Source organism: Halichoerus grypus, chromosome 13, assembly GCF_964656455.1.
Source record: "Halichoerus grypus chromosome 13, mHalGry1.hap1.1, whole genome shotgun sequence".
NCBI lineage: Eukaryota > Metazoa > Chordata > Mammalia > Carnivora > Phocidae > Halichoerus > Halichoerus grypus.
This window is the reverse complement of record NC_135724.1, coordinates 44,607,305-44,751,483: the sequence shown is the minus strand read 5'-3', so window position 1 is coordinate 44,751,483 and position 144,179 is coordinate 44,607,305. Positions and strand designations below refer to the sequence as shown.

The window sequence follows — 144,179 nt, the reverse complement described above, 5'->3', positions numbered from 1 at the left end:
CTCAGAAGGGGGAGTGAATGAGAATCATCACTTTCAGGGTGAGGGCGAAAAGGGAAAACCCTCTAACAGGCAGGGGCCATATGGAATCATTTTGAAATCGGCCACCCATCAGCACAGCAGGGCACACATCATCCCCAGTACAACAGCCTTCCAATTCTGCAGTGTTCTGCAGTACAGAACCTTCCCGTGTTAGACATCTGACAACTCAGCGCCGACGTTCCATTGGTCCCTACAGGACTCAAGTTAAGTGATCTACGGCGTGGGGAAGGAGCCACAGTGTCCGTCCCCAGGCGATGCAGTTACTCCTGTGTTTCTGACTGTGAGAAGTCCTTCAGATCGCTCACCCAGCTTTCAGCTCCTACCCCAGCTTCCAGGACTGGGGGGCTCACTTCAAAACTGTGCTTGAAGTTAAAAATCTAACCTAAAATATACATTTTTTTTACTTGGTGACTGAGGCATGAAATGGAATCATGTGGGATCAGGAAGTGGCAGAGTAGAACAAAGAAACAATACCAACAACACAGAAATTAGTGTTTTCTGAGCTCTGGGAAACACATGTTTGAGAAAGTTAATTCCCTGGGAAGCACTTGCTTCTATGTTGTAGTTTTTTCTGTTCTACTCTACCACTTCCTTATCCCATGTGATTCTGTTTCATGGCTCAGTCACTGAAAAGAAAATGTATATTTTAATTTTGAAGTGTGAATTCTAAAACATCTTTGAAGTGTGCATTGGTGCAACAAAGCTGAATCCCTGGGCCTGACAGATCAGCAACAGAGGTGAGAGGATTAAAAAGAAAAGTTGAGAGCACAAGAAGTTGATTCAGCAAGAAAATTTTGGATGGCATTAGGTGGTGAGGAAAAAATACGGGGCAAACTCACCTCCTGTGGCTCAAAATCAGGTAAATATTCAGACCACCAAAAACCAAAATAATTCAGGCACCTCCTGAAAGCAGGTGGTAGCAATTAACAGGAGAACAAAGCAGTGGTAAAGGTTCAGTTGTGGGGTTTGGGGGGTGGGGAGTTTGGTTTTGCTTTGTTTTGTTTTGCATTGATTTTTCTGGGAGAAAAGCCCGGCAGTGTTTGAGCCCAATTAAAAAAAATTCTGATCTTAATCACTTCACTTGCAAAGAAGAATAAATCCAAAAGAAAGGTGTGTACAATGTTAGTGTTTTTTTTAATCAGAAACACAGCATTTTAAGTTCAGTCACATTTTTTAATGGCGAAGAGAGCTACAATTGTTTTTCCAAGACAGTTATTCAATAATTCTTACCCTGTTTGCTGTTAAGAGGGAAAATCTTTGGAATGAGGGAATTGACAGTCAAAGAGGCACAAGACCTGCAGAAGTTCCAACACAAAAATGCTGCTTAGGTCTGGCGGCTGGTCCTACCAAAGTCAAGGGCCATCTGCTGCTTGACCATCACTTGCTATTTACGCTTTTTAAAATTTATTTATCATCATTTCTTTTTGTCTTTCTAAAAAAATGGAAGGAAGGAAGGAAGGGAGGGAGGGAAGGAGGGAGGGAGAGAAGGAGGGGAGGGAAGGGGAAAGGTGAAAGGAAAGGGAAGGGAAGAAAAGGAGGAAGAGAAGGAAGAAGGCTCACTTTCTTATATCCTGAGAGGTAATATCTAATCTCAGTGGGAAAATCTTTATGCTCATATATTTTGACAATAACAACCTTTGCGTTACCAGAGCAGCCCCCTCCTCAAGACTACAATAAAAATCTTTGTTCAAAAAGAGACGTGATTCCTGAGATAGTTTTCATGCTTCCATTTATTTATTGCAGCAAAGGAGAAAGAAGGTTGATTTCTCAAGCCCTCACTGCACTTCTGAGGGATCTCAAGATTCCAAAAACCTCATTTGATGATGAAAAAAATCCTGCAATGTTGTATGTGGAAAGCCATGTGTATGGAACAGGCCTGAATGTTATGGATTTAGGAAAAAACGAAGATGTGACGGAAGAAGAGAAGTCTTGAAATAAAGAGACAAAGAATCCCTGGAGAGCAATGGGCTAGCTGTCCCTCAAAAAAGGCCTTTAGCTGATGGCACATCTTTTCGGACTTCTTCAGTAAACGTTCAATTCTCTGTTAAACCTCTCCTGAACCTTTCACAGGCAACTTTTCGCTCGTATCTGTTACTTAAGACAAAGTGAGACAAATAACCCAAATGGGGAAACAAAACTGTATAGCAACGCTTACTATAACCAAGAACTTAGAACTTTTCCCTTAAAAATGAGTTATAAATGTTTTGAATAACTCTGGCCATTTGTTAATTTTATTTAAGAACAAAACGTACAGAATCTGCAGAACGATCATATGTGCAAATGGCTCAGGAGGCATATGTATAAACTCAGAGATGAAATCCCTTTGGTGTTTCCCATATTTGAGCTCACTTACGTCAACAAACTTTGAAGTTACGGGTTTCTAGAGCAACAAGAATGTTCCAACTCCTCCACAGTGAATACTTTATACTTTTAAAAATATATACACAAAAATCAAATTGAGAGACGTTCGACAAAATCACTGATTTGCACTCTTCAAAATGTCAAGGTCACGACAAAGACACACTGGAGATTGTTCCAGATTGAAGGAGATTAAAGAGACTTGATAGTTGAAGGCAGTGCATCATCTGGGATTTTCTTTTGATATAAAGGAAGTTACTGGGAAAATCAGCAATTTGAATAAGGTAGATTAGATAATAGGATTACATCAATGCTAATTGTATGATTTTGATGATTGACTGTGGTTATATAAGAGAACGTCCCTACTTTAGGAGACACACAATGAAGTATTTAAGGGAAAAGGAGCATCATGTCTGCAGCTTACTCTTCAAAACACAGTTCAGAAAAAAACTAATAAAATGCATATATGTGTGTATACATACATTATACACACATGCACATGGAATGGGGAGGTATAAAACCAGTGTGGTATAATATAAAAATCTAGAGAATCTAACTATAGGGTACACGGGAATTCTTTGTACTATTCTTACAAGGTCTCTATAAATCTGAAACTATGTCAAAACAAAGAGCAAATAAAAAATATTTTTAAATAAAAATGTATAAGATTAAATTTTTTACTACATACATTCCTACATGGCCTTTAGCTGTATTTCATAAGAAGACTATATTAAAAGGTCAAGACTCTACTAGGGTATTTTATCCTAAAATTATGTATGAAAGAGCACTATTTCAAGAAGGAAATACCTAACAATAAGAAGTTAAAAAAAAAAAAAGACCACAGAGATCGTTACACTCACAGCCTGATATCTGGAAAAAGGCTTTAGAATAGAGACAAGTTCCTTACAGGTTAGCAATAAATATATTTTAAAATATAAAGCTTAACTTATTTTAGAAAAGGTAAAACATTATTATCAAAGGAAAGAATTATCCCCCCAAAATATCAATACCTTTTAAAAGAGCAAGATTTCTCCCCACCCCCTACTGTGCTAAACACAGAAGAAGTTTGGGGATAGGAAATTGATGGGAAAGGAAGTAACAATACCCATCATTGATAGAAGTCCCAGCGCAAAAAAATGCCCTAACCTGGGTTTTAGGCCTGGGTTCACTGGGATTGCTTTAACAAATGTTTTTTAAGGAGCATGTAAGAGTTCTTCAACATCTTTTACACCAGGCAGTGGATCCCTCCTTCTAAGGATGAGATTCACTCTACCCTGTAGATGAATTTATCTGGAACAAAGTAGTCAAGTAATGGCCCTAGACAGTCTGCAAAATCCAGTGGCAAAACCACGAACATACACCTCCTGGGTTATGTTTTATGTATTTAATATTAATAATTTAGTCAGGGCGCCTGGGTGGCTCAGTTGGTTAAGCGACTGCCTTCAGCTCAGGTCATGATCCCGAAGTCCTGGGATCGAGTCCCGCATTGGGCTCCCGGCTCTGGGTGGGGGGAGCCTGCTTCTCCCTCTGACCCTCTCCCTTCTCATGCTGTCTCTCTTTCTATCTCTCTCTATCTCAAATAAATAAAATCTTTAAAAAAATAATAATAATTTAGTCATAAACTTAATAACATCACCTTTACAAATGTCCCTACTTTTCAAGTTAATGTCTAAGAGAATGGGTTGGTCTCCTCACCCTCTTCGATACAAGTTCTCCAGACTACAATAAGAGGAACCCATCATAAAACATGAATAATAAGGCCACATTACCAATCTTACTTATTTTTTCAATTTCAGTAAAATTTCAAACCACAGTGCTTCATTTCCCAATCTAAACATTTTATTAACATATATGTTTGCATTTAATTTTATCAGTACAAAAACTCTTCAGTAGAGAACAAAGCAAATTTAAAAGCTAATCAAGTGGTGACTTGTTTTAGCCCTACCCAAGTATCTCTAAAAAACCATGTGAATTGTCATGAATTGTCTAAATGTCAAGACACAGGTTTAAATTTTTAATAGTCCCATCTAAAAAATATGAAACCATTTTTTTTTTTCTAATTTGACTTCATTTTCCTTGCTCAGTGAAAACTCTACTCACATTCAGTTTGAAGTTTATGGCTTCAGCTCTGTGAGTTATATAAGCCCAAAAAGGTCAGCTCACTTATTTTAAAGAAGAAAGGTATTTTTTACCCTCATATGACTCAAATATGGCTAAAGTGACCCAGCTGAAGCTTTAAAAAGACTCACCTACCAGTAGTTTGGAAAGTTTTAACTCAAGACAATGGAATCCATAACTTAACATGATACTTTTCAGTAGCACATTCTTTTTTTTTTTTTTTTTAAGATTTTATTTATTAATTTGAGAGAAGGGAGAAAGAGAGCGTGAGTTGGGGGGTGGACAGAGGGAGAGAATCTCAAGCAGACTCCCTGCTGAGCACAGAGCCTGATGCAGAGCTCGGTCTCATGACCCTGAGATCATGACCTGAGCTGAAACCAACAGTCGGACGATGAACTGACTGAGCCACCCAGGCGCCCCCGCTTTTTACGATTTATTTAGTAGCATGTTCTTAAATTACCTTGATTACATGTTGTATAGCAACATATGCAACCATTATTAAATTCACCAAGTCTTAAACTGACAAGGGTTAAGAATTTAACACAATTATTGTTTGATTTGGCAATACCCTTTCTAGACTTTAAAAAAGAGGCTATTAATGTATTAATAAATTAATTTTTAAAGTAAAGCTGTTCAGTTAAACAAATAGGACCACTAGTCATAAAGTAACCATATTTGTTTCCCTCTGTCCTTTAAATCAGCCCTGTCTGGAGCTAGTTTTTCCTACCTCCTTTGATGAAAAGTAGTGCAGCTCCCATAGCTTTTCTGGATACTCAAGCCACAGAAGTTCCTCTGGTGACTCCAGTCCCCCAAACAGTCTCAGTTCATTAATAAACTATTCAATCCCTGATACCTGTCAAATTCTCCAGCTATGCCTAATGTTAAATTTTCTTCCCTTCTGCAGCTAAGCCTGATTCAGGCCGGACATCAACAATGGTGAAGGTGAGCAGGGGTGAGACCTCATCATTTACTCAACCAGCACTATGGTCCCCTCCCAACCGTACTCAACTCAGCTCCAGCCAAGGCTTCAGCAAGGAGGGGAGTGGGAGAGGAAGTGGGTCGGATATAGTGTGAAACTGTCTTCCAGAAGACTTTCATGACTGACTCTCTCTCTCATGGGCTCTTCAGTGGGATCTTGGGCCATAGAGGATCTCTTACCTGCCAATTCTCACATCTTGAAGAAAGGATCTTCTTGGGCTTGGAGCTTATACCTCCTCGCTCAGTCTCTGCTATCTGGCTGTATTCCTCTAGTATCTTTTTGCCAAGGTCTCCTTATCCCTCCAGCTGGACCTTTGGGTTGGGATCTCAGACAATCCCACACCAGTTCTCACTCTCTAGTGGCCCACACTGGTTCCAGAGAAACCATCAGGCATTTGTCGCTCCACAAACCCTAAGTGTGAGGGCTGACCCCTACCCAGTAACCAATATTCCCCATTCTGTCAAAGCAAGCAACCAATGTCAGCCCCATTGAAGTATCTTTCCCTAGGCATAAGATGAACATAAGCACCCCTTCCTCCTCTCCCTTTGGAATTGTAGAATATTTCCTAAACTTGCCCCAAAATTCCTCCCCCTTTCCCCCAACTCTCCTATTACTCTCTCCAACAGCTCTTACAGACTAGAACAGCTAAGGGTTACAAAACCATTTCCCACACAACCCCTTCACGATTCCCAGGTTGGTAGTCTAGAACTCGGGAGTAGTTGGCACCTACTGTCCTGTGACCTGAGCCAGAACTGATCACATTTTTAACATCCTGTTCTTAATACTTTTGCAATATCTGTTGCGATAATTACAATTACATTGGAACGTAACAAAGCCAGGATTGGAAAATGTGGTAGTAAGCATTCAGCTTATACTGTTTTAATGCAATATTTTTAGATGCAATATTGCGTGTACCAGTAAATCTAGAAGGAGGGAAAAATACGTATTACATTTTTATACCAATATTAACGGGCCTGAGAGTTCCTATCACAACACAAAATTCTAGTGGAACTATTAAAAGTGGTGTATCCACATGGACAACTTCTATCTACAGTTACCTCATAACCAATGAAAATACATGTGCACACACGTATTTGTTTTTCATTATTATTCACATTCTTCCACGGAGCTCTGCAGGACCACTTCAGAAGGATTCGCAGACCCCAACATGGTACTGAGTAAAGAATTTCCTCACCACCAGAGATTTGGGGAACATGCAACAACCACTCTAGCCGTTACGTGTTTTCATACACTTTTCCAATTTGTCTAGAAGTAGCTAAATGAGGTCTACAAGTAACTGCAAATAAAGTTGACCCCACAATTAATTATAATAACATTGCACAATTTGGTTCTCTATAAAATAAGCTAATATAAAGCTATTTGCTCCCTTCCATAGGTAACTTTATATTTGTAATATTTCATTTCCTTCACTTCTGTTTTAAAGGAAAGAGAAAACATATGATAAGGGAAGAACCTATTCTATCCAAATTATGGCATGGCAATATTTATCCTGTCATTTCTCTCCATGTAACAAAGCAAACTACAGGATTCTGATACTTTTGGAACAAAACAGACTGTAGGAATAATTTGTTCCAAACTGCCTGTGTAAGTTTCTTGCAGCTGCTGTAACAAATGACCACACGCTCCAGAGGCTTAAAACAAATGAAATTCTTTCTCTCACAGTTCTGGAGGCTGTCCAACTGAAATGATTATCACTGAGCCAAAATCTCAGTGCTGGCAGGTCTGAGCTCCCTCCAGAGGCTCCAGGGCAAGTCCACACTTCTTGCAGCTTCTGGAGGCTGCCGGCTCTCTTTGGCTCCTGGCTGCATCACTGAAGTCTCTCTCAGCGATCACAGTGCCTCTTCCTCCTCTGTGTGAAAACCTGCTCTGCCTCCCTCTCATAAGGACACTCGTGATCACATTTAGCATCATCCAGGATAACCTCCCTTCTCAAAATCCTTAATCTAATCACATCAAGACCTTTTTCCACTTAAGGTAACATTTATAGGTTCCTAGAGATTAGGACTTGATCTCTCTGGGGGCCATTAGTCAGCCAACTACACTGCCTATTTTAGGAACAAGGAAACCAAGACCAAGAGAAGAGATGCTGTCCCCAAATCACGCACCTAGTTAGAAGTAAAATCAACACAGGAGCATAAATTTCTTGATCCCCAGGTGAGTGCAGCCCCCTTCATTACAATGGTTCTGTGATTTTTTTTATGTATTTGTAAAATTACAAACTACGTGTGCGCACATGTATTTGTTTTTCAAAATTGGCATCATAACGTATATATTTTTTGGCATAAACTTCTTTCCATATCGATTATTATTCTTTCCCTTCATTTTTTTTTTTTTTTTTTTAATTTTTTTATTGTTATGTTAATCCCCATACATTACATCATTAGTTTTAGATATAGTGTTCCATGATTCATTGTTTATGCATAACACCCAGTGCTCCATGCAGAACGTGCCCTCCTCAATACCCATCACCAGGCTAACCCATCCTCCCAACCCCCTCCCCTCTAGAACCCTCAGTTTGTTTTTCAGAGTCCATCGTCTCTTCATGGTTCTTCTCCCCCTCCGATTTCCCCCCCTTCATTCTTCCCCTCCTGCTACATTCTTCTTCTTCTTTTTTTCTTTCTTAACATATATTGCATTATTTGTTTCAGAGGTACAGATCTGAGATTCAACAGTCCTGCACAATTCACAGCACTTACCAGAACACATACCCTCCCCAGTGTCCATCACCCAGTCACCCCATCCCTCCCACCCCACCCCCCACTCCAGCAACCCTCAGTTTGTTTCCTGAGATTAAGAATTCCTCATATCAGTGAGGTCATATGATACATGTCTTTCTCTGTTTGACTTATTTCGCTCAGCATAATACCCTCCAGTTCCATCCACGTCGTTGCAAATGGCAAGATCTTATTCCTTTTGATGGCTGCATAATATTCCATTGTATATATATACCACATCTTCTTTATCCATTCATCTGTTGATGGACATCTTGGCTCTTTCCACAGTTTGGCTATTGTGGACATTGCTGCTATAAACATCGGGGTGCACGTAGCCTTTCGGGTCCCTACTTTTGTATCTTTGGGGTAAATACCCAGTAGTGCAATTGCTGGATCATATGGTAGCTCTATTTTCAACTTTTTGAGGAACCTCCATACTGTTTTCCAGAGTGGCTGCACCAGCTTGCATTCCCACCAACAGTGTAGGAGGGTTCCCCTTTCTCCGCATCCCCGCCAACATCTGTCATTTCCTGACTTGTTAATTTTAGCCATTCTGACTGGTGTGAGGTGGTATCTCATTGAGGTTTTGATTTGGATTTCCCTGATGCCGAGCGATATTGAACACTTTTTCATGTGTCTGTTGGCCATTTGGATGTCTTCTTTGGAGAAATGTCTGTTCATGTCTTCTGCCCATTTCTTGATTGGATTATTTGTTCTTTTGGTGTTGAGTTTGATGAGTTCTTTATAGATTTTGGATACTAGCCCTTTATCTGATATGTCATTTGCAAATATCTTCTCCCATTCTGTCAGTTGTCTTTTGGTTTTGTTGACTGTTTCCTTTGCTTTGCAAAAGCTTTTTATCTTGATGAAGTCCCAATAGTTCATTTTTGCCCTTGCTTCCCTTGCCTTTGGCGATGTTTCTAGGAAGAAGTTGCTGCGGCTGAGGTCGAAGAGGTTGCTGCCTGTGTTCTCCTTTAGGATTTTGATGGACTCCTGTCTCACATTGAGGTCTTTCAACCATTTGGAGTCTATTTTTGTGTGTGGTGTAAGGAAATGGTCCAGTTTCATTCTTCTGCATGTGGCTGTCCAATTTTCCCAACACCATTTGTTGAAGAGACTGTCTTTTTTCCATTGGACATTCTTTCCTGCTTTGTCGAAGATTAGTTGACCATAGAGTTGAGGGTCCATTTCTGGGCTCTCTATTCTGTTCCATTGATCTATGTGCCTGTTTTTGTGCCAGTACCATACTGTCTTGATGATGACAGCTTTGTAGTAGAGCTGGAAGTCTGGAATTGTGATGCCGCCAGCTTTGCTTTTCTTTTTCAACATTCCTCTGGCTATGCGGGGTCTTTTCTGGTTCCATACAAATTTTAGGATTATTTGTTCCATTTCTTTGAAAAAAGTAGATGGTATTTTGATGGGGATTGCATTGAATGTGTAGATTGCTCTAGGTAGGATTGACATCTTCACAATATTTGTTCTTCCAATCCATGAGCATGGAACGTTTTTCCATTTCTTTGTGTCTTCCTCAATTTCTTTCATGAGTATTTTATAGTTTTCTGAGTACAGATCCTTTGCCTCTTTGGTTAGATTTATTCCTAGGTATCTTATGGTTTTGGGTGCAATTGTAAATGGGATCGACTCCTTAATTTCTCTTTCTTCTGACTTGTTGTTGGTGTATAGGAATGCCACTGACTTCTGTGCATTGATTTTATATCCTGCCACTTGACTGAATTCCTGTATGAGTTCTAGCAGTTTTGGGGTGGAGTCTTTGGGATTTTCCACATAAAGTATCATATCATCTGCAAAGAGTGAGAGTTTGACTTCTTCTTTGCCAATTTGGATGCCTTTGATTTCTTTTTGTTGTCTGATTGCTGTGGCTAGGACTTCCAGTACTATGTTGAATAGCAGTGGTGATAGTGGACATCCCTGCCGCGTTCCTGACCTTAGGGGGAAAGCTCTCAGTTTTTCCCCATTGAGAATGATATTCGCTGTAGGTTTTTCATAGATGGCTTTTATGATATTGAGGTATGTACCCTCTATCCCTATACTCTGAAGAGTTTTGATCAAGAAAGGATGCTGTACTTTGTCAAATGCTTTTTCTGCATCTATTGAGAGGATCATGTGATTCTTGTTTTTTCTTTTGTTAATGTATTGTATCACGTTGATTGATTTGCGGATGTTGAACCAACCTTGTAGCCCAGGGATAAATCCGACTTGGTCGTGGTGAATAATCCTTTTAATGTACTGTTGGATCCTATTGGCTAGTATTTTGGTGAGAATTTTTGCATCCATGTTCATCAGGGATATTGGTCTGTAATTCTCCTTTTTGATGGGGTCTTTGTCTGGTTTTGGGATCAAGGTAATGCTGGCCTCATAAAATGAGTTTGGAAGTTTTCCTTCCATTTCTATTTTTTGGAACAGTTTCAGAAGGATAGGTATTAATTCTTCTTGAAATGTTTGGTAGAATTCCCCTGGGAAGCCATCTGGCCCTGGGCTTTTGTGTTTTGGGAGATTTTTGATGACTGCTTCTATTTCCTTAGTGGTTATAGGTCTGTTCAGGTGTTCTATTTCTTCCTGGTTCAGTTTTGGTAGTTGATACATCTCTAGGAAATCATCCATTACTTCCAGGTTATCTAATTTGTTGGCATAGAGTTGCTCATAATATGTTCTTATAATTGTTTGTATTTCCTTGGTGTTGGTTGTGATTTCTCCTCTTTCATTCATGATTTTGTTGATTTGGGTCATTTCTCTTTTCTTTTTGATAAGTCTGGCCAGGGGCTTATCAATCTTGTTAATTCTTTCAAAGAACCAGCTCCTAGTTTCGTTGATCTGTTCTACTGTTCTTTTGGTTTCTATTTCATTGATTTCTGCTCTGATCTTTATTATTTCTCTTCTCCTGCTGGGTTTAGGCTTTATTTGCTGTTCTTTCTCCAGCTCCTTTAGGTGTAGGGTTAGGTTGTGTACTTGAGACCTTTCTTGTTTCTTGAGAAAGGCTTGTATTGCTATATACTTTCCTCTTAGGACTGCCTTTGCTGTATCCCAAAGATTTTGAATAGTTGTGTTTTCATTTTCATTGGTTTCCATGAATTTTTTTAATTCTTCTTTAATTTCCTGGTTGACCCATTCATTCTTCAGTAGGATGCTCTTTAGCCTCCATGTATTTGAGTTCTTTCTGACTTTCCTCTTGTGATTGAGTTCTAGTTTCAAAGCATTGTGGTCTGAAAATAGGCAGGGGATGATCCCAATCTTCTGGTACCGGTTGAGACCTGATTTATGACCTAGGATGTGATCTATTCTGGAGAATGTTCCATGGGCACTAGAGAAGAATGTGTATTCTATTGCTTTGGGATGGAATGTTCTGAATATGTCTGTGAAGTCCATTTGGTCCAGTGTGTCATTTAAAGTCTTTATTTTCTTGTTGATCTTTTGCTTAGACGATCTGTCCATTTCAGTGAGGGGGGTGTTAAAGTCCCCCACTATTATTGTATTGTTGTCGATGTGTTTCTTTGCTTTTGTTATTAATTGCCTTATATAATTGGCTGCTCCCATGTTAGGGGCATAGATATTTACAATTGTTAGATCTTCTTGTTGGATAGACCCTTTAAGTATGATATAGTGTCCTTCCTCATCTCTTATTACAGTCTTTGGTTTAAAATCTAATTTGTCTGATATAAGGATTGCCACCCCAGCTTTCTTTTGGTGTCCATTAGCATGGTAAATGGTTTTCCACCCCCTCACTTTCAATCTGGGGGTGTCTTTGGGTCTAAAATGAGTCTCTTGCAGACAGCATATCGATGGGTCTTGTTTTTTAATCCAATCTGATAGCCTGTGTCTTTTGATTGGGGCATTTAGCCCATTTACATTCAGGGTAACTATTGAAAGATAGGAGTTCAGTGCCATTGTATTGCCTGTAAAGTGACTGTTACTGTATATTGTTTGTGTTCCTTTCTGGTCTATGTTGCTTTTAGGCTCTCTCTTTGCTTAGAGGACCCCTTTCAATATTTGTTGTAGGGCTGGTTTCGTGTTTGCAAATTCCTTTAGTTTTTGTTTGTCCTGGAAGCTTTTTATCTCTCCTTCAATTTTCAATGACAGCCTAGCTGGATATAGTATTCTTGGCTGCATATTTTTCTCATTTAGTGCTCTGAATATGTCCTGCCAGTCCTTTCTGGTCTGCCAGGTCTCTGTGGATAGGTCTGTTGCCAATCTAATGTTTCTACCATTGTAGGTTACATATCTCTTCTCCCGAGCTGCTTTCAGGATTTTCTCTTTGTCTCTGAGACTCGTAAGTTTTACTATTAGATGTCGGGGTGTTGACCTATTTTTATTGATTTTGAGAGGGGTTCTCTGTGCTTCCTGGATTTTGATGCCTGTTTCCTTCCCCAAATTAGGGAAGTTCTCTGCTATAATTTGCTCCATTATACCTTCTGCACCTCTCTCTCTTTCTTCTTCTTCTGGGATCCCAATTATTCTAATGTTGTTCCGTCTTATGGTATCGTTTATTTCTCGAATTCTGCCCTCGTGATCCAGTAGTTGTTTATCTCTCTTTTTCTCAGCTTCTTTATTTTCCATCATTTGGTCTTCTATCTCACTGATTCTTTCTTCTGCCTCATTTATCCTAGCAGTTAGTGCCCCCATATTTGATTGCACCTCATTGATAGCCTTTTTGATTTCTACTTGGTTCGATTTTAGTTCTTTTACTTCTCCAGAAAGGGTTTCTCTAATAACTTCCATGTTTTTTTCAAGCCCAGCTAGTATCTTTAAAGTGATGATTCTGAACTCTAGATCTGACATTGTACTAATGTCCGTATTGAGTAGGTCCCTGGCAGTCGGTACCACCTCTTGTTCTTTTTGTTGAGGTGATTTTTTCCGTCTTGTCATTTTGTGCAGAGGAGAATAGATTAATGAGAAAACAAAATGCTAGCAGGGTAACAACGTCCCCAGAAAATATACTCTAAACAAATCAGAAAAGACGTGAAGCAGTGGGAAAAGAAAGGGAAAGAGAGAAAAAAGAAAAGGAAAGAAAAAAAGAAAAAAGAAAAAGATAAAGATAAAAACAAACAAAAGCAGAACAAAACAAAACAAAACAAAAACAGAATGTGATCAAATATGATCAGGCTGGATTATAGATCAGTGCCACACACTAGATTTTGGGTGTATTTTGGTCTGTTAAAAGAAAGTCCCTCCCAAAATTTTAAAGAAAGAAAAACTTATATATGTACAAAAATAAGGGTTGATATGATGAAGGGATGGAATATGACTGTAAAGATGGAAATTATAAAAAATTTTAAAAAAGGATTTGATAAGTTGTTTGAAAAAAGAAAGAAGAGGATTAAAAAAAAAAAAAAAAAGAAAGAAAAAAGGGAGAGAATGTGATCAGGCAGGGGAGTAGAAAAAAACCATACACTAGAGATTTAGAGTATATTTTGATCTGTTAGAAGAAACTATCTCAAGATTTTAAAGAGAGAACAACTTATATATATATGCCAAAAATACGGGTAACTACTATGAAGGGATAGAATATGACTTTAAAAATGAAAAATAAAAATGTTTTTTTTTAAAAAAGGGATTGATAAGATGTTGGTTGAAAAAGGGAAAAAGAAAAATTCAAAAAAAAAGAAAAAAGGAAAAAAGAAAAAAAGACAGTTAAAAAAAATAATTAACTTTGAAAGACTAAAGAATCATGGTAAAAAAGCCATGAATTCTATGTGCAGTGTTCCCCTAGCGCTGAAGTTCTGCCGTTCTCATTGATCGGTAAACTTGGTCTTGGCTGGCTGTTCTCGCTGATCTTCTGGGGGAGGGGCCTGTTGCCGTGGTTCCCAAATGTCTTTGCCGGAGGCAAAATTGCCCCGCCCTTGCCGGTCCGGGCTAAGTAATCTGCTCGGGTTTGCTCTCCGGAGCTTTTGTTCCCTGCAAGCTTTCCGTACAGCTTTGGAGGCAGAGAGTGAAAATGGCGGCCTCCCAGTCTCCGCCCCGGCGGAGCCGAGAACTCGGGGTCCCGCTCCTCAGCGAGCCCCCAGAGAAAAGCAGTCAGTCACTCCCGTCTCCCCGGTCTCCGGCCGCACTCCGCGCTCACCCGGCCTGTGACCGCGCCTTTCTATCTGGCACCCGACCCCGGGTGGAGTCTCCAAGCCCAGCAGATCCCCGCGGTGCACTCCCGCACCTCTCCTCCCGGGGGAAGAAGGTGAGTCTCCCCGGATCTGCCGCTTGTTGGGTCCCTGCTGGAGGAGCAGTGGCCCGACTGTGCCGCGGATCACGGTTTATGGCAACCCCGAGCTGAGAGCCTGCGCCTGGGCTCCGTCTCTGCAGCCGGCTTCCCCGCTCCGATACCTGGGAGCTCTGCCGCACTCAGGCACCCCCGGTCTTTCTGTGACCCCGAGGGTCCTGAGACCACACTGTCCCGCGAGGGTTCCACCCCCCACTTCGCCACCAGAGTGACGTCCCTCAGCGGAGCAGACTTTTAAAAGTTCCGATTTTGTGCTCCGTGGCTCTATCACTTGCCAGAAGCGGCCGTCGGAGGCCCCTCCCCCGCCGTCTATCCTCCCGAATATCGCCTCGGATTCACTTCTCCGCACGTCCTACCTTCCAAAAAGTGGTCGCTTTTCTGTTCAGAGAGTTGTTGCTCTTCTTTTCTTTGATCTCCTGTTGAGTTTGTAGGTGTTCAGAATGGTTTGATCCCTATCCAGCTGAATTCCTGAGAGGAGACGAAATCCAGGTCTCCTACTCCTCCGCCATCTTGCTCCGCCCCTCATCTCTTTCCCTTCATTTTTAATCACTATGTACGATTTTGTTGCAGTAGGTCAGCAAAATACATATCTCACTATTCTCAAATTCTGGGAAATTTATTTTTATTTATTTATTTTTTTTTTTTTAATTTATTTTGATAGAGCGAGAAGGAACAGTAGAGAGAGAGGGAGAAGCAGGTTCCCTGCCAAGCAGGGAGCCCGATGCGGGGCTCGATCCCAGGACCCTGGGATCATGACCTGAGCCGAAGGCAGACGCTTAACCATCTGAGCCACCCAGGCGCCCCTCAAATTCTGGGAAATTTAGATTGTTTCAAGTTTGTTTGTCTTGCCCACGAACATCTCTGTACCGCGATGAATATACTTGTACATCTTTGCATGTATTTGCATCTTGTATGTATTTCTGATTGATTTCTAATGACAAAATCTTAGAAACACAATTGTAGGGGTGCCTGGGTGGCTCAGTCGATTAAGTGTCTTACTTTGGTGCAGGTCATGATCTCAGGGTCGTGGGATCGAGCCCCGCATTGGGCTCCAGGCTCAGTGGGGAGTCTGCTTATCTCTCTCCCTCTGCCCCTTCCCCCCATTCTAGCGTGCTCTCACCCTCTCTAATAAATAAATAAAATCTTTAAAAAAATGAAATACAATTGTACATGACAGAGTATGCATATTTTTGAGGTCGTAAAACAAACTGCCCCTCAGAAAGAACAAATGTCAGAAGTGTTTATGACCCAATGTTCTTATCAACAACAAAAATTGGCATTCTTCTTAAATTTTATCTGGAAAATTAAAAATAGTATACTACTACTGTTCTAATTTGAGGCTGACGACTCTTTATCTATTCGTGTTTATTAGTTGACGTATTGCCTACTCTCTCTCTTTCTTTTTTCTTTCTTTTTTTTTTTTTTTTTGGCCTACTTTTCTAGTGGGATTTATCTTTTTGATATTGATTTTCTGAGCCTGAGCACAAGGTTCAGGACTTTCCACTTCAGCTTCAAACAAAACAGCTCAAATTTTTCCTGTTTCTTTATTGGGCTTCCACAAAATGTTCCATTTTTTTTCTAAAGGATTCCTCTCAGAAACAAAACCCTAATCAAAGACAGTCCACTTCTTTACAAAAGCCACTCAATGAGTTTCATTTTCCTATCACCCTCATTGTCTTGGTCTATAGTAGGAACTCCATAAATGTTGGTTGAATTAAGTCACTTGCCCAAGACACAACTGGTGAATGCTAGGTGGGGACTAGAACCTAGGTCCCCAGATTCCCAGCCCAGTGTCACTAATGCCACTGTCACACTGCTTACATTTCTTATGGCCCTAAGTTTTATAAATATTTGCTGAATAATTGTGCTAATCTCCTGCTCCATAGAAAAACAGATGCATACTTCAAAAAAAATATTTTCAGTCCCATCGTCATGGCTGGCCATGGTTGGTGACCTTGGCTTTTCTCAAGATTGAGGCTTGATTTGAGATGGGATAGACGGTCCCCCAGGCAGCAGAATTTGGAGAGAAGTGGCTATAGCAATACCCAAGAGGATCCAACTCCCAAAAGTCTTTTTATAGAGAATCCTCTTTATCGCGTACTCTTGTTCTTTCAGTACAAAATTTTGCACCTCCAGAAGTCCCTTTTTCTAATGCAAATGCTCTTGGATAGGCCAGTTCCTTTGGTCCTTAAAAACCTTCAAAATGAATCACAACAGTGCTTCAGATGACTATGCCTGGCCTGTATCTAGAGCTCTCGTTAAAAAGCTCCTTCTGATTCAGTTGTTCTGGAGTGAGGCCTGGGTTTCTGCATTTCAAACAAGCTCCCCCGTGCCATGGTGCTACTGAGCTGAGTGGTCTCTCTGAAATGAGCAAACAAGTCTCCAGAGGAGATCTAGAAGGAAGAGAACAGAGGCATAAATCTGATGGCAATGAGGCTTCTGCATGAGCTCCACACTCAGAAAGGCCAGCCCTTGGGGGGTTCGTACTGTAGGAGGTTCTAAAAACATTCTAGGAAGGGCCTGAATGTGCTTGTGAGGGGCAAAAACGTCAGGACACCAAAAACTCTGTTTTGCTGGAAGCTGCCTCATTTGAAAAAATAATAATAATAATACAAAGTTGGGTTCATCAAAGGGAATGGATGAGTCTTACGATGAGCAATCTATATGCCTAGCACCCACCTGGGAATTGAGAGCCGAGTGCCCTGGATTGTTTAATAAGACCCACTTAGCAGGCTCCCTTGACTTTCAGGTTAACACCTCATGGGGGTGACTAAGCGGTAAGCACGCACCTAGGCCCGTGGCGGCAGCGGCATCATCTGATTGGAGGGGACCTTCATCAAGGCTGGGGGACCGGCGCATTGGCTAAGCGCGGTTTCAGTGAGACCTTCACAAAGCTCTGTAAGCAGTTTGCCTCAGAGCAGGCAATATTCAGCCTTCCTCCCTCTGTGGTGTTATGCAGGGGCTTAGAGCTTCATTAGCCCCAGCTTAATTTTTACCAGATCCCTGCTGAGCATATACAGAAGCAATGTTTTTAATTGGCTATTTTTTTATATTTTGTACTTTTCCTTCTTCCTTTTTTTTTTTTTTAATTTACACAAATACTACTGCACCAGGGAGATGAGTCATTGGTGAAGTTTGAAGTGTTGTTGGTTAGGACATTTCTAAGGCATTATGGTAATAATGCTCTTCTCTTAAAAAAAATAAATAAAAATCAATGAACATTGTTTAAAAGAACATCCTTCTCTTTTTAAACCTCTCTGATTTAGAAATATATAGAGATTTATTAATGATGGGGAATATCTTTATATAACAAAGTAGAGAAAAACTAGCTCGAAAATACTTTCCCCAACTATTGCATATGTAAAATTATATCAGTAATTTGCCAAATTAAGTATAAATTTAATTTCTATAAATGACAGTTATGTATGCTGTGCTTATCTTGAAAACATCTTTTCTCTTATTGAAAAAAAAAACAAACCTGGATTATTTTCATTATTACTTGTCAGTCACAAGCTTGAGACAAACCCGAGCTAACCTCGTCTTTAACTTTTCAAGTTTGTTAGTACCAGTTTGCATTTCCAGAACCTGCTTTGAAGACGTGGTATCTGGTAATGGAGGTGTTTCAATTAGTCAGCACTCAGCCCTTCTCTTCCCAGAAAAACAAAATTTCTTGCAGGCAGATCAGGCCATTCTACAGGGGTTTTTTTCTAGCTCTGATCTGCACTTCCCATGTTGAGAAGTTTTCCTACTCCTTTTCTACCACTGAAAAGTTAATGTTATTTTAAAATGTCCCCTGTCACAGGCCAGATTCTCCCGAGGAGCATATTCCTTTCCATAGAATGGGCATTTTTGCAACTTAATATCTTACATTTGATTACCATTGGTGCATATTTAAGTGCTGTCTTGCTCATCTTGTTTATTACATATATGTATTAAAAACTAATAAAAGCAAAATAATACAAAAAATGAGCATTTCATTTTGGCATCCTCTCTGCTACAAAACCCTGCAGATGTTTGGCTGCCTGTGATATATTTTGGAGAATGGAATTTGCAACTGTTATAATTAAGCAATACCATTAAGTCACCCGAGAGTAAATTAGAAGCTAAACTGGTGCTGTGTGCTCAGGAACCCAAGATTATGGGCTGAGATCTCTATTCAGCGGATGAAGTCAGCTCCCTTCAAACTGATTCTGAAATAAAAGGTGTTATTTCTATTCCCCACCCCCAAAATACATAAGTGTATTAAACATGTCCCTAATATCGATTTGGCATGCCAGTTATAATCTTAAATTGTAGGGGGGAAATGTTTTAGTAAATAGAGCTATTTCTATTTTGCTTCTACTGTTTCAGTTGTAATGGGCAAGAGAAATGTGTAGGTCTGGATTATTTCCAGGGATTTGGCTGAGATCCACGGACTCAGTAGTGGTTTTAAAAAAAAAGGAAAGAAAGAAAAAGAGAAATCAAGAGAAAGGGGAAGAAAGGAGTCCTAGTACATCCTGTTGCAGTTAGAAATGATAAAGGTAATGTCACTTCTCGGGTTTTCCCTGCATAATAGCATCTGGAGAGAGACGATCAAATCCCAAAAACCGAAAATAGAAATTGTCAGTAATGTGAATAGGACATTGATACACAGTTGTCAGCAAAGGCAGCTTACGCAACCTCAAATCCAATTTATTTAGAATATTAACAATTACAAACATGTTAACTAATTACCTACTAAAATTAAACATACAATCTCAAACATACCACCACACTAAAAAGTCCTCTTTGACAACAATTTCAGTTGCCCAAACTACGACATAATGGTCTGGGCCCTTGTTATTAACTCCTCCCAGTGTGGTGTTTAGAAGTAGCCCCTCGCTCCTCAAGGTACAGTCTTTGAAAGAGTATTATGAGCACGGTCTGGGAGTTTGCCGGAAATGCAGAATCTTAGGCCCACCCAAGGCCCTACTGTATCAGAATCTACGCTTTACCAAGATGCCCAGCTGATTCAATCACATATTTAAGTTGGAGGACCACTAATCCAAGACCCCTTGGCTTCCTGTTTTCAGGCACCCAGGCAGCCCAATTCACAAAGCCTCTTAGTCCCAGGACAATTTGCATCCTTTCTCTATCTTCCCACTTGTGAATCATTGCCATGGCTCTCGCAGTTTGGCTGATCTCCCAAAAAACACATTCTGTTGTGGCAGCTTCCAGGAATTCTTCACAGATACCACTGGTCTTGAGGATTGAATCCCCGCTCTTCTTTCCATTAGAGCTGCTTTCACTGAGCTCCTCACAGAAACAATGACAAGATATTGATGCTATACGTGTTCAATTTAGTCCTTAGACGGATCTTTCTGCACCTGAAATACTGTCAGGATGGATCCCTTTTCTCCCCATCCCTGACATATGTCTTCCCGTGATCTCACAACCTGCTGCAACTTGGCAGCCCAAGTTGATGAAGTTTTCTGTTCTCCCAGTTTTTCTTCTCGATACTACTCTGCTTTTCTTCTTCGTCTGTCTGGATTGAACTGGTTTTCATCTGATATTCTTTATGCAAAAGAGAAACTCTTTTAGAGTGACATTTGTCCTTTATATATCTGGCCCATCGGCAGTGTGTCCTCCAGAATGATTCCACAGGCCTTCTTCCGTGGCCTTCTCAGGCTCCCACTCTTTGACCCTATCCCATCAATGGGACAGAACACTGTTTCCTGTTCTCTATGATTTTGGTGGAAGACTGCAAAGGACATCAATACATGAGGGCACAGACCCTCTAGTGATCTTTAAGAAAAAGAAAAAACACAAACACGAACCTAGCTACATGAGGTCCACAGCATCAAATTTACTCAGATACGAAATGATTTAATTATAGCAAAGTTCAGTCAATCACTATGGTAACTCATATATCAACCAAAAGGCCAAGGTCTGCTTTGTGCTCAAGGCAACCTCTGTAGATTCTTCTCCTCCCCAAAATATACTCGCTTGTCAGCTGCCTCCATGATTATGTTCCATCTAAGACATGCTACACAGGGTTTGCTTTTATTTCGACTTGGCAATTTCAGTATTGCTACGACTTCCACGATCTCTAGATCATGAATCACTTGAGCAAATAATGAGCCAATAAGCTCAAATCCGAGGGAAATTTCTGCAAAGCTGTCTTTTAACTCTATTCTCACACCGAGTGAAGTGTTTCTTGTCATAGAATAATAATCTGAAAAACAAATTCCAGCGAGATCCACTACTTGGTTTCAAATAGCGTATTATTTTAGTATGTTAGAATAAACATTCCTTTATTCAATCCATATCTTTTCAGCACCGACTATATGCAAGGAACAAAAGAACAAAGGAACAACTCTTACAGCTAAATGATCTTTTTCTTATTTCTTCTCAAATCTAACACAAGGGCCTCCCGGCTAATTGAAAAGTCTCCATGGCTCTCCCTATTCCTAAACTCTTCCATCAGCCCAGGGAGCACCATAAATTCAGAAGAGGCCTTGAATGCTTTTCAGCTCCCCATGGAGGCACTCTCCCAAGCACCTAGAAGAGGGAGCAATTGATGGCAAATCAAACATAATTTTAGTTAATATGTTTCTTAGTCATCTCAGTTTAATTTTTGTCCTCCCCCCACATGGACCATTTTTCACACGACTTCCAATGGTAACAATTTCCCAGCCTCTTGAAACTCTATGTGCTTAGCACTGTGGGACCTAATCAGGTTTTCTGAACAGCTCCACGCTGTGCTCTCAGCACTCTGGGACAGTGCAAGACAACTCTAAAATAAACTAGGGGGAAATAGGTTTTTCCTTCCCGATTCCCAAGCAGCTAGTTGGTTCTCAACAAGTTTGCTTCTGATATAGCAGTCGGTCATAAAACCTTTGGATCCTATTGAGAATCACTGCCCCCGCTATGCGTCCCAAGGTGCTGGAAGACTTCTGGTACCAGCCGAGGACATGCGCCAGACAAAGGAGAGGCCACTCAAGAGAACAAGGCTCCATGCTGAACGCTGGATTTGTAAGTCATTGGCCGAGGAGAGAGATGGACGTGAGCAAATAAAATCTCACTGGGATGAAAGCTCTCCCGGTTTCAGCTACCTGCTCCAATTTGGTCTGTTTTCCAGTTGCGATGTTCTTTAACTTGGAAGAACCCTTTATTCTATTTGTCTAAAATGTTCCCTAGTAAATTCCTCTCTTTTTCAGATGGTAAGTTTTTGTTTTTGTTTCCAGAGCCTTTCTTTCTTAAGTTTCTCTGGAGCTTCACACAACCTCTTTTAGGAGACACCATAAGAAAAAAAACACTACAGAATTACAAAGTTCAGACAAATGTTGTCCGATTCTCAAACTGCAAACAACAAGATTCAGCTATCACTACCTAGAAAAACAAACCCCATTAATAATAATATGATGCTTCTGATACATTCCCTATTTTCTACTTTGTAAATGAGTCTGCTGTTTTCATCAGTCACCCGTCAGGGTTGGCGAGAAGAGCGCTGGAGCCCCAGGTAATATTTTTGGCAACCCCTCCCCAAAACAACAAAGCCAGTCCCCCACTGATCGCTCTTCTCCATTCCTCAGGTCGTCCCCATCTCTCTAATTGGTATTCATCCAACACAGAAGAGTAGCTATCAGTACTTGATGATTAACAGCCTTGTGAGACCTTGTGCTAGCAGCAAGACTTGGCTCTTGTATCCACCATTTAAAAGGGACGCTTGAATGTGAGATTCTTGTTTCAAAGAGGTACAGATGGATGGCCTTGTGTTTCCACTATCAGAATTTGTCATAGAAGCAAGAGATGTGCAGTGGAGGATGGCCACCAAAATCCCTCTCCAACACTGCGATCCCTCCCAACGTTGCTATATACGAGGGCACTTTTCAAGCTTGATCTTGATTCTACATTGCCCAAACATAAATAAATCACTTGACTGTTTAGTGTTGATACCCCTTTGTGTTTCATTCACTTTTGATCTTCATTCACTTTTCCCCACATTGATCTTTGTGCTGCCCAGCCCCTCTGACCCCCAGCAACCACAAACAAATTCAGGACCCCGGACTCCCTACGTTGCACCAACTTCACGGAATCACAGGAAATTGGATATTCATCTATATTTATAGACTTACTAGGGAGTAACCCAGAGTTACATGCAGAGTTCAACTTCTATTCTGAATGATCCTAAAGATCTCTAGTTGCAAAGAATTTCGCATGTCAAGATTATGATCCCACCATATGGGGCTCTTTGCTTTGCTGTGGAATTGGCCGCGGGATTTCAGAAACATGTTTGGGGTCTCTTGGAACTACCAAGTCTGTTTGGACTGCACCAGATTTTATAAGCCATGGAGCAAATGTAAATACTTCTGGATGCTGGTACACATTTTATAAATAATTCTGGCAGTGTTTTAATTCTCCAGGACTTCAGGGGTTTGTTATATTCCATTTTTCATTATTTGTTCATTTCCATGTGGCCTTATTTCTGCAAACACGATTTCTTGAAAAATGGAATTAGGTCCAGATTTAGCAAATACAAAAGGATGATTTGTAACATTTCTCTCATAAACTGGATCCAAGCAAAGGCAAAATGAACTCATTTATACTTAGTGAAACATAATTGTCAATTTACACATAAAAGTTGAAGGGGAAATTGATATTTTAAATTTCGCCAGCCTCTACAGTTGCTATCCTAACCTCTCAGGGTGACCAGGTCTTTCTCTCTTGGTCAGTTTTATGCCCATGATCCCAAAGGGCCTGTATGCTTGACTAGGGGAAGCACTAAGTGGCCCCAGTGACCAGCTCCGCTCAGTAGAACTATTTCTTTTTCATGCTCACTGCCCTGCGTTGGTTCCGCAGAGAGACTCAAGGAGAAAAGAAATGGCTAACGTTAAGGAAAAAGTCCTGAGCTGTTCATACGAGGACGCTCCCCTGCCTGAAGTGGTATTCAAGCAGGCAGCGCCGTGACCCCACTCCCTCACCTCTTTGAGCTCACCCAGCTGCCACCCTCTTAGGGAGGACTTCCCTGACTGCCCATTTAAAACTGCAACCCCTGCACCCCAGGCCCCCATCCTCCCTCTCTGCTTGCTCGTTCCCCAGAGCCACTGTGTGCGCGCACACACAGACACACACAGACACACACCCACCAGGATGCAGGCGCCATGAGGAAAGAGATTTCATTTTGGTCTTTTTTGTCTCCTCCTGTGTCCCTAGTTCCTAGAATAGAGCGTAGCACAAGAGAGACACTCAGTAAAGATTTGCTGAATCACCGAATGAATGCAAATCCATAAACAACACGCATGTAAACACATTCCCAACCACCTTACCACGCTCCCATATTCACGCCTGCCCTCGACTTTGCCTTATTGGGAAAGAGCCTATGCGTGCTAGTCCCTTTAACCTGCTTTCATCTCTAGAAAGGTTGGAAGTCGGAGAAAAGGCATTTCCTCAACTCTACACTTTACTGCAAGTAACCAGTCAAGCTTCTAAATGATGAGTCCATGCCTTTATGTCTCCAACAGGCTCGCTCTTCAACTCCTGCAGTCTCAATTCTGACCCCACTCAGCCACACAAGAGTGCTGAAATTCTTCTTGCTCAATTGCTAAATCCAAGTGGACAAGTTCTCATGTCTCTCCCTCTCTCCTTCCCCTTCCTCCCTTCTTTCTTCCCATCCTTCCTTCCTCCCTCCTTCCTGCACTTCTTTCCTTCCTTTCCCTCTCTTCTCTCCCTGCCAGCAAGCCACATTGCTGGGACTGACTGTCCCTTTCATTTGAGAGTTGCCTTAGCTGTCTCCATTCTCCGGCTGCTCTTCAGCAGGCTGCCGGGGCTTATCCATTAGATGCTGGGGTGTTCGGGGCCCAACCTACCATTTACAACTGGTAATTCCCCCTATACCTGTCTCCAGCTCAGGTCTTGCCTCCAAATTTCACACTGTGATTTCTACTCATTCACTTATGTCCACTCGATGTTTCACAGCCCCTCAAACTCCACATGCCTGGAACCAACCTGCTCATTTCCATGTTCCCTCTCACCGAAAGGCATCACCAGCTGCCCAGTCGACTGAATTAAAAACCTTGGACTTTCCTCTTACCCTCAAAATACTTCCACGTGACAGCAGTCGGCAAACCAGAGTAGGAAGCAGAAGCCTTGAGGCAAAGCAAACCTGGGCTCAAATCAGGACTCTCTGTGACCTTGGGCAAATGACTTAAACTCTCTGAGCCTTCACTTTCTTAAATGTAAAATGGAGACATCTGTCATCTAATAACAATGGTTATCTTTAAGAATTGTCAGAAGGGCTCATTTAGTCACTCTACAGAAAGAAATGTTATCAGGTGCAGGGCGCCTGGGTGGCTCAGTCGTTTAAGCGTCTGCCTTCGGCTCAGGTCATGATCCCAGGGTCCTGGGATCAAGGCCCACATCAGGCTCCCTGCTCAGCGGGGAGCCTGCTTCTCCCCTGCCTGCCTGCCGTTCCCCCTGCTTGTGCTTGCTCTCTGGCTCTCTGTGTCAAATAAATAAATACAATCTTTAAAAAGAAAAAAGAAATGTATCCGGTGCTATGCTAGGCACTAGGTAGGGTTCAACAGCGAACAAATTAAGTTGCCTACTCTCTGGACCACATGCTGTAGCAGAATATGAGCTAAGTATGTAAAACATCTTATCCTGAATCGAACAGGGTCCAGAACACAGTAGGTGCTCAATAACTGGAAGCTCTTTTCATTATTATCCCAGTCACTAAGATCTGTTAAATTTACACTATTGATATCTATTAAATACATACCAACCTTCTTCCTCCCCTCCCTCAGTTCAGGCCCTTATCATTCCATGCCTGACTGATTTGTTGGAAATTCTCTCCTTCTGCCATAGACCGGATGTCTGTGCCCTCCCCGCCCCTTCCCAGCCCGGAACTCCTATGTTGAAATGATGAGAGTGGAGCCCTCATGAATGGCATTAGTGTCCTTATAAAAGAGACCCCAGGGAGCTCCCTCACCCCTTCTACCATATAAGGACACAGCAAGAAGACAGCCATCTCTGATCCAGGAAGCAGGTTCTCACCAGATATAAAATCTTCTGGCACCTTGGTTTTGGACTTCCCAATCCCCAGAGCTATGAGAAATAAATTTCGGTTGTTTATAAGACATCTAATCTATGATATTCCATTATAGAAGCCTGAACTGAGACATCTTCTAAAAGGTTTCCCTACTACCATTCATTCAGCATTCATGCAACAAATACTTAAGCTCCTACTCTGTGCTAACTAGCTAAGTAGAATTCTAGAATCTGACAATATAACAGTAAAAAAAAAAAAAAAAAAATAGACCCACCTGCTCCCAAAAATCCCTCCCTTATGGAAGTTACATGCTAGTGGGTCTTACCTCACTTTGGTTCATTCTCTGTAACAATGTTGGAAGGCTGTTCCCAGCTCTACATTCATTCTTCAGGCTGGAGGTGAAATGCCACATGCTCAGGAGAGCTTTTCCTCACCTTACAGACTGGGTTGGGTACCCAGGTCATATGTCTTCACAGTGTCCTGCCTCTCTTCATTATGGTCCTCATTACTCTTGAAACTGCTTAAGGATGAAATTCAAACTCTTCACCGAGATATAATAGATGGCTTTTACTGCTGGTGGATCCGGCCCCTGTGCTCACACTTCCCATGTGCCCCGTTCATCACCATAGCAGCTTACCAGAAATTCCCCCAGTGCCTGGCATGCTCTCAGTTCTCTGGGCCTTTGCTCATAAAAGGAGCTGGCATTGCTTGAGGCCTGGCAGAGGTCAAACATGGTACCAGGTACTTTTAATATATGATCTCATTTAGCCCTCAAAACAACCTAACTAGTCAGAACTTTTTTTAAAAAAAAAGATTTTATTTATTTATTTGAGAGAGAGAGAGTACAAGCAGGGGGAGATGCAGAGGGAGAAGCAGGCTCCCCCTGAGCAGGGAGCCCCATGCGAGACTCGATTCCAGGACCCTGGGATCATGACCTGAGCTGAGGGCAGACGCTTAACTGACTGAGCCACCCAGGCATCCCAAGGGTACAAGTCTTGATCTCAGCTCAGGTCTTGATCTCAGGGTTCAAGCCCCGCGTTGGGCTCCATGCTGGGCGTGGACTCTACTTTAAAAACAAAACAAAACAATATAACTTATTCATCTGTAGACCCTAGTGCCTGGAGCTTCAAGTGCTCAGTAAGTTTGTTGGATAAAATTGAGCTAACATGGTGCTTTAATGTCACAAAACCATATGAGACAGATTACCTGCTCCATTCTGCACATGTAAAAACATGAGTGTCAGAGGAATGATGTGCATCTCCCCTGTCCATAGTGTCCTGAGTGAGCCAGAGTGGGAACTAGGTCACCATGGGCTGGTGCCAGGGCTGGATAATTTGGTTAAAAGAGGCTAAGAGTGAAGTGAGTTTGAATCCAGGTTTTAAAGAATGCTGGGAGTCAAGAGAGGAGTAAGAAAAATAGGATGTTTGGAAGTTTGTGGACATAAACCAAGCAAGGAGGAGTCTAGATAATTCCCACAAAAGAGCTGTTCGCATATCCAAGATTTACATTTACCGGCTGTTGGGTGGAACTGGTCTGAAAATGTTGAGGCTAGGACTCCAAGCTGAGGTCCTCTCCCACTAAGTCAAATGCTGTTAACATTGGTTTTTATGGTATAAAGCTCTTAGTCTCCTTAATCCATTTTGTGGGTTGTAGATGTCATGCCCATCTAACATTTAATAACTTCCCTTGTGTAGCTCAAATGTGGAAGGTGATTAGGAATCAGGAATATGTACTGAAATAATTTACCTCCACTTTTATGTTAATAGGAAAAGGGCAGGGGAAGAAGAAAAGAATTAGGGGGTCTATGGCACCTTGTGTCAGGGCCATCCGCTGCTGCCTAGTCTCGCCAGGGACAGAGGCTCGTCGTTCTGAAAGAGCAGCTAAAAACCTAGCTGCTCAGGTCAGGGGCAATGTGCCTTCCAAGAAGGCACTGATGCAACGGGCAAGAAAACTGCCTTCCAGAAAGGGGAAGCTCTGGAGCGAAATGACCCTGTGGCTCCTGAGAGAAGGTAAAAATGATTCACGATGGGGGAAACAGGAGTAAATATGACACAATGACAATATTTGGGTCTACTAATAATATGACTTAGAGGACTTTTTTATGATTCTTGTTTTGGGAGAACTATTTTAAAATCCTTCACTGGCCAAGGCAGACCTGGGACTGTTAGCTGGACCGATTAATTCTACATCTGTTCTAACGCAAATAGCCAACAGGCATATTATTTCCACATTCCTAAAGGTTGGTGAATAGCAGTGGAATTAATTCTTGAGTACATATGAAAACATGCTCTCCTCCTATTTATATCCCATCATGTTTTTCTTCTTAGAGATGACACACAAGCAGAGCTTCCATTCACAGTCCCTGATTCCTTACTAAGGCAACCGGATCCTTTCAAAAATTGGAACCAAAAGGTTTTGGAGTTTCTATTATATGAATGCTACAAAAACTGTGAAATTCACTAAAACTGCGATCCTGGATTTGATTCAGATAAGCTCCTAATAATAACTATAACAAAGTATTTGTTAATGTTTGGTTTTCCTCATGGGGTTTACTTCTGAGAGTAGGTTCTCCATCCAAGTCTAACCCAACTGGGGGAAGGGGGTATATATATCTGTTAAGTATTACATTTCATTAGTTACTGTAGCATAGAATTGAACACTATTCAAGTAGCAAGCATAAAAAAATATCACTGGAATCCTAGGCCTTCAGAGAATATAAAAATGAATTAATAATAGTCCTTGCCCCCTGGAAGTTTACAATCTAGCAAGAGGATAAGACAGTAGGCTTACATAAGAGAGCTTCAAAGAAAATACAATGTGGATTCAAAAGAAAAGGATGGGCTGAGTGAGAGACAGGGACTGCTGCATTTGAGGTTCCTGAAACATGTTAGCAAGAATATACCAAGGCAATGAAGAGGAATAGAAAGCTGCAGAGCGGTAGACATCTAAGAGGACAAGAAAGCGTGGGATACTCCCACCCCATTGTCCTTGGTTCTGAACACTGATCTGTAAGAACTGCATGACTTCTCTTTTTCTGAAAAAAACAAATTGATTATTAAAACTGCACCACAGATTTTTTAAATTTTGTTCTGTTTTAATCATCACGGCTGTTGATCACCAATCAGTAAGCAAATTCTTGATGTTATCTGGGCATAACAATCAAAAGAATCTGAATAAATCAAGCTAATTTAATGGCTAATGTGAATACGCCAGATCTTCTATTCATGATTAATTTTGTTATTTGCCAGTTGACCCCAAAGTTGCAGTCTTTGGCAATGAATAGACAATGTGTAAGGAGACCTCAAAATTAGAACTTGCCCCTCAGTCCATGCAAACATGGTGTTATATAAGACCGCTGCCTCAACTTTTGCAACAGATGATCCAGCAACCACTCCCTTGAGAATCATGTGGAGTGAGTATTTATGAAGTTACATCACTCAGTGTTCATCTTTCTTCTCCCACTGATATATCTTTCCTTTGAAAATGTGCAGAGAAAAAGCAAGCATAATACAATACACCTGATAATAATCCAGCAGAACTAACTGTAAGCAAGGAAAGGGGTTTCATGTAGCACAAGAGATAGAAGGGCTTTACACTTGAACTCAGACATGCTCAAGTGATAACCTGCTCTAACTCTCCATTATTGCCCTGCCTGTAAAATGGGGCTAATTCAACTCACCTAGATAACTCACAGACATGATGGGAAGATTAATTATTCAGGGTTCACTGAGTGCTTTCAATATGAAAAGCATGATGTATGTCACAAACAGAGGGCTGTGACTTCAGGGGAGACAATAAACAGCAAGCACAGATGAACTTTTAAAAAACAAAGGCCCTATTCTCATGTAAATACTCAGTAATAAAAGCTATGGAAAGAAAGCCACAAGAAATATAAAATATAAACAGAATATTTTCCATGAGGAGTCAGCAGATTTTATCAAGTTAATAAATTATTACAATAGAGTATATAAAATCAAACTCCTGCAGAATCAAACCAGAGAATATAACACGTGGCTGCTGGGATTATCTGGTGGGAAAGATCTCATTGATTTTTGTAGAGCATTGGATCTGGGAGATTTTTAAATTAGGCAAGGATGATGACCCAGTTTGGGTGGGAAAAGCTTAGAGGTTCCCAAGGAAGAATACAGCCCAAGAAGAAATCTCCGGAGGTAGTTATTTTTAACTTTTCAGACCAGCTTGACATGAAGAGAATTCTGAAAACTGAATGCAAAAAGTAAACATTTTAAGAACTTTGTTATCATTTCTCATTGTTGTGACCCTAGCAAATAATTTAAAAGAACAGGCAAAGTTTATTTACAATTAAATAGGGATTTGAGGAAAATAAAATTGAGCTTGTTTTTTTATATTTACCAGTATATGAGGAAACAAAGTTGGGTGAATTTTCTCTTGGACTGTGACTCGACTAAGAAATCCTTACACAAAATAAAGATCATAAGCATCAAATACAAGATGTATTAAAAGTAAGAGTGCCAAACTTAAAAATCAGTGGAAACATTATAGAAGCACTAAGAACATTTTTTTCAATTATATGCCACTTAGCTATTGTCAAAACAATGCGGCATAACAACAATCATTAAAAACTAGTGACATGCAGGGGCGCCTGGGTGGCTCAGTTGGTTAAGCGACTGCCTTCGGCTCAGGTCATGATCCTGGAGTCCCTGGATCGAGTCCCGCATCGGGCTCCCTGCTCGGCAGGGAGTCTGCTTCTCCCTCTGACCCTCCCCCCTCTCATGTGCTCTCTCTCATTCTCTCTCAAATAAATAAATAAAATCTTTAAAAAAAAAAAAAACTAGTGACACGCAACAATAAGCATTCGCTCTAATGTTTCTTTGAATCATTTGGTGTGGTTCTGCTTCACACACAGCACTGGATCTGCTCCTCGTGTCTCTCATCCTCCTTGAACCAGTCAGCTAGCCAGGGCATGCTCACCTCATGCTTCTAGACTCTAGACCCACAATTAAAACTTCCTTCCGTAAGCCAATGCAAGGAATACTGACAAGCTCAAAGTCAAGGAGCAGGGACGTACACTCCATCCATGTCATGAGGATCCAGCAAGGATGTGAATGCAAGGAAGGGTGAAGAGTGAGCCCAAGAATTCCAATCGCATTTTGTTCCAAAATTACGTATCAAAAAAACAAAAACAAAAAACACTAAACCTCTGGGAAAATGGTCCAGAGATAGAGATCAAGATGGACCTGAGATACAGAAACACAAGCTTTTAACAAAACCTTTGTTATAACAATGATGTTTTTAATTTCCTTTCCATCTATGTGTATATTTTCATAGTATGTATATACATATTATGCATATGAAAATCCTAATGGCTGACATTAATCTATTCTTTTCTTACTGATAAAATGATCTAAGAAATTTTTCTTTTTAAAGAATTTTTAAATGGCCCTGAATGAAAAGCATTCCCCACACTGAAAGGTTTTGATTCATTTCTGCATATCACAAGTAAACTCTCAAAAGGCCTTCTACCAAGTGACCATCTCCAACCACAGAGGTGAATTCCATCTCCACGAATTTGGGTAGAGTTTCAAACTAATGAAGAGTGACGGCAGCAGCCCCAGGATTTCCATACCACCTTCATCATCTCAACAAAGTGTGTAACGGAACCTCAGGAAAGTTAACTACTAAACATACTTCGAACTCAACTACCCAGAGAATATTTTCCATCTTCAATATCAACCGTCCTGGTGTAAGTTTCTTTTTTTATCACCATGATTATTAAAAATAACTTCTTAAACCATAACTTTAACCGACAGTGCGCCTGGCGGTCCCGCGGTTCTCTTATTTCAACAAGTGTTTGGACAGAATAGACCCAGGAATGCCCCTTCTACCAGCCTCCAAACACCTTCCAAACTTTTTTCCAGTCGCAACCTTCACAACCATCTCCTCTGCCACCCTCTGCCGCCGGGACCAGCCAACACCCTACTTTGGGCTCAGCTCCTTATTACCGATCAACCAGGAGCCCCCAGATCCGTCAGAATTATCCCACCGAGGTGGAGGCCGCGGGCAACCGCCTGCTCAGCGTGCAGCTGCGGGCCTCCTACACCTACCTCCCTCTGGGCTTCTACTTCGAGCCAGACGACGTGGCTCCGGAGGCCGTGGGCCGTTCCGCCAGTTGGCTGAGAAGCTCGAGGGTGCCGAGCGTCTCCTGAATGCAAAACCAGCAGGTCGGCCGCGCCCTCTTCCAAAGATGTAAAAGCTGTCCCAAGATGAGTGGGTAAAATACTGGACGCCGTGCAAGCCGCCCTGGTTCTAGACAAGAACCTGAACCAGGCGCGTCTGGAGCTGCACGCCCTGGGGGCTGCCTGCGCGCACCCCGCGCTCTGGGACCTCCTGGAGCAAGCCACTTCCGGGATGAGCAGGGGAAACTTACCGAGGAGATGGGCGACCACCTGACTCACTTCCGCAGGCTGGCACGTTTAGGAGCCTCTGGAACCTGGCGGCCTTTGACGGCCCTTCTGCCATCCCCCTGGTGCCCAGGCTTGTGCCTGAGCCTCTCCCTGCAGCCACTAGGCAGCTTTTCAACCACCCTGGAAACAAAGCTTTTTTTTTTTTTTTTTTTTTATTCATGAGAGTCAGAGAGAGAGAGAGAGAGAGGCAGAGGCAGAGGGAGAAGCAGGCTCCCCGCCTAGCAGGGAGCCCGATGCGGGACTCGATCCCAGGACCCCGGGATCATGACCTGAGCGGAAGGCAGACGCTTAACCATCTAAGCCACCCAGGCGCCCCTAGAAACAAAGCTTTTTGCAGCAAAAACAAAAATATGTGTGTGTGTGTGTGTATACAAATATATATACATATATACCTATACATATATATTTATATTTTACATATATGCAAAACTTTAACCAATCAGATAGAAATACTGATAATGTTCTGTGTTGGTAAAGAATTAAACAGTATTGGGACGCCTGGGTGGCTCATTCGGTTAAGCGGCTGCCTCCGGCTCAGGTCATGATCCAGAGTTCTGGGATCGAGCCCCATGTCCGGCTCCCCGGCTCAGCGGGAAGTCTGCTTCTTCCTCTCCCTCTGCTTGCTGCTCCTCCTGCTTGTGCTCTCTCTCTCTCTGTCTAATTAATTAACTAATTAATTAAAAAAGAATTAAGCAGTATTTACACTGTTTACTGGGGAGTAAATTCAGGCAAATTTTTGGAAGGCCGTCTGGCCACGTATATCAGAGAGTTAACTGATATGTGAGACTATCATACCCTTTGATCCAATAATCCCTCTTCTAGGAATTTATCTAAATTAATTAAGTACAAAAAGAAGTGCACATAAGGTGTTCATTGTTCTATTATTTATAATAATAAAAAAATAGAATCTATTTAGATTCTCATTAATGGAAAATTTGTTCAATACCATGGAATATCAGGTAGCTATGAAAAAAAGCAACACTGATCATGTAAAAACACCCAAGATATATTACTGACTTAAAAGTATTAGGTTAAAAACCAGAATATTGTGTATTATATTGTGTATTATATATATATATAAAATATATATTTATATTTATATATAAGGGAAATACCATATGTGCTTATGTAAGAACAGCTATATACTAAACTGTTAACAATGATTATCTCTGGGAAGCAAGGGTTTTTTGGTAGAATGAGGGGATGGTTACTTTTGTTTTTCCTTCTTACCCTCCTACAATTTTTGATTTATAAAGAATATGTATTACTTTCATTTTTTCAACAAAAAATACCTTTTCAACTATTTTCTGTCTTCAAAAATCCTTTTCAACTGTTTTCACTTTGTCCTCCATACCACCTATACACAATAAAACCCCACCAAAATCCCACATATGCAGAAACCAAAATATTGAGTAATATGCATTATTATAAAGTTAATGAAAGTTTGCGGGAGCCTATGGAGCTAGCTACCAGTAGTCCTGGGGCAGGTGCTGGATCCGAACGAACATGGTTTGGCTGAGGTATGGTTTGTCTATCAGTTGCGATGTCTACTCTGATTTAAATATCAATAGGGACAACTCTGGGCTCATAACTGGCTGAGATTTCAAAGGCAGTGCCAACAACCCAGTTATCTCCTTGTTAATTGGTACACATTTCACAGCCACGGAAGTAAGTCTAAGAGACTACTGAGATGTGGCAACACACTCTTTGCCTCCCTGCTTCCAAAGATGGGCTTACAATGCTACTGTCTTAGCCAGGCCTCGATCCAACCCACGGCCACCGTCTTACCCCCAGTATAAGAAACTTAGCCTGCCCCTATTTGAGAATGGGGCTGAGTGAGAACAAGAGCCAAAGCCAACCACTTCTATCTGATTTTACTTATTGTGGGTGCCTTGTTGCAGGCTTTACCCTATATACTTTTAAATCATCAGTCTCTACCAGGCTGCTTTCATGCATTTTTTCCCGTGCTTTCTCTACACCATTCCCTTCCACATTCCCCCAGGGAGATTTTTTCCCCCACTGGCCCTTCAAGAGGCAGTTCAAATGCAGTCCCGTTTATGTGAAGCCATAGAAATTCCTGTCCTCAACTCAGAAAATGCTTCACTCTCTTCTCTGATCTTACCCACTACTTTGTACTTCTGTCGATGCACTGTGAACACAGGCTTGCCCTGTAATTTGTTGTGTACATTTCTGCCTTCCCAAAAGGTAGTAGGAGCTTTCAAAAACTCTCTCACCATCATCCTCATGCTCTACTTACTCTTTTCTGCCTGCACTGTACTTACCCAGCAAAATGTCAACACTGGGTTAAGCCAACCACCTGCCTTTTGCACCCCTACACCGAGACTGCTGAAGAATATAAGTAACAATGCAAAGTGCTGTCACTACTCCATGTCTCCAACAGTAACTGGACCCTGAGTACTGCCCAGGACAGCCCCTCCCCCATTGCTTACACATAGCAGTCCCTCAAAATCTTCCCACCCTACTCGAGCTGTCTGCGCCCACCAGATTCCTCCCCACCCTCAGCAGGTAATTTGGATTACTATTTTAGAGAGAGAGACCACTCACCAAGAACTGCCTCAAACTCTTCTCCACTTCCATCTCTCCCCCATTTATGCCTATGTATGTAGCCAGTGGATGCTACTGGTGCCCCACTCAGATCCCCTTTATAAAGTGGCAGGTGTTCTTGTCCCTCAGCCATTCCGCGGGCTGGTTGTTTAAAATTCTTAGCTACTGCCTTCCCTGGAGAATTGCCCTCAGCCAGACAGAACCCACATAGTCTGGAAGATTATGCCCCGCTCCTCTGACGAGCAGACCTCAACCAATGAATGACTGGCACAGGAGGAAAAGGCCAGTCTGGGCCTCAAGGTGAGTAACCTGGGTGCAGTTTTTGATGCTGCCCCTCCCTCTATGATCACAGATGATGTCAGTTTCCAGTCAAGATCACACTCTTGACTATCCTATCATACGTCTCCCATTCCTTCTCCTGAGAGCACCCCCCCACCCACACTCACTTGAACGAGAATCCCTGTCCCAGGCTCTGCTCCTAGAGAACCCAACCTAGGACACATCCTGATCCCTATCTCCTTTCCTCCTGGCAGTGTGGGAAAGGTGACTCTCTCCTGTCCAAGGCCAATGTGCTCTGGTCCCTGCCCTCTCCTTCCTTCTCACAGACTGTCCTGTCATCGGCTCCCTCTCTTTCCTGGAGCTTCCAATTCTCCCCTCTTCATTGCCTCTTTCCCATACGAATATATTCAAGATCATTCTTTCTTACAACTAAACTAAACAAAAAACTCCACCAACTATCTCCCTCTTATTTTCTTTCCCGTCTTTATAGATGACAGATATTGAAAAAGCAACCTATAGCTACTATTTTCACTTTTTTTCCTCCTAGGGTATGTAATTCTCTAAGATACAGAGTATCCAAAGAGGAAAAGACATTTGAAGGAAAATGAATTCTGTTTCTGATACGTTAAGTCTGAGATGCCTATCATATTAAATTTAAAATGTCTAATAGGCAATTGATATTGAGGGTTTCGAGCAGTGATGTGATGGTAAATATTTAACTGGCTCTCTGGCGGATGGGGGAATGCACACATATATCTATACATAAGTTGTATACATTTTACTGATATGGAGGATGTGTAGTTCCAATTTACAAATAATAATAAAGCATATAATACTCTTTAGTGTAAATTTCTTTTCACCAATCAATTCTCACAAAATGTTTTGTTGACTTTTGCAAACTCTTGTATCCACAGCCAACCTGTGATTGCAGCTGATGAATAAGGACACTTATGGCACAAATATGGTTATTTATGTTTACATTAGGAAGTGACAGAAAGTGAAACGCTGAAAACATGGGACAGAACTTCTCTTGTGGCACCAGGGTGGCTCCAGTCAGTTAAGCATCTGCCTTCGGCTCAGGTCATGATCCCAGGGTCCTGGGATCGAGTCCTGCATCGGGCTCTCTGCTCAGCGGGGAGTCTGCTTCTCCCTCTCCTGCTGCCCCTCCCCCTGGCTTGTGCTCTCTCAAATAAATAAAATCTTAAAAAAAAAAAGAACTTCTCTTGTTCACTAGTGATATGAGCACATTTTTTTTTTGCTGAATTGGGTAATAGTTTTTGAATATTAGAAGAATATTTCTTCAATTTTTTGTGTTACTCACAATGTAACAGCTATAGACCAACACACTGTTAAGCTTAATCTCCATTATTAACATGTACTCAGTCACTTTCTCAAGTCTAGACAATCAATAAAACAATAGACTAAGGCCTGATTTGCAGCATTTCCTGATTTTCATGGTGTCGACACTCCTACTGCGGCAGTTTTCCAGTGACCAACATGACATCACTGAACGCAGAGTTGGAAGAGATGCACAGTTGCACACTGTTATATAGGATTTCCAAAAATACAATATGCAAAATCTCAAGAGCATTGATAATAAAAGAGTAGCAAGATGGTTAGAAAGTGAGTTTTAAGTAAAAATTACCTTTGTTTTTAATATACTTTTAATTGTAAATTTATATAATTTTAATAACGGCTGGCTTTGCAACCCACCAGCTCACATGATTCTGGAAAACTTAACAATTGGCTCTCGTGAGCCAGTGCAGGCTGGCTACAACACACCACTAGTTTAAAATGAACCTGGCCCAGGAAAGAAAGTGCGTATGTGGTAGTCAAAGCCAGGGATATGGATGGAATTCCCTCAGGGAAAATATACTTAATAAAAAGGTAAGAGATGGGAGTGAGGACGAAACCCTGGAGGAAACCACCATTTAAGGGGCAGACAATCAAAAGTGAGCATGGGAGATGAGAAATAGCTGATAAAGTAGGAATGGAAGCAGCAGAGGGCATCAGCTGGTCAAGAAACAGGGAGTGGTTAACAAGAGGTGATCACAAGGAATGAAAATTATCCATTCACTTATGGGATCATTTGTTCATTCATTCAATATTTAATTTTTTTTTTTTTTTAGCACTCTCAAGTGCTTGGATATCTAGTGTACTAAAGTGGACCTTTTAGCTTTACCCTAGGCTGAGGTCCAAAACACACTCCTAGCCCACCTACGTAGGACTTTGCTAAGGAAGTAGCTAAGCCTTTTTTTCTCAACACCTACTATAAGAGCATAAAAGATATGAAGTTATGGTGACGTGAAAATAGAAATTCCTCTGAAGAGAGTTTCCAAAGGGCTGTGAGTGATACCACCATGCATAGTCACCTCACTTACAGCCCAGGATGCCCTTCACAGCTGCTTTGGAATATATCACCTGAGGTTTCTGGAGCTTGGGGAACATAGCAGACCAGCGGCTAACTCACTCCAGAAGAAAGGGTACACCTGAAAGGCGAAGTGAACTGGTCTACAGGTTTGGAGTAGGAGACTATGTTTGAGAAGTACTGCCTCTAACAGGAACCTCAGCCCAGAGAATTCTGAATGTATCCCGACTAGGAGGGTTCTGCCAGAGAGCTAATCGGTCTCTGCAGAAAGACTGGAGATGTGTGTTTGAAAGCAGAGATCATACCACCCACTTACTGTATCAACTTTTCTTCCCTTAGTTTCTGTGGCATAATTGCTCCTGCTTCTCCTACTTGTTGATCTCTCACATTGTCTCACTAATTCTCTTTATCTACCCGCTCCCCCCAAATGCTTCTATTTCCAGGAGTTCAGTCCTCCTTATATTACATGAACTCCTCAGGTCATCTCATCCACTCCATGGCTTCAACATCACCCCTGTGCTTTATGACTCATGATTCCCTAGCACAAGCCTCACCCTGTCTCCTTGGTTCTGTACTTAGATTTGCAATCATCTATAAGCTGCTGCAAATTAGCTCAAACTTGAACCCTTCATTGTCCCTCTCAAATCTTTGTGCATGTTTGGGAGTTTCTTAAAAACTTAAGGATACATTTACCATAAAACCCAGAAATTTCACTCCTAGATATTTACCAAAAAGAAATGAAAATAAATGGACACACAAAGATGTGTAAACAAATGCTTATAGCAACATTATCCATAAGTACCTAGAACTAGGAACAATGCAAATGCCCATCAACTGATGAATGAAAAAGCAAAATGTAGTATATCCGTACAATGGAATACTACTCAACAATAAAAAGAGGAAAAACTACTGATATGTACAACAAGGATGAATCTCAAAATCATCAGGTCAAGTGAAAAACTTTAGAAATAAAAGATAGCATACTGTATGACTACAGTTATATGACATTTCTAGAAAAGGCAAAATTATAGCAAGAGAAAGCAGAACAGTGGTTGCTGGATCAGGGATAAGAACAGATATTATCTACAAACGGGTATGAGAAATGCTTTGGAAGTGTTCTAAAACTGGATTGTGGTGATGGCTCCCCAACTCTATGAATTTATTAAAACCTGTTGAGCAGTATACCCCAGACTTCTCAATGGTAAATATTTCACTGTAAAAAGAGAGAGAGAGAGAGAGAGGAGAGAGAGCAGTGTACTTAAATTGGGTGAATTTCATGGTATATGAATTATACATCAATAAAACTATTCAAAAAAGAAGTTGCACCTTAATCTGCAATGTGCATAGTACAATCATTTAAAAAATCAACAAAAATGTAGTATTTGTACAGGCATACCTCAGAGATCTTGCAGGTTCAATTCCAGACCACTGCAAAAAAGCAAGTCAAATAACATTTTTTCGGTTTCCCCGTACCTATAAAAGTTATGTTCACACTATACTGTAGACCATTAAGTGTGCAGTAGCAGTGTATCAAAAAAAACCCCACAATGTACATACCTTAATTTAAAAATACTGGTAAAAAATGCTAACCATCATCTGAGCTTTCAGCAAATTAACAAACTATAGAAATGATCCCTGAAAGTACAGTCTTGCTTTCAGCAAATTATAATCTTTGCTGGTGGAGGGTCTTGCCTCAATGCTGATGGCTTCTGACTGATCAAGGTGGTGGTTGTTGAAGGTTGGGGTGGACGTGGCAATTTCTTAAAATAAGACAATTAAGTTTGCCACATTGATTGACTCCTCCTTCCACAAACGATTACTCTGTAGCATGCGATGTTATTTGATAGGATTTTACCCACAGTAGAACTTCTTTCCAAACTACAGTCAGTCCTCTCAAACCCTGCCACTGCTTTCTCAACTAAGCTTATGAAATATTCTAAATCCTTTATTGTCATTTCAACAATCTTCACAGCATCTTCACCAGGAGCAGATTCCATCTCAAGAAACCACTTTCCTTGCTCATCCGTAAGAAGCAACTCCTCATCTGTTCAAGTTTGATCATGAGCTTGCAGCAATTCAGTTACACGTTCAGGCTCCATTTCTAATTCTAGTTCTCTTGCTGTTTCCACCACATCTGCAGGGACTTCCTCCACTGAAGTCTGGAACCCCTTCAAGTCATCCATGAGGATTGGAATTAACTTCTTCCAAACTCCTGGAAATGGTGATATTTTGACCTCTTCTCATGAATCACGAATGTTTTTAATGGCATCTAGAATAGTGAACCCTTTCCAGAAGGTTTTTCAATGGACTTGCCCAGATCCATCTGAGGAATCACTATCGACGGCTGCTAGAGCCTTATGAAATGTACTTCCTCAGTAAGAAGACTTGAAAGTCAAAACTACTCCTTGATCCATTGGCTGCAGAACGCATGCTGTGTTAGCAGGAATGAAAACAAGACTAATCTTGCTGTGGCGCCTGGGTGGCCCAGTTGGTTAAGCGTCCAGCTCTTGATTTCAGATCAGGTCGTGATCTCAGGGTTGTGAGATAGAGCCCCGCGTCAACTCCATGCTGAGTGTGCTTCTCTCCTTCTCCCTCTTCCCCTCCCCCTGCTCAGGCACGCACGTGCTCTCTCCCTCTCTCTCTAAAATAAATAAATAAATCTTAAAAAAAAAAAAAAGGCTACTCTCATCGTACCTCTCTGTCAGAGCTCTTGCGTGACCAGAGGCACTGTCGATGAGCAGTAATATTTTGAAAGGAATCTTTTTTTCTGAGCAATAGTGAACACAGTATGTGACTTGATTATATGATCTTGGAAAAAAATTAGAGAAGGGGAATAGGAAGTACCCAGAGGGAAGAGATTGCTATTTTTTAAAATGGGTGGTCAGAGGAGACCATACTAATAAGGTGACATTGTCCAGAGACCTGGAGAGATGAGTATGGAGTCAGCCATGTGGTTATCTGAGGGAAAAGCAAAAGCAAAGATCTTGAGACAGAAATGTCATTGGCATGTTCAAGAACAGCAGTGAAGTGAGTGTAACATCCTTAAATTAAAAGAGATTATAAACCTAAAACAGTTAAAGTGGTGGGGTTTAGGGCAAGGATATAACAATGAAACAAGATAAAGAGGCCAGAAAAAGACTCTAATATACAATAAAGGAAACAGCAAGAATAACAAAATTATATCATGCAAAGGGGAAAAAAGGAGGGAAGAACTCCAAAATGTTAATAATGGTTATTACTAAAGAGTAGAATTATAAACAATTTTACTTTTCTTCCTTATGAACTTTTCTGTATTTTCTAGTTGTTTTAAAATTATCATGTATTACTTTAAAAAATATCTTATTTATTTTTTAAGATTTTATTTATTTATTTGACAGAGAGAGAGAGAGAGCGCAAGAGCAGGAACACAAGCAGGGGGAGTGGGAGAGGGAGAAGCAGACTCCCTGCTGAGCCGGGAGCCCGATGCGGGGCTCAATGCCAGTACCCTGTGACCATGACATGAACCGAAGGCAGACGCTTATGAATGAGCCACCCAGGCGCCCCTAAAAAATATTTTAAGAGGAATGAATTAATCAATAAATGTGGTAGGAAAAAAAAAATGTGGTAGGGAAGGTGATAAGCTATTTGAGGAAAAATATTTTTAAAATAGACAACTAAAGTTATATGTAAAAAATAAATCTAAACATCATAAAACAAAGAAAAAGGACTTTCCAAGCTTTCAAGCAACAAAATATATTCTCCTACACAAAAAATCAAAATCATATACATATAAAAGGCCAAAAAGAAAAAAAGAAACTAGTAAAAAAAGTATAACCCACTGCATAACTTATCCAAATAGATTATAAAAGTATAACTTTTACCTATTGAACTTATCCAAATGTATAAGAAGCCCTGTAAAATCATTAAGCATAAATAGGTTTTTTTAAAAAAATGAGGAAATACAAATGGCTAATATACAGGAAAATATTCAATTCAAAAAACACACTAATAACCAAAGAAATAAATATTAGAATAAACTGTCATATTCATCTATGAGATTAGCAAAGGTTTATCTTTAAAAATGCTAAAAACTGGGGGCACCTGGGTGGCTCAGTCGTTAAGCGTCTGCCTTTGGCTCAGGTCATGATCCCAGGGTCCTGGGATCGAGCCCCGTGTCTGGCTCCCTGCTCCGCGGGAAGCCTGCTTCTCCCTCTCCCACTCCCCCTGTTTGTGTTCCCTCTCTCTCTGTGTCTCTCTCTGTCAAATAAATAAATAAAATCTAAAAAAATAAATTAATTAATTAAAAATAAATAAATAAAAATGCTACAAATTGGCAAAAGCGGAACAATATATATTCAATCCATTCCAGGAGTACAAATTAATATAATCTAATTGTAAAGAGTGCTCGCTTCGGCAGCACATATACTATAATTGTAAAGAAAAATCACAGTATTTACTCAGAGCCTTAGAAAATGTTTATACCCTTTGACAAGATAAATCTACTTCTAGGAAACTATCCTAAAGAAATAATCCCAAGTAATAACAATCTACACCTATATACAGCACTTACTCTGTGTCAGGCACTACTCTAATATATTAACGTGTAATGACATTAGAAAGTTTGAGTAGTTTATGTAATTATCTCCTTTAATTCTTACAACATCCCCGGGGTAAGTATATTATTATCTCTAGTTTGGGGGTGCAGCACCTGCTGCAGAGAGAGGTTCAGTCATTGTCCAAGGTTTTATAACTAGTAAGTGAAGGAACCAAGATTCAAAAGCAGGCAGTGTGACTCCAAATCCTCTGCCATCTTGCCTTTCTATAGAATAAGCATACATACAAAGATAATTGCCTCAGCAAAAATGGTAATAGGATTTTCCATAAGAAAAGCCAAATTTTCTACAATAGGAGAAATGATTAAGCAAAAGGTAGCACAAACGACATAGTATGCTTATTTTTTAAAGATAGTTTTTCTATTATAGGCTTTTTATTAATTTAGGTTATTACAGGCTCTAAGAAACTTTAGTCTATTAAGAAAATGAAAAAGATGTAAATATGGCATACTTTTAAAAACATTTATACTGTAATTCATGTGGTCTAAAACACCATTAATTGTAAGACACACCATTATTTTAGGTATTATCAAGAGAGAAAAAAAATCCCTATTTCAGAGATATTAAAATGTGAATTAAATGGGTCTTAGATTAGATGAAACATAGTATATTCGGTTCAAATGAGGAGGTAGTATTTCTTTTTGAAGATAATTTTAGATCTGAGTTTCCAAACACAAAGTGATATGATACGGCTTCTTTTGTCTTTTTGTTTTGTTTTGTTTTGTTTAGATGAGTGTACACATCCCACACATGCTTACCAAGGAGCCCTTGCTATTTTTCATAGAAGAAGAGACATCATTGTTAATAATTAGCATGCCATGCCAGAAGCCCATCACCCCTCATGTAAGGGAACTGTCTACTAGAGGAACTTGGAAATGCTTAGAAGCCATAAAATGTTAATAAAAGAAACAGGTTGTTTAACAGGCAACTTGAACATGGTTGAGTGAATATTACGCAGTAAGGAAAGCCACTTGGAATGTGACCGAATGCTTGGGGAGGGTAATAAAGAGAATGGAACACAGAGAAATAGAAGGAGCATTGTTAAGGCAGAATGGGCATACAGCCAAGGCCCCAGGAGGATGGGGAGGGGAGGCCCAAGGAAGCTCATGATGGTAAGATCGTTACATGTATCATATAGTTGGCCATAATGGTCCAGGAGCAAAACAGCACATGTTCTCCTAGCCAGTTGTAGAATCCTAATGGTTTAGCTCTGGGCACAGACTCGAGGATCAGAGACCAAAACAGAGGAATGCTGTCATCAACGTCATCATTCTTGCATCTGCATTCCCACAAGAATATACTCCCCCAAGGAGGCTTCTTTATTATTATTATTAACAAGGGGAAATAGAATAAAGTTAGCTATGCTTACCATTTTATAACCATTTGTAAAATGATGGCAATGCTATAATTCATTAATAAATCACCAGTATGACCAGGCAACTGACACTGGCCTATTTAAAAATGAAATGTATCCTTCTGTTATATGGCTTAAAGATAGGCATTTACACAGGTTCGCAATCCTTTCTCCTGAACCAGGACCAGATGCGTGCATATAGAGTACATTACACGGCACCTCCAGGGGAATGAGTCAGATAAAGACAGACTATAAATAACCTCACCATAGGTCAGGCTAGGTGTTGTTGCCAGATACCTCAGGATAAGTCAGGATTGTGAATTGTGTGGAAGGCATTGTGGGCCTTATGTTAAAGGCACCGTGTTAAGGCCCTGGCTTTTATCTCTAACGCATCTGTTTTATTACTTCATCTACAATACCTGAATTCTAAATTTCTGCATACATACCATTAAGAACCAACATTCCTAATACCGTCTTTCAACCAATACTTATGAAACTCGCATTACATATTAGAAATTATTCTAGGTACTAGGTGACCAGCAGTAGACAAAAACAAAGTCTCAGCCTTCAGGGAGCTGACAATTCATAAATGAGCTATAGGTAATTAAAGAATTCAGTTTGAGGGGCGCCTGGGTGACTCAGTCGGTTAAGCATCTGACTTTGGCTCAGGTCATGATCTCAGGGTCCTGGGATCCAGCTCTGCATCAGCTTCCTGCTCAGCAGAGAGCCTGCTTCTCCCTCTTCTTCTGCCCGCCCCTTCTCCCCTCAACTCATGCTCTCTGGCTCAAATAAATAAAATCTTAAAAATTCATTTTGATTTCTAAATCTAGTCATGGGTTCTGAAAGGGGCCAGAGACCACATCCTTTGTCACACCTATTTATATTTTGTGATATTAATGTCAGATATAAGAAGTTCATAACCAAGCTTGCTATATGGCCCTTTGATGGTATATTTTTAGCAAATATTTGGAGTATATAGCACATTTTTAGTCATACTCCTGTTCCTCTTTCTAAAACTGCTTACTTACGCCTTAACTGTTTTTTGTCAATTTACAGCTATTATTTTCCAAAAAGGGATTTGGTTCTTTTTAGTGATCCTTTCATTGTTGTCTTATGTCATTTATTTATGCTCTTTGCCTTATTATTCCCTTCAAAATCCTTCCTTATTGTTGTCTTATCTACATTTAATTTTAGCTTCTTCATCAACATTTCTGAGTTGGATTTATTTTCCATGTTTTTTTTTTTTTTTTTTACATAAAGGCCATTTAAGGCTATCTATTTACTTTTGAGAACTGTCCTATCAGCATCTCACAAGTTTTGCTACTGACAACTTTTACTGTAGCTTAGTTCTAAAATTTTTTTAAATTTCCACTGCAACTTTCTAACCACAAGTTGCTTATTAATAAATTTTGAAAGTTCCTCGCAAATGTACTGTTTTCAGGGAAAGTGATTTATATGATATTCTTTAAAATTTGATCAGACTTTTGTAAATTAGGTCAATTATTTTTTTATATATTACATATACTTGAAAAATATATATTCTGTCAGATACAGGATCTGAGATCTATCAGATTTTCTGCATCAAGACTATCTAATATGGTAGCCTTAGACCAGTAGCCTCTGACGGAGCACTTGAAATGTGACTAGTGCTGTATTAGAAGTTGAAATACAAGCTAGAGGGGTGCCTGGGTGGCTCAGTCGTTACGCATCTGCCTTCAGCTCAGGTCATGATCCCCAGGGTCCTGGGATTGAGCCCCGCATCAGGCTCCCTGCTCAGCAGGAAGCCTGCTTCTCCCTCTCCCACTCCCCCTGCATGTGTTCCCTCTCTCGCTGTCTCCCTGTCAAATAAATAAAATCTTAAAAAAAAAAAAAAATACAGGGCGCCTGGGTGGCTCAGTTGGTTAAGCGACTGCCTTCGGCTCAGGTCATGATCCTGGAGTCCCTGGATCAAGTCCCGCATCGGGCTCCCTGCTCGGCAGGGAGTCTGCTTCTCCCTCTGACCCTCCCCCCTCTCATGTGCTTGCTCTCTCTCATTCTCTCTCTCTCAAATAAATAAATAAAAAATCTTAAAAAAAAAAAAATACAAGCGAGAGTCTTTCTTTCAAAAAAAGAATATAAAATGTCTCATGAATTTTATGTTGAAGTAGCATTTTGGATATATTTGGTTAAATAAAATACATTAAAAGTTTCATTTTTATATATTTTTTAATGTAGCTACTGGAAAATTTTAACTTACATAAGGGGCTCACATTACACTTCTATTAAGACTGTTCTGCACTCGAATTGTTGTCTGAGCCAAGTTTCTGCTCTAAGTAGATTAAAATCCTTCTGCTATGGTTTCAGAATTCTACATTTTTGCTTTTAATTCTGCTTTTGCTTTGTATATTCCAAAGCTATTATATCTTAAGTGGTTTTTCTATTTACTATTACTTAGGCTCCTACTTTATTCCTATTAATGATTTTGCTTTAAATTCCACTTTGGTATTAATATACCTATACTGGTTTTCCACCTTTTTGTTATGTTTTAGTAATATCCCTTAATAAGAATAATACAGTTGGGTTTCCTCTTAATGTCCTTTAATAAATAAGTTTAATTTATATTTATGGTTACTGCTGACATATCTAGATATAATCCTATCATATTCTTTTGTGAGTTTCTGGCCACTTTTTCCCTTTTTATTCCTTTATTCCTTCCTTAGAATGGATTAGTACATTTTCTCTATTTCTCCTCCTCTTGCTTTTTCTCCCTTCCTCTTTTTGGCTCCTAAATTTCTGACTTGTATTTTCTCTTTAAAATGATGACTCTTACATTTTTATACTAATACTTTTAACATTACTCTTATAATTTTACCTGACAAACTTTCCAACAAAGCCTAAAGTTTTTCAGTCCATTATTCTCCAGAACATGAAAGCCCCCTCATAGGCTTTATCTATTCATTCATCATGTTTCCTATCTTATATCTTGTTATCGTATCAGCTATCTATTACTACAACGTTGCGTAACAAGGAGCCACACACACACAAAATCAGTAACACAATAAACATTTATTTAGCTTCAGAGCCTGCAGAGTCTAGCAGATCTGGGCTACATTTGCTTATGCACCGTGGTCAGCTGGCTAGTTGGCTGGGTGGCTCTACTGATCTTGGTTGGGGGTCGGCTAGTGTTCTGTGTTGACTTGGTTTTGCCTCATCTGTCTCTCACATTCCTTAGCAGGTTAGCCTGGGCAGATTTCCATGGCAAAGGCAGAGATACAGAGTGGAAGCAGAACTGTACCAGTGCTTTTACAAGACTCTTTGAGTCATATCAACTAATATCCCACTGGCCAAGTCACACAGCCAAACTCAGAATCAAGGGGGCAAGAAGTTTAACTCTGCCTCTTCAGTGAGAGGAACTGCAAAACCACATGGCAAAGGGGCATGAATTCAGAGAGGGGTAAAGAATTGAGGTCACTAATGCAATCAACCTATCACATTTAACTTTTTTTCTTTGCACCCAAAAGAGAAGTGATCTATTTCCCATAAGTAACTATATTTGACAAATTTTATGTAATTTCCATTCTTTTTTGCATCCTAGATCTTCTCCTGGGTTTTCTTTTTCGCTCAAGTACAACTTGGATGCTGAACTCTCTTAGTCTTTGTAAGTCTGAAAATTTATTTTGCCATCACTATAGAATTATAGTTTAGCTGGGTTTAACATTTAGGCTTTTTCCCTCAGTACTTGACTCCTGTATCTTTTAACTATTGCAGGGAGTTCTCCTGTCTAAATTGTGCCTTTTCTCTCTCCTGATAAGATTTTTTTCTTTCTGAATACCATCCATGATGTATCTGGATATGGATTCATTTTTCTTTGCCCTGATTGGACTTAGGGTGGATTTACAATCTGAGTATTTATAGATTCAACTGTGGAAAACTGTCAGTTTTTTTTTTTTTAATGTATTGCTTTTCTACCAATCCATTTCCTTCTTCTGAAGCTACCTTATTAAAACTCTGCATTCCCTTCCCCATCTCTTCAATATGGAACAATTTCTCACACTATCATCTAATTCACAAATTTCTTCAACTGTGTCCAGCCTACAGTTTATGCCAATTGAGCTTATTCCAATGCCTATATTTTTTGCTTAGATTTCTCAGTTTTTAAACATATCTGCTTAATTTTGTCCAAGTTTTTATGTTATAATTTCTTATCTGTTTGAGGATCTATGTGAATGGATTTATATCCTCAAGCATCTTAAACATTCATATTTTAAAATGTCAGACTCCCTTATAAAATTAACTTCATGTGGTGGGAATATGTGTACTGCCAAGAGGTTTGTTGACAAATTCTGGGATTTTAATTTCATGGGTTTGTTCAAAGTAAGAGGTTTTACTTGTCTTTTAATTTTTTCCTCTCTTCCCTACCCTTCCTCCTTCCTTCTGTACTTGCACTTGTACTCCTAGGCCCCACCATCAAGTCCAGAATCAAACCTTTGAGAACTTCTTCCCTATGAAGATTATTTTAGGAATATTTTAGACCTAGTTACCAAGCTTCAGAATATCTTAGTTCAGCTCCAGATCAAGAAGCCAAGTATGTATTTTTCAGCATCATTATGCTCAGATTCCTTTCAAAACAAGGCCCTAGGTAGTGGTCAGCAGCAGCAAGCTTTTTTTAAGCCTCCTTTTAAGAAGTAGGAGCAACAAGGGGAATTCACATTCTAGCCTCTGAGGTTAAGCAGTACTTTTTATCTCTATTTCTTCATAGGAGCCAATTTCTCAAATAACTCTACCAGCTTCTAGACTCAGAACCCAGGAGGCCCATGGTTTTCGTCTTACCAGTTTACATTTTTGTTCCATGTTAGATCTTAGCTTGTTTGAGGCCTGGCCATCTCTGGTTTGGTTCACTTATTTTACCTAGTAGTAATAGTAGTAGTAGTAATACTAGTAGTAGTAGTAATACTAGTAGTATGTTTGGAGAGGGTACGTCAAAACATGACATAATGTCTACTTGACCATAAATCTACACTGAATGTTCAAACTCACATACACACTCACACTTGCACCAAAACAAACCAACCAGAAAAACCCAAACATATTATTTCTGGCCTTAAGTGACTAAAATTTCCAAAGAAATTTTTTTAGGTCAAAAGGACACATTTCTAGTGACACTAATCAATAAACATGAACTGTTATCCTCCAACAGACTATTGCAAATTATGGTTTAATGCCATTTAATCACTGGAACATTTAGGTAGATTTTATTTCAAAGAACCAAAGAGTTAAGTGCCACAGATTTGCAGCTTGGAATTCAATTCCTTCTTATGAAAATCCAGTTATAACTTATTAAAACTCAAAATGCTTTTGGGGGGGTATGGAGGATGAATGACTTTCAGAATAGCCTGAGAGTCGTGAATAAAGAAAAACATTGCTGTGTTTATTTAGAGAGTATTACCCCTTGGAGCCAGCGTTTGCACTAATGCATTTTACATTAGCGTGCCGCATCAGGAAATCCTGACTTTTTGGTGCCAAGGGGGTAATTAATATCAGTTCACGTTTTCAAAATGGTTGTGTTTATGTGGGAATGAGGACTGAGCACTAACATGTTGAGCTTGAAGTATGTAAGCTTGCTGTGAAGTGAGATCTTGGGAAAGAATGGAATACTGAAATTAATGAACAGAAAATAGGATTTCTATGGATAGAATAATATTAGTACTGAAAAGAAAGCCACAGCTACACTTCCTTGCTCTTAACTTACTAAGCATTAAATAATTCCCTGATATAGGCATATTGATAGAAGATAAAATCCTTGGTAACTATAAACAGTATTTTGATCTCCTAATATCAGGAGTCCTCAAAGTTAAAAAAATTTGATGATCTGTATTTAATAGTATATGAAATCAATGATTATTCCAAAATATCCTTCCAGAGCTAATACAGTTATACCTCCTATAGCTATAAAATTCTTCATATTTGATCTAAGCTGAATAATGAGAGCTACAATAGGTATAAAAACCAAATGCTTTTAGTACATCATTTTTTTTTCCAGAAGAAAAGTCGTGAAGGAAGCTAGAATCAAAGTACACTCTTCGTATAGTGCAAGTCAGAAGACTGAGGAAACCGCAAAAAAAAAGCATTAGAGAAAAAGTGCAAAGAACAAATTAAAGCAGAAACCAAAATAAAAGTTAAAAACTGAAGAGATTTTATGAAGTCCTACCTAACACAATTCTCAAAATAAGTACTTAGACAACATGCTATTTACAAAATTTGTTACTAGACACATGCCAAAATGATAAATATGAAGTATATTTTTACCAATACTTTAAAATTAAATCTATTGTTACTAAATATAGCATTAAGTTCATTCAAGTGATGGAAAGCAAAGGATGATCTTAAAGGAAATATAAAGAGTTTGTCCTACTTCATGAGTCAAGAATGATTAGTCACTGAATGATTATGAAGTACACTACACACACAATACATTAGCTTGTCATTCCTAAAAACTATTGACTCCAAGCAGAACATGCCATAGAGGAATGTGAACTGGCCTTCTACTGCATGATCCTACATTAGACTACATGCTTTGCTGCTATAACAAAGAGCTTAATAAGACAGGAGTGTTAACTTTCTCACGTCGGAGTCCGTGCCAATAGGCAATAGAATGGGCTTCATGAGGCCATTCAGGGGACTTTTGGTTCTAGCTAGTTACACTGCCATTCTCTAGAATATTTTTCTAATCTATATGGTCAAAGCTCCCCACTAATACGTCATGTTCCAGCCCTTGGAAAATGGAAAAGAGAAAATGGAACACATTTTTAAGGATGTGATCTAGAAGCTGCACACGTCACTCCAACTCACATCCAACTGGTTGAACTTAGTCATTACCATACCTAATTGCAAAGGATGTTATTAAATGTAGTCACTAGGTAGGCTGTTATGTGCCCACCCAAAACTTGGGGATTCTTTTTTTTGAAGAGACAGAAGAATATTAGGAAATAATTCAGTATTCCTTAATATAGACCAAAAATGATGAAAGCCTCTCAGAATATTTAGGATTTTTATTCTATTTTAACATTAAATAATTATTTTTAATGCACTGTTCCATGAAAGATCTCTCAATATGTTTACCACAGTTAAAGATTATAGCCTAAACAAAGGCATCACTTGCATACCTGAGTTCTTAAACTAGGGATCTCCATCAAGAAAAAGATAATATATATATGTGTGTGTGTGTATGTATATATATATATACATATATATATTTATCCACGTATGTACAAGTATATAACCCACATGCACATATATATCTATGCCTATGTACATGTACATACATTTATGTATGTGTATATAATATCCTCCTTCATTATCAAGTTTCCCAGATTAAGCAATAAATTATATGATCACCCTGCATACAGGTCTTTATTGAATTAATGAAAATTATATTGCATTGTCTATTTCTGAGACTTGGAGTTTTAAAAATAAAAAAAAATTTATATTGATTTCTTACTTTTTTATAGTAATCAAACTGAAATAGCTCTATGGAGATAATTAATTAGTAAGGTACAAAAAAATTAAAGAACTTGAAAACTTCCAATAAGCAAAAAACTCCAAGAGGTTCTAGTCATTCTATATAAAATCAAGTCACATTTCAGTAAATCTCTTACTGTTATGAAGCCAGTCATTGTTTATGCCCATGCAGTTAACTCTTATCCAATAAAAAACACCTTATCCAAAAAAAAGAACAACCAGAAAGGACCCACAACTTTATGCCAACAAAACTGTACTTAAGTGAATCTAACTAGTCTTTGAAATGTCATTAAATCAAACATGATTTAGTTATAATTAGTGTTTTAAATAAACAGAATATGGTGACATCTCAAATTAGTTGGTTTATTCAACAAATAATGTTGAAACAACCAGTCATCCACATAGGAAAAAAGTTAATGCTCTAAACCTTACCAGGTACAATCAATTTTAGAAAAATGGAAGCAAAAAGAGTATTTTTTTAATAAATTTCCAAGTTAGGGAGGCTGCAAGAAAGTATGAAATTGAATATGTAAAATCTTAAAACTTTAATACAGTAAAAGACATCATAACCTACGTTAAAAAATAATGAACAGACTGAAGAGATGTGCAATATATACAAGACACAGGATTAATAATTGCATAGAAAGAACTATATATAATTATATATATTTGTGCACAGATATTTATATTATTTCCTCTCTCTTACACAGTAAATATCCCAACAGAAAAATGAACAAAGGACATTAAGAGGCATTTCCCAGCAAAAAATAATAAAGTGTCGTTAAGCATTTGAAAAGATGTTCAAAGTTACAAATAAATCAAATGTAACTCAAATTAAATTGTGAGACAGCACTTTTTAAAGCCTACTACAACTGTAAAAATTAACAAGGCTAATATTCTGGTGCTGGCAAGGATTTATTTTTTTAGGGGGATACTTTTTAAAATGTACATAGCCTTACACCTAACATATTCAAAATTTACTATATAGAAATACCTCAACAAGCATACCAAACAAACAAACCCTTGCCAGATCGCTTATGAAAGCTTTGTTTTCCCATTATAAAAAAATTAGGAACAACACAGAATAAGGAGCATTCAAGATATTAAAAAAAAAAAAGGAAGTTACAAAAAAAAAAAAAAAAAGGAAGTTACAAAATAATATGGCTAGTATATAATTCCATTTTTGTTGAAAGAGCCAAAACAGTAATAGATGTTGGCTTACGTGTGTAAAATCAAGTTGGAAGAAATGTATCAAACCTTTTAACAACTGTACCTTTAAGAGATGAAATTATGGGGCATGTTCACTTTCTGTGTAATCTATTTTTGCTGTCTTAATTATTTAACACAAATTACCTTTTTAAGTGAAAGAAAAAGCAGTGGTTTATTCATACAAATTTTGAGATGGTTTCTAATCATTAATACTGAAATTACAAAACTTCAAGAGCAGGAAGAGTCCTGGTACCAAAGTGTTTTTAAAAGAGTATAGTTGGGGCGCCTGGGTGGCTCAGTTGGTTAAGCGACTGCCTTCGGCTCAGGTCATGATCCTGGAGTCCCGGGATCGAGTCCCGCATCGGACTCCCTGCTCAGCAGGGAGTCTGCTTCTCCCTCTGATCCTTCCCCCTCTCATGCTCTCTCTCTCTCTGTCTCATTCTCTCTCAAATAAATAAATAAAATCTTTAAAAAAATAAATAAATAAATAAAAGAGTATAGTTGACTCTCTTGAACAACAAAAGAGTTAGGGGCACCAATTCCCTACCATAGTTGAAAATCCATGTATAACTTTTTACTCACCAAAAACTTAACTACTAATAGCCTACTACTGACCAGCAGCCTTACCAATAACATAAACAGTTAATTATATTTTGTATATGTATTATATACTTATTCTTACAATAAAGTAAGCTAGAGAAAAACTGTTAAGAAAATCATAAAGAAGAAAAAATAGACTTATAACACAGTACTGTATTTATCGAAAAAATATCCACATGTAAGTGGACCTATGCAGTTCAAACCCATGTTGTTCAAGAGTCAACTATACTTATTCAGAGGTACTTAGCGAAATAATTCAAGGATACAGTGTTTGCTTCCTAAGTGAACCAGTTACCTAAGTTAGGTTAATGGTCCATGGGGCTCATTATAACATCCTCTCTACTTTGGCATCTGTTTGAATATTCCACTAAAAAAATTAAAAACAAAACATGTGCCAAAAACAATGTGCCACCACAACTCTACAGAATAATGCTAATATATTCTTAAACAACTAAACTAGTACAGTTAAGTATTTTAAAATGTTGATCAATAACAACCAAGCTCTTTTTTTAGTAATGTTATGCTTCCAGAATTTTATAGGATGGCATGATATTTCTTCATTATAATACATTTTGATAAAATAATAACTTCAGTTCTGAGGAATATAGTCTATATGGGGAAGTCAAATTTGGTAGAAAGCTCCCAGTATAGTCAGTCTTCTTACTAGGTATCTAAGGAGTAAGGTAATTTTTGTCACCACCAATTAAAAACTTTTACGAAATAGGACTGTTATAAAACAATTAAACCTTGCAAATACACTAGTCTCTAGGAAGAAAGTCCTGGAGGAAATTCTGCTTATTAAAATTGCAATTTTAGTTTCCATTAAAAGGAGAATAAGACAACAGAAGATGGGTTGGCAAGACAAATTATTTCTTAATGTCAGTTGAGCTTATTTCAAATGAGATAACATATCTACACCAGGTTGGGTTCAGTACAATTTTGTCTCCTCAACTCATTTATCTAATTCAGTCATCTTGATTACAGCCTCATGGACTTCATTTTCAGAGAAAGAATTCTATAACAAACAGCCCACACAACATGCTGATTACTGAACAGTTAATTCTAATTAACTTGGGCATGGCAAGAGAATTTTGATAAAGTCCTAGAATACAAATATAGTCTGCTTATACCAGACTAACTTATATAAAAAACCCACAGCAAAGTCTCCAGACAAAACAAGAGAGTCAAAGAGATCTAATTTAAAGAAACAAATGAGAAAATTAAAATCACAAATAATTTATTCTTCCGTTAGAGTTGATACAGTTTTAAATAGCAACAAAGTACACAGTGGTGGAAAATTGGCACAGAACCTATAAGCATTTTCAATCACAATAAGGCTGTCCATGCTCTATCTGTTCAAACTTGATGTCCATTTTCTACTCACCAAGTTGAAAAAACTCTATTCGGACCTTAAAACACACACACTGTCTCTCTCATACACACGTAGAAACACATTAAAATTCCTCCTTTTGATTACAGTATGATGAGAACAGTACATTTTGCTTATTCAAATTTATGGCACCCCTTCTGTTTTGTTTCCAGTTAGAAGTGGGAAAAACCAATTCAATTATAAAGAATACATCTTATTCCCTGGGCATAGGCAACTGTGATGAAAAGAGCAACTTACCTTTGGGCTAGATGTTTTCTGATTATGCTTAAATAATTGTGGTTATGAACTTGTCAATGCATGATTTCCTGCCCAATGCAATATCCCTGAATTTAGCTAAAATAATCAGGCACAGGACAGTCTCAAATATGATTAAATATGTCACGCTAATAAACAAAGTGATCTAGAATGCAACCTCTATGCTTTTAATACAGACCAGAATAAACCTCATCAATAAGCATTTTCCTAAACATCTCTCCGTGTTACATTAACCAACATAAAAAGGGAAAAACTTAAAAGCGTCCTTTTATAAATGGCATTATTTCCAGGGAAAAAAGTTGAAAAAAAGGCTTGTAAAGTCTCCCGAACTATTCTATTATATAAACCAATTGTCCTTCTAATGTTAAAAAATAAAATTACTGGATCAATGTTGACTCTTCTTTGATATCATTTAAAAAATGCTTTGATATTACTTACTGAGTCCCCTGACGACTCAAACAAAGTAAAATTAACACTTCCATTTTCAGTTATTGCTATTTTAGGAGAGAATTACCACTTCATTTACATGAAACTGCTACCAAGATTCTTCAGATCCCACATGAAGTAATTCTTATTGCCTCACATTTTAAAACTGTATTATAAATGATCTTTATAAAAAGGTTTTAATCCACAAAACTGGAAAGCTTTTAAAAAAATGTCTTTTTACTCAAAACTATCACAGTGCCCTTGATTATCTAACAGATAAAAGGGATCTGAATTTCCTCTAAAGAACATAATAGTGGACATATGGTGTGCTTTGTCTTCTCCCTCACCTTTATCTTTTATAGTATACCATTTTAAGACCAACACAATCAAGCATCCACCATGCTCCAATCCACATTAACAGAGGATTTCTGATTCTGTCCAATGCGTAGTGTACCGCCTTGCATATTCACCACATGAAATAAACATAATATACAAAATATTGCTGCTGTAAAAAGTGTACATTTCCCTCTTCCCCTTACAAAAGAATCTGTGGAAAAGTATTAAATTCCCTTAACCTTCATAAACATACAAAGCTGTTCACACCTTTCAGTCTGTAACAGTCCATTTGAAACACAGTTCCCAAACCATTGCAAATTGGTTATGTCATTGTATTTTCTGTCCAATGTTGCCATCTAGAGTAGAAATGTGAAATCAAGAGTATTTTTTTTAGCTACTAAAGCCTTACAACTAAGCCACAAAGGCTGCTTACTGAGGAAACAGCCACTTATCCACAAGGTTTTTCCAAAAACTAGATGGAATGGAAGGATCTCTTCACACAGAGGCGTCCACAGTGCTGAGGTGACAATATGGCTGCTAATAGATACTGGCTATTGGAATGTAAGTACTTTTTCACTGCTGGTAATTTCCATACTGTCCCTAAAAGATAAATTTAAAAATACAATTAGATAATGATTTCAGCATAGCTTGGCCATAATAGTTTGGCACAGAAAATCACAAATAAATCTTAACACTGTCATACTACAGAAGTGACTTCATTGACAACAAACAAAACTGTTATATATTTAGGTACATAGTATCTCTGTAATTGCTTCTGATATTACATTCAATTGCAAATGGATTTCAGAGTCTTTGAAACTAGAATAGTACCTGTCACATAGCAGGAATTTAAATGTTTGGTGAATTTTGTTGAACTGAACTGAGCAAGAATGAATGAGTTCTGGTTCTAAATCCTGCTGTGGTATGTACTGCGTATTAATTAAGTGCTAGTTTAACAACTTTGTGACTATTTAGCTTATTATAATTGCTATTATGAATTAACATCAATGGTATTTGGAATAAGTAGCAAGGATGGAAAGATGCCTGGGAGATAAAGAGAAAAGAACCTTCCATCCATACTAAAGAAGCTGGGCTTTTCCCTAAGGCCAACAAAGTGTCAGCAAAGGCATTCAGACAGGCAGCTGGTACATAAAATCAAGGGAAGTTTGTTTTGTTTTTGTTGCTTTTAATAAGATAGACTTGAAGTCATGCAGGCTGACAGGACAGAAGAGACAAAGAGAGTACAGATAAAAAGAGGTGATAAATGAAGCAGCAGAATTCTACAAGGGAGGTAAATAATGTCCAGTTTACAGCTGTTAGGGTTAGATTTTGGAGAAGAGAAGGAATATCTATTCCTCTGAAAAAGAAAAAGAATGACAAAAGAAAAAAGAAACCTACTAGAAAATACATATTTTAACAAAAATTTCTTAAATGTGTTTAAAAGCCCAAAAAAGTATATCTGCAACCATTAGCAAATTCCAGAATTAAAATGTGTCCTAAAAGCACCTATTTTCCAAAAAGAGTACTCATAGGAAGCACATAATCAGCTAATTGTTTCCTTTGGCTAAATTTCCCCCTCCAAGTCACATTAATCATTTTATATCAAGAAAGTATTCTAGAATTGAACTACTTCTATACCTTAAGAAATAGCACCCTAAAACTTTACATTTCCATAGAAATAGATAAAGATATATTTGAAAATCTGTTGAACATCACTATATATCTAATGGAATAAAGCACTCTAAAGAGAATTAAGGCATTTTAAAAATATTAATGTACTCTCCATAGCTATATTCAACAAAATTTAAAGTCAGTGTTCATCTTGAAATATTTATGGGTAGAATATCATTAGAATTTGCTTTAAAATACTCTTAAAAGAAAAAAAGTAGCATGAGGGTATATAAAACAGCATTAGCAAAATGTTGATAATTGTGGAAGTTGGTTGACCGATATACGGGGATCCATGATACTCCTTTTTTTTGTATTTGTGTAAAGATTCCTACAATATAAAGTTTAAAATAAGAAATATAAGTCAATGCTTAGCATCAGGAACTTCTTATTCAATTGCTAAACTCAGTTTCAGTATTTAGGTAATCTAAGTCCCAACTCTACTGTTAACTTTCCATCTGAGTCTAAAAAAGCTCTTTGAGACTCATTTTTTTCACACTTAAAAGGTAGGACTGTAACATCTGCATCTCTAGATCTCAATTTTCTTTCCATTCATGGCTACATTTATTCCCACCTCATCTATTTGTTAGGACACTTAAATAAGAGAGGACATGAGGAAGGGCTTTTAAAAATTTTTAAATATTATAAATAAGTAAGCCTCAATGCTGGAGGGAAATGCTCCCCTAGTGAATGTGTATAATGAGATATTAATGATGAAAGTGACTTGCACATATTATGAATGATGTGAAAGCAGAAGAGAGGTTAAGAACTGCTGTGCTATATAAATATAAGCTATAATTTATCTACTATATTATGAATTACTTGAGGGTAGTGAGGGTAGGAACTAGGGCTTATCCATCCTGATGCCCCAAGTACTGAAGTGTGCCCAGCACTGACACATAAGACTTCTTCAATAACGTCTGCCAAATACTATATTCAAGAAATTATAAACATTCACTGAGCAAATATTATATGCTCATCACTATAATAAATTTGAAAAACAGGGAAGGTAAAACTTAGAAATAAAGTACAATTACAGAAGTTCTATAGGAGTTCAGAAATGAAAAGATTAACACAGCTAAAATAATTACAAGAATATTTCAGAGAATGTGGAAATCTTTTTTTTTTTTTTTTTTAAGATTTTATTTATTCATTTGACACAGAGAGAGAGACAGAGAGAGCACAAGCCGGGGGAGAGGCAGAGGCAGAGGGAGAAGCAGACTCCCCGCCGAGCAGGGAGCCCGATGCGGGGCCTGATCCCAGGACCCTGGGCTCATGACCTGAGCTGAAGGCAGACGCTTAACGACTGAGCCACCCAGGCGCCCCGAGAATGTGGAAATCTTAAGAAAATAGTAAAACTCTGAATAGCAGAGAAAAGAAAATGAGGCACTTCAAATAAAGGAAGAGCTAAAGGAAAGGTATGTTGGAAAAATAGGTTCACAACGCTTAGGGAAGTGGACACTAAAAAGGAATATACAATAATGAGAAGCAGATGCTATTAATTGCTTGGTAACACAGAGCCTGAAGTAACAAAGAAGTCCGGCTAATATTAGTAATAGCAATCTCAATACATAGTGATATAGCGATCTCTATATCTCAATAACTAAGACCTTCCCATGTGTCAGACACTAATAAATGCTTTGTGTCCATCTACAACCTATATAGTAAATATTATCTCCATTTTACAGATGAAGTAATTGAGATGCTGAGAACTTAAAAAAGTTGACCCACACTTGATCACAGTGCTGGGACCAAATCAAATCACAAGCAAGCTCCAAAAAGTATACTGTATATCTGCTATGGGTTTGGGAGCCAGAAACCAACTTCCTTTTTTTTTTTTTTTTTTAAGATTTTATTTATTTATTTGACAGAGAGAGACACAGCAAGAGAGGGAACACAAGCAGGGGGAGTGGGAGAGGGAGAAGCAGGCTTCCCGCAGAGCAGGGAGCCTGATGCGGGGCTCGACCCCAGGACCCTGGGATCATGACCTGAGCCGAAGGCAGATGCTTAACAACTGAGCCACCCAGGCGCCCCCAGAAACCAACTTCTAGCATTAACTCCACCACTTAACAGCTTCTTATCCTTGAGTAAGTTACCTATCCTCCCTTTCTTGATTTTCTCATCTAACAAGTGAGAGTAATTGTAATCTCCACCTCAAAAAGTTATTAGAGAAGAAAACCTGAAAATGCTCTATAAACCACTCAAGTACTCACTGATATTACTGGAAGCAGCTTGAGAAAGTGTGCTCTAGTCAGTCACTACAGGCTCTACTCACTCAGAATTTGCCACCCAGCTCCACCACTTCTTGGCTCTATCAAAGGGCAAATCATTCCAACTCTCTAAACCTCAGCTTCTCTATGTCTGCTGCTTCCTTTTTTTTTTTTTTTTTAATTACAAAATTCCTCTGACTAGGGTGTAAAGAATGAATGAGAAAGGAAGCAAGAAGACAGCATGGAAGGATCCCGCCGTGATGAACCTAGGTGATGTTGATGGTCTCAACTAAGATAAAGCAGTGATTACAGAGAACTGGATGGATTTAAGAACATGTTAGGAAGGAGGGTTAACAAGATTCTGTCATGTATTAGATGGAGGGAGAAAGACTTAGATATCAAAAGCGGCACTTGGCATTCTAGCTTGATGATAGTACCTCTCTTCTTCGATAGAGAATACAGAAAGGAGGAGTAAGTTTGGGTAGAAAAATTGTGAATTTGTTTTGGTTATGCTGAATTGATGTACTTATGATACATCTAAGTGGAGATGTCCAGTAGGCATCCGATTTTGAGAAGCAAGAGTCAGACTACAGATAGAGATCTGGGAGTCAACAGCCTGGTAAATTGAAACCATGTGAGTAAATGAGATTGTCTAAGGAGAGTGTATTGAATGAAGAGTCGTCCCTAGGCTAGAAACCTGAGCAATACCAATCAGCTTTAAATTTCTTTCTTTTATTCATCTAATCATATAAAGTCTTAAAATTATTCTGTCACAATACTTTTTAGGGATTTCTTTCTGTATTCTTATGATCACCATTCAAATTTAGGAAGTAAAGACCTTATTTATTCATTTATTTGTACTTTATTTATCAATATTCACTGCTAACTGATATGTTCTACTAGGTGATGGAAACTCAACAGTGATAAAAAATAGACATGGTGATATCTTTAAAGGACTGACATTCTAGGGGAAGAGAGTATGACAATAAGTAATACATAATCTATTACATGGAGATACATGCTACACTGAAAAATTTAAGCATCTAACATAATTAATGAAACTTTCCCACTAAAATAAGGAACAAGGCAAGGATGTCCCCTCTCACCACCCCTTTACAACAACATTGTACTAGGATTCCTAGTTTATGCAATAAGAAAAAGAAATAAAGGTATGCAGATGACATAATCATCTAGGTAGAAAACCCCGAAGATTGAACAACAACAAAAAATCTTCTGAAACTAATAAGCAAAGTTACAGGATACAAGGTTAACATACAAAAGTCACTTACCTATATACCAGCAGTGAACAAGTGGAATTTTAAATTAAAAACAATACTATTTACATTAGCACAAAAATGAAAATTAGGTAAAAATCTAACAAAATATGTATAAAATGTACATGAGATAAACTAAAAAACTGATGAAAAAAATTTAAAAAAAAAACTAAATAAGTGGAGAAATGTTACATGTTCATGGACAGGAAAATCAATATTGTTAAAATGTCAGTTCTACCTTACGTGATCTAAAGATTCAACACAATCACAATCAAAATCCCAGCAAGTTATTTGTGGTTACTGACAAATTGATTTTAAAGTTTACAGAGAGAGGTAGAAGACCCAGAATAGCCACACAATATTGAAGAAGAACAAAGCCAGAGGACTGATAGTTCCGACTTCAAGATTTACTATAAAGCTACAGCAATCAAGACAGTGTGGTACTGGTGAAAGAACAGGAAAAATAAATCAATGGAACATTAAAGAGAGCCCAGAAATAAACCCACATAAATACAGTAAACTGATCTTTGACAAAGAAGCAAAGGTAATACAATGGAGCAAAGAATCTTTTCAACAAATGATGCTAGAACAACTGGACATCCACATGTAAAAAAAACGAATCAAGACACAGATCCTAAACCCTTCACAAGAATTAACTCAAACTGGATCACTGACCTAAATGGAAAATACACAAGACTAAAACTCCTAGAAGATAACAAAGAAGAAAACCTAGGTAACTTTGAATTTGGTAATGACTTTCTAGATACAACACCAAAGGCATAATCCATGAAAGAAACAACTGATAAGATGGACTTCATTAAAAGTAAAATTTTTTACTCTGCAGAAGACAATGTCAAAGGAATGAGAAAACAAGCCATGAAGACAATACAATATTTGCAAAAGACACATGTGATAAGGACTGTTATCCAAAATATACAAAAAACTCTTAAAACTTAACAATAAGAAAACAAACAATCCAATTAAAAAATGGGCCAAGATCTGAACTGACATCTCACTAAAGATATAAAGATGGCAAATAAGTGTATGAAAAGATGTCCACATCATGTCATTAGGGAAATGCAAATTAAAACAATGAGATACCACTACACACCTATTAGAATCGCCAAGATCCTGAACACTAACAACACCAAATGCTGGCAAGGATGTCAAATGACAGATTCCTGCTGAGAATGCAAAATGGTACAGCCACTATGGAAGACAGTTTGGCAGTTTCTCACAGAACTAAACAGACTCTTACCATATAATCCAGCAAGCGTGCTCCTTGGTTTTTATCCAAATGAGTTGAAAATTTATGCCCACACAAAAACCTGCACATGGAAGTTTATAGCAGTTTTATTCATAATTGCCAAAATTTGGAAGCAACTAAGATGTCTTCAATAAATGAATGGATAAACAAACTGCAGTACATCCAGACAACGGAATATTATTCAGCACTAAAAAGAAATACGCTATCAAGCCATGAGAAGGACTTAAACGCGTATTACTAAGTGAAATGCCAGTGAAATGAAAAGGCTACATACTATATGATTCCAAGTATATGACATTCTGGAAAAGGCAAAAATATGAAGACAGTAAAAAGGTCATTGGTTGCCAGGGGTCAGCAAGGAGAGAGAGATAAACGGGGAGCACGGAGGATTTTTAGGGCAATGAAACTATTCTGTATGATACTATAATGGTGGATACATGTCATTACAGATTTGTCAAAACCCACAGAATGTACAACACCAAGAGTGAACCCTAATGGACACTATGGACTTGGGGTGATAATGATCTCTCAATCTAAGTTCACGGATTATAACAAACGGACAACTCTGGGATGCTGATAGCAGGAGAGGCTATACATATGCAGGGGTAGGATTTATATGAAAACTCTCTGTACTTTGTACTCTATTTTGTTGTGAACCTAAAACTGCTCAAAACAATAAAGCCTATTTTAAAAAAATTAAAACGTGCTTCCAGTCAAGAAGGGTTTACCCCAAAACCACTCAGAACATATGTAATGATCACATTCAGGACACAAGGTAACAAAGAACAGCAACTTGAGAAACTGGAAACAAATGAGGTGAGCCCTCTGGTTACACACTTTACTGCATTGAGAGTCTCTACACTGCAGTGTGTGGAGTGGAACTAAGGCTGCATCTGAGTTAAAGACATAAAGCTTAGAGCCTGGAGAGAAAACAGGAGTTAGAGTTCATAGGATAGAGTACTAGAAAGGAGAGAAATGCACAGAAAGAACTGTGCAGATCTGCAGAGGAACTGTCTTGAGTATTCAGTATAGTACTGATATGCAAATGCATGCAAGGAAAATACCCGTCTAAGGAAAGAAACAACCAAAAGTATTAGAGGAAACAATACTTGGCACTCATAAAGAAACAGAAATAGTGCTTATTCCCACCAGCCAGAGTGAAAAACCTCACAATTCAAGGGCAGTGGGTTGAGTACTCAAAAAGTTACTTAGCAGAAATACTTAGCAGACAACTAAACACTGCTTTGGTCCTGCCTAAAAACCTTAAAAGCAATCCACATAAGATCAAGACGTGTCTACATTACTTAACTGCATCCCAAAACAAACCTCAAGAATATTTCTAAGAATATATATGCATCCACCACCCAACAAAGTAAAAGTGATATTCATCATTTCTGGCATACAATCAAACATTATCATGCATAAAAAGATGAGAAAAATGACCCATAATGAAAAGGAAAAAAAAAAATCGATCAAAACTGATCCAGATGTTAAGAATTATCAGAAAAGAATATTAAAACAATTATCATACCTGTATTCCAGATGCTCAAAAATTTAGGCAGAGACAAGGAAGACATAAAAATGACCCAAATTGAAATTCTAGAAAAAAAAAACCCCAAACTGAAATTCTAGAAGTGAAAAATACCTGGGAATGGATTAGAAGCAGATGAAACAATGAACAAGAAAACATTAGTGAACTTTAAGACACAGCAAAAGAAACTACTCAAAATAAAACAAAAAAAAAGAAAACAAAAAACTGGTACAAGTTTAAGCAGCCAAATATACATGTAACTGGAGTCAACTAATCATGTAATTGGAGAGGACAGAAAAGGATATAGGGCTAAGAGAAGGAAAAATACTTGGTCAGAATTTTTCCAAATTTTAGATGAAAACCATAAAGCTACAAATCCAAGAAGATATATGAACCTAAGCATAAAAAACGCTAAATAATTTCATAAAGGTAAAAATCTTTAAAAACAGCCAAAAAAAGAAATACCAACTACCAGAAAAGAAAGAAGAGTAACAGCAGATGCCTCCTTGGAAATAATATAACCAAGAAGACAGTGGAGCCAAATTTTTAAAGTGCTGAAAGTAAAAAAACAAAACAAGCACGGGAGCGCACCGCAGGGATCTGCTGGGTTTGGAGACTCCACACCGAGTCGGGTGCCAGAGATAGAAACGCTTGGTCAGAGGCCGAGTGAGCACAGAGTGCAGCCAGAGACTGGGGAGATGGGAATGACTGACTGCTTTTCTCTGGGGGCTCACTGAGGAGTGGGGCCCCGAGGTCTCAACTCCTCTGGGGCGGAGATTGGGAGGCCGCCATTTTCACTCTTGGCCTCCAAAGCTGTACGGAAAGCTTGCAGGAACAAAAGCTCCTGAGGGCAAACCCGAGCAGATTACTTAGCCCGGACCGGCAAGGGTGGGGCAATTCTGCCTCCGGCAAAGACATTTGGGAACCACGGCAACAGGCCCCTCCCCTAGAAGATCAGCGAGAACAGCCAGCCAAGACCAAGTTTACCAATCAATGAGAACGGCAGAACTCCAGCGCTAGGGGAATACCGCACATAGAATCCATGGCTTTTTTACCATGATTCTTTAGTCTTTCAAAGTTAATTTTTTTTTTAACTTTTTTTTTTTTAGATTTTTCTTTTTCCCTTTTTCACCCAACATCTTATCAATCCCTTTTTTAGTAAAAGGCGAAAGATTTATGCGATCTGAAGAGAAACCAGAGTATCATCAATCCCTTTTTTAAAAAAGATTTTTATTTTTCATTTCTAGAATCATATTCTATCCCTTCATAGTAGTTACCTTCATTTTTGGCATATATATATAAATTGTTCTCTCTTTAAAATTTTGAGATAGTTTCTTCTAACAGATCAAACAATACCCTAAATCTCTAGTGTATGCTTTTGTTCTACTCTCCTGTCTAATTACATTCTCTCCCTTTTTTCTTTTTTTTTTAAATCCTCTTCTTTTTTCAAACAACTCCTTATCAATTCCTTTTATAAAATTTTTTGTAATTTTCATCTTTACAGTCATATTCCATCCCTTCATCATATCAACCCTTATTTTTGTACATATATAAGTTTTTCTTTCTTTAAAATTTTGGGAGGCACTTTCTCTTCTAACAGACCAAATACACCGAAAATCTAGTGTGTGGCACTGATCTATGCACCAGCCTGATCATATTTGATCATATTCTGGGTTTTTTTGTTTTGTTCTGTTTTTGTTTGTTTTTATCTTTTTCTTTTTTCTTTCTTTCCCTTTCTTTGCCCCCAGCCCCAGGTCTTTTCTGATTTGTTTAAGGTATATTTTCTGGGGACATTGTTACCCTGTTAGCATTTTGTTCTCTCATTAATCTATTCTCCTCTGCACAAAATGACAAGACGGAAAAAATCACCTCAACAAAAGAACAAGAGGTAGTACCGACTGCCAGGGACCTACTCAATATGGACATTAGTACGATGTCGGATCTAGAGTTCAGAATCATCACTTTAAAGATACTAGCTGGGCTTGAAAAAAGCATGGAAGTTATTAGAGAAACCCTTCCTGGAGAAATAAAAGAACTAAAATCTAACCAAGTCGAAATCAAAAAGGCTATTAATGAGGTGCAATCAAACATGGGGGCGCTAACTGCTAGGATAAATGAGGCAGAAGAGGGAATCAGTGATATAAAAGACCAAATGATGGAAAATAAAGAAGCTGAGAAAAAGAGAGATAAACAACTACTGGATCACGAGGGCAGAATTCGAGAGATAAGCGATACCATAAGACAAAACAACATTAGAATAATTGGGATCCCAGAAGAAGAAGAAAGAGAGAGAGGGGCAGAAGGTATATTGGAGCAAATTATAGCAGAGAATTTCCCTAATTTGGGGAAGGAAACAGGCATCAAAATCCAGGAAGCACAGAGAACCGCTCTCAATATCAATAAAAATAGGTCAACACCCCAACATCTAATAGTAAAACTTACGAGTCTCAGAGACAAAGAGAAAATCCTGAAAGCAGCTCGGGAGAAGAGATATGTAACCTACAATGGTAGAAACATTAGATTGGCAACAGACCTATCCACAGAGACCTGGCGGCCAGAAAGGACTGCCATGATATATTCAGAGCACTATATGAGAAAAATATACAGCCAAGAATACTATATCCAGCTAGGCTGTCATTGAAAATAGAAGGAGAGATAAAAAGCTTCCAGGACAAACAAAAACTAAAGGAATTTGCAAACACGAAACCAGCCCTACAAGAAATCTTGAAAGGGGTCCTCTAAGCAAAGAGAGAGCCTAAAGGCAACATAGACCAGAAAGGAACACAGACAATATACAGTAACAGTCACCTTACAGGCAATACAATGGCACTAAATTCCTATCTTTCAATAGTTACCCTGAATGTAAATGGGCTAAATGCCCCAATCAAAAGACACAGGTTATCAGATTGGATTAAAAAACAAGATCCATCGGGGGGCGCCTCGGTGGCTCAGTCGTTAAGCGTCTGCCTTCAGCTCAGGTCATGATCCCAGGATCCTGGGATCGAGCCCCGCATCGGGCTCCCTGCTCAGCGGGAAGCCTGCTTCTCCCTCTCCCACTCCCCCTGCTTGTGTTCCCTCTCTCACGGTCTCTCTCCCTCTGTTGAAAAATAAATAAAATCTTTAAAAAATAAATAAATAAATAAATAAAATAAAAAACAAGATCCATCGATATGCTGTCTGCAAGAGACTCATTTTAGACCTGAAGACACCCCCAGATTGAAAGTGAGGGGGTGGAAAACCATTACCATGCTAATGGACACCAAAAGAAAGCTGGGGTGGTAATCCTTATATCAGACAAATTAGATTTTAAACCAAAGACTGTAATAAGATATGAGGAAGGACACTATATCCTACTTAAAGGGTCTATCCAACAAGAAGATCTAACAATTGTAAATATCTATGCCCCAAACATGGGAGCAGCCAATTATATAAGCCAATTAATAACAAAAGCAAAGAAACACATTGACATCAATACAATAATAGTGGGGGACTTTAACACCCCCCTCACTGAAATGGACAGATCGTCTAAGCAAAAGATCAACAAGGAAATAAAGACTTTAAATGACACACTGGACCAAATGGACTTCACAGACATATTCAGAACATTCCATCCAAAAGCAACGGAATACACATTCTTCTCTAGTGCCCATGGAACATTCTCCAGAATCAATCACATCCTAGGTCATAGATCAGGTCTCAACCAGTACCAAAAGACTGGGATCATTCCCTGCCTATTTTCAGACCACAATGCTTTGAAACTAGAACTCAATCACAAGAGGAAAGTCGGAAAGAACTCAAATACATGGAGGCTAAAGAGCATCCTACTAAAGAATGAATGGGTCAACCAGGAAATTAAAGAAGAATTAAAAAAATTCATGGAAACCAATGAAAATGAAAACGCAACTCTCAAAATCTTTGGGATGCAGCAAAGGCAGTCCTAAGAGGAAAGTATATAGCAATACAAGCCTTTCTCAAGAAACAAGAAAGGTCTCAAGTACACAACCTAACCCTCCACCTAAAGGAGGTGGAGAAAGAACAGCAAATAAAGCCTAAACCCAGCAGGAGAAGAGAAATAATAAAGATCAGAGCAGAAATCAATGAAATAGAAACCAAAAGAACAGTAGAACAGATCAACAAAACTAGGAGCTGGTTCTTTGAAAGAATTAACAAGATTGATAAACCCCTGGCCAGACTTATCAAAAAGAAAAGAGAAATGACCCAAATCAACAAAATCATGAATGAAAGAGGAGAGCTCACAACCAACACCAAAGAAATACAAACAATTATAAGGAACATATTATGAGCAACTCTATGCCAGCAAATTAGATAACCTGGAAGAAATGGATGCATTCCTAGAGATGTATCAACTACCAAAACTGAACCAGGAAGAAATAGAAAACCTGAACAGACCCATAACCACTAAGGAAATTGAAGCAGTCATCAAAAATCTCCCAACAAACAAAAGCCCAGGGCCAGATGGCTTCCCAGGGGAATTCTACCAAACATTTCAAGAAGAATTAGTACCTATTCTTCTGAAACTGTTCCAAAAAATAAAAATGGAAGGAAAACTTCCAAACTCGTTTGATGAGGCCACCATTACCTTGATCCCAAAACCAGACAAAGACCCCATCAAAAAGGAGAACGACAGACCAATATCCTTGATGAACATGGATGCAAAAATTCTCACCAAAATACTAGCCAATAGGATCCAACAGTACATTAAAAGGATTATTCACCACGACCAAGTGGGATTTATCCCTAGGCTGCAAGGTTGGTTCAACATCTGCAAATCAATCAACGTGATACAATACATTAACAAAAGAAAGAACAAGAATCATATGATCCTCTCAACAGATGCAAAAAAAGCATTTGACAAAGCACAGCATCCTTTCTTGATCAAAACTCTTCGGAGTATAGGCATAGAGGGTACATACCTCAAGATCATAAAAGCCATCTATGAAAAACCTACAGCGAATATCATTCTCAATGGGGAAAAACTGAGAGCTTTCCCCCTAAGGTCAGGAACACGGCAGGGATGTCCACTATCACCACTGCTATTCAACATAGTATTAGAAGTCCTAGGCACAGAAATCAGACAACAAAGAGAAATCAAAGGCATCCAAATCAGCAAAGAAGAAGTCAAACTCTCACTCTTTGCAGATGATATGATACTTCATGTGGAAAACCCAAAAGACTCCACCCCAGAACTGCCAGAACTCATACAGGAATTCAGTAAAGTGGCAGGATATAAAATCAATGCACAGAAATCAGTGGCATTCCTATACACCAACAACAAGACAGAAGAAAGAGAAATGAAGGAGTCGATCCCATTTACAATTGCACCCAAAACCTTAAGATACCTGGGAATAAATCTAACCAAAGAGGCAAAGGATCTGTACTCAGAAAACTATAAAATACTCATGAAAGAAATTGAGGAAGACACAAAGAAATTGAAAAACATTCCATGCTCATGGATTAGAAGAACAAATATTGTGAAGATGTCAATGCTACCTAGAGCAATCTACACATTCAATGCAATCCCCATCAAAATACCATCCACTTTTTTCAAAGAAAGGGAACAAATAATCCTAAAATTTGTATGGAACCAGAAAAGACCCTGAATAGCCAGAGGAATGTTGAAAAAGAAAAGCAAAGCTGGGGCATCACAATTCCAGACTTCAAGCTCTATTACAAAGCTGTCATCAGCAAGACAGTATGGTACTGGCACAAAAACAGACACATAGATCAATGGAACAGAATAGAGAGCCCAGACATGGACCCTCAACTCTATGGTCAACTAATCTTCAACAAAGCAGGAAAGAATGTCCCTTGGAAAAAAGACAGTCTCTTCAACAAATGGAAAAAAGACAGTCTCTCCCAACAAATTGGGAAAATTGGACAGCCACATGCAGAAGAATGAAACTGGACCATTTCCTTACACCACACACAAAAATAGACTCAAAATGGTTGAAAGACCTAAATGTGAGACAGGAGTCCATCAAAATCCTAAAGGAGAACACAGGCAGCAACCTCTTCGACCTCAGCCGCAAAAACTTCTTCCTAGAAACATCGCCAAAGGCAAGGGAAGCAAGGGCAAAAATGAACTATTGGGACTTCATCAAAATAAAAAGCTTTTGCACAGCAAAAGAAACAGTCAAGAAAACCAAAAGACAACTGACAGAATGGGAGAAGATATTTGCAAATGACATATCAGATAAAGGGCTAGTATCCAAAATCTATAAAGAACTTATCAAACTCAACACCCAAAGAACAAAGAATCCGATCAAGAAATGGACAGAAGACATGAACAGACATTTTTCCAAAGAAGACATCCAAATGGCCAACAGACACATGAAAAAGTGCTCAACATCACTCGACATCAGGGAAATCCAAATCAAAACTTCAATGAGATACCACCTCACACCAGTCAGAATGGCTAAAATTAACAAGTCAGGAAACGACAGATGTTGGCAGAGATGTGGAGAAAGGGGAACCCTCCTACACTGTTGGTGGGAATGCAAGCTGGTGCAGCCACTCTGGAAAACAGTATGGAGGTTCCTCAAAAAGTTGAAAATAGAGCTACCATATGATCTAGCAATTGCACTACTGGGTATTTACCCCAAAGATACAAATGGAGGGATCCAAAGGGGTATGTGCACCCCAATGTTTATAGCAGCAATGTCCACAATAGCCAAAATGTGGAAAGAGCCAAGATGTCCATCGACAGATGAATGGATAAAGAAGATGTGGTGTATATATATACAATGGAATATTATGCAGCCATCAAAAGGAATGAGATCTTGCCATTTGCAACAACGTGGATAGAACTGGAGGGTGTTATGCTGAGCGAAATAAGTCAATCACAGAAAGACATGTGTCATACGACCTCACTGATATGAGGAATTCTTAATCTCAGGAAACAAACTGAGGGTTGCTGGAGTGGGGGCTGGGGTGGGAGGGATGGGGTGGCTGGGTGATAAACACTGGAGAGGGTATGTGCTATGGTGAGCGCTGTGAATTGTGCAAGACTGTTGAATCACAGATCTGTACCTCTGAAACAAATAATGCAATATATGTTAAGAAAAAAAAAAAAGAAGATAGCAGGAGGGGAAGAATGAAGGGGGGGAATCGGAGGGGAAGACGTGAACCATGAGATATGATGGACTCTGAAAAACAAACTGAGGATTCTAGTGGGGAGAGGGGAGGGGGGAGAGAGGATGGGTTAGCCTGGTGATGGGTATTAAAGAGGGCACGTTCTGCATGGAGCACTGGGTGTTATGCACAAAGAATGAATCATGGAACACTACATCAAAAACTAGTGATGTGGGCGCCTGGGTGGCTCAGTCGTTAAGCGTCTGCCTTCGGCTCAGGTCATGATCCCAGGGTCCTGGGATCGAGTCCCACATCGGGCTCCCCGCTCTGCGGGAAGCCTGCTTCTCCCTCTCCCACTCCCCCTGCTTGTGTTCCTGCTCTCGCTATGTCTCTCTCTGTCAAGAAAATAAATAAAATCTTTAAAAAAAAAAAAAAGAAATAAAAGTGCGTTGACTTTAAAAAAAAAAAAAAAAACTAGTGATGTAATGTATGGTGATTAACATAACAATAAAAAATTTAAAAAAATAAAAAAATAAAATGTATAGATTTAAAAAACAAAACAAAACAAAAAAACAACCTGTCAAACTAGAATTCTATACCCAGAATAAATATTTTTCAATAATGGAAGAGAAATAAACACTTTCTCAAACATACATAAACTGAAGACCTACATTACAATAAATGTTAAAAACAATTTCCTTTCCTTCACGCAAAGGAAAATGATACCAGATGGAACTATGAATCTACCATAGGAATCAAGAGGACCAGAAATAGTAAATATATAAGATTTTTTACTATTTAAATATCTTTAAAGGATAATTGCTTTTTTAAGAAAAATAAATTCCACGTACTACAGAGTTTTTAACACATGTACAAATAAAATTTATAACAATAACACAAAGGTTGAAAAGAAAGAAATGAAAGTAAACTATTGAAAGGCTTTATACTATACATAAGGTGGCATAATATCACCTAAAATAAGCTACAAGATGGGTGAACTTTGAAAACATTACACTAAGTGAAAGAAGGCAATCACAAAACACCACATATTGCATGACTCCATTTATCTCAAATATCCAGAATAAGAAAATCTATACAGACTGAAAGTAAACTACCTGTTTCCTAGGGCTGAATGTTTAGAGAAAAATGAACAAACTAAAAAAAAAAAAAAATCCCATTGAATGGTACACTCTAAAATGGTGAGTTAATTAATGGTATGTGAATTATATCAATATAGTTTTTTTTAAAGCAGGAAAAAGGTTCAAAATAAGACAGAAAAAAAAAAGAGAATAAAGAACAAAATAAGAAAAGAAATCAAGATGATGGATTTAACCAAATCCATAATCTATGTACATAAAACATAATGTTCAAAGCCCCTCCACTAAAAGGCAGAGATTGTCAGATTGGATAAAAAAGCAAGACTTGACAAATGCTGCCTTCATGAAATACAATTTAAACATAAAAACACAAATATGTTAAAGATAAAAGGATAAGGGGTGTCTGGCTGGCTCAGTCGGTAGAGCATGCAACTCTTGATTTTGGGGTTGTAAATTCGAGCCCCACATTAGATGCAGAGGTCACTTAAAAATAAAATCTTTAAAAAGTAATAAAAGGATAAAAAAAGATATGTAATTCTATCAATAATCCAAAGAAAGTTGGTGTGGCTATATTAAAATCAAAAAGATCTCAGAGCAAAGAATATTATCACAGATAAAGTTATTTCATAATAGTAAAGGAATAAATTTTTAAAAAATTGTATTTATTTATTTGACAGAGAGAGAGAGAGAGCACAACTAGGGGGTGCAGGAGGCAGAGGGAGAAGCAGGCTCCCTACTGAGCAAGGACCCCGACGCAGGAATCAATCCCAGAACCCTGGGATCATGACCCGAACCAAAGGCAGACGCTCAACCTACTGAGCCACACAGGCATCCCGTAAAGGAATAAATTAATCAAGACATAAAATTCCTAAAAATGTATAAAACTTAAAAAGGTAGCATTATGATACATGAAGCAAAAATGGATAGAACTGCAAGGAAAAAGAGACAAACACACAATTATAGCCAAAGATTTAATATGTTTTTCTCAATAGAAAATCAGCTAAGATATAGGTGACTTGAACACTATCAACCAACCTGATCTAACATTTATAGAACATCCTCACAGACTATATTGTGGGCCAAAAAGTATGTCTCAATAAATGTATAACAATTCAAGTTAATTAATGTTGATGGAATTATGATGATGGAATTAAATGAGAAATCAGTGACAGAAAAATATCTGGAAAATCTCCAAATATTTGAAAACTAGATTATACACTCCTAAATAACAGTTGGATCAAAGAAGAAATCAAAAGCAAATCAGAAAATATTTTCAACTGAAAATAAAAACACAACATATAAAAATTTGTGGGCTGTAGTTTAAGTAGTACTTAGAGGGGAATTTACAGCAATGAACACCTAAATTAGGAAGGAGGGCAGTTCTTAAATCAATGGGAATTCAGCTCTTACCTTAGGAAATAGGAAAAGAAAAGCAAATGAAACCCAAAACAAGCAGGAGAAAAAAAATAATAAAGAAGAGGGCAGAAATCAAGGATAAAAAAAACAAATTGGGCTGGTGGGGTGCGGCGGGGGGAAATCTGTAAAACAAAAAGCTGGCTCTCTGAGAAGATCAATGAAGTATATAAAAACCGGTAGCCAGATTACTTTGGGGAAAAAAAAAAAAGAGAAGATACACATTACCAATATCAGAAATGAAAGAGAGAATATCACTGCTGATACTAGAGATACTAAAAGGATAAAAAAGGAATCATTCAACAAAACAAATGAAATGGACAAAGCCCTTAACAAATACAAGTATCTCCTCAAGAAGAAATACATAACCTGAATACGCCTATGTTTAATAAAGAAAATAAATTTGTAATTAAAAACCTTCCTGCAAAGAATATCCAAGCCCAAACAGCTTCACTGGTGAATTGTACCAAACATTTTAGAAGGAATAATATCAATATTACACAAATCCTTCAAGAAAACTGAAGAAGGAGGGCGCCTGGGTGGTTCAGTTGGTTAAGAGTCTGCCTTCGGCTCAGGTCATGATCCCAGGGTCCTGGGATCGAGGCCCACATCAGGATCCCTGCTCCTCGGGAAGTCTGCCTCTGCCTCCCTCTCTGTCTCTCATGAATAAATAAATAAAATCTTTAAAAAAAAAAAAAAAGGAAAAGAAAACTGAAGAGGGGTGATTTCCTTCTAACTCACTTTATGAAGCCCGTGCTATTTTGATAACAAGACTGGATAAAGACATTAAAAGAAAACTACAGTCCAATATCCCTCATAAGTATAGATGCAAAAATTCTTTTTTTTTTTTTTTTTAAAGATTTTATTTATTTATTTGACAGAGAGAGACACAGCAAGAGAGGGAACATAAGCAGGGGAAGTGGGAGAGGGAGAAGCAGGCTTCCCGCAGAGCAGGGAGCCCGACATGGGGCTCGATCTCAGGACCCTGAGATCATGACCTGAGCCAAAGGCAGACGCCCAATGACTGAGCCACCCAGGCGCCCCAAAGATGCAAAAATTCTTAACAAAATTTTAGCTGATCAACTCCAACAACATATAAAAAGGATAATAACACATCATGACCAAGTGAAGTTTATCCTAGCTATGCAAGATTGATTTAAAACTTGAATATCAAAAAAATTCTTGAATATCAAAGAATATTATTTAACATACTAAATTAAAAAAGGAAAGCTATAATTCCTTCAAAATATAAGGAAAAATCATTTGACAAATTTCAACATTCATTCCTAATAAAAATTTTCAGCAAACTAGGAATACAGGCAACAACCTCTACTTGATAAAGGACACCTACACAAACCCTACACATCTTACGTAAGCCTGAAAGGCTGATTGTTATCCACCTAAGATTAGGAATAAGACAAAAGATGTCCAACTATTTCTATTTGACATCGTATTAGAGGTTTTAAGGCAGGGACAGATTAAGGGGGAGGGAGGCGGAGCATTCAGATTATAAAGGAAAAAAATAGTCTTTATTCACGGGCAACATGATTTCTATGTGGAAATCTTAAAGGAATTTTTTTTTCAAGATTTTATTTATTTGTCAGAGAGAGAGAGAGCACAAGCAGGGGGAGTGGCAGGCAGAGGGAGAAGCAGGGCCCCCACTGAGCAGGGAGCCCTATGCGGGACCCGATCCCAGGACCCCGGGATCATGACCTGAGCCGAAGGCAGACGCTTAACCGACTGAGCCACCCAGGTGTCCCTATGTGGAAATTTTAAAGGAATCTACAAACAAATAATGAGTTAATGTTAAAGTTTTGGTAAAATATCAATAAAAATAAACTATACTTTTATATAACCAGCAATTAACAACTATAAATTGAAATTTTAAAAAATTTACATTATCAAAAATATAAAATACCTAGAGATAAATCTGACAAAAATCTATGTAAGACCTGTATGCTGAAAACTACATTAACACTGCTGAAAAAAATTTTAAAGCGACATAGCCATGCTTATAGGATGGAATACTCACTGACATCATATTAAGATATAGTTGTCTCCAAATCTATACATTTAAGGCAATCCCCATCAAAGTATCAGTAGGCTTTTTGTAGAAACTGGCAAGCTGATTTTAAAATTCATATGGAAATGCAAAAAACTTAAAATGCCTAAACAACTCTGAAAAAGAACATAGTTGGAAAACTCACAACATCTAATTTCAAAACTTACTATAAAACTATAGTAAAATGACAGCATGGTATCGACACAAAGACTGATAAATAGATCAGTCCAGAAATAAGCATAGTTAGGATTTTCAGCAAAGGTTCAAAGATAATTCAGTAGAGAAAGGACAGTCTATGCAACAAATGCTGCTCAGAAAATTAGCTATCCATTTGAAAACAAAAATACAAACTTTAATTTGTGCTTCCTACATAAATTAACTCAAAATGGATTACAGACTTAAATGTATAAGTCTAAAAATATAAGGCTTCTAGAAGAAAGAATTAAGAGAAAATCTTTGTGACTCTAGATTAGGTAAAGATTTCCTACATATAATATCAAAAGCATGATCTATAAAAGAAAAAGTTGATAAATGGGACTTCATAAAAATTTTAAAGTTCCTCTCTTCAAAGGACAATGCTGAAAGAATGAAGGGAGAAGCCACAGACTGGAGAAAAACATTGTATATACAGGGTTCAGTACTATCTGTGGTTTTAGGCTTCTATTGAGGGTATCGGAACATATCCTTTGCGGGTAAGGGGTGGAGCTACTATAAAGCAAGGCAATGGAGGATGTTACTATTTTTAAAGATTTATTTATTTATTTTAGAGAGAGGGCACAAGCCGGGGGAGGGGCAGAGAGCGGGGTGGGGAGTAGAGAGGGGAAGAAGACTCCCTGCTGAGCCCAACACGGGGCTTCAACTCACAACCCTGAGATCATGACCTGAGCTGAAATCAAGAATCAGATGCTCAACCGACTGAGCCACCCAGGTGCCCCAAGGATGTTACTATTTTAGATAGGTAGACCAGGAAGGACTCCTTGATATGACATGGTGACAGATCAGAGCAGAGATTGGAAGAAAGTGACGAAGCCACACACTGGATCTGAGGGAGAAATATGCCTGATGTGTATGAGAACAGCAAGCAAGCCAAGGTGACTGAAGCAAACTGAATGAGGGCACCTATAAATACAGAGATGAGGTGGTGAGACAGGTGGGGGGGGCACAAGTCATATAGGGCTTTGTAGGTCATAATAAGATCTGGCCTTCACTATAAGACTGAAGTCACCACAGGGCTTTAAGCAGTGGCTTTAAAAGCATCTAATGTTTTTAAAAGATCATTCTGGGTCCTCTGTGGCGCATATCCTATAGCAGAGCTAGGATGATAGCAGGAAGACAAGGAAGATATTGCAATAGTCCAAGTGACTGACAGTTGGAACTCTGACTTGGGTAAGTGCAGGAGGCTGTAAAAAACAGCTAGATACTGGACAGATTTTGAAGGAAGAGGTGATGAGATTTGCTGGTTGACAAGATGTGGATTTGCAAAAATGAGGGGAGCCAAGATGACTCCAGAACTGAGGAACTGAAAGAATCAAGCTGCTGTTACTGAGATAGGAAAAAATGATGGAGAAGCAACAGCCTCTAGCAATGATTTCTCTCTCAGTTCTCCCCCTCTTTTAGTTCATCCTGCACATTGCTATAAGAGTCATCTGCCTAAACCACCACTATAATTATATTACTGTTGGATTTAAGAATCTATATTAGTTTTCTATTCCCTTCACTATCTTGAAGAGGTGAACTACTTTCCCTAAAATGAAAAGACCAACAAGCGTTTGGGTTGGGGGGATACAGATAAGGTGAAACCCATGATAACTGTGGAAAGACTATTAACACTAGAGTAGCTAAGATGGTCCCCTCCTCATAGCCTTTTCTAGTGGGGAAGGAGATGTGGCTGGCATCTATCCAAACGTCTTTATCTATAGTACCATCCCAAATTCCTAAGTGGTTCAGGGGGTGGAATAACTATAATAAAAGAGGCAGTATATCATATGTCTATCATATATACAATACCACACATAGTATCACATACGTTTACCAAGTGCCAGGCACAGCTAATATTTTATATGCATCATTTAAAACCCTTTATAGGCTCCAAATGATGTCAGGATAAAGTCCAAGTCCCCTAACATGGCTTATAAGAGTCTTTCTAATCTAAACTTTAACTTCTCTCTCCAATCTTGCCTCTCCCTCCCCATGCTTCTGCTTTACTCAACCACACACCTCAATGCTAGTCCTTTGTGAATACACTTCTTTCTGACTAGAATACTCCTCCCTCCTCTATGTCTACTTGTCTAATACCTACTCATCCTTGGGCCCTCACACTAATACAATGCTTCCCAAAGAACATTTTTTCTATTATCTACATTAGGAGCCCACTTCCACAAAAATCTTGCCTTTCTTCACCCAGGTATTTCTCACACTATATTATATCATCTGTTTGTCTGGATCCTGTCTAGATTTAAGTTCACAAAGGCAGAATTTATGTTTATCTTATTTCCCAATGTACCCCGATTTTAGGTATTTGGCATATAAATATTGCTCAAGAAACATTTACTTAATGACTGACGTTAAGCTTAGGGGACTTAGAAATACATCATGTAGGGAGAATATGGTTAGTTCAGTCCATGACATGATAAAGTTGATGGAAATAGCAAGACATCCAAAGAGAGATGTTCCATACACAGCTGAAAAAAATGGAGCTGAAGTTGGGTTGCAAAGGGTGGGCTGAGGGTACTGAAAATAAAAAACTGGGTGAATAGAGAGTCCAAGAAAAACACTGAGCCAAGGATTGATATTTGGATAAAAGAAAGATGAGAAGCAAGTGAAAAAATAAAGAAGGAATTACTGGAAGTATAAGAGAAATTTAAAAAGCACAGTAATCAGAAGCTAAACAAAACCATTCAAGAATGAAAATAGGAATATGTGTCAAATATGTCAAAAGTAAAGTCAAGAAACACCAAGATATTTAACTGCTCCACCAGGGCGCCTGGGTGGCTCAGTCGGTTAAGCATCTGACACTTGACTTCAGCTCAGGTCATGACGTCAGAGTTGTGGGATGGAGCCCCGGGTCAGGCTCCGCGCTCAGCATAGAGTCTGCTGGAGATTCTCTCTCTCTCTCTCTCCCTCTCCCTCTGCCCCTCCCCTCACTCTAAATAAATAAATAATAAATAAATAAATAAATAAATAAATAAATAAATAAAATCTTTAAAAAAAAAAGATTGCTCCACCAGCCATAGGGACCATTCTGTTTTACTCCTTTAGGACCTAATATAGTGTCCAGCACATACAGAAAATTAATAAATATTTGCTGACTGAGGGGATAAATGATCAGAAGCTCAGTTAACTTGTAAATTAGAATGAGCCTAAACCTTGCCGTCAGGAATCTTGCCCTGAGTCATTAGCCAAGACTTTTTCACTTTTAAAACTTAAATAAAATTCCTATCTCATCCTTTGATTTAGTATTAATGGATTTTTTAAAAAAATATTACTCATTTGTCCTTACCCCTTTAGTTTAAGTCTCTTCTATCTCTTTTATCTTTATCACTGAAATAGGAAGTGTCAGTACAAGGGGCAGTGGGCTTGAGAGAGCACTGATAAAAGAACTGCTCACGCCCTCAAGTTTTAATTAGTACTGCACTGAGTTGTTCCTCAACCAGATCATCTACACTGGCCTTGGAAGCATAACGTACAAAAAAAATTACCTATTTTGGGTAGCTTAAGTAGTGAGCAGACCAGATTATCCTCACTAGAAAGTCATTAGACAATACTGAAATCAATCTAAAGAAACTGCCAACTTAATAAATCATTTTCATTATAATTTAGAGTGCGTATAATAACAAGATTCACAAAATAATGATGTGGCACAGATTATTAAGTCTGAAAGTTTACTGATAAAAAGAAGGAACTTAAGTAAATCCTAGGTTCAAGAGAATACAGTTATCTTAGAATGAGATACGTCTCTACATATATGAAAATAGAAGGAAAGAGAACAGGAGATAAAGATTATTAATACTTGAGATAATGGATATGTGTATGAAAGGCATCAGAGACAGGAGGTGAATATGAACTGAAAGAGGACAGACATCAATGATGTGGAGAAAGTGCAGTGGATATGCTGAAGTCAAGATGAGGACTACGAAGAGCACTGACCCAGATGACTACAGGTCAGTAAACATGAGGGAGATCAGAGAAATTAGGAGCCTTAGAATACAGAATGATGTTTGTAATACCTACAGGAAGTCTGCCTGGGGAAAGACCAGAGGGAGAGAAAGAGAATATGAATGAATATGAATGAATGCTGGTGCCCAGAGATGACATGTTTTATATGTTACTGTAACTATGACCAACTCTGCTAGCAATCTATGAAAAAGACTCAAAAGTAAATTTTTTTTTTTGTTAACTCATATGCTATGAACAGGAGGAGGGAAAAATGAGCCTTCAAGTGAAAAACACCCTAATGAAGACTGAACAAACAATGGGGCAGTCAAACAGTTGGCCAAATAACTTACCTGGTCATATCCGTAAGGCCTCTGCTGTGGCGGCTGTGGTGGTCCAGGCTGTGTTGGTCTATAACCCCCATATTGCTGACCTTGTCCTTGTGGGTAGTTAGGATACTGAGGACCTGGACCACCCTGTGAAGGACCTGCAAAATAATTAACACAAACAAAAACCCAGATATAAACACAACTCTCAAAAGGGTTTAGAACTAGATGCTATTATGTTTTTATATTTAAACAAAAAAGGATAGTTTGGCATCCTGATCTTCTCAAATACTTTTTGAAATAAATTCCACAGGTTGTAAGAGTAGAAATATTGTAAGAATGCCACCATGTACAAGATGTTTTGATTCGGGGTAACTAGTAAGCTATGTCTTAGCCATCAAAAAAAAATTTTTTTAATCAGTAAAAGACACTCAGGAGTTGTGAAGCAGGTTAATTCTATGGTATTAAGAAAATTCATCTACACCTCTACTAGAAAGTAACCAGTATAAGCAACAGATAAAAGAAGCAGCAAGAAGCAGATTCAAATTAAAATACAGAAATAATTTCTAAATAAAGTTTGGGAATCAATGATATTTATAGCTGTATGACTCTAGATTTATACTTGCAATCCCCCCAAAATCACAAAGAATAATTTTCCATGTAAATTCTAGATTTATATTTGCAATCACCAAAAGAATGCTTTATGTTCTGCATTGGTAAACTTACTATCACAATATTTTCAAACCAAAACTAAAGAAGACTTGAAAAGCCACAGGTTGCATGTGAAAAAACTTGTTTCAAAAGTTATATTCTGTGTACCAATCACCTTTAATACTTAACCCATGAAAATGAGTGATTTCCAATTCCAGAGATGGCAAGGGACTAATTTGGCTTGCCCAACAAATATGTCTGTTTCATAAATCGCACTACTGCCTATTGTAAAGAATGCTTTATAAAGCATAAGCTGAAAAGCTTTGACACTTAAATGTTTTCTATCATAGCCATTCAAAATCTGCCATTAAAAAAAAAAAACTGATGGCAGAGGAAAATGTCAAAAGAGAATAAATTTCCAAGCATAAATAAATTCCATCAGTCTATTATTTATTTAATTATTATACATTCAATTTTTAAAACTCTAAATTTTCTATTAGAAGAAAGTACGACAACAGAAGCCTATGAATAAGCAAAATGGGAACTTCTTTGGGATTCCCAATGTCTAACAAAACAGCATTTAACTACTTCAATTGAAAATATTCAGTTTCATTTACTCTTTCTTCCCATTGACAGTATTTGTATCAATGAATTTACTTGATTTAACCACACCGTATTTGTTTTCATGTAAACGCAATAAAACCAGAATACTTATTTAAAATAGAGATTTTCGATGGTCATGAAACGAAAATTGCCACTTGAGAAGAGCAAGAAAGTCCCCTTGTAAAAACAAGAAATCCATGGAATATTTCTAAAGTCATATCTCAAGTTAGGGAACCAGAACTTATCAGTTTGGGGGGAAATACCTGGCTCCCAATACCTGACTAAATTTTAATGCATACTTTGAAGGCACAAGAGAATTTCAGCCTGATCCTGGTTCTTAGATTTGCAATGACAGGTAGAGAGAGGTGCCCATAGTAATCACAGAGCTTAAAACTAATGGATAAAGGAGCGCCTGCGTGGCTCAGTCGTTAAGCGTCTGCCCTCGGCTCAGGTCATGATCCCAGGGTCCTGGGATCGAGCCCCGCATCGGGCTCCCTGCTCCGCGGGAAGCCTGCTTCTCCCTCTCCCATTCCCCCTGCTTGTATTCCCTCTCTCGCTGTGTCTCTCTCTGTCAAATAAATAAATAAAATCTTTAAAAAAAAAAAAAAACAAACTAATGGATAAAAATAGTGACATTACTGATGTAAAAAAGAGACCATGTTAGCAAGAGAAGATGTCAGATTAATAAGCAGTTACTTCTCTAACATTAGAACCACACTTTCCTATATATAAAGTAGTGACAGTAGCTTAAAATTTAAGAACGAGATATCAGGTCTTTATCATCCCCCACTCCCTATCTAATGAAGTTATTGAAAGCGAGATATCCAGCTACTAGATCTTATAGTGAGTATATAATAAGAAAATATGGCTACACTTCCCCAAACTCTGTAACATACATAACAGCAATAAATACACCTCTATGGATGTGTATATTGCTATTTAACCAAAGAATGACAAAAACATTTTCTTTATGCATTCCAAATAAATCTCATTTGTACTCTAAAAATCAATGTTATTTTTCATAGTAACAGTCATTAGTTTTAGAAATAAATTTGCTAAGCGGATTATGTAGATATGGTTAATAATCACCCAATTCATCAGTTTTCCAAGCACATACAAAGCTACTGGGTGGTCATGAATGCCAAAGAGGTTTAAGAATTCATTTAAGAACTCATTTTAAATTGATTACATACCTTACCTTTGGTCAATGAACCATCTCTAGTTTATGTTTCTTTTTAAATGGATTACTAGTTTATCTGAGGAAAACATTTTAAAGAAACACTCCAGTAATAGACTGAGCTAAAGAATTCTTAGAAAAATAAACATTAAATATTCACTTCAATATTTCAAAACAGCAATCATCACATTTTTTGTGACAAAAATAAACTGCAAAAAGCTATTACCATAGCCCTGCTGTTGTCCTGGATAGCCCTGCTGCCCCGGGTACTGCTGTTGCTGGGGCGGATATCCCTGTTGGGGAGGTGGTCCTTGGTAGGCATCTTGCTGTTGGCCATATTGTGAATTTCCTACAGGATAATTGGAGAAGAGAAGAAAGAAACTGAGAAGTTCGCTTAATTAACTTTTTTACTCTAAGATGCATAGCCAACAACACAAGAACAAAATGAAATGCCATATTGATTTTTGAAAGTTAACAAAACAAAGAAAAAACTCAAACCAAACAGAAGGATTTCGGCCAAACAAACTGCAGTTAAAGCCAATTTTGCAAGGTTGAACTGCAGCATTTTCAGCGTCTCTGCCATACGAGCATTACATTTACTGGAACATCACAGTCATAAGATCATGACTATGCTAAATAAAATAAAAAAGACAAAATTAAAGACAGCTACAAGAGCACACACTAGCTACACAAGATCAGCAAGCTGTTTCCTAAAGGCACTATACTTATATGTAAAATTATACATATGTAAACACACACAAGAAAAAAAAATTGGATCGATGAATTTGTGTTCAAATAGAAAATTTCCACTGAGGAAAAATTATTTGTAAATGTTTTAGTCTTTTTATTGTTGTTAGAAATGGCAAGTCATGGTTATACATTTTAAATATTTGTAAGGAAATTATTTTGAATGTTCTGGGCTCCCTGTAACTTTCAAGACAGCCAGCAACTAGTATTCTACAAGAGCTTTGCATGGGTAGAAGTTGTCTTATGCAAGAATTTGCATTCCTGTAGAAGGGGATATATATGTGTATGTGTGTGAAGGTATATAGATACCTCCTTCGTAGTAATGTTGTGAGGAATCCTCATAAGGCCTATCGTAGCCTTGTTCAGGATACGACGGTTGCTGATAACCGTAATCATTATGACCTACATCAATTCGACAAGAGACAGGAAGAAACGTTAATGGCCACTGAGTGAAAACCCTAAATATATTTAAACTTTCAGATAAAATTGAAAAAAAGAAAAAGAAATGGAAATACATAAAAAATAATTTCAATTGCATTAGCCAAATATTTACCAATGTGATTGTTTTCATATTGAGATAACGTGCAAATTTCTTAAAAGCAAAAAACAGTAATTTTAGAAACATTACACTTAGTCTTAACTGATAATCCTCATCAAGGGGGGAAAAAAACTTTATCTTCAATTTTTTTTAAAAAAGAGAATGAAAGCATCTAGGCCTTTCACATGTAAATAACTTGAATTAGAATGAACAAAGAAAGCAATTATCACATTTTGTCAAACACCTGTTCTGCTGGTCGCCAATTCCACAGCATATGCTAAAACAATGCAAAATATAAAAAAGCTCCATAAGTTTTTTCCCCTGAAAGAAACTGAAACAAATTTTTCACAATCTATTTACTTGCATAAAGTATATGTATCTTATATTTTCAGATACAATATTATTGCTCAATGCTACCATTCTAGAAGCCTTTAGAAAATATTTCTAGAGTATCATGAACATACACCTTCGAAAAATTAATACTGTGTCAAGTACTAGGGCACACCTTTAGTTTTAAGGCTCAATAAATTTTATGACTGGACTTTAATGAAAATCAATAGTCTAGTTCTTTGAACTAAGTTGCACTAAGAGAATGCAGGAAATAACATTTCAGTTAGCTAAAATCTAAACTAAATTTTAAAAGAATACCTAATTAAGAAGAGGAATACAGTTATGAATAAATGTTATATTCAGTGTTCTAGGATTCCAACGTTCCCAAACCACCTCATAAATATCCACATTAAGGGTTGGCAAACTATGGCCTGCAGTATAAATATGGCCAGTGGCCTGTTTTTGTATATAAAGTTTTACTGGAACACAGGCATGCCTATTCACATTTTCTATACCGGTTTACATGCTATGACAACGGTTCAGTAGTTGAGACCAAGACCATATGGCCTGCAAAGACTAAAATATTTACTCTCTGGCTCTTTACCGAGAAAAGTTTGCCAACTCCTATCTACGTATTTACTGGCATAAATATCTGAATGATAGTAAGAAAATATCCAATGCTATTTAAGAAAATTGTTGTTATAAATGGAATACTCTACGTAAATATCAGAAAAATTATTAATATACACCTATGCAAAAATGATACCATTTAGATTTTTAAATCCCCTGCCTGATGTGATAAATAATTTACATAACCTTAAAGATCTGATATACATAAAAATAACATATCTATCTATTTTAAGTAGAAAGGTCATATTTGCAACAATACACATTTCAGATTTCAGAAAATACTCAGGACGAAAATAACAATATCAAATTCATCTCAATTATGTAAAATCCATTTTAAAAATTAAAACTACTGTTTACTTTCAACATTTACTTTCAGACTTCCTAATACATAAAATCTGACAAACTAGATTTCACTTCTTTAAAATACCCACAAGTCTATAAACCTACTGAAGTTTTTCATTTAAAAAAAAAATCTTAATATAGTATCTACATATGAAAGAAAAATGAAAAAAAAACTCCAACATGCTGACTAATTCAGGGCAAGAAAACCTGAGATTTAAAAAAGATGTCATTTTCTAACAAGAAATATCCATATATATCACTATCACTAACGAACAATTATCATATGCAAAATTCTACAGATGAGTGAATGCCCTGCCTATATAGGCAGAGCCTCTTCAGTAAAAACCAAAGTCCTTATACCGATATACCTTTATGCTTTATATATTAACAAAAAAATGGCAAGCTAAATGATTTTTTAAATACACCAGATTATATCTTCTTAACTAGTCTACATTAGCTTTGAGTCAACAGTCCCAACACTTTAGCTTTTAATTTTTAGTTTCTCCAAGTTCCTCTGTTAAGTAGTTTACCTTAAATATACCAAGGGAGCTTACTGGATAAATGAAGATTTTGACAAAGCCTTTCATAATAAGATAAATCATACTGTTATGTGAATAGCTACCTCTAATTTATCACAGTTTTATATGTTTGGAATATTTTTTCCTCAACAATGTATCATAAAATTTTCAAACATACAGAAAAACTGAAAGAACTATACAGTGAAAGCCTACTTATGCTTGGGTCATTACCAAGTGCAGTACATCTTTAGTGACCACTTTTTCACAAGCCACCTTCCTACTAAAAAAAAAATACCATTAAACTAAATAATTAAAATTAAAATCTTGTTTCCAAATGCTTTTCCTATCCTACCAACTCTATACACAGCTGTATCATGGATATAATATACCTTCCAAATTTCTTCAGATGCAAATGCTAATGTATATAAACCACAGTTCTTTGAGAAGTACTTAACGTTAACTAAAATGATAAAATCTGGAAAAATACTCAAGAACTAGATCTTCCATGTATTTATACCATGAATAAAAGTAAACCAATGGGTGAATTTTATAGTATGTGAATTATCTCAATAAAGCAGTTATTAAAAAAGTAAGTAACATTTGCTTTGGTTCAAATGAACAATTTGAAACATAAAAGGATCCTCTTTTATAGAAGAAGGGATTCCAATGACAGAATGTGATTCCTGATGGTACTAATATGGAATATATAAACAAAATATACTTTGAAATGGATTATAAACTAATGCGATCACTGGTGCTTTAGATTATTAAAGTGTTTCTAAATTTAGAAGAAACCTATTGTTAGTTTCTTCAGCCTCATTAAAATGTTTTGAACAGCTATCTACATTAATCTTGGGCAGGGATAGAAAATGGGAAAATTAACATTAGGAGAGATTACCATCAGGGTAATATTGCTGGTTCATGCCTTCTGGAGGACCTTGTCCACCATGACTGTATTGGTCCCCATAATAGTCTTCCTGGCCTGAGTACTGCTGTGGTGGGCCTGAAAAACCACAACCAGTCAAGAGGTAAATAATTTGTTCTCTAGGTCATCAAAGGCTTTCTTTCTAATCTGATATCAAAAAGAGATTATTTCTCACCTGTAGATTCCCCTCCCATGCTCTGGCATTTGAGATACTTTTAACTATTCTTATACACACACACAGATACACAAACACACAGCAATACCACATTACATTTCACAAAAATTGTTACGACCATACATGCAATATCTAACAATACCAAGTTAAAAAAACGAATACTGACTTCTTAAAAAGAGGTTCAAACTAGTGGAAAATTATCTTCTTTTTGATATTAGAGCAGTTTAGAATAAACTAGGGTTTGTTTCTGACCATATATTAAGTAACTTTTCAAAATTAAAATAGTATCTTCTGTTTATATTAGTGAGCTTTTGATATAAAATTTAATTATATAACCTTTTCCCAGGAAAGAATAGATAAAAGAAAGCTGTGTAACAGGAAGTTCCTATCCACTTCATGACCCCTACTATATCCACCACCTTTTAGAAAAAAAATAGGATAATCATAAAAATCAAGAAACAAAAAGCCCTGACTTTGCCTACATGAAAAGTTTATTAAAATAAAGTCTTTCAACTACTGTTATTTATATTAAGCAGGAAATTTCCCAAATGTAATCTTACCCTGTTGAGGTGGTCTATAAGGAGGAATCTGCCTCTGACCCATCATATGATTGCCTTGGTTAACTTGACCCATCATTCCCATAGGGGGCTGCTGGCCTTGATAATGCTGTCCACCTCCCTGTGGCATATTGTATTGCTGAGAAGGAGGCTGCTGATGCATCATTGGACCTGAAAGCAGACAAAAAATTATGCACATAATTTTTATGCATGTAATTTTAACACCTTAAGAGAAATGCAAAAACCTTTTGTCATATAATCCCCAAAATATATAATGTATTGTAATGAAAAGTGACTTCAAGTAATAAAAACAAATCTTTCAATTGAAGTTCATATGCCAAAAATAATCTGCAAACAAGGGAAAACTAACCCATTGTAGTTGATTTAAAATCTCCTGGAAGAGTATTCTAGTAATTTTTAAAAAGCAAAGTATGTATGTATGTATGTATGTTCATACAATGTATGAACAATGTATGAACAACCTGAATGTATTTTTTTATTATATACTATATAATATTTATCTACACAATCCTTCTGGGAAAAACAGAATCCTTAAGCTATACAAGAAAATACACCAAAACAAAGTAAACTTCACAAATTCACACAGCAAATCAGTGGTCAAACCAAGGAAAAGAAATCTAATTTCTGGATACCGATTTTTTTCCGCCTTTTTCAATGCCCACTCATTTCATTATATAATGGTTGATAGGGAAACTACACACTTATACTTACATCAGTGGAATTTCATGAACTTTAATTTTAGGACAGAGTTTTATCTTTTTTTAAAGATTTTATTTATTTATTTGAGAGAGAAAGAGCACAAGCAGGGGAGCAGCAGAGGGAGAGGGAGAAGCAGGCTCCCCACTGAGCAAGGAGCCCGACGTGGGACTTGATCCCAAGACCCTGAGATCATGACCTGAGCCGAAGGCAGCCGCTTAACTGACTGAGCCACCCAGGTGCCCCAGGACAAAATTTTAAAGGGTCTTCTTTCCCTTTTCCAACTATAAGATTTATAAATGAAAAAAGCTTCCTGAAATCAAAGGGCTGTAGTGCTTCTTAATAAGTTCTAACACACACACAATCAAAAATACCCAGGCAGAAAACTGTAATAAGGCACAGACTCAGATATCAGAACTACAGTTTCCAAAGCAAGCAATGCTGAGGTTGCCAAACTACCATGGCTATAGAATCACAATGGCAATAGTAAAATATATCACATGAAACAATCAACAATGGCCATAAAGTTCTGTGTTGCCATCTAACAACGTAAAGAGCTCCTCAGAGGTTCATTGGGTCAAGTTACGGTATGGAGAACTCATCATTCCACCATTATAATCATTACTGTCTCAGAAGTATGTATGAGTCATCCCCTAGTTTACTGCTTAAACAGCTACGTACTCCTCCTTTTCAGACTTACGGACAATTTAAGTACAAAAGGAAAGGATTGGAGGGCTGAGAAAACTTTTACAGACAAAATTACACAGATGAGCCAAAAGCTCATTGTTTATTTAAATAAAAGTTAAAACAAAACATGCTCACGTCTTTTTTATTGACGTCTTTTTTTTTTAAAGATTTTATTTATTTATTTAGATGAGAATGTGTGCACAAGCAGGAGTGGGGGCGGTGAGGGAGAGGGACAGAGGGAGAAGGGGAGGGAGAAGCAGACTCCCCTCTGAGCAGGGAGTCAGACAAGGGGCCAGATCATGACCTGAGCCAAAGGCAGACGCCTAACTGACTGAGCCACCCAGGTGCCCCTTTGCTCACTTCTTAAATATATTACTGGCCTACAAAAGCAGCAACATTAGCAGGAAGAATTTAACTCTCTTCCAATTTGAAAAACTGTATTATCTAAAGTATTTTATCAGAGCTCTTTTTCTATTTGCCTTCTTTCGCTTTTCTACTTCATTTCAAATTCATTTTTCCTTCTAATTTTATCCTAAATATAAACCTTTCAAAGGTTACTCTAGGACTTTTCTTTCAACAAGGAAAAAAAACTCTTAATAGTAGGGATAAGATGGCTCAGTGGAGAATGGAACACTGCCAGACACACTTTCACACTGATTTCACATAAACCTCAACCACCAGAGGTAAGGATCCTAATTTCCAAGTTTTTAGCTAAGGAATGCAAAGATCAAGATAATCAACTGGGAACCAGACAAAACACAAGTTTGAAACTAGTTTAATTGAAGTTTTAAAACTGAGTGGCTCAGACAGTTAAACATTGGACTTTTTTTTTAAGTTTTTTTTTTTGTCAGAGAGAGAGAGCACAAGCAGGGGGAGAGGCAGAGGGAGAAACAGGCTCCCCGCTGAGCAAGGAGCCCGACGTGGGGCTCGATCCCAGAACCCTGGGATCATGACCTGAGCCAAAAGCAGACACTTAACCGACTGAGCCACCCAGGTATCCCTAACCGTCAGACTCTTGATCTTAGCTCAGGTCTTGATCTCAGGGTTGGGAGATGGAGCCCCTGGTTGGGCCCGCGCTGAGTGTGGAGGCTGCTTAAGATTCTTTCTCTCCCCCGCCCTCCCATCCCAACTCATACACACATGCACACATGCACTCTCTCCAAATAAACTAATTTAAAAAACCAGTTTAATTGAGCTTACAATTTTTAAAATATATTTTGTATATAATAAAGTATTGAATACTAGCATGTATAATTTAATAGGCAGCACGATTAGACATTTCTATAATTCATTTTCAGTAGATGAAGGTTTTGCCTTGATTCTCTTCTCCAACACTGATTAAAGATGTCTTGTCTTACAGAAGGTTAACTATAAAACTAATGCATATAATATGCATTGGAACCAAAATTTAAAATAAAGGAGGAACAAAGTAAAAACATAATAGTGGGGGAAATCCAAAGGGATACAGTAACAAAAAAATTCTAAGCTTTGCTCTAAAGAAGAAAAGTAATTCTAGCTTAAGCCCTAGATAGAAAAAGACATGCCACTTGTGCTTTATCTTTTGGGACTGTCAGCAGTTTCAATCCCAAAGAGCTCAATTACCACCCTTCTTTTATTCTCTGTCACTTCCCTCCCTCTGAGGATCCACAACATCAGTCAGGATCAAGCCTAAAACCACAGAGAATGGAGAAGGATAGCATTGCTAACACATGATGTTTTTCATCTTTTTCCTTGAAGCCTTACCCCTTAAAAAAAAAAAATTACTACTTCAACTCTGATTGTTTAAGAATAATATTATTTTCCTTATGACAATGCAATATGCTACACTGGCAAATGTCTATTATCCCTTGAGACACTAATGGAAATGAGAGCTGAATCTCAAAAGGTTACCCCAAAATAAGTTCTAAAAGTCTGTACTACAGAGGGAAGACTACAAAATGAGTCTATTATAACCATTTTCTGTAAACAAGGACATAACTCACTACTGTATGGCTTAAAAGTTATTCTTCATCTTTTACATAAATCATTTTTATGCTAAGATGTACTACAAAGTGTGATATTACATACACAAAGATCTTAATGTCTTAATTGTCTACATTTTATGAAAGTGTTTCCAGAGGACATATAACAAATGTTCATCACAACATTACTTCTTTCCATTGTGAGTTTTATACCTAACAGATACTCTATAGAAACAATGTCCTATATCTTAAACATATGTAAAATATTCCCAAGTCACCATGTTTTATATTACTGGAATTCTTTGCTCCCGTGAGATGGTTAATACTTAGCTGTATCTTAAGTTACTGGTCAAAAAAAGAATATTTTGAGACTCAACTAAAAAGATAACATTAAGTTTTAATTAATCTGTGAAAAATTTAGAGTTATATAATTTTTTTAATTCTGTATACATACATACACATATTTATTCATACATCTTCAAATGCAAACCAATACACTAAAGCTTTATAAAACGTATCATTAATCTATGAATTACTTTAAATAAAGGTTAAAATGACAGCTAACAGTTAATGAGAACTTAGTAGAGGCCAGGTACTAAGTTAAGAGCTTTCTGTCTACTATTTATTCTCCCAAATCCTATGAAACAGGTAATACTTATCATAAACTTTATAGGTAAGAAAATTTAATTTAAGGTGTACAAGCATTAAGAATCTTACCTAGAGCTGCACAGCTAGTAAATGACAACTGTAGAGCCATGTTCATAACCACTATGTGTATCTCCTCTCCAAAGTCAAATCATACCTCTCCCATGTAGTATCTCCAGGGTAACAGTTCTATGTAACATTACTTATAATATACACTATCAATAATATATACATATATATACACACACACTATAATAGTGATAATGCTTCTATACAAATAATATACTAATATAGTATATAATATGTACTAATATACTGTAAAATAAAAATCCTAAAATGCAAATTTCTTCAGCCCACCTGTATTTATATGTTATAAGAATTAGACTATGAAACCGCCTAATACCCTCCAAGCCTAATTTCCAATTCATATTTCACCACCTATTACTCCCATTTTACTACTGTTCCTTAACGTTTTAATCTCAAACGAAACCATTTTTAGCTCTCATTTGAAAGTACTACCAATATTTTATTTGCAAGGAAAAAAATCCCTCTATTCTAGCAAATGCAATTTGCTAACCCACTATCTATTAAATAGCCATTTAAAATGAATAGGATTGGGGCACCTGAGTGGTTCAGTCAGTTAAGCATCTGCCTTCGACTCAGGTCATGATCCCAGGGTCCTGGGATCGAGCCCCACATCAGGCTCCCTGCTCAGTAGAGCTCTCTCTCTCTCTCTCTCTCTCTCCGTGTCTCTCTGACAAATAAATAAATAAAATCTTTAAAAATAAATAAAAAATAAAAAATAATTTTTAAATTAAAAAAAATTTTAAATAAAACGAATATGATTTTTTACTTATCTAAAGTGTACATCTGTCCTCATCAAGAGTTCATAATAAGGCATTTAGATACAATATCAAGGATAAAAGAACCACCAAGAAAATCCCAGAAACTTAGTAAAGTCACTGTAACTAATGCAAACTTAGCTGTTTCCCAGCAGCCAATGAAAAAAACAGAAGCATGATAGATTGCAGCTAATAAAAAGGACAGTTCATTAAGAGATACAAACTTTTTCATTACATGAAATTTTTAGATAAATTTTCATTTAAGTATTAAAAAGTATTAAAACATACTAGTACCAGTAACTTTTGTTGTCGTTTCTTCAGTAACACAAACTAACCTTATACATAGTTTCTTATATTAACCATTGCTTTTTTTTTCTTAAGATCTTATTTATTTATTTGACAGAGAGAGAGACAGCAAGAGAGGGAACACAAGCAGGGGAGCGGGAGAGGGAGAAGCAGGCTTCCCGCCGAGCAGGGAGCCTGATGCGGGGCTCGATCCCAGGACCCTGGGATCATGACCTGAGCCGAAGGCAGACGCTTAACGACTGAGCCACCCAGGCACCCCATATTAACCACTTCTTAAAGCTGTGATTTTCGACCTTGTTTGATTCTGTCCCCAGGAGACATTTTAGCCAATTCTAGAGACATTTTTGGTGGTCACAACTGATATGAGTGGTGGTGCTACTGCCACCTAGTGGGTACCAGACAGATATACTGCTAAATATCTCACAAGGCACAGGACAGGCCCCCCACAACAAATTATGCAGCTCAAAATGTCAACAGTGTTGCGTCAAGAAATCCTGGATTCTCAAGAGCATAATCTTAAATCATAGGGATCTCTACAAACTAGTCTTGGAATTAGATTATGTATTTAGCTTTCTGGTGACTGAAAATTTTTAGAAAAGGGATGTATTTAATAAATCCCGAAAAATAAAAGATTGAGCAATTTCTTACAGTTAGACATCTTACATAGTTTCAACTATACTGTACAGGAAAACAGTCACTGCTAAATATGTATAGTAATCAACTGAAAGGAACTCCAAAAGCCCAAGTAGAAAGCCATGGAGATGGGCTACATTAGAACACACAGCTTTGTGTCACTAAGCAGGAAAGCTGGGAACTTAAAACCATCTGGCACTGAAGAGATTATCCTCCCCAGAATAATTCTGAGGGAATGGACTGTGTATAAGAATGACTTAGAATATTTGTTAAAATTTAATTTGTAAAATTTACCCCTAGAGATTCTGGTTTAGCAGGTACAGGATGGGGCACACAAATCTTTTTTTAACAACTACCCCAGATGATTCTGATCCCCGTAGTCTCAGGACCACACACTGAAATAGAATTCTAAGAGAAAGAATAACCAATCATCCACTTTTATCTTAAAAGAAGCTAGATTATGGTTCATATAAAATGTTTAAATTGGAATAGAACCATATCCCATAGGATACTTAAGATGTTAGCTATAAAATGAATCCAAAGGGGTTTGTTATAAATATATCAAAACTCATCAAATGATACATTTAAGATCTACCCATTTCATTGTATGTAAATGTTACCTAAAGAAAAAAATATTTAAAAAAATAAAATTTTAAAATGTTAAGCCCTAATGATATAGACTAAGGTGCTAATGGGTAAAGTATACTGATATCTGCAAATTACTCTGAAATGCATTTTGAAAAACATGATGCATTGATGGATTAGTAGATGAACAGATTTTTTATTTAAAGATTTTATTTACTTATTTGAGAGAGAGAGAGAGAGCACAAGCAGTGAGAGTGGCAGGCAGAGGGAGAAGGAGAAGCAGGCTCCCCGCTGAGCAAGGAGCCCGATGGGGGGGCTACTCAATCCCAGGACCCTAGCATCATGACCTGAGGGAAGATGCCAACCAGGCACCCACAGACAGACATATAATAAACAAATTTAGTAAAATATTAACTGTGGAATGAAGGTGGGAGCTATACAGGTACCATCCTTCAAGTATCCTGTATGTCTGAATTTTCCATAATCAAGTATTGGGAGAAAATTTAAAAATTAATCCTAGAAGAATATATAAAGAATTCTCAAAACTCAACAGTAAAAAACCAAACAATCCAACTAGAAAATGGGCAAAAGACACAAAGAGACATTTCACTCAAGAGGATATACAGATGGCAAGTAAGTACATGAAAAGATGTTCAGCACCAGCAGCCATTAGGGAAATGCAAAGTAAGACCACAGTGATTTATCACTATACATTTTTAGAACAGCTAAGATTAAACTAAATATACTGACAATACCAAATGTTGACAAGGATTTGGAGAAAGCAGATCTCTCATACATTGCTGGTGAGAACGTAAAATGGTACAGATACTTGAGTAATCTCTTTGGCAGTTTCTAAAAAAAACTAAATGTACACTTATCATATGACCCCGCAACTGCATTCCTGGTATTTATCCCCCAAAAAATGAAAATTAAAAAAAAAAAAGTGGGATGGCTGGGTGGTTCATTTGGTTAAGCACCCAACTCTTGATTTCAGCTCAGGTCCTGATCTCAGGACCATGGCACTGAGCCTGTGTCAGGCTCGCCGCTCAGCACAGACTCTGCTTCTCTCTCCCTCCCCCCCCGCCCCTCCCCCTACTCGCATTCTCTCTCTCTCTCTAAAATAAATAAATAAATCTTCCAAAAAAATAATCTTAAAAAAAAAAAAAGAACAAAGGGGTGCCTGGCTGGTTCAGTCAGTGGAGCATGCAACTCTTGATCTCAGCGTTATGACTTCAAGCCCCACACTGGGTAGAGTTTACTTAAAACAAAAAACGAAACAAAAAAGGGAAAACTTTTGTCCAAATAAAAACACAAAACTGTACACAATGTTCATAGCACCTTTACTTGAAAAAGCCAAAAACTGGAAACTAAAATGTCCCCCAACTGGTGAATGGTTAAACAACTCTACAATACAAACGAATGAACAACTGATACATGCAACAACCTGGAACAAATATTAATTATGTGGAGTAAAACAAGTCAATCTCAAAAGGTCTCATACTGCACGATTCTATTTATATAACATTCTGAAAATGACAATTATAAAAATGAAAGAGTAACAGGAGCTAAGGGATTAGAGATGACTGGGGGGAAGACACATAGCATCTCTCTGTATTACCTTTGTAACTTCCTGTAAACCTGTAATTATTTCAAAATTAAACGTTTTTTAAAATGTATAATGGGGCACCTGGGTGGATCAGTCGGTTAAGCATGTGGCTCTTGATTTTGGCTTAGGTCATGATCTCAGGGTGATGGGATCAAGCCCTGTATCTGGCTCCATGCTCAGCAGGAAGTCTGCTTGAGAATTCTCCCTCTCCCTTTGCCCCTCCCCCTCTTCCCTCTGCCCCTCCTCCCATACGCACGCGCGCTCTCTCTAATTAATAAATCTTTTAAAAAAAAGTATCATAATGAAACTAAGTTTATAATCTATTGAAGAAAATCATCTGAATTTTGGTCCCCTAAACCCAAAAGGTTTTGGTAAAACTGATGATCATCTGTTTTATCTGACAGTAACTGACAGTTCTTTCTTTGGTTCATTCCTGGAATAACAGCTGATGGATGACAAAGCATAGAGAAGAATGCTAGTTTTCTAATTTGTTATGGCATGAAGAAATCTAGCTAATCTATCAGTCAACAAATAGGATACAGTAGTGAACAAGACGCAGTCCCTGACTTCATAGAACTTAGAGTCTAGGGAAAAATAATTAAAGGCATATTACAAATAATTATGTAATTACAAGTACTCAAACTTCTGCTACAAAGAGCCTAAGTACAGCCTACTTACTATACCTAAGTGGACTGTAGCTTGTCTGCAGAGTAACTTAAAGCTTGTAGAGTAAGATTATAAGTGACTTTTATGCTTTATTCCTTTCTGTATTTTCCAGATATTTCATATTAAGTATTAGTTATTTTTATAACCAGAAAAATGTCATCATTGGGGAAGAAATTACAACCTTGAAAAACTCATCCAGGACAGCAACGATCAAATTATAAACAAAATATCTAACCTGAACTATAATGACTGTATAAACCTAAAACTGCAACTAACACAAACCTGCAATATTAGCCATATTACATAGATTTACCAATTTTAACAGTGAAGAGAGATGAGTGTACATACAATTCTCACACATTCAAATCCACTAGTCAAGCATGACATTTCCATGGAATGTAATATTTGAAATAATTTCTTCATTTGTAAATTTTCTATGTTGTACTTGAAAGGAGAAAAATAGTACTGTAGTGTTTTTTCATATTGAAGATTTATTATATTTATTAAATTGGGGATTCCTACAGCTCCTGAACCTGGGTGGGGGCTTCGGGTCATGCCCAGGACTACATACTATAGACTAAGATTAATAACTTGGAAATCAATCAAATCTACATAATGGAGCGCCAATGTAAACTCCGACCACTGAGGCTCAGGTGAACTCCCCTGGTTGGCAACATTCTGTGCATACTGTCACACACTGGGGCCAGGAGAGCATCCTGACTCCCATGGAGAGAGAAACTCCACTTGTGGTATCTCTTCTGGACTTTTCTCTGCACTTTTTCCCTTGGCTGATGTATCCTTTCACTGTAATAAATCGTAACTGTGAGTGTAACAGTTTTCAGTAAGCTCTTTGAGTCTTTTCAATAAATTACTGACCCTGAGGGTGCTTTGGGGAACCTTAGAACTTGTAATTGGTGTCAGAAGTGAGGCCAATCTTAGGAACCATTCCCTATAACTTTGCAGTTGGCTAAATTCTCGGAGCTAGCATTTTTTTCTACAGCTTGGCCACTTGTCATCTTCCTTTCTAAGTACGGATCAGCTTCCAACATTTTATCCTTTGTACTTTCAATGTCATGAAATATCTCCAAGAATTTCAATATGAAGTATTTTGCCAGTCTTACTTTCTCTGGGACATCTCCGTTCTTTTCATCACAACCAGTTTTCCTATGTTATGTCAGTGAGTTCACCTTCACTAAGTACCTGCTGTGCACATCTAGTCTCTCAAATGGCAGCAGTGTCAACATTCCCCCAGTCAGCAATTTCTTCTCTAACTCTATTTACAAAGGATCTGGATTTCATTTCCAGCAGTATTACTTCGCATTTTCCTGCTACGCTTTTATCTTTTGTAAAATATCACAAAGGTTTATAACTGGGAGCCAAGGAAGCAACACAATTTACATATTCTGCTGTGCGTGCATAAAATGATAGCTACACAGTGACCAATCACTGACAGCATCTAAAAGTGACATGAATAGTCACTGATCATTACAGTCATCTCTTATTTATGCAGTCACTCATAAACTGAAGAGATAGAAGCTAAGTTTGTACTTCATGTAAGGACTCACAGTTCAGATACCATAACTAAAATGTGAACCATGTTGTTGGGGAAAAGGTGTCATTTAACTGAATTGTGGTAACTGAAATTCATGCATACCAAAACTGTACAAACAAGGCCTGCCCATATTTCTAAGGGATGTGTTTTCTCACCCTTGGGATGAAGATAATAATAGTACTACTACCTGAAAGATGTTGTGAGGATTAAACTAAAGAAGACACGTAAAGTACTTTATCACAGTACCGGGCACTCACTGAATATTAGTTCATATTTTTTATATGCACCCTCCCCAAAATACTTGTATTACCACTTATGCTATACTTGTAATACGCTTGTGTTAACCAAAAGCAAATCAGTTCCTTTACTGTAAGACTTTTCAGATGTTTTAATATACCAGTAAACATGCTGAGTCCTCCAAAGTATTTTATCAATAATTATTACAGAAGTCTATCTGGACCATAATTTAACAAATGTTGAATGAAAGACCTGACATAATTAATAAATAACTACAAAAGTAACATTACCATTTCAGAATCCTACTACAAGAATAAGCCATTTTAAAAAATTAAATTCCTATTCTCCTAAAACTCACAAAATGTTTTCACATACACTAAATAAAGGACAAACAGCCTTAATCCAAAAAGAACTCCTTCAAATTAATAATAAACAGACAAACCACAGAAAATAGAACACCAACAGGCAATTCACAGAAAAAAATGCAAATGGCAAATGCTACGGTCTGAATATCTGTGTCTCTCAGACATTTTAAGTATTTATATATTTTACCTACCAATTTCATTTCTAAAATTTATTCTACAAGATTCTTGTGTAAGTACTCCAATATATACACAAAAATGTTTGTCCCAGAAGTAGTTATAATAATAAAAGACTAGAAGCATTATCAAAAGGGGATATGGTTTTGTTAAATAAATTATGCTAGACCTATATAATGAATGCTATTTTTAAAACGAGGTAGATCTGTAAATACTGAAAACAAAGAGTCACAAGGAAATATACTACTACAATATACATGCACAAGTAAGTCCTAGGCTTTTCTCAAGCACATCTGCTTGGTACAGCTCTTACCAGAAAATAATCCCCTGTATAAGATGATAAATACAACACTCCTGGCTACGATAATATATACTCTTCGCCCTTCATATTTCTTTGCCCTCCATATTTACATAATAAAGGTACATAAAGGTACTGAAAGAAAAATTTTCCATTATTCTAACATCAAGCCTCCAGATCAGACCATTATCATTTGCAACTTACTACCTAAATGAATCAGGACTTTCTTAATACTATTCAAACAAAACTAAAACCAAAAATAAAGTTGATGGGCTTAAAAGAGACAACAACTGATAAACTTATCTCAAACTTTGTTATTTTAAAAAAGTTTTTTATTCTGACCAACTAATTTCATACAAATTATGCAAACAATTACTGAGTCGGGATTTTAATATGCATTGTTTCCCTTAACCTTACTTATTAAGGAATTTAGTCAAAGGTCTCACATATATACATATATATCTACAGAGCCAAGATCTGGATCCAAGTCTGAAGAATTATACACATGGAACTTGTGAAATACATGTTTTAACACAAATATAGTAATTTGTGAAAACTCCTTATATTTGAGTATGTAATTAGTAAAATGATGTTAAATGAGAAAAGCTATAATCATTAATGCCTAGGAATAAAAAATACGCTGATTCTATCAAATGTGACTGTTGGTCATTTTCAGAAAGCCTTGCTATTCTAATTTGACTTTTAATACTCTAATGAAAAACCTGTTGCTTTATTAAAGAAATATATTTAAGGTACTGTCTTTCCAGGTTATTATATGACATTTGGGTTTAATTCCTATTCACTGAAGAAACAGATTTTGTATGCCTCCCATCATTGTTCCAGGCACTAGAACAAAACAGTGTGAACAATAAAGATAAACTTCCTCCTTTTTTCTGTAATTCAAATGAATTCAAGTATTTGAATTCTAGTGAAGTTTATGCTGTATATAGGAGTAAGCAGATCCAATTATGGATGTAAGAAAATGGTGATTAATTTTTAATAGGTCTTAAAGTTCAAAGTAATAATCCCTAAACTTTTATCTGAATAATAGTGAAAATAACACAGGAAAGTTTATGTTGGATTGACCATTTATAACAGTTGGCCAACAGTGTAAGAAACAAAACAAAAACTTCCTAAACCTTTCATTTTATTTTATCTGGAAGCAGTAGACTCTCTAAAAGAACACAGAGAAAAATACTGTGCTACAATAATAAATCTGGTTGCTAAATTAAAAAATATTTCAGTCTTCTCAAGTCATAGATACATATAAAACTATAAATCAACTAGAAGTGGGCACCAATTATAATGCCGCCGTCATATATGCATTTTTTTTTAAGTTCAAAAAAAAGTAACTGCTGAAATTTTTTTTTAAATAACCATGAACACAGTAATATATAATTAACAAATTTAATTAACAACTTTTTGTGCAGCTTTTTGAAAAGATATATTTTGTGTGGTAGGTCTGCAAGTTTTTGTTATAATAGTCTTTGCACTGATTTGGTTTAATTTTTCAGTAAAATTCAAAAGCTAAAAACCAACTTTTAAAGAACTAATGAAGCTCAAAAGATTCTACAATTTCATTCCTATAAATAATACTTTTATTGTAATACTAGTATACAATGTGCCTTATTATATTGGAGCTAACAGTATAAATTAACAGACTATTTCTCTTTGCTTTATGAAACAATCAAAATTGTAAATGTATATCCTTGGATTAATTCAATGAGATTCCTAAATTACAATAACAAGATTTTTAGACAAGTTACTTTTCCCCCCTTAATTTCATCTTCAAAGCTGAGAGAGAAAAAAAGGGAACAGAGGGTAAAAAGAAAGCCACTTCAAAGCTACCAGAACAAATACAATGTTTTGTTTAAAAAACTACTACATCATCAGTTAAAGCTCCCAAATATGTCACTTAAATAGTTAATAACTATTAATATAATAATTAAATAATTGCCTTTTAATTGTTCTTTTTTAAAACAAAATTAGAATTCTCTGGATTACTCTTTTTCTTTTTTTTTTTAAGATTTTTTATTTATTTATTCATGAGAGACAGAGAGAGAGAGAGAGAGAGGCAGAGGGAGAAGCAGGCTCCCAAGGAGCAGGGAGCCCGATGCGGGACTCGATCCCAGGACCCTGGGATCATGACCTGAGCCGAAGGCAGATGCTTAACCATCTGAGCCACCCAGGCGCCCTGGATTACTCTTTTTCTATTTTTCCTGTCACTTGACAGAAGTTTAGTGTAAGAAATCCCACAAATGTTTCTTTTTCTTGACTAATTAACCCCATTATTAAAATATCGTAAGTAGCTTTAACAGTTTTTCTAGTATCTCTTGATAACAGAGGTATGTATGTAGAAATATAGGGATAGCCAAAAGATTTCAGTATTTTGATTTTAACTCAAAGAACAGCTAAGAATATCTCAACAAACATTAAGAAAACTTTTTGAAAGTCAAAAATGTTTCTGTTCATAGAATTTGAGTGTTTCCTAAGTGTTTCTCAAAAAAGGGCTATTTAAAACGTGGTCTCCTCTGATTTACTTCCACTTATTTATCAAAACAAGATTTTATTTACTTATTTTATTTTATTTTGGGGGGGAGGGACAGAGAGAGAGAGACAGAGAGGATCTCAAGCAGACTCCCCACTGAGCATAGAGCCCAAGAACAGAAAACTTTTAATGTAAAACATGCAGCTTATTTTTAAAGCTATCTAAGAAAATATTTTTTTAAAGATTTATTTATTTGAGAGAGAGAAAGCACACATAGAGGGAAGAGGTAGAGAGAAACACGAGCAGACTCTGTGCTGTGTGCAGAGCCCAATGGTTGGGGGGGGAAATTGCCTTGATCTCACAATGCTAAGATCAGACCTGAGCTAAAACCAAGAGTCAGAGGCTAAAAAACTCAACCGACTGGGCCACCCAGGTGCCCCTAAGAGAATGTTTTATATGAAATGAATATTAAAACTTTTCATCCAATAGATACCATATAATTAAAATAGCTTTACAAGAAACTCATAGGATTAAAACAGTAGATATTGCTACAACCTCATATAACTTTCTCTCTTTTTTTGGCAACTATATTTTCTTTGGTGTTCTTTGTATCTGAAATATCAAAATTTAACTGCAAAGTTTATCTGTCCTGAAGAGATTTTTTATTTTTTTTAACATTTTTTAATTTATTTATTTGACAGAGAGACCGCGACAGCAGGAGCACAAGCAGGGGGAGTGGGAGAGGGAGAAGCAGGCTTCCCGCTGAGCAGGGAGCCCAATGCGGGGCTCGATCCCAGGACCCTGGGATCATGACCCGAGCCGAAGGCAGACGCTCAACGACTGAGCCACCCAGGCACCCCTGAAGAGATTTTTTAAATTTTGAAAATCTCCTCAGGATTTCCATCCTATTCTTTTTTGAAAAGTAATTTTTATTTCTTTAAATCAGATCCCTACATAGAAAAGAGATTATAAAGAAAATGACTATTAAGAAATTCACAGATTACACAAAGCAAAAAGCACTATAACTACTATAGTAAAAAGAAAAACTGTACATTAGTAATACAAAATGTGACATTTTAAAAAGTAGATGGTTCCTAAGTTTAGAACAAAAAAGTCCTATAAACACCTCAGTTCCTTTCTCCAAAAAGTTACTATTTTCTACATATACATTGCTGCGTGCATTATTTTTTGGTTCTTCAAATCTTATGATGTCATATCAACCCATTCTACAGCAACATCCATTCTTGTGCACACCCTACTCTTTTCTTCATGATAGTTTCTAAGTAGTGTGCCCTCATTACTGTAGTTGCTTTGAGAATCATTACCAATTTTCTTGCTCTCTCTCCTTTTAACCAAACTGTATAGAGAAACATCTGGACTCCCTTCTGACCTGGCACTGACTGGATCTTGCTGTTATTTTGAACCTTTAAAAAAAAATCCATCATGGGCACTAAACAACTTTGAGGAAAAAAATGGAGCAAATACCAGTTTTGTGAATCTACATTGACAATTTACTCTACTGTCTCTTTGTTTTCTGTGTATCTCATCAAAATTACAAAAAATTCTGTATTATTATTTCAGTATTAGAATATATTATTTCATCATAAATAATTATCAACAAATTAACCTTAACTTCTTTTACCTGGATGCACTTTAGTGATTTGTTTTTCAAAATCAAAATCTAGAAAATTTTATTGCATTAACCTCACATTTTGTAATTGAAATAGCTTTAGGCTGGCAATATGCCAACTGTTTTAAAGGGCAATTAGCAGAAAAGAGCGCCACTTACTGGTTTTTAGTTATTATTCACAAGCATACTTAAAAAAGAAACATGATGATAATTTCATTCTCTGAGATTGGTAATAAACTTTAATAGACTTCACCCCATTCTAGGAATAGAAGAATATAGCAGCATCTCCACTAAACACTCTAATAAACAAATTATGTTAAAATTACCTCTTAATGCTGAAATACAACATCAGAGAACATTCAGAAAAATCAAGGGAAATTCATATAAATTAATATATCCTTAAGAAGTAACAAAGACCACAGAGTAAAGGGGTTGTACTTGCAAAGATAAAATTATTTTCTCAACTTTCTAGCTCTAAATCAAATGTTTGGTTATTCATTTATTAGCTTGAAAAAAAATTTTTCTTAAATAAAAATCCAAGAATCTCAAATAAACTGTCCAAAAGACATAAAGATAAATAAGCTTTAAAAGCTTAATTAAGCAAACTTCTAAATGTAAAAAAAAAAAAAAAATTATTTTAAGCTAGTTTCAAACTCAATGTTCCTTTTCTATGGCTATGATTATGACTCACTTCAAACTTTTATTTTCATGAATCAGCTACCAACTTGAAAAAAAAGTTTCATTTACTAGTCAAGAATGACATCAGGGGCTGTAGCGCCTGGATGGCTCAGTTGGTTAAACATCTGCCTTTGGCTCAAGTCAGGATCCCAGGGCCGGAGTCCGGCTCCCTGCTGAGGTGGAAGTCTGCTTGCTCCCCCCTTCACCGTGCTCTCTCTCTCAAATAAATAAATATTAAAAAAAAAAAAATGAATGACATCAGGGGCACCAGGGTGGCTCAGTCAGTTAAGCGTTTGACTTCAGCTGCGTCCATGATCTCAGGGTCCTGGGATCAAGCCCTGCCTGGAGCCCCACCTGCAGCCCCGTGTGTGGGGCTCTCTGCCCAGCAGGGAGTCGGCTTGTCCCTCTGCCCCTCTCCCTGCTCATGCTTTCTCTGTCTCTCTCAAATAAAATCTTTAATTAAAAAAAAAAAAAACTTTAAAAAAAAGAATGACATCAAGCTTATTTACCTTGGTTTGGCTGCATGTTCATATTTGGTCTGGGGCCATAGCTTCCTATTGGTTGCCCTTGACTCATCGTCATCTGGCTCTGTACGGGCATGCTCTGTGATGATGGTGCCGAATGGTTGTAACCTCCCATGGCTCCATGGCTACTTGAAGGCATGTTCATGGAACTGTTTGTCATATTGAGTTGATTGGGTCCAGGTCCCTGAATAGGCATATGGTTAGGCCCTTTGAAGAAAAGTGGTCAGAACCAAATATGAAAGTTAAACAGATGATCTATTAAAAAGTACTTAAGCTTTTTATTTTTTTTTTGCATACCATAATAATAATAATAATACCAAACAATAACTTGAGTATTTAATCACTAGCAAACAAAGTAAATGCTTTACATGAATGACAGCAAATACTGTGAGGCAGATGCTATTCCCATTTTATAGATTAAGGAACTGATGCTTTTAGAAGCCAGCAACATTCTGAAAAAGAAAAGCAATGATGAAGAACTAGCTTTATAAGAGAGCAAAACATATAAAGCTGGAGTAATTAAAAGTGTGTAGTATTAGCACACAAATGAATGAACAGATCAAGGGGCCCACAGTAGAGTCTAAAAACACACTCAAATTTCTAATTTTGTAATAGTGCCAAAATTAAATATCAGTAGGCAAAAGAAAGACAATTCAATAAATAGTGTGACCACTGAGTAGCCATCTGGAAAACGGCCTACCACATTCCTTCTACCAAAAATAGTTCCAGATAAATAAAAAAATTAAACATTACAAAAGAAAAAAGAAAAAGGGAAAAAATCTTAAAGGAGAATTTCAAAAAGGAGAACTTTTAAAATAATCTTGAAGCAGAAAGACCTTCTTATATGCCAGAAAACCTAGAGCCATAAAAGACTGATAAACTACACTACATGAAAATAAAAAATTTAAATATGACCAAACCAGACCAAACTAAACAAAATAATAAAAAGAAAAACTGGGAAAAAATTATTAACAAGACCTATTACAGAATGAACTAATTACTTAACATATAAAGTAAGTAAAAGACCACCAGCAATAAAAGAAATGGCAAGGGACATGAATAATCAGTTCACACAAAAACTACCAAAGGGACATAAACATGAGACAACTGCTTGCTTCACTTACGATGAAAAGGCCAATTAAAACTATGAGACCCTTTTTTCATCTTTCAGATTCCAAAGACCCAAAGTTTTGATCTATGAAGTAATTTCACACATTGTTAAGGTATATAAATATATAAATAAGCACTATTTTTATATAGAGCAATTTTGCAATAACTACCATATTTTAAAATGCATATACCTTTAACCCAACAACCGCAGTTCTATAAATATACAGGTCTTTGTGTGTACAAGTGCATGAATGCAAAACTGTGTATGTGTGTTTATTTATTTACTAATTTACTTTTATCTCACAGGCATATTCACAGAAGCATAACTTTTAATACCAGAAGACTAGAAATAACCTGTATTTCCATCATAATGAACTGTCAAACAAATCAGGGGCACCCACGAAAAAGAATGAAATAGTCACCAAAGCATGAGGCAGCTCTTTATGTACTGAGTGGTCTCCAAAATATATATATACTCATGGTCTCTAAGATCTATCTTTAAGACAGAAAAAATATTATATATAATACTACATAATGTATACTACAACTTGTGTTTTTTTTTACAGAATAAGACAAAAGAAAAAAGAGTGTTATGCATATGTTCTGGATACAGAGAATATCTCTTGAAGGATAACTAGAACCAATGACTCTCTGGAACAAAGTCTGGAGGCAGGGGCCGTATACCCTTTGGTACCTTTTGACTTTGGTACCACAGATTTATTATTATCGAATTTTTTAAAAATCAGTTAAATGTTTTTAAAAAGGAACGTGAAACTGTGGTTACTTGACCAAGATCAAGGAACATGTAAGTAGCTCTACAACTTAGATTAGAAAATATTAAAAAACGGGGCGCCTGGGTGGCTCAGTCGTTAAGCATCTGCCTTCAGCTCAGGTCATGATCCCAGGATCCTGGGATCGAGCCCAGCACTGGGCTCCCTGCTCAGCGGGAAGCCTGCTTCTCTCTCTCCCACTCCCCCTGCTTGTGTTCCCTCTCTCGCTGTCTCTGTCAAATAAATAAAATTTAAAAAAAAAAAAAAGAAAATATTAAAGAACAAAACTAAAATAGGAAATTAAAAGCCTAGATACCAATTCGTGTGCATAAAAAAGTTGGCTAAGCTCTATTAAGGAGCTTATTACATAAAGGAAACAAAGTACCTGGACTTCAATTTCTTCTACACCTAACTAGAACTCTTTCTAAGAGAGTTGTTTTGGAAGCTCTACAATGTTCTGGACAACGTAGGTCATAACTAGTTAAAAATCTCTGGTTTATAAAAAATATAATTACTCCAAATGGCCATATACAAAAACCCAAATGTCAAGTTAACAGTAATTACATTGCTGCTCAAGTGCTTCTTTGGCCTTAGGCTCAAGTGCTACATGGAGAAGTTAAGTCAAAATTCTAATTAACATTAACAGTACCACCATAAAAAGTCACAAAACTCCTAACTTGCTAACATGCATTAGCACTACCCTTCCAGTTCAGTAACAACAGGTCCTGATGAGCTAAATGTGAATTCAGCAAGAAACATCCTCCTGACTACAACTTAACAAGTAGTTACGTCTTTACTCCCACCCCCACACAGGGTGTGGGTTGTGGGGACCATGGATTGTGGCAAGTCTCAGCAAGAAACAAGATGGCCACCAAAACAGCACCAACCTCCTACAGGATCAATCAATCATACATCAGTCTTCTATAAACCAGGCTACCTGGCTTCTTTTGCTCTGTGCTCTCCTTCACCTCATTTCCTACACCCATTGTCTCTGGACACCAATGTTACCAACCAACACAATCAGGTAAGACAACACTATCCTAAGGATGCTAATTACTAATTTTAAAAATGAACTGTTTTGTTATTTTAATTTACCTTCATTATTCCTATTTGTATAATACTTCCTTTTAGTTAATGAAAATAGCCGTTGTCTTTAGAAAGTAAAAATATTCTCATACTAAATGTAGAAAACAACCCACCAAAAATTATGGGTATGGGTTGTAGCTATTGTTACAAAAACAAAACAGTTTAAAGATACTTCTCAGATTAAAAGTTCAAACCAGCAAAAGGTAACTAATTATGCATCCAATGACATAGAAGATATTCTAAGTGGCTCTAAACTTAAAATGGGTAAGTAGTAAAGGGAGTATCTCATTATATAAAACATCTGACGTTATTTTTCTTCTTTTAAATCTGCTTTAATATCAATTTCCATATTTATATTATGCTATAAGCATATGTATTCATAAAAATCTATACTCAGCTTCAATATTATCAATGAGGAAATACTAAATATATTAGCACTTTACAGATTTTCTTTCTTTTCCCCATGTGTTTTTTCCAGCAATACTGTTTCTGGGACCAGTAAATTTTTAAGTAAATACAAAACCCAAGGAAATGTTATAGTACCTTTATAACCTATAAAGAGATTTTAATTCTTAAGTCATGGCGCAATGCCTTTTTTTTCCAAAAAGCTTCTAAAGCCAGCTGTATTGCATAGTTTCAGACAGACTAAATTTAGCCAGTTCTGTTCATCAGAGGAATGCTGTGTGTCAGCTACATCAAAGCCCAAGGGCAGCCTGATAAACACTGAATACAGGTCACGTAGCTCTGTAGCTAACAAACTCTAAGAGAGCTTGTACTCGGGGGCATTCAAAGCAGTTTTGTCATCAACAATCTAGTATCCCTTGAGCCCCCATGTCGTTTCAGTTGCTAAGCAACTCTGGTGTTAATGTCTTAGAGGAGAAAAACTTACCAGGCATCTGGCCGTTCATCTGGTTCTGCATGTGTGGTGCAGGAGGACCCCCACCTACCATTCCATCTGAAGGCATGTTGTGAGAGCGTGGAGGTGGGGGAGGGCCGCTCTGATTCATCCCTCCAGGACCCATAGGCATATTCTGTGTGGGTGGCTGAAAGAAGACAGTTTAGTAAAACAAGAGAAACAGTTAGACTAATATATTAAAAGATGCATATAACAGTTGCCTATATTATTAAACTGAATAGAAACAAAAACACAAATGCATTTCAACTTATTCTAATGCATTTTAATCATAGACTAATTATTTACATCAAATTTAATATGCCCCAAAAACTTATCTTAGTATGAAGATATCACCTGACCACCTCAGACCAAAAGAACACCACCAATTTACTTTACAAAATCTAAACAGTGAAAATAAAATTTTTTAACATTCTATACAAAAATTCATATTTATTTACATATAGGGATTTTTAATGTGTCCACTATTGTTAAATTATGTTTTAAAACCTAAGTCTCCTTTCATTATTAATATATTTAGATATATTTACTATTAATGATGGATTTTACCTGAAAAGATACAATAACAAAAAACTATAAAAGGACCAGAAGCCCCAAAATGTGATATACTTTGTACTACGATTCAAGGGGGAAATAAAGTAATTTTGGCAAGGGAATGTTTTAAACCACGAAGACTCAGTTCAGTCCAACATCTCTGTGCCGACGACTCCTACAGATCGGAAACATTACTGATGGCCTCCAAGGGTACAGAGACAGCTGCCTCAAAAGGATGCCTTTGGCAAATTTCCTAATGAAAGTGTGAAGAAAATCACTGACTAACCTTGAGAGTTCACAAAAGGGCGAAAGGAAAAACACAGATACAAGGCCGTCTGCAACACCTGGCTCCCTTCTTAGGGCTATTTTGGTGAAGAAAGCAAATGGTTAGCTGCTTTCTAAACCCCCATTTTTAAGCCTACAGGAGAAGGAGCTATATTCTTTACACATCTATTTCTGCCTTCTCTCTCTATTTCTCCATGTTCTAAAAACATAATGTCTAGGGGCACCTGGGTGGCTCAGTCGTTAAGCGTCTGTCTTCGGCTCGGGTCACGATCCCAGGGTCCTGGGATCGAGCTCCGCATCGGGCTCCCTGCTCTCCCTCTCACACTCTCCCTGCTTATGTTCCCTCTCTCGCTGTGTCTCTCTGTCAAATAAATAAAATCTTAAAAAAAAAAAAAAAAACATAACGTCTACTCCTATAACTTTAGTCATTCTCTTCCACATTTTTTTTTTTAAGATTTTATTTATTTATTTATTTGACAGAGAGAGACACAGCGAGAGAGGGAACACAAGCAGGGGGAGTGGGAGAGGGAGAAGCAGGCTTCCCGCGGAGCAGGGAGCCAGATGCGGGGCTCAATCCCAGGACCCCGGGATCGTGACCCGAGCCGAAGGCAGACGCTTAACAACTGAGCCACCCAGGTGCCCCTCTTCCTCCCACATTTTTACATGGCTAGCATTTCTGTACCATCCAGATTTTGTGAACACAATCCTCTCTGGTACCCTTAACAGATAAACACTGTCTTTTAGCCATCACATGTAAATACTCAAATCGCCAACCATTTAATAATCACTAACATTTACGCAAATAACCAAGTACTATTCTAATAGCAACCACTTAAAATTCATAGTCTTAGCGCACCTGAGTGGCTCAGTTGGTTAAGTGTCTGCCTTCGGCTCAGGTCATGAACCCAGGGTCCTGGGATTGAGCCCCGAGTCAGGTTCCCTGCTCAGTGGGGAGTCTGCTTCTCCCTCTCCCCACCACTCATGCTCTCTCTCTCTCTCTAATAAATAAATAATAAAATCTAATAAATAAATAAATAAATAAATTCACAGTCTTGGTTTCTTCACTACTATATCCAGAAAATAATTGCTCTTTATTAAATAGTTCCTCTTCAATTGTCATTTTAAAATTTTTATCCACTTTGGATTCTTTAAACACTTAATGACTCTGTTCAGTTTTTTTTAAAAATTACCAAACATCAACTCAGTGTCACATATCTTACTGCAATTTGCAATGATACTTTACTATCCTTCAAACACGGCTGACCCTCTCATTTGAAAATAAAAATCCTTCCTTCTATATTCTTGTCCAAATTTTCTGCTGAAAACTTACGTTCTCACTCTCAAAAGATACCAGTTTCTTCATTTTCTTGTGATGCACTTAATGAAACATCAGTATTCACGATACCCATCATAATAGAGTAGCCTGTATCAAACTAACCCTCCTGCTAATAAAAGTTATAAAATCTGGACAAATGTAAAAACTGTTTGAAGACACTGAAGAGCAATATACGCAGAGAGAAGCAGGAGGGGCTACAACTCTTAAGAGAAGGGAAGCACCGAAGATCAGCTCCACAAGCACCTTTGCTTTGTCCTTGAATTTGCTATATAACAGAAAATAGAGCCCAAGCAGAAGTGGCAGCCCTACTGGACTGAGAAGAAGATAGTTTTGGGCTATCAGAAAGCTAGAAACCAAAGAACAAAGTCCCAGAGTGGAAGAACCACAAAAAGGACAAAAACTCAAGAAAACTAGCATAACACAGCAGTCCAGAAGCTGAAGAGCTGAGTGGAATATTTCAGCTTCTGCCCAGTGCTAGAGAAACAAAGACTGGAGTGTAGTCTCTACCAAGTTGGAAAGGCCTTCAAAAACAACTCAAGCTCTCTGTTGAGACTTCAAAAAGGCTCTCCTTAGATTAAGGTCAAGATGGAAATATATCAGCCCTAACAAATCTTATAGTCAACGTTCAGTGCTCAAGGTAATCTAGTACTTCACTTCCAAAGGGAAATGTAACATCAAGTAGAGCCTCTGCAATTGTTCATTTGTAAGCCTGGCATTCAGTGAAAAATTACAAAGCATTCTAAAAAATAAGAATGAACAGCCAACACTCATTAGGATGGCTATAATTTAAGAAAGAAAAAAACTACAGAAAGTAACAAGGGTTGGCAAGAATGTGGAGAAAATGGAACTCTCATACATGCTGGCAGGATTGTAAGGGGTGTAGCCACTGTGGAAAACAATTTGGCAGTTCCTCAAAAAGTTAAACATAGAATTACCATATGACAGAGCCATTCCACTTCTGGTATAGACCCAAGAGAACTGAAGACATGCATTCACACAAAACTTGCACACAAATGTTCATAGTAGTATTATCCACCACAGCCAAAAAATAGAAAAAATTCAAATGTCCATCAACTGATGAATAAACAAAAATATCCATACAACAGACTATTCTTCAGTCATAAAATGAAATGAAGTACTGATACATATTACAACACAGATGAGGTTTTTTTTAAGATTTTATTTATTTGTGAGAGAGAGAGAGAGTGAAGCAGGGAGATGGGGCAGAGGGGGAGAGGGAGAAGCAGACTCCCCTCTGAGCAGAGAGCCCGATGGAGGACTCAATCCCAGGACCCTGGGATCATGACCTGAGTAGAAGGCAGATGCTTAACCAACTGAGCCACCCAGGCATCCAACACAGATGCATCTTGAAAACACTATGCTAAGTGAAAGAAGTCAAACTCAAAAGGCCACACATCATATAATTCCATTTATATGAAATATCCAGAAGAGGTAAATCCAGACAGAAAGAACATAGATTAATTAGATGCTGCCAAGGGGTAGGCAGAGGAAGAACTGGGATTGAATGTCAACAATTATGAGGTCTCTTTTTGAGCTGATGGAAATGTTTTGGAATTAGATACTGGTGATGGTTGCATAGCACTGTGAATACACTAAAAACCAATGAATTATATACTTTAAAGGGTTAAAATGGTGACTTTTGTGAATTTTATCTAAATTAAAAAAAAAAAACAGATGAACAACTAAGAGAAATAACAGAAACAGAACACAGAAAAAGACACACAGGTCATTCAGTTTGGAGCTATCTGAGAGAACTTAAAATAACTGATATGTTCAGGGCCAAAAAAAAAAAAGAAAGTACGATCAATGGAGAATTTCAGCAAAGTCCTAGAATTCTTAAAAGAGTCGAATGGAAATTCCAGAACTGGAATGTATAGTCAATGAAATTAAGAACTCACTAATTTAGAAACAGTAAAAAAGATGACTTCGTAAACTGGAAGAAATGTACACAAAATATGACACACCAAGAGATATAAAGGAGAGACTATACCCCCCAAAAAGCAAAAAGACATATACAACATGCTACAAAGATGTAACACACAACTAACTAGAGTTAAAAAAGTAAAGAAAATGAAACAGGCAGTATTTGAAAAATACTAGTCAAAAATTGTCCAAAGCTAACACAAGATATGAGTCTCTAAGCAAACATATAAAGTTCTATAAACCTCAGCAGAATATGAAGAAAACCATACCTGAGTCAAAGTCTTAAAAACCAAAGTCAGAGAAAATCTTAAAAGTAGCCAGAAAGGGGCACCTGGGTGGCTCAGTTGGTTAAGCCTCTGCCCTCAGTTCAAGGTCATGATCCCAGAGTCCCTGGATGGAGCCCCACACTGAGCTCCCTGCTCAGCGGAGAGCCTGCTTCTCCCTCTACCCTTAATAGGTCTCTCTCCATAAATAAACAAATAAAATCTTCTTTTAAAAATCATAAAAAAAAAAAGTAGCCAGAAAAAATAAGACATTGAGGGAAGGACAGTAAGACTAACAAACTTTTTTTTTTTTTTAATCAGAAACAATAGAAATAGAAGACAATAAAATGACATTTTTAAAATGCTAAGAAAGGGGCACCTGGGTGGCTCAGTCAGTCGTTAAGCGTCTGCCTTTGGCTCAGGTCATGATCCCAAGGTTCTGGGATACAGCCCCACATCAGGCTCCCTGCTCAGCAGGAAGCCTGCTTCTCCCTCTCCCACTCCCCCTGCTTGTGTTCCCTCTCTCACTGTGTCTCTCTCTGTCAAATAAATAAATAAAATCTTTTAAAAAATAAAATAAAATGCTAAGACAAAACAAAAAAATAAACCAACCAATCTAGATTTCTATAAGAGAAAATATCTTCCAACAAGAAAATAAGTTAGTAAGTTTCAGATAAACAAAAACTGAGAGAACTTGTTACAAGTGAAGGGAATTTATCAAGCTAAAGGACAACTCCAGATGAAAGCACAGAACTAGAGGATTTATAGAAAGAAATGGAAAGGTGAATATTTAGACAAATATAAATTGATATTTAAAATAACCATAACAACAACACCAACAAAAAAACCATAACAGTGACTTGTATGGTTGAAACAGACATAAAAGTATAAAATTTATGACAGCACTAACACAAAAGACAAATACAAAAAGGATAAATGAAGTTACACTGTTATAAGTCTCTTGCATTTTTCATCAAGTGCTAAATCTACAAATTTACACTGAAACCTAATAAACCAAGGATGCACACTGTAACCTCACAGGCAACTACTTAAAAATGCATACACATATAAAAATGTACAACTAAAAAAACAAGTGGAGAGGAAAAAATAATGCTTGATTAGTTCAAAGAAAGTGAAGAAAGAGACAAATAGAAAACTAATACCAGGTTGATATTCTCAAATTCTACTGTATCATGCATGTTCTGTATGAAATGTATCTGGACCCAACATTTCAATTAGATAACAAATATTATTAGAATGGATTTTTAAAACACCCAACTATATTTTGTTTACAAAAAGTCCACTTTAAGGACACATACACGTTAAGAGAAAAAGATACACTAATCACTAATAAAAGTATGGTGATGTCACTATATTTATATCAGACAGTTGACTTAAATGAAAAAGCACTACAAGAAATACTAGAGGAATACTTTAGTATGATAAGATCAGTCCAACAGGAATATGTAACAATCATAAATTTTTAGACATCTCATAACACAACTTCAAAGTCTTCAAAGAAAAAGTTGACAGATGGCCGCCTGGGTGGCTCAGTCGTTAAGCGTCTGCCTTCGGCTCAGGTCATGATCCCAGGGTCCTGGGATCAAGTCCCACATCAGGCTCCCTGCCCGGCAGGAAGCCTGTTTCTCCCTCTCCCACTCACCCTGCTTGTGTTCCTGCTCTCGCTCTCTCTCTGTCAAATAAATAAATAAAATCTTAAAAAAAAAAAGTTGACAGAACCAAAAAGAAAAACAGAACAATCCATAATAATGGTTGGATTTTGGAGGGGAAGATTTATTTATTTATTTGAGAGAGCACACACTCCCACACAGTGGGGAGGGGAAAAATTCATAATAAAAGCTTCCACTACAAGCAGCTAGAAAAGACAGCAAGTCAAACCCAAAGTAGTACAATGAAGGAAATAACATAGATGAATACAAAACTCAACAAATCGTAGGCAACCTTCCAGAGAACACAAAAAAAGGAGAACAATTCCCAATCCTTTTTTTTTTCTTAAGGTTTTATTTATTTGAGAGAAAGAAAGAGCATGGGGGTGGGGAGGTGCAGAGGGAGCAGGAGAGGTGGACTCCCCACTGAGCAGGGAGCCCAATGTGGGGGGCTCAATTCCAGGACCCTGAGATCATGACCCAAGCCAAAGGCAGACACTTAACCAACTGAGCCACCCAGGTGCCCCAATAGTTCCCAATTCTATTATGAGGTCACAAAACTCTGATACCAAAACCTAACAAGGACATTATTAGAAAGAAATCTACAAGCCCAACTTTCTCATGAACATAGACACAAAAATGCTAAACCAAATTTTAGCAAACAAATCCAGACTGTATTAAAAAGATGATGCGTTATACAACCAAAGGTGTTAATTCCAAGAATGCGAGCTGGTTTAACTTTTGGAAAGCAATCAGTGTAATTCACCAAATTACCGAAATAAAATCCATATAATACCTCAATATATAAAGAAAATTATTTGATAAAATTCAACACCTACCCATAATACAAACTTCTAAAAATTTAGAGATAAGTCCTTAATCTAATAAATCTAATTTACAAAAATTTACGATAATACCATCTTACGGATAAAATATTGGACTTTCTCCTTGAATTCAGGAATAAGACAAGAATATCCATTAACACCGTATCTATTCAACATAAAAATTAAACCCAGAGACAAATCAGTAGTATTAAGAAAAGAAATAAAGTACAAAAAAAGTAAAAAAAATAATAAAGATTGGAAAAGAAGACATATAATTGTCATTATTCACATATGACATGATTTAGTACACAGAAAACCAAGAGAATCTATAAAAAAATTTGAATAAGATAACTGGATAGAGGGCGCCTGGGTGGCTCAGTTGGTTAAGCGACTGCCTTCAGCTCAGGTCATGACCCTGGAGTTCCGGGATCGAGTCCCACATCAGGCTCCCTGCGCAGCAGGGCGTCTGCTTCTCCCTCTGACCCTCCCCGCCCCCCATGCTCTATCCCATTCTCTCTCTCAAATAAATAAATAAAATCTTAAAAAAAAAAAAAAAAGATAACTGGATAGAAGATCAATATATGAAAATCAACTGTATTTGTATATATTTCAAAAAAATAACTAAAAAATGCAATTTTAAAAATAATAGCATATATAATAGCATCAAAAAAATGAATAATTAGAAATGAATCTAACAGGGGAGGGGGGTGGGAGGATGGGTTAGCCTGGTGATGGGTATTGAGGAGGGCACGTTCTGCATGGAGCACTGGGTGTTATGCACAAACAATGAATCATGGAACACTATATCTAAAACTAATGATGTATTGTATGGAGATTAACATAACAATAAAAAAATTAAAAAAAAAAAAGAAATGAATCTAACAAAACATGCAATACCTCTACATTGCAACACCACTGAAAGAAATTTCAACGAATTTACTAAATGGAGGGATATACCATTTTTATTGACTGGAAGACTCAATACAGTGAAGATAGCAGTTTCCCTAATGCTGACCTAGAAATTCCATACAATCTTAGTCAAAATCCCAGCAGGTTTTTTGAAGAAAATTCACAAGGTGATTCTAAAATTTATATGGAAATGCAAAGGAATTAGAATAGCCAGGACAGTCTTGAAAAAGAACACACTGCTAACTGCTACAATAATTGAGATATGTTGGTGCAAAGATAGATAAAGAGACAACAGAATAGAAGTGAGAAACAGATCCACACATACAGTCACCTTACAACAAAACAACTTATATTCAGTGGGTAAAAATGATATTTCCAATAAATGGTACTGTATCAATTGAATATTATATGAACAAAAATGAACCCTGACTGCTAGACTCAGATCATTCACAAATTTAATTTGCAATGGATCATGGATAAAAACTTTTACAAGAAAACATAAGCGTATTTTCATGACCCTAATATAACAAACTATTTTTCAAACAAGATACAGAAAGAAAAACAAGATCAATAAACTGATTTCATTTCAATTAGAAACTGTTCAAATAAAGATACCATAAACAGAATAAAAACAATTTTCAAAATGAGAGAAGACAGCACAGAGAAGGAAACAATTAACAAAACTAAAAGGCAACCCTATGGAATGGGAGAAGATACTTGCAAATGACATATCCAATAAAAAGTTAGTGTCCAAAATACATAAAGAACTTATAAAACTCAACACCCAAAAACAAATAATCCAATTACAAAATGGGCAGAAGACATGAACAGACATTTCTCCAATATACAGCTGGCCAACAGACACATGAAAAGATGCTCAACATCACTCATCATCAGGGAAATGCAAATCAAAACTATAATCTCACACCTGTCAGAATGGCTAAAATCAACAACACAAGAAATAATAGGTGTTGGCAAGGATGTGGAGAAAAAGAAACCCTCTTGTACTATTGGTGGGAATGCAAACTAATGCAGCCATTGTGGAAAACAGTATGGAAGTTGCTCAGAAAGTTAAAAATACAACTACCTTTACAATCCAGTAATCACACTACTGTTTTTACCCAAAGAATACAAAAACACCAATTCAAATGCTGCTATAAACATACACCCTGATGTTTATAGCAGCATTATTTACAATAGCCAAGATACGGAAGCAGCCCAAATGTCCACTGATGAATGGATAAAGATGTGGGGTGGGGCATCTGGGTGGCTCAGTCGTTAAGCAACTGCCTTCAGCTTAGGTCATGGTATCAGGGTCCTGGGATCGAGCCCTTGTATCAAGCTCACTCCTGGGTGGGAAGCCTGCTTCTCCCTCTCCCGCTCCCCCTCCCCCTGCTTGTGTTCCTGCTCTCGCTATCTGTCAAATAAATAAATAAAATCTTTTTTAAAAAACTCATCTGTCTATACAGTTAAAACGAGCGAATCTTATGTGAATTACACCTTAAAGGACACTTCTTCAAGAAAGCCTTCCCTATCAGAATAATCAGGCCCCATTAACTCCTATAGTCCTAAGTGCCCTTCCTTCACAGCATCTGCTACAATTGTCATTTAAAATGTTTGTGTAAAGGGGGCGCCAGGGTGTTTCAGTCTGTTAAGTGTCTGCCTTCAGCTCAGGTCATGATCCCAAGGTTCTGGGATCCAGCCCTACATCGGGCTCCCTGCTCAGCAAGGAGTCTGCTTCTCCCTCTGCCCCTCCCCCCACTAGTTCTCTCAATCTCTCTCTCTCTCTCTCAAATAAATAAAATCTTTAAAAAAAAATAGAGGTACTCAACAAATATTCACTAAATGAAAAAAATTATTTTGAAATATAAGCAGCATATCAAATTCAATTAGGGACCAGTATTTTTGTGATAACTTTCATGTTCTTTATTTCAAAACTGCTTATTCTCTATACTCCACATCACCATTTGGAAGCGACATCTCGAACTTGACATCTGCAACAATGAATCCCCGACATCTCCACCCCCACCCAAATCCCTTTACCCAACAATCTCAGTTGATGGTAATTCCATCATTCCAGTTGCTCTCTGAAAACCATGGAGTCATTCCTTACACGTCTCTTATTCTCACCCTCTGACTCCCACATTCAATTTTCAGCATCTCCTTGGGACTCTACCCTTAAAATATACCTACAATTTGACCATTTCTTCCACCTCCTCCTCTGCTACCATGCTGGTAACAAGCCACCATCACATCTCTCATGCCGATTACTGCAATAGCCTCCTATCTGGATTCCCTGCTTCTATTCATGCTCCTCTATCATAAATTTTCCACATGGTGATCAGAATGAGTTTATTAAAATATGTCAATTCACTCTTCTGCTCAAAATCCTCCAAGAGCTTCCAATTTCAAGGTAAAGATTAAAGTCTCTACAATAGCTTGCAAGATAGGATTTGTCCACACAACTTCCTTACCTTATTCTGTTCCAGCCACAAACTTAATGTTGTTCCTTGAACAAGTTAGGCACAGTTTCACTTCAGGACCTTTCCACTGCTTGTTTCCTCTTCCTAAAACATTCTTCCTCAAGTCTTTGCTCAACTGTCACCTTCTCCATGAAGTTCTCCAGACCACTCTACATTCTGCAAATTCCACCCCCCACCTGCAGCACTCCTAATACATCTCTCCCTGCTGTTTTCCTTTTCCATAGCTCTTAACATATTCTAATAAACTATACGATTTAATCATTTATTATACCTGCCTTGCTTGCTAGAATGTAAAACCCAAGACAGGAGGAATATTCATTTGCTTTGTTAACTGATGTTCCAAAAAGTACCTATTGCCTGACACACAGTAGGCACTCAATATTTAGTGAACAAATGAACTCTCAAACTTAAATGATTTAGTATAAAATTAAAAACAATTCTGACTATAAAATTATCTGTTTCTTTAAAATATAAAAATATCACTGTAAAATATAATTTTTAGCTTAATAATCCTTCCTCTATCATTCATATAACTGTCATTAATATAGTTCCCCACAAGGAGGCACTAAAATGACACATAGAAATAGGAGATTTAAAAATTAGTATTATGTAAAACAGGAGGGATACATACATATATAAAATACTGCCAAAAGCTGATAGATGACCAATACATACACAAATGAAAGAGTCTGACTGGTCCACCAAGAATGGATCCAAAAGCTGCATCATTACATTTGCCTTGCTTCCTAGACCTATGGTCAGTCTCGCCAAAAATGAGTTCTATACATCTCTGAAACAGTTCAGAAAGATCTCATTGATTCCTCACTAATTCCACAAGAAATGTCAGGATGCCATCATGGGTAGCCTTGAACTGATGCAGGTTTTTTATCTTACCAAATGATTTCCTCAATTAAATCATCTTAAAAAATAATAATCTCATCAGTTGTTGTGTCATCTGGTCCCCAAGCTAATACAGAATGTAGTCCTACTATAAAACCTGACCAGTTGAACTTTCATAACTAATAACATTTTCCACCTATTTTCAGAGCATGATGATTCTCCCAACTTCCTAAGGAGTTAGGCTCCCAAATGATTCACTTATCAACAATACTCCCCCCAGTTAGTAATAGGTTCCCCAGAACTTCAACCTTTATTTTTGAAATAGCAAACACTCCCACCATAACAAATCCAACATGAAACTATCTCCACTATGAAAAAACTAAGTCTACCTAACCCTAATATGTTAATTACTAAATAGTCACTCCAGATCCATATAATCTTAGAGAATGAAATAATTGTCTTCTTCCCAGACCAGGAGAATTCTCTGGAATATACTTCCAAAAAAACAACTAATCCACTCCTAAAACATGGGGAGATAGGACTCTAAGCCTTTCTTAAGTTTGTAATAAATACCATCAGTTAAGAAACAGGAATGTATGTATTTGTTTAATCTTGAATTTATTATTTTTACATCTATACCAATCTGGCTAAATTACAAAGTAATGTGTAATCATTACAAAAACAGAAATAATGCAAATAGGAATCATTGCTAAAAACTCGATATATATACCTCCAGAAACTTTTTAAAAATTTATACACACACACACACACACACACACACAAGTATAGTTTTTAAAAGTAGGGTCACACTATTGTGTGATTTCTTTCATTCTACTGTAGGTATTATTCTTTATCGACATATAATTCAATCCCATTTAAGACTGTAGAACTCAGCTATATAAGCTATAAAAATTTTTAACCCACCCTCAATACTGAGACTAGTTCCCTAGTTTGTTTTTGTTTTGCTAATATAAACAATGTTTAAATTAACAGTCCCCAAAAAATAAATAAACAGTCCCATACAAATACTTTTCTGTACTTATTCCGTGCAAATTAAGAGTGAATTACTTAATTTCCAACATTTAGGTTCTTTTTTTTGCTTAAGTCAAAGAAATGCTTCTTCTTAGAGAAGTGAGCTAGATACATTATTTTCAATTATGACAAAGACACAATCTTTAGGTTCCTTACTTAGTAAATGTAGAAGCTACTTTCACTGATTTAATAATACAGTTCTGCCCAAAAAATGTATATACACACACATATAAACATACATACACACAAATATTTATATTCCTCGCAATAAGATATAACCAATCTCTTTCCATATCTGGACTGAATTAGACAGTGCTTGAATTTCATATATACTGTCCAGCAAAGAGTTAACATGATTTTTTCTAGAATTCTGAAAAGACATGATAGGCAATGATACTGCAAAATGCTCCCTATAATATACTAATCCAGGGAAATGGGCCCCCATAAATCAATTCTCTACAAAATACAAGGTTACCTCCTTTGTGAAACTTTTCCTAATACTAAACAGCAGAACTAATCACTTCTACTATGTAAAATGTACTTTAAATGTCCAGTACTTCTAAAATAACATGTATTACACTGTACTATTTACCATCTGTTGTCTTCAATTTCATTTACAGAACTTTTTGGCCTATAAAAAGTTTTATTTTATATTTTTAAAAGAATAAAATCAGTATCTTCTTTATAGTTTTCTCCTCTGCTTTCATTCTCAAGGAAGTCTTCCTAACTCAAAATCAGATAAATAACTGATGCCTTAATTTATCCTAAATCTCATATAAATACAGACTTTAAGATATTCACTCGTGGTCTTGCTTCTGTTTTTAATTCCAAAATGTTTTAATTAGACACCTCTTATTGTGCAGCACCATACTATGTACAAGAGGAAGACCTGGAAAGTAGCTGTGAATAAATCACAGACGACCACTATATTTCTGACTAAAAGAACTCAGTGTTTATACTACTTACTGGAGATAGGAAATATAAAATTCAAGCTTGTGGGCTTTTTTTCTTTTAACAGCAAAGAAAGAACAGAGGGGGAGCTGAGGGAAATGATGTCTTGTCCACATCGTGCTGAGAGACCTGTAGAATATCCAAATGGATATGTCTATTGGAAGCTGGATTCATGTTTCACACTCAGGCAAGAAGATACATATTTGGGAGCCATTGAGTATAGGTGGAACCTGAAGTCAGGAATATAAGAAACCAGGAATATGGATAAAATCTTCCAGAAAGAGTGTATATGGTAAAAGGATGTTCAAGAAGAGAACATCAACAATTGATGGGCATGTTAAAGATAAGAAGCTGAATAGCTAGAAAGGTAAAAAGAAAACTACCACAGAAATCAAACAAATGTTTCAAAGGAGGAAAATAGTCAACATCATACTGACTAAATACACATTATCATGTTTATCAAACACTCAACTCCTAAAAATTCTTAAAATGATGCCAATATTTAGCAAAGTTCTTTCCAAAAAGAATGTAAACATTTTCATTTTTAAAAAACTGTAATTTAAAAAACACAACAGTATATGGCAAGGTTCTACTTGCACAGAAAAGGGGAAAGTATGTATTTATACTGGCTTTTATTTACATAATCTAAGACAGATATGGAAGTGGGCTTCTGTATGATCTTTTGTAGTTTTTGATGTTCTAACCATATCACAGTACTACCTATGCTGAATGTGAAGGTAAAATTTATAAATGAAATATACTCTGCTAATATGTAAGATGTTCCACAGCTCTAAGCATGTTTTCTTTCACTTCGGGTGGATCAAATCTGCAAACAGTGAATTCTGTAATACCCAATTTTAATCAATGAATTACCTTAATAGATGCTTTATCAGCACTGTATCTAAAGACTACATATTATCACTTTTACTGAAGCTTGGGTAATGAAAGGCTAATCAAGTGCTGCCCAAGGGTTGCTGAGAACATCGAGTGTGCATCACCAAAAAAAAATGCAACTTAGGAAATATAAAACATAAGACTACTATACTTACTCTAAATCAATTTTTATTAATAGTTTAATTTAATAATTTAGTAATAAATTATTAAAATCTATTCTTTGTACAGAACACCTAATAAACAAAAATTATCTTTAATAAGCTTAAAATTCAAGAAGTATATCTGGTTAAATTGGAGAATTTTTTTAACTTTTTTTTTAGGAATTTTCTAAAAACTTAATAATGAGGGGCGCCTGGGTGGTTCAGTTGGTTGAGCGACTGCCTTCGGCTCAGGTTGTGATCCTGGGGTCCTGGGATCCAGTCCCGCATCAGGCTCCCCCCACTCTGCCAGGAGTCTGCATCTCCCTCTGCCTCTGCCTGCCACCCCCCCTGCTTGTGCGCTCTCTCTCTCTCTCTCTGTGTCAAATAAATAAATAAAATCTTTAAAAAAAAATAAAATAAAAAATAAAACCTTAATAATGAATTAAGTGAAAAGCAGGATAAGCAATTCCTATTAGCCTTCGACCTTCTTTTAAAATTAAGAGACATGTTTATGTACTCAATCTCAGGAAATGTCACTGTCAGTCAAGTCTCCAAACTCTCTCCCTTACCTTTCATATGTATTCAGTAATTTGAGTCCTGCTAGTCTTACTTCAAATACTCCTTAATAGGACTTCTCTTTCGGTTTATACTTTCCAATTATGTACTGCCTTCATCTTCATTATCATCAATGTTTCCTAGGTACCTCCTCCATATGACATCGTGAATTGTTTTATTTAATCCTCATAACAACATTATAGAATAAGTATTATCTTTCTCATGTTGTAAAAATGATTCATGGTACACAACATCAAATGAAGTTGCTAGTACCAGAATAGGAATATTTTCCTTAATACGCATATCCTCAGAATGTCACTGGATACTTCATTTAAAAAGCCTGGAAATATAAGGTCTTCAAATCCTAGATGCACATTAGAATCACCTGAGAAGCTTTTAAAATATGCAGCCAATGTAGAGAACCACTAGACTGTGATCATCCAGGTTCTTCCTAGCTCTAAAATTTTTAATTCTGTAGAAATATTTCCAGATTGTATGTCTTAAAATGAACTACAACAGAAAGACTCTTTACTCCCCAAGTTTTTCCCAAATAAAAATTAAATTAATAAAAACTTTTCTTGGAGGGCACCAGGGTGGCTCAGTCAGTTAAGCATCATGATCTCGGTATCCTGATATCAAGCCCCCAATCTGGCTCCCTGCTCAGTGGGGAGTCTGCTTCTCCCTCTGCCCTTCCCCCCCACTAGTGCACGCTCTCTCTCAAATAAATAAATAAATAATCTTAAAAAAAAAAAACTTTTCTTGGGGTGCCTGGTTGGTGCAGTTGGTTCAGTGTCCGACTCTTGGTTTTGGCTCAGGTCATGATCTCAAGGTCGTGAGATCGAGTCCTGCATTCAGCATGGAATCCGCTTGAGATTCTCTCTCCCTCTCCCTCTGCCCCTCCCACTCATGCACATAGGTGCTCACATTCTCTCTCTCTAAAATAAATAAATAAATAAACTTTGTTTTATTTAAACTGTTCTCTAATAATTCTTTCCTAAACCAATGGGGCCTACCAGTTTGTATACATTAATACCACCAGATGACAAAAATAAGTGAACAATAACTAATATTAGGCTAAAACTTTAAAAAATGCAATTTTTTCAAGGAGAAGGAAAGACTTACACATAACACAGTCATATTTTCTAATGGTAAAATGTTCCTAGTTTATATATGAAAATAATTACGTCAATGGTTTATGCTATTTCAGAAAGTAAATACCAACCCTGAGAACTACTATTCAAATGATGCCTCCAAGGTTTACTAAGATAAACAGGGCCCCAAGTGCATATACTATAGGAGCCAGACCAGCGTACGTTTTCAATTACGTCAGCTTTTTATAACTATTTGGTCTCTTTCCACACCACCTTTGCTGGTTACACTGCATGTATGTATGCCTGCCTATAGACCATACCTCCCCATTTCTGATTTGTTGCTTCCAAGCTACAGGCTTAAAATTAAAGAAACAAACTTGCTAAAATATGTATAAGGTTAAGAATGAACAGCTTTGTTTTGAACTTATAATGCTTCTGTAGTAAGAATACATAGGGCCCAAACAAAAAAGTGAAGTGCACTGGCTTTATAAGTTATACTTTTTTCCTTACAGATCTTTTTCCATTTATTCCTGGTTTTTTAATTCTTGACTTTGTTTCGAACAGGAGAAGCTTGCTAGATGTAGCCTAGTTCCAGATATATGAAATAGTACTATAAATACATAATTCCTCTTTTGGGGGGACATGAAAAAAACTGAAAGTTAAACCTATATATAATTATCAGCATATTTCCAATTCTCACAACTAGTTTAATGAAGTGAAAAACTCCATTCTGGAAAACTTTTTTTACCCCAAAACATACAGTTCTTTTTCAGGATCAAAATTTCTCAAACTATACTTATGAACTAATAGTATAGTCTCCCTTTTGGCAGACTGATTGTATCCATTTTGTATTGTTACTCTAGTTTTCCCAAATTGACATTACTTCCTCTTTCACCTCCAATCCCAACTGCTTTCCTTCTAGCTGATTTCTTCCCTCTCTCAAGCCCCACTTTACTTTACTCAATCAATTCTCTCTTATTCCTTCTACTATGAGGATATATTTATTTCTATTTTTTTCAAAAACTCCTCCTCCTTTGTTAACTTCTCAAGCAATGTGACCTCCAAAATGTTCATATTTTTTTATGAAAATTTGGCCATGTATTTTAAATTAAACCTTGATCAACATTAGGAGGCAAAAATTTTATTCCAAAATATACAAATGGCAGTTTTTATATACGTTAGTAAAATATGATGTAAAATGGTGACCCCATATTAAAACAGTGAAATAATGGTAGATAGTTAGTAATGAAATGTGTCTCTTTCCTTTGTGATGGTTCTTAATCAGGTGGTGATCAAAATAATATAATACTTTTCCTGAATATAAGTGATAATAATTTTTACTGTCCTATTTAATCTACAGGGAAAAATGTAAATTCTAAAAAAACAAATACAAAAAACTCAGAATTTATAACGTAACAGGTGAGAACAGAATAGCAAATTCTAAGAGATTTTGTTGTACCAAAATGAATTTCTATGATAAGCTCAATTTTATCACATTGGCATCTCAAGAATTACTACCTTCCTAAAGAAAGGCAAGAGAAATGAGTAACTAAATCTCAAGATACATGATCTGACCAAACATTTCTGTACTCTACATAAAAGCTAGAGAGAACATGAGACATATCTGAGAGGCTGTAATGTTTAAGGCTTTAAGACATTTCTACGTTTTATGGAAACAATATTTCAAATCAAGACAAACTGAAAAAATCCACAGTTTGCACAGTATCATAAGTTACACAAAGAATTTCAATTGGCTAGGTAGAAGGGATACAGAATCAGCAAAGGACATTTTGCAAAGTACCACTTCCCAACTACCCACAAGATTCTAAATAAGACTACCTAAAGAGAAATATCCCCCTTTCCACCCTCAATGCCCTGAGACTTGAATCCCTGCCATAATGAGTTGTTATGAGAACATGTTGAGAATCTGTCATATCTTCAGATGTGCTAGAACAGGGGAACTAAGTTAAGACTCACTTAATTACAGGTCACCACGGTGATGATAAGCTAAATTCTTAACCTGCCACTTTAACCTATAATTTAGTCCCCAAATTAAAAGCGAACCCAGTCACATAACATTTTTTAAAAATTAACACCTAAGTACAAGAATAATGCTAGACCAAAAAAACTCCGATAATGATAAAGGCACTCATTTCCATAACAACAGAACAGAACAATCAAGACACTGCAGGTTGTAAAATTCAGATTCAAGCTCTATGAAGACCTAGCCAAGTTCTACCCTGATACACCACCTTAAGAGCAAATTGGTCAGGATTTTATTTCCTTTCCATCCTAGTAGCAACAAGACATGGTAGCATAATGCACAAACTGCTTTCAGTAAGGCCAGTGTTCAAATCCCATGCTACCATTTACCAACTATGAGTCCCTAGGCATGTTAATTAACCTATCTGAGACTCTATTTCCTCAACTATAGAAAGGGACTAATATCCTAAAGGCTTCTGAGGATGAAATACTGAAGGGAGTCAATGCATAGTAGTCATTCTGCAAGTGTCTGTTCTCTCTCCAAAGAAACAGTTATATTTGAGAATCCATAAAAGTAACTAATATTCTCTTAGTTATTCCATGGACAGCAAAACAGAATACAATTCTAATATTTAAAAGAATCATCTAAGGTAATGGCAAACTAGGATTCAAACAACTCTCCACTGAGGACAACAAAAAAAGCTCAACAAATATTTTAAAAATATGTTTAAAGATATGGAAGAGCAGACAAAAAGGTAAAAAATGATCAGGCCAAGTTCAGAAGAAGAAAGAAAATCCAGAGAGGTGGGCCCAAACTTGGGTGGGGGGGGCAGGTAACATTTGCTATGGACATATTAGCCAATCTATAAAGCCAGCTGATAATTTCCCAAAATTGATAAAAGACATCAATTCCCAGATTTCAGCAATCTCAACACACACCAAGCGGGATACATCAAAGAACTCCACACCTACACACAGTACAGCAAGACTTCAGAAAAAGACTTCAGAAAGCAAAAAATAGATTAACTTCAAAACAGTAACACCAACAACTATATTTCCAATAGATACAAGCTGGAAAACAATAATCTGTCCTGGGAAAAATATTCTGTAAGAACAATGGTGAAATTAAGGCATTTTCAGATCACCAAACAACAAACAAACCTGAAGGCATTTGTCACAAGCAAACCAGTCCTAAAGAAAATACTAAAATATGTTCTATAGGGAGGAAAAAGAAAATGATCTGAGAAAAAAGGCTGTAAATGAAGGGAGAAATTAAAAGCATCACAAATGGTAACAATGATAACTCTAATGAACACTAACTTAAAAAATCATTTGTGAGTAAACATGTAAAGATTTAAAATGCCTTACAATAAATGAGTCACTGAGGAATGAATAGAAATAAAGTATCCAAGTGTCCATGAATTGTCTGAGATGCACATTACAAACAGTATAATAACCACTGAAAGAATATTAATTTTATAAGTACGTAATTTCCAAACTAGAAAAGAGAAATAAAAAAATAATTAAAAGAAGGCAAAAAAGAACAGAAAAAAGGAATATACAACAGATGAGACAAAGAGAAATTACATTGTATGATGGTAACTTTAAACTTAGATACATGAATGATTACATTCAATATAAATGGATGGATTTAATGTTCCAATTAAAAGACTGCTACACTGGATTTTTAAAAAAATCTACATGCCGTTCATATCTCTAACACAAGGGAATGGAAGGTGAATATACCATGCAAACACTAAAGGAAACCAACTGAGCTATTCTAATATTGGATAATAGACATTAAGACAAAATGCATTATTAGACAGAAAGAGGGGAATACTTCATAATGACAACGTTACAAAGAACCAGACCTGTAATATTCTAAAATATATGTGCACTTACTAACAATGCCTCAAAATGTCATATTAAGCTAAAACTCTGAAGAGTTATAAGGAAAAAGAGACAATCCACAACTATACATTTTAAACATACATCTCTCAGTAACTGCTAGAACAAAGCATCAGAAAGGTTAAAAAAAAAAAAGTAAAGCTATAGAAGATTCAAACAAGATCACCACACTTGATCCAATAAATATATACAGGCATTGAGGGGCTAAAGAATACACCTTCTTTTTAAGTATACATAGAACATCTGTAAAAACTGACCATATGTTGCAACAGAAAACAAATCTCAAAGAATTCCAGAGAACTAAATCATATAAAATGTTATGTAACTACATGCAATAAAGCCAGAAATCATTAATAAAAAAATGATAAAATTTCCGTATGTTTGGAAACTAAAAAGTGTGTTTGTCAACCCATGTGTAAAGAAGAAATAATACTGGAAATTAGAAAATATTTGGAACTGAATAAATATGAATATACTACATATTAGAACTATAACTAGGGGGAAATTTATGCCCTTAAATGCATATATGAGTATTAAAAAATGAAAACTGATGAAGTAGGCATTCATCTCAAAATTCAGAACAGCAAAATACAGCAAAAGAAAGTAAAAGGAAATAATAAAGACAAGATCAGAAATTAATCACACTCAAACAAAAGAGCAATAGTTCACAAAATGTGGTCCTCAAGACTCTTTTAAAAGAGTCCAAAAGGTCAAAATATTTCCGTAACAATACTTTTATGCCATGTTGATATTTAAAGCAATGGTGCAAAAGTAAGAGAGTGGGTGTAACTGCTAGAGCCTTGGCATGAATCAAGGCACCAAACTCTACAGTAAATCATTGTATTATTGATTGCCAGACTAGCAGTTAAAAAAACTCACTTCACTTAAGAATGTCCTTGATGAAACAGTAAAAATTACTTAAATATTCTGGGACAAGGGGTGCCTGGGTGGCTCAGTTGGTTAAGCCCCTGCCTTCGGCTCAGGTCATGATCCCAGGGTCCTGGGATCAAGCCCCACATCGGGCTCCCTGCTCAGCTGGGAGTCTGCTTCATCCTCTCCCTCTCCCTCTGCTGGCCATTCTGCCTACTTGTGCTTTCTCTCTCTCTCTCTCCCTCTGTTAAATAAATAAATAAAATCTTTAAAAAAAAAAAAAAAATTCTGGGACAAAATGAGAAAATAATAAATATATCTGTTGCAAATCAAAGAAAGATGAAAGCACTCTGAGTTGCTTGCTGATCTATGCAGTTTTCATGGAACACCATTTTTAATTGAAAGAACAACTGCTAGACAAACCAGGCTTGGGTATCTGGCAGACATTTGCTCAAAAATGAACACAGTGAGCCTGGAAAACAACTGACAGCATTTGCTGCCAATGATTAAACTTGACCTTTCAAGGAAAAATTGGGAAGAAAATGGGAATATCTACCATCTTGAATTGGACAGCATCCTAATACTTAACTTCTGATGAGATTGGTGGTGATTTCAACAAATGTGGTTTTTAGTATCATCTAATGAAATATGTCAATATTTAGGGATGTACATGACTCAATGCACTTCTATTTCCCAAATGACCAAACATGTTACAAAATTATCCATGATTAGAAGATCCATCCAAAATGCAGGACAGACCAATGAACTCCAATGTACCAGAATAAGAAAAATATATTGATATTGTTTCAGATTCCATACTGCAAATAACCTTTAGGAAAAACACTTGTTGAGATCCTCTGTACTATCAAAGAAGATTATTGTACAACAATCTGAAAAGGCTATTAAAACAGTCCTCCCTTTTCCAACTCCATATCTGAGCGAAACTGGATTTTGTTCTATTTCAACTAAAACATATTACACTAAATTGAATTCAGAAGTAGATATGAGAATACAGCTGTTTACTATTAAGTCAGACATTTGAAAGAAATTTGCAAAATTACTAAACAATGCTATTCCTTTCTTACTAAATCTGTTCTAAAAGATATAGTTCTTTTTCCTTTAAAGAACGTTATTTACTTTAACATGCAATGGGTTTATTATTGTTCATTCTAAATGAGCTGATAAATACTTCAAAAATTTTCTCAGTCTTAATTTTAAAACTGAAGAATACTTACAAATATATCAATATATATAACCCATATAAAGTTCTTCAGAGTCCTCAATAATTTTTAAGTATAATGGGGTTCTGAGAACAAAAAGTTCTAGAAATGCTGCCACTGTGAAAAATCAAAGCCAAAAACTGATTCTTTGAAAAGACCAAAAAAAAAAAAAAAAAAAAAAGATAAACAACTGGCAAGAATGATCAAAAACATTTTATAAGAGAAGGCATAAATAAACTATGTTAAAAATAAAAAAGAAAATATCACCATAGATCCTGAGGACATTAGAAAGACAAGATTATTTCATGAACTTTATGTTAATAAATCTGAAAATTTAGTAAATGCTAAAAAGCACAATTTACCAAAATAGGCAACTCATAAAATATATGTTATAAATTGTCCTGTAACCAATAAAGAAATTGAGTTAGTAAACAAAAGCCGCCTCACAAAGAAAACTCCAGACCTAGACAGCTTTTCTAAAGAAGTACACCGATCATTTAAGAAACGGTAGCTTTATCATACAAATTATTCCAGATAAGAAAAAGTAGGAAAAGTTTCCAGCTCATTTTATAAAACCAACATAACCTCAAAATAAAACCCAGACAAATGCATTATAAGAAGAGAAAATTAAAGGTCAATTACACTCAAGAACAAAGACATAAAAATCTTGATCAAAATTTTAACAAACTGAATACAGCCATTTTTTTAAGAGACCATGCCCAAACCAAACCAAACCAAACCAAACCAAAGACCATTACCAAGTGGGTCATGAAAAAGTAGGTTAATTACAAGAATGCAAGATGGACTGCACATTAAAGAGTAAATCAATGTAAATCACCACATTAACAGATTAAAGAAGAAGAAATTTATGATCATCTCATTAGATGCAATAGAAGTATTTAATAAAATTTAACATCCATTCAAGATATAAACTCTTACTTAGCACAACAGAAACAGAAGGGAACTTCCTTAATCTGATAAAAGGCATCTACAAAAAACTACAGCAAGCATCATACTTATTAATGGTCAAACAGTGAAAGCTTTCCCTTTGTGATCAGGAACAAGATAAAGATGTCCTCTATCACCACTTCTATTCGGGAATGTAGTGGAGGTCCTAGCCAGAGAAGTAAGGCAAGAGAAAGAAATAAAAGGTGTAAGGATTGGGGCGCCTGGGTGGCTCAGTTGGTTAAGCGACTGCCTTTGGCTCAGGTCATGATCCTGGAGTCCCTGGATCGAGTCCCGCATCGGGCTCCCTGCTCAGCAGGGAGTCTGCTTCTCCCTCTGACCCTCCCCCCTCTCATGTACTCGCTCTCTCTCATTCTCTCTCTCTCAAATAAATAAATAAATAAAATCTTTAAAAAAAAAAAAAGGTGTAAGGATTGGCAAGAAAGAAACAAAACTCATTATTCACAACTTTGTTCGTGAATATAGAAAACAGAAGGTACCTACAGAAAAATTGTTAGAAATAAGAGTTGAACAAGACTGAAATTCAGTATCAGTGGCATTTCCGTGTAAATAGCAAATGCAGTAAGAAAATAAATCTTTGTTTAAAAAACAAAGACTCTTAAAATAGCCTCAAAAAATATGAAATGCCTAGCAATAAGTCCAATGAGAGATGTGCAAATCCTCTGCAGGGAAAATCATAAAACTCCACTGAAAGATATTTGAAGGATTAAATAAACGAAAATGTATGCAATGATCATGATTTGACAGACTCAATGTTGTGAAGATATAAATTCTCCCCAAGAGTCAAGATAATCTCAATAAAAATCAAACAGGATTATGTTGGACATGCTGATTTTTAAGCATATATGGAAATGCAAAGGACCAAGATAGCCAAGATATTCTTGAAAAACATAAGAATTTCTCTAACATACATCAAGATTTATAAGACTATGACAAGTGTGAAAAGATAGTGGAATTTATAAAAACAGACCAATGAGACAGAATAGAGACCCACATATATATGGACACTTGATAATATGAAATCGGTGGCATGACAAAACAGAGAAAAGTTATCATTTTGTTTTTCCAATAGATAATGCTGGAACAGAAATCTATCCATATGGAAACAATTGAAATTGAACCCATTCCTCACACCATTCACAAAAATAAATTCCACCTAGCTGGTAATCAAGTTCAAAGTAATAACCACATGAATTATTTCAGAGTCAAAAAGAAATGTATTGATTATATATTCCTAGTGGGATAGATCTTAAGGACAAACATCTTATTGTTAGTGGCAATCTTGGTATTGTTATACTGAAATTACTTCATATATGTAGTAGTATAAAGTAAATAAACAACCACAATAATGTCATTAAGCCAGCCAGTCCCATTGATCAATCTTAATATTACTAAAAATGGAACAACAGAGAGTTTTAGAATAAGAGAGAAGAGATAATACATAAAATCAAAGCTAAGTAAAAAACCTTTCCAGAAGGGAAATAGCATTAATTCAACACTTTATTTCTTTTTCTAAAAAATGTGTTTACTAGTTCTGTCCACCAAAAAAAAATACCTAGAAACAATGAAAACCCAGTAATAATGAATGCCCCAAACATCCAAAGTGTGGTCAATATCAATTCCCATTGAAAAAGTGCTGCCTGAAAAAATAGCCAAGGCAGAATAGTTCTGGGGAAGAAAATATAGTCAGCCTGACAGCTCTCTCAAATCCTGAAAGAAAAGAAGCTATACAAGAATACTTGAATCACGTCAGATGGACACAGCAGCCAAATGAACAGGCTCTCACTGACCAAAGAGGAAATAATCTGAAGTATCAGAAAGAATGACTGCAATGGACACATTAAAAATATAAAAACGTGTATGTTTAGATGACAATAATAAAAAAAAAAATCACTGGTCACCTTCACAGATTGCTAGAATTGTTATTCTGAAAACTGATAAGAGGCTAGAAACCAGCCTTTAATCGTGATTCTCATATAGGGACTCTCTATCTCAGGATAACCAAATACTTGATGAAGGGAAGTTTTTCTTAAAAAAAGAAGTACAGCTAATAAATACAGAAGGAACTGTAAAATTAGAAATTCATCATTCTGTGATCCCAATATGAAATAACAGATCTGGTCAACAAGCATCAATGACTGCTAAAACCATTAAGTGAAAGGTTGATGGGGAACTCTAATAGATTCATCAGGGCGGTATCAACTGCACCCATCGATCAATCTTTTTTTTCTTCCTTACGTAGACTTCACGCCCAACTTAGGGCTTGAACTCATGATCAAGAGTTGCATGCTCTACCAACTGAGCCAGCCAGTCCCATTGATCGATCTTAGTATTACTAAAAATGGGAACAACCAAAATGTTCCTCCTGATATGATACAATAGACAATACACAGCACCATTAATGAAATATTCTTTTTTAAGTGGAGTCCAACAGAGGACTGGGATCACAACCTGGGATCATGACCTGAGCTGAGATCAAGAGTCAGACACTTAACTGACTGAGCCACCTAGGGGCCCTTCAGTGAAATATTCTTAACACAAAACTGAACCTAACTCTGGGGCACCTGGGTGGCTCAGTTGGTTAAGCAACTGCTTTCAGCTCAGGTCATGATCCTGGAGTCCCTGGATCGAGTCCCGCATCGGGCTCCCTGCTCAGCGGGGAGTCTGCTTCTCCCTCTGACCCTCCCCCCTCTCATGCTCTCTCTCTCTCAAATAAATAAATAAAATATTAAAAAAAAAAAAAAAACTGAACCTAACTCTAATCAAGCCTCTCTACCTAATTATCAGTTTATAAGAAATAAGAGATGAAATGGAAGAACATGTTAAAGGACCATGAGGATACAATCAGCCAAATCCAGAATGTAAGAAACTCTACAAAATATATGACCCAGTTTCTTCAACAAATAAATGGAGAATAAAAAAGGTAAACTAATATAGATTCAAAGAGACTTCAGACACATACCAACCAATGCAACATGTGGACCTTGTTTGGATTCTGCAGCAAACAATCATTTAAACATTTGGGTATTTTTAAGATAATCAGTGAAAACTGAAGATAGCCTGGGTATAATAAGACATTAAGAAATTTTGGTTAATCTTGTTGGGTGGAATAATGCTGCTTCTCTGCTAGAAATGCATACTGAAGTATTTACCAGGAAAAGTATATGATGCCTGGGATTTGCTTTGAAATACTATACAGTTATTCATAAGTTATATGTACAATTACAAATTAAAATAAATAAATAAGTAGGAAGGTGGGTGAGTATGTGGGTGAATGGATGAATGGATATAACTTCTTCAGGGAGGGAAACAATTCTAGGTGAACTGATTCAAATTAAATATGAAGGCAAAACAATGAAGCTTTTAGATCATATAGAATACCCTCATGTTCTCAGAGGGCAGAATTTACTAAACAAAACTTTAAAATCACTAAACAAAAATGTGTTATCCTATACATAATTCTATGTAAGATTTTGTCTACTTCACACAATTTTAAAGGTACTTACTGCTGGTAAAAGAGACTGCATATTTTGATTAGAATCTGCTATTGTAGCAAGGTAGACCAAGTTCGTATGCAACATCTGCTGATACCTGTTAAAACAAAACAAATACCAATATTAAAAATAATTTTCTTCCTATCTGCTTAAATACAAATAGCATTCTAATTATTTCTCGAGTTTCATAAAAGATTTATGTTACCTGAATATCAATAGCACTTCAATTTTTTCCTAGTTCCTCTGCAAAATAATTCCAAATAATAGATACATTCAAAGATAATAACACACACAGAGATCATATCATGTGCTAGATACTGCTATAGTTGTTTTATATACCCCTATATGCAGTCAATCCTCAAACCCAGGCTATGAGGTAAAAGTGCTTATTTTCTCCATTTTACAGATGAGGCAACTGGGGTTTAGAAAGGTCAATAACATGTACAATATTTGCACAGCTCAGGAAATGGAATTACTGAGATATGTACTAGCTCTATACATAGTACTTGTGTTTTCTAAAAAGAGATCTAGAATGAAGGAAGTCAACAAAACTGACATGCTTATTCCCTTCCCCCTGCCACTTTCATATTGCCAAAAACCTCAAACCCAAGTCCAGGCAACAGGCTCTGCTGAAAATGTCAGGAAGGAGGCAGGAATCACACAACTTTTCTTTTACCAGCAGCAGTGACCAACAATTTATGCCTACTGCCCATTGTTAGGGCTCAGCATATAGAGAAAACAATGAATAGGTGTCTTCACTTACAAATACATATATGTATATGTATATGTATGTATGTAAAGAAAATAATAGGGCACTATTGAGACAGATATGAGACAGAAAATAATAGGGCACTAATACCATTAAGAATTAACTTTATAAAACAAAGCAAATTCTCACTAGTGCAATGAAGTGGTTAAGCATGTTCACTGTGATCTTAGGAATTAGTTTTGCTAACTCTCTGCAAATTGGTAGTGATCCAGTTACTAGTGTTTGTAAATCCTCCAAATACAAACTTATAAATCCTATTACCAAATTGTTACACTGTTTTAGAATTTTGTTTACCTAGAAATATTAAATACAAATTAAAATAATGAAAATAAGATAAAAGAACTTTATTCGGCTAAATAAAGTGTTCTAACGTAGATCCCAGATGAAGTCATTCTCTACACACCGTATGAGGAATCCTAGGAAATCTTTTGCTGCATTATTTTTTTCTATTAGAACTGGTTTTACTACTTTTTTCTTACTAAGAAAAAAACCCTACTTCTCACTGACCTTCAATTTTCTTCACTAACAAGTTTATGCTTTTTGTTTATTTTTTACAGCTTTATTAGAGGTATAACCAATATACAAAGACCCACACATATTTAACTTGTACAATTTGGTGAGTTTGGACATATGCAAACACCTGTGACACCGTCACCACAATCCAGGTAATAGACATAACCAACACTTCCCGAACTTTGTTTCCTTTTTTGTTTTTATAGTTTAAAAACAAGTTTAGGCTCTTAATGCTCCTCCTCACATATTACACTATGTTGCTCAATCAGACATGATAAAATGTTTGTTACAGTGATCCTTAGACAAAAGAAGACCAGGAATTATTATATTGTACTGAATTATCCATAATGCTTAATTACATTGTCAAAATTCTTAAAACAGCACTAACAGGAAACACTAGCTGAAACTATTTTATTATTCTGTAAAGATCTTGAATGGAATTTAGGATACAGGGTTCCAAAATCTTGTCATTTTTTAAAACCAGCCAGCCATTTTTAAAGATTTTATTTATTTATTTGACAGAGAGAGACACAGCGAGAGAGGGAACACAAGCAGGGGGAGTGGGAGAGGGAGAAGCAGGCTTCCCGCGGAGCAGGGAGCCCGATGCGGGGCTCGATCCCAGGACCCTGGGATCATGACCTGAGCCGAAGGCAGACGCTTAACGACTGAGCCACCCAGGCGCCCCACCAGCCAGCCATTTTTAATTAGAACATATAACCCAGGGGGACACCTGGGTGGCTCAGTCAGTTAAGCGTCTGCCTCCGGCTCAGATCATGATCCCTGGGATCGAGGCCCCCACCCAATCACATTGAGCTCCCTGCTCAGCGGGGAGCCTGCTTCGTCCTCAGCCTGTCGCTCCCCCTGCTTGTGGTCTCTTTCTCTCTGACAAATAAATAAATAAAATCTTAAAAATATATATATAACCCATTTCAAAGTCTACTCCTTGAAGTTTTTCTTTTCTTCTCTGAGTATTAATATGGCTTTAATATATTCAGATATGAGGTTTGCTGACCACCCTGCAAAAATAAAAACAACAAACTTTTTTAAGAGACTATGGCTTCCTCATGACCCTTTAAGAAAAAACTGTAGTCATGCTGATTAGTACTTAACAAGTCCACATTAGAATACTGTTAAATCTAATCTGCCACGCTCTCAAGGCCTCATTTGTAAAATAATGGGAGTTAAAGTAGATCTCCAAAGTCCCTTGTGGTTCTAAACATCTATAAATACAGCAACTTTTATGGAGTACTTTAGTTTTAAGACATTTCCCCAACCTAAATCTTTTTAACTTTTAATTTTTGAAATAATTTTAAACTTACAGTTTTAAGAATAGCATGAAGAATTCCCAAATATCTTTCTCCCACACTCCCCAATCGTCGGCATTTCACAACATTTGTCTTACTCCATCTCTAAACACACACACCAATATGTACACACATGCAAGCACACACACACTTTTTTTCAAAATCTTTTGAGAGTCAGTTACAGACATAATATCCCACTACTCCTAATACTTCAGTGTCAACTTCCTAAAAACAAGGAAATTCCCATATACAACCACAGTACAACAAATATTGATACAGTAATACCATGTAATCCACAAACCCATTCAAATTACTCCAATTGTCCTAATAACCCCAAATCTTTTACCTAATGTAAGCTATGTTATCTAACTTCAGTAGGTTTTCTTTTTTTGTAAACTGCATTATTTTTACAGCATTCATCAAGTACGCTTCCCTAAGATCATTCAAGACTCAAAGATGAATATTAATGAAAAGGTAGTATATTTAAAAAAAAGAAAAGGTAGTATATATTCATATTCTTTTACAAGTTTGTGTATACATCACCTAAAAAGCAATAAGCAAACATTCCTGGCTTCAGCTGACTCTACTGAAATGATAATAAAAAGTAGATTCTTCTACAAATATTAAAGAAATATTTTCCTGAGAAACTTTATTCTGTATATTTTACTTTTTTAATGTACATGTCTATTACCTCTAAAACAGTCTATATTAACAAAAGAAAACTGAGTATATATGATAAGGACAGATATAAACATATTCAACATTTTACATTTGACGATGGCAACTTCCTAATAAATACTGACAGATATTCCAAACACCCATAATTATTAACCCATTAAATGAGAGGCAGTTCCATGTCCCAAAAATTCCACTAAGAACCACTACATCAATTATCTGGAGTAAGGTCAAATAACCACTATTAAATTTATTGATATAATTAAAAAATGAACCTGAAAAAGTCAGAGCTCATTTTTAACAATAAATCTTTACCAAGAAACTATGAAGATTATATTTATAAGGTAACAAATATAATTTACAGAATAAAAGTTATCTTCCTAACTAGAGATTTAAAACTACATTCTTTTACATAATGATTAATACAAATTTTTTTTGCATGAAAACCACTTACAGGACACTCTGAAGTAGTCACACTCATGATGAAATACAAAAAATAAGGGTTGATTTAAGTAAAAATATAAGTTGATTTAGAAAATACTCAAACACTACAACAGAACAATAATATATTCTCACACATGTTATCAGAATTTAAAGGGAAGAGGATCTGTGCATATGAGCTCCACAAGTGATTTACTTTTATTGAGCATAACAGGAGTGTGTGCACATGTATGTAGATAAAGAGAGATACAGCAATATATACAGAGATGTTACCAGTGAAAACCTTTAGGTGGTGAGAATAGTGTTTGTTATCTTACTTTTACGTTATCTATGCTTTTTAATTTTCTACAATTCATATACTACTTTCATAAAAATAAAGTTATTTTATATTAAAAAAACACTGTCTTAGGCAGTTATCACATCTTAAGGAATTGTTTAATTAAAATTGACCTATCAATTCCCAGATGGCTGTCATTTATTGATGTTCCTCTTCATTTTCCTTTTCCTTCTCCTAATGCAAGAAACAAGAACATTTAAGGTTGAGAGGAGAAATTTTCTTCTCTTTACTCACAAACCAACACTAACAACTTGAAAAAAAAAAAAATCTAAACAGCTCTAAGAATGAAATTAAATCCATCAGGAAAAGTAAAATGTAAGATTCCATCTAAACCAATTTAAACCCCATCTGCACCAAATATGTGAGATGAGGTCTATTCCAATATGCAGAGAAGGGGGAAATGATCATATATACACAAAAAAGCTAAGAATATAAAGAATAAAACAGTATAAGCTTTTGTTGACTCAAGTTGGAAAGGCTGATTCTAGATCTGAACACATCCTATCCATGCCATGTACTGCTGGGTCCTTTAAGAAACTGAACCAGTCCTATGCCACAAAAATCCCTTGGCTCTATCTGGCAGTGTAAAAAGCCATAGATGAAAATAAGTATTCTAATCAGAGCCTGTCAACTTTTATTATCCCATGGCTGATCTGAAGCAGTGATCTCCTTACCACTGATGATTATCCATAGTTAAACTAAGGGAATAGATCAGCTAATTAATTTTTTAAAGAATATTTTGAAATATAAACAGACATGACTCATTGAAGAAACTATATAAAAGTAATGGAAATGTTCATATAAAATGCAAAATGTACAAATGACTAGAAAATAAAATATCCTAGTACTCAGACCTAAGTTTCTAAATATCATTCTCTAAAAAAAGAACCAGGGCTTGAAGAAACAGGTAATTCCAAACTGGGGCAGGAAAAAGAACAAGATGAGTCTAGAACATTTTGTGGTGCAAGAAAATAAGAAAATGCTCAAAAAATAATGAATACATATCAAAAAGTCAGCTTGAGGGGCTCCAGTGGTCAACATTGGGGACAACTAAAGAAAGAAAATAGAGTAACATTATAACCTAAAGAATACTGTTAAGAATCCATAAATCCGTTCAGATATAAATAAATGAATGAGTGAATGGGTGCAGGGAATGAGAAATGGTTTCCTTAGAGTAGGATTTCAAATAAATGTAGAAGGAATGACTGATTTAGTCACCATTTGGCAACCACCACAGTAATAACTGTTTCAGTCAAGAATCATTGGATGATGGATGCTAAAATAAATGCTAAAAAAAAAAAAGTACAAGAAGGAACAACATGTGTCTCAAAGTATCTGCCCAACAAGATACATATGAATTAAAAAGAGAAAAATAGTAACTTTACAATGGAGAAACTGGCAGGCCACACCTCAACTAACTGATTAAGATTCTCAGTACTGGGACAAATCATTATCATACAGCTACTTGAGAATGCACTGAGAAGGACACACCACCATATTTGTGATGCTCTTGCCAAAAGTGCTTAACATGAATCTAATCAAGGGGAAACACAAATCAAACCTAAAATGAGGGACATTACACAAAATAACTGCTATGTAATTCTTCAACAACATCAACAACATGAAAGATAACAGACTGAAGAATGGTTTCAGATCAAAGGTATACTCAAGGCATGTGACAATAAATGCAACATCTGATCCTGCACTGGATCCTAAACCTGAAAAAAATACATTAATGGGACGATTGGCAAAATTTTAAACAAGTCTGAAGATTACAGTACTGCATTATTAACAATTATACTCTGGTTATTTAAGAATTTGTGCCTGTTTTTATGAAAAACACACGGCGGTAATTAAAAGTAAGAAAGAATCATGTCTGCAACTTATTCTCAAATGTTTCAGAGAAATATGGAGAAGAAATGAATGATATGGAGAAAAATGAAAGTGAAGGGCATACAGGAATTTCTTATACGGTCTTTAAAATGTTTTTTGTAAGAATGAAATCATTTCAAAATAAAGTTTTAGAAAAAGATACCACTTTTCACCAACCAGATGAGCAAAAATTTTTCAAAGACGACTAAAATCCAATGCTGGCAGAGGATGTTGAAAACCAAGGCTCTAAAATCTGGCTGAGAGAAAGCAAACCAATACAATCTTTTTGCAGGGTAATTTGGCAATTTAGCATGGTCTTTGACCCAGCCATTCCATTTATAAAATTCTAACCTATTAAAAAACAAAAACATTTATCTAAATGTGTTTATGTAGATATGAGTGCCATGTGTGTAAATGCACAAAGAAATGTTTAGAAGGATAGGTAGTAAACTATTAAAAGTAGTTACCCCTGCAGAGAGGAGAGAAGCTTAAGATTGGAAAGTGAAATGTGACTTGCTTTTATCTCTACCAAATTTTATACTTTATGATTTTTTTTACAATGACCCTACATGACTTTTTCATTTCAAAAATGGTATTAAACAAAGAGAAAAAAGACAAAGTAACCAAGAGAGACTCAGAATTAGATAAAGGATGAATCAAGTAATAGCAAAAGTCCAGCACAGCAGGAAAGTGCATGCAGAGGCAAGAACCAGGGTTGTTGGAAAAATCTACTTGAAAACAGACCAGTGAGAGCTCTAGGGAAGACAGGTGTGTCACAAAATAATGGTGAGAATAAAATATTTTAGAGCTGCACTGTCCAATAAAGTAGCCACTAGGTAGAATGAAATGCAGCTAGTTCAAAATGATGTGTTACTAGAGTAAGATTCACAAGGGATTGCAAAGACTTAAGTATAAAACAAAAGAATATAAACTATCTCATTAATATATTTATGTAGATTATATATTAAAGTGATATTATTTTGGAAATAACGGCTTAAGTAAAATATATTATAATATTAATTTCTGTTTCCTTTTACTTGTTTAATGTGTCTATCAGCAAATGTAAAATTATATATGTGGCTTACAATATATTTCTACTGGACAGTGCTACTCCAGAGACTTTTGATAAAATATTCAACTTGTTCCACTACATCGCATTCTATTAAGGATAGCATTTACTTCTGACACATCACTTCAAAATAACAAGTTTGGGGGCACCTGGGTGGCTCAGTTGGTTAAGCGACTGCCTTCGGCTCAGGTCATGATCCTGGAGTCCCTGGATCGAGTCCCGCATCGGGCTCCCTGCTCGGCAGGGAGTCTGCTTCTCCCTCTGACCCTAACCCCTCTCATGTGCTCTCTCTCATTCTCTCTCTCTCAAATAAATAAATAAAATCTTAAAAAAAAAAAAAAAAAAGTTTGGTTCTTATGATAACCAATTCTCTATTTATTAGATGCTTTGCTTTCTCAACCACATATATGGATGTAACTAAATACCCAAAAATGTGATGATCTAACTTTTCCACAAATCAGAGTACACAGAAATTTGCAGGATAAGTATTTAAAAAGAAAAAAAAGAGACCCACTGCATCCCAAAGAACAAATTTTTCTTTTATAAAAATCAGGAAAAGTCACACAAAAAATTGTACCCTAATGTTCATATAAGTATTCATAATAGCCAAGAAAAGAAAACACAAATGTCCATTACTGATGGATAAATAAAACATGGTATGACCATACAATAAAAAATTGTTTAGCAACAGAAAGGAAGTATTGATACATGCTTCAACATTGATGAACCTTGGAAAATATTATGCTAAAGAAAAGAACTCAGTCAAAAAAGACCACACATTATACAGTCATTTACATGAAATGTCCACAATAAGCCAATCTACACAGACAGAAGGCAGATTAGTGGTTGTCAGGGGGTGAGGGATCAGGAGGTGGGAATGGTAAGTTATTGCTAATGGGTATAGGATTCTTTTGGAGACGATGAAAATGTCCTAAAATGGACCGAAGTGATGATAACACGACTCTATGAATATACTAAAAGCTTCGAATTATAACTTTAAAATGGGTGAATTGCATGGTATGTGAATTTTATCTCAGTAAAGCAGTTATTAAAAAGAAAAGTAAAAAATTAACCAACACAGAAAAATGAATACAAAAAATTTTTCATATCATTCTTACTGAGAACACTCTGAGGTCTTTCCTTTATTCTGATAGTCCATTATACACTGAATAAGATGGTTATTTTCATCCAACATCTGAAATAAAATTAGAAAAAGTTTATTGTAAATCTAGTGCATCACGTAAAATTTTAAAAATCCTTCAGATTTCTAAGAAATGTTTATTCATATAGGAACTGAATCTATTCTGGTCTTTTAAGTCTTATTCTACACCTCTGGAATTATATGTTTAGTCAACAACTTTCAAATAACTGTATTCCATTTATTCTCCCTCTGAATTATTACCTGAAGCCGAGGAGGGGTTTCGTTTGTATTCAAACATTTTATTACCTCTACTACCTGTAATAGAAGCTTTAGCCCATTAAGACTAAGAGGTAAGGGTCCAAGCTGACTCTGCATCATTCTTATGCTTTGCAGTAGTAAAGAAAAATTTTGTCCTTATCCACAATGAACACATGAAAACGTAAGCCCATGAAGCTTGAGGAGATAGATGGCTAGTTTCCAAGTGTTATACAGTATGGTTCTGTGATTCTCCAAACATGGAATAATCAAAAACGGTAACTTCTAAGCATGTATATTTGTTGCACACTTTATGAGCTTACCTTACAATTAAGTTGTCCCAAAAGTTTAAAAACAAAAAGCATATCAATTTATCATTCTATCGTCTTACAGCAATTCAAAGCAATATTGGCTTTCAGAGTTAAATAACTCATCTAAGTAAGATGGCATTGAGGAAAGAGTACTGATGTAGCAATGAAAAGGCCAGTTAGTCTGAGTGCCGGCTTCACAATCCTGTGCAAATCACTTAAGATTTCAGAGACTCAGATTTATCTTAAGGTCAAGGGACAGAAGTAGATGTTCCTCCTGAACTTGCCCCACCTTTCCAAGACCTAATAAACTATAATACAATAATCACTCTATCTCAATAATTTAGTGTAGCTCTTTTAAAAACAAAAATCCATTTAACCTTAATTGTGATTTTCTTCCTACAAACAAATCACCATCTTCACTTGCTAGGAAAATATATATATTGACATGCTCTTCCGAAAAGTGCAGTTATTTCCTAAATAGAATCACTGGATGCCAAAAAAATGTGTCTTTAAAATCTATTAGTCCAATCTAATGATTTCACAACATATCTCCTCAGTCAATTACTCAACCTAACAAACTTCACCATAGAATATGTCTCATTTCTAACATCAATCTCTCACACTGTATAGAGTAAGACACTTAATTTGGAATCCATTTTCTCTTCTCATCTGAGAATGAAAACTAATTGATCTGCAGCTCCTGAATTAAGCACTCATAATAAATATCTTAACATGTATGTAGGAAAAACTCTTTTTGGAAACTACCCAACCAACCTCAGGACTCTTCTACAGTCCAAAAGTAAAAATAAAAAATGAATCCCTCCAGAAACACATCTTCAGTGTATGTACTTGGAGCTGTTTGCCAGGCTGCAGACTTAGCCCAATGCACTACATGAAAGCACTGCATTTCCAGGCACTGACAAGCCGGTTTATTCATAAAATAAAGCAACAGTTGGGCAAATGTCAAATGCCACACTAGAAAAAACCTGACAGTAAACTGAAACCCATTAACATAATCTGCTGGGCATACAATGGTGTCCTGAGTGGTACGAAAAGTTGACTTTTCTTCAATTTTCATCTTCATCCCAGTGTATACAACAAAACCGAAATATTTAAGGTAAACTGCTCAATTAGCAAGTAACTTTTCAAAGTCTGGCTAAAATTCAGATTACTGCCTTGCTCATGGGCAACAAGGGATAGCGGCCAATAAAGCAGCTTCGTGTCCCTAACTGGCAGTAACACAGCAGCGACAGAGGTTGCACTATCCTCTAAAAGGGACGCACCTCCCCGTGTGTTTATCACGACTTCTGTAATAGGTCACGATTATCAGATTGTCTCCACCACTAGACTCCAAGTTCCATGAGGGCAGGGACCATGGCTCACCACTGTAGCCCCAGCACCCAGAGCAGGCGCTCGATGAGTATTTGCTGCAGATGTACACGGAGAGGGAATGAATCCGGAAGGGAGAAGGGAACTCCGAGGGTAACCCCGAAGTCCACAGGGTGCTCCTTCGCCCGCCCCTCAGGCTCTTGCAGCGTCCCCCCAAGTTCTCCCGGGAGCTCCCCCAAGTCGGCCAAAGTGCGCAGCGCGGCGGAGAGCGGAGACCCGCGCTCCGACTTCCCCTCGGCCTCCCGCGACCCGAGGTCGGGTGTGCACGAAGCAGCCGCGGCGCGCTGGGCGGGGCGACGCCAAAGTAACTCCGGAGCGACGCGCGGGGCCGCGGGGGGCGCCGGCTCCCACAAACAGCCCTTCCCCGCGCGGCCGCTGCCGCCGGGCGCACGCGCCCCGCCGACCGAACGCCGCCCCATCCCTAGAGAAATCCGGCGGCGGTTACTTGGGCTTTTGTGCTTGCAGGAAAGAGCCCAAACGCGTGAAGGACTCCGTGGGAGAACCGGTTCGCCGCCTTCCGCCACCCACTCAGGCACAGCCCGCGGCTCGGGTTCCCACACCCGACCGCCTCCCAGCAGGCCCGCCTCCGCCCCCGGCCCGGCCGACTCCCGGGCCGGCCCCCGGTGGCGCTCCCAAGGGCAGGATGGGCCTGGCATCCCCGACCCCGCGAGGCTTCACCTTCTGAATCGCAGCGGGAGTGATCTCCCCCTTGCCTCGCTGCCGCGGGGCTGCGAACGCCACAGACATGTTGCCGCCGTCACCACTACGGGCAAGTCCCGAGCGCTCCGGGTGAACGGCAAACTGGGGGAGAGACGCCGGCCTCTCGGGCCGAACCACCTCGGGAATGCGGGGAGGGGGGATGCTCCGGCGCCGAACGAAGGGTCGGCCGGCCTGGCCTACAGGAGTTATTCTGGCCCATAGAAGTCCTCTTTCGGCGCGTTACCGGGGAACCACAGCCCCGGTAGCACTGCCCTGTTCTTGGCAGACCTCTCGTCCTTCATCCTTTCCTGACCCGCCCCCCCCTCCCGTTTGAGCTAGTGGTAGGGCCGCGCCCCAGTCCTCCCTCCGCTTCAGCGATTCAGGAAATGGTCCCGCCGCCGCGGGAGAAGGAGAGGCTGGGGCAGACCCTGTCACAGGAAATGCGAGCGGCCCGAGCCGGCCCGCCCCTTTCGCGCGGGTGCAACTTGCCTCCCTCTGCAGCGCGCTGAAGCCTCTTTCCAAGTGCGTTTCGGCGCTCGGCTCTAGATCTGGTTCAGTTTTTCCAACTTCATCCTCACCCCCCGCTGCCCCGGGTTGTCCGGGCACGGCGGAGAGGGAAGGAGGGTCAGGACCCGCGAGTTCGTGCAAACCCGTGGAGCGCCTGCCGAGATGAGCAGAGG

The 144,179-nt window shown here is 37.1% G+C and overlaps 1 protein-coding gene across 5 annotated transcripts; it reads right to left on the bottom strand.

The window, feature by feature from the left end:
* Positions 1–53,590: 53,590 nt before the first annotated feature.
* SS18 (SS18 subunit of BAF chromatin remodeling complex) lies at positions 53,591–143,793 on the bottom strand. Of its 5 annotated transcripts, none has more exons than XM_036098163.2 (11): positions 143,479–143,791; positions 140,823–140,899; positions 132,737–132,821; positions 106,512–106,665; positions 102,642–102,863; positions 86,066–86,233; positions 85,304–85,408; positions 82,357–82,449; positions 81,527–81,649; positions 78,897–79,030; positions 53,591–55,377 (listed from the first exon to the last, which is right to left on the bottom strand). In XM_036098163.2, exons 1-11 carry the CDS (start codon positions 143,545–143,547, stop codon positions 55,351–55,353), a joined length of 1,257 nt encoding a protein of 418 aa, XP_035954056.1. In that variant the 5' UTR covers positions 143,548–143,791; the 3' UTR covers positions 53,591–55,350. The 5 variants fall into 5 exon arrangements, with proteins under 5 accessions (XP_035954056.1, XP_035954057.1, XP_035954060.1 ...); XM_036098164.2 differs by lacking the exon at positions 143,479–143,791 and adding an exon at positions 142,695–142,931; XM_036098167.2 differs by lacking the exon at positions 85,304–85,408 and having other exon boundaries at positions 143,479–143,793.
* Positions 143,794–144,179: the final 386 nt, after the last annotated feature.

Excerpts from the sequence above, each read along its gene's own strand:
- SS18 (XM_036098163.2), bottom strand. The coding sequence starts at position 143,547 with ATGTCTGTGGCGTTCGCAGCCCCGCGGCAGCGAGGCAAGGGGGAGATC. Across the intron at positions 85,409-86,065 it reads TTATAGACCACCTCAACAGG|GCCCACCACAGCAGTACTCA; the intron begins GTAAGATTACAT and ends GTGGTTTTTCAG. Across the intron at positions 81,650-82,356 it reads ACAACATTACTACGAAGGAG|GAAATTCACAATATGGCCAA; the intron begins GTATCTATATAC and ends ATTATCCTGTAG.